The sequence below is a fragment of the Hibiscus syriacus genome, unplaced genomic scaffold (assembly GCF_006381635.1).
Source record: "Hibiscus syriacus cultivar Baekdansim isolate YM2019G1 unplaced genomic scaffold, ASM638163v2 tig00111715_pilon, whole genome shotgun sequence".
NCBI classification, from domain to species: Eukaryota; Viridiplantae; Streptophyta; class Magnoliopsida; order Malvales; family Malvaceae; genus Hibiscus; species Hibiscus syriacus.
Window position 1 is genome coordinate 292,944 of NW_024063160.1, and position 113,866 is coordinate 406,809.

Genomic DNA, 113,866 nt, shown 5'->3' on the forward strand with positions numbered 1-113,866 from the left:
ATAAGTACGATGAATTGGCAATTTAGAAAATGGTCCTATAATAATACAGAGCCAGACCTTCTGCGATTCGAGCACGTGGCAGATCCTTGATGAGATTTTTCATCCCATGATTGATTGGTCGGTGTCATGTGCACGTGACCTTCTTTCGCCTTGATTAATGTGATGGAAACGGGGCACTACGTGTAATTTACTGCTGAAAGATTTGGGTCCTTACGGCTATGAATTTTGCAAAAGAATTATTACTATTCGCCGTAGAACATTTTCATGTTAATTATCAACGTAAATATTTCAACTTTTGTATTTAATCTTAATTTAATTGATATAGTGATAGTTTTACCCTTCCACATTTACCTATCTGTCATCATGAATGCAACATGTTTAAGAGTATAAATGTATACAAAGTTTGGTGAGTTATTCTTTGTTCGTAAATTATTTATATTAAATTTTTTTAATGTTTATTTAATAAATAAATAAAAACAAATAAATATATGTTCGGTTTATTTATGTTTATAAACAATCTTGTTTATCAATTTATTCATTTACGTTTATGGATAATATCGTTTACTTTCTATTTTTTAACATTTTGAATATTGACGAATGCAAAGATTAAATTGAATACATGGTGGAACTTGGGATTTAAAGATTGTATTGTATTATTGTTGTGAATGTTATATAGGATTTATTTAGTTAGTTTTGATTAATTTATGAATATATAAATAAACATGTTCATGAATTTTAAATGAAAATGTTTATAAATATTAAACAAACATATTTACGAATATGTTCGTGAACTCTAAACGAACGAACACAATATTAAAATTTAAATGAACACGAATCAAATATTAACATTTTTAAAAATAAACAAATAAACATAAATACAATCTTATTCGTTAAAACTCGATTCATTTGCACCCTCTAAACCTCCTTTACTCAATATTATTTATTAAATGTATATATCATCATATTACGCAATGTAATTATAGCTGAAAATGTAATAGATGGAAACATCTCATAAACGATATCATGTGTTTTTGTTTTTACCAATACTATAGTTTATCGATTTGATCCATCATCCACCAATGAACGAAACGCCAACTTAGTTTATATATTTATAAAAAAAATCCAATATAAAATGCAAGTAAGGGTGTATTTATTGTGACTCTTGACTTCGGGTTTTCATATTGGAGGTGCTAACTACTGATATTAAGAAAGGAGACCGTAGGTCAATTTGTTTTTATAGTTAATTAATTGAATTAAAAATATAATAAGAACAAAAAAAATAAAGCTGTGGTAATGAATTGAAAACCCAAAGCAGAGCATCTTTGGCGCAAAGGAACAGTCTCAACTCTCAAGACAATAATTGGATAAAACAATTAACAATTATGATTTAATTCTATAAATATCGCGTTTAATATGTTCTAGGTGACTTGTTAATTATATATTAACCAAAATTGAATGGTACATCCATCTCCCTGTCAATCCGCCGTGTCCCCCAGATATTTTATAATCGTATTACAGGCGGTGACGTGAGTTTAATCCCTTTAAATGCACCGACCATATATTTTAAAGCCAGGGGTTTGATCATTGGTCATTTTTAGGCTGCATTTAATTATTTTGGTTTATTCGATGAAAACCATTTGACAATATGACATCCCTTCTAGATCGAATGAACTTGATCTGTGGGGCCGTCGAGGTGAATGCTTTGGAGTAATTGGACATAAAATAAATAATTATACATTTTTATGATTGTTAGATAAGAGAAATTAAAAATTAAAGTTATTTTTACTTTTTAAGAAATATATTTAATTATTATTATTATTTTTAATAAATTTTTAATTTCTCTCATCAAATTTTTAGTTTTACGGTAAATAGAATTAGATCCTGTCTCCTATATTATTAATTGTCGTTAGTTTTTTCATTAAAAAGATATGATATATATTAAATTAATAAATTATTTAACCTTAATGTTAATTTTTAAATATTTATAAGTAATAATTTTGAAAAATAAAATAAAATATTTTTTTTGAAAAGATATATAAAAAATTACAACATATTTATCAAATTTTAATTTTTTATAAATTATAAAATTTTAATAAAATAATTTATATTCCTCGTTACTGTTGAGATATGTATAGTTAGGAGATAGGGTTGTCAGCAAGTTAGTTCAAGTAGTTGGTTATTATGTATTTGTATATAAAGGTTGTAGTGTTGATAGTTTTCATATAACAATTGATTTACACTTCCCGGTATATGCGATATGTGCATTCAACATAGTATCAGCAGCTAGTTTTTTTCATTTGGGTTTTCGACTATGTGGGCCTGGTCTATTATCACGTAGCCTGTTATCAAGTTTTTGGGTTAATAATTTTTGTCTCATAACCGACTTTTCCTTTTTCTTTCTAGCTGGGGTGAGTGCGTCTCTACTGCGTGTTATCTGATTAATCGACTACCCACGACGGTTTTAAAATGGAAAACTCCTTTTGAGCTTTTGTATGATAAATCTCCTAATCTGTCTCATTTGTGTGTCTTTGGGTGTTTGTGCTATGCAACTAGACCTAATAATAGAGATAAGTTTGCTTCGAGGGTCATTTCTGCTGTTTTTTTTTTGGCTATTCTGCTTCTCAAAAAGGGTATTTGTTGTTGAGTCTTGAGACTCGTTCTTTCTTTATTAATCGAGATGTTATTTTTCATGAGCAGATTTTTCCATTTGGGTTTCCTATTGATAAGTCTTCTACTTTTTTTTCCTTCTATCCCAGTTTTGGGCTATGATTCACCTTTGGCTCATGATTCTCCTATCCTTAATTCATCTCATGATTCCCCTGCTTCAACAGAAATTTCAGCTCATAACGGTCCTACTCTTCATGTTCATCAGCCTATTCCTAATTCTGTTCCTACTCGTGTTTCGTCTAGAGTGTCTAAGCCTCCTTCTTGGTTACGAGATTATGTGTGTTCCTATCAATCGGCTTCTCCTTCAGGTTTGTACCCTATTTCGAATACTGTTTCCTATTCGCATTTGCCTTCACATACTAAAACTTTCATTTTCTATGTAACTTATAAGTTCAATAATCAAAATTTTATATTTTTTGTGACAATGTTGAACAAATTTTTGTCTTCTTTATCTGCAGTGTTTTTAAAGCATATATTCTGTATAAATTTATAACTATCGGTAAAAGTTTAATAAATTAAATTGATTATAATAATTTTGAATAATAAACTGTACGTGGTTGTTGTTAAACTTCCAATTGTTATAAAAAATCAATTTATAAAAATTGTAAGATTGTAAGGAAAAAAATAAATTAAAAATATAAATGTAAATAAAATATTCAAATAATAAAAGAATATATAATTTTCATGGGACAATCCTTAATCCATTCTTTTGGAATTTTAATGAGACTCTAAACAAAAAATCAAACTATGAAACGCAGAACCATGCCTTAATAAGATACAAAAGTGGAAAAACATAGAGAGATATGGAGCTAAGTGATAAAGCTAGAACATTATTGTAAATCATTCCACATGTAGTATGAGAGAATAAATTAGGGTGGTAAATGAGCCGAGTTTGAACGAACAAGCTTTTATTCATGTATGCTTATTTATTTTTAAGCTTGTTTAGGTATGATTCATAATCGTTAAGGATTTCATAATCACGTTAATGTTTGTTTACTTAAATATAGAAGTGTTCATTAATGTTCGTGAACATATTGAACGAACATATTCAAAAATATGTTCATGAACATATGATTGAACATGTTCACAAACAATTAAAAATCTTTTCATGAATAATAAACAAACAAACCATAAATGAATCTAATTTTAAACTTTTAGATATAAAATAATCAAAATAAATATAAATATTTATTAAGTATCTTTTATAGAAAAATATCAAAATATAGATAAACAAACCAATAAAGGAGATTATAAGTGAACTAATAAGCAAGCTTGTTTGCAAACAAAAATTAACCGAACACACATCTATTCGAACTCATTCATTTGATGAATAAACATAAAATTTTCTTTCATATACATTAATTTAGCTTAATAAACGAACATATCACGAGTAGTTCCTCGAGCTCTTTTCATTTATAGCCCCATAAGGAATGAGGTTGTGCTTGTGCAAGATGCAACCTTATGGAGGAACAAACAGAGTTATCATAGAAACTTTAAAGCCAGAACTTTAACTTACTTGTCCACAATTACTGAATAAGCCAGCAAGTTGGTCTTTAGCAACCTGAAAGAAATGATTTTCAAAAGTGACTTCACCAATCAGAATGAAACCCCAAAAAAGAAATGGTGTCACTGGTTAAGCTTACATTCTGATCAATATCAGAAACATGTATTGTTTGCCTAATACTATCATCTCGCTGAGCTCGAAAAGCTTTACCATTAAGCCTTCTCTTACCTTGGCTGGAGTTGTTTCCTCTCCTACGACAAGCATTTTACTTTTGACCAAAATAACAGAAACCCACACATAAAACACCACAGGAATTCAAATCAATGTTATAAAATTTATCGAGTCTTCCGGTGGATGGGTGTATCAATTTGAGGATAATTTTACATTCAGAATAGTTATATGTTAAAATGATTTTTTTTCTCATTTTCTTTACATTTCTGCAATATTATTTCATACAAGTGGGTGCTGATATTTGGTTCAAAAGAAGAAGCATGTTCAGTTTGAATTTATTTTATTTTCGAAAATGGTGAGGAAATTGAAAGCTTAGTTCATTACTTCATGGCAACCATGGCGGAAATCTCAACTTACATTGTCAAGAACGCCAAAGAAATTTTCTCTTAGGCATCGTACAAAAATGTTGCAGAATACACCTTCGTTTGAAGAGAATTGTATGTCGTAAAGACTATGATCCTCGAATACATTCAAGCCTATTAATGGGATAAATCTCAGCCAAAAAAATGAAGCAACGTGATGCAAGAAATAACGATTTCTTGTTTGTTTTGAACAACATGAGATAACTTACATTTGAATGTCTGTAAGAAACCAAGATTAGCTTTGCTTATTTATTTAACATGTGAAATGGGGTTTTTCATGGCTTGAATCTTCATTATATTACGTTATGGAGATTCAACAAGAAGCATATGAAGAACAAGAAACAACACGACCACTTAATGTAAAATAGACTACAGGATTTTATGCTTTAAATGGTGCTACTAATTATCTTTGTCGGATTCTTAGAAGTCGATTTAGAACTCTTTCCAGATTTGATAGCAAGTTTAGATTTCACTTTAGTAGCAGTCCATTTCTTATTCGTCGGAGCAGAAGCAGTTATCTTTGCTGACGGAAGTTTAAATGTCTTCACCTTAATCAATTTTCCATCAGCCACAAACTTCTCCAAAGGGAAGAACACATAAGTTTTCCGTCCCTCACCCTAACGGCGGTTAACAGCAAGTGATTTATTTGTTATAAATCGATAATATTAGTGATTAATTTATTGTTTTTGAAACTTCAGTGGGAAAAACAAAAATTTAATCAAACATTAGTGACCATTGATGTAGTTTTCCGTTTCTCTTAACTGCTAAACAAAACCGAAACCCAACGCAAGAATTGACAGTGTAAAAATCAAAATTAGCCTAAACCAAAAAATAAAAAAAAATGAAATTATAATTTCGAGGAATAAACGTCGCTCTCTCTCTCTCTCTCTCTCCGTCTCAACCTGGTTCGGGAAAGCTCAAAACCAAAGGGTCGAAAAAAACTTGAGAGCGATTTTGTTTTTGTTTTTTTTTTCATTATCAGGGACAAAAAAGGTGCTGTGTCGTCTCTCTATTGGAGCTCAGCTTCAGAGCTAGGGTTTCGTTTTTCTTTGCTTTTTTTTTTAAGGTTTTCGATGAAGGTAACTACGCATATTGCTTGTAATTGTCGATATATTGTTTCTTTTTTAAAAGGAAACATGGGTTTTTATCAATTTTGCTTGCACATTGGGGATTGGTGTTATTAGAGTCTGCTGGATCTCGGCATTAAGTAAGATAATCTTAATTAAATTCAAATCGTTCTTCAAGGTGTATAGCTGTGAAGCTAGGGTTTTGTATCGATGTTTCTTCTGAGCTTTGGTTTCTAGGTTTAGATCTTCACTGTACACTTTGGTAATTGATATTCCGTTACCCCGTTTACCGTTTTAGCGGAAACTGGAAGGGCCTATTAATTGTTTCTTCGGTTTTTCAGTTGGTTTAACTTTTAAGAGTAGGTTTTGTCTGTTATTTTGTTGAAATTCAATTTATCTCAATATCAAACAAGTATCTGTTAGTTCTGATAATTTTAAAAGCCTGAGCTTTTAGTTAATTCTTTTATGTCAGGTTTTGAGGATTGTCATCATTTATGTTTGTCTAGTATTTTGTTGACAATTAATATGATTTTACATGATCAGCTTGCTTGGAAGGTATAATACGGCTGTTTTAGCTCATTTTGTCCTTTTTTATGTTGATGATATATTGATAGTGTCAATGTTTCTTTCCCTTTTAATTTGATACCAAATAATTGATTAGCAATTTTACAGAGAACTTTATTAGGGATGAGGAGCTACGTGATTAACCATTGTGTCATGCCATTTTACAGGTTTCTTTTTAGATCTCTCACCTAGAAGCTTCACCTCCTGTTCTAGATGGAACAAAAATTTTCGGTATATTACAAAGTTCTCTTTGTTTAGTGGTTTTGCATCTGAAGCACCATGACCCTGGAGGATTTTTTTACATTGGCTGAGATGAAAGATGGGCTCACAGTCCCTTCACGAGTTGAGGAGCTAGTAACTGTAATGAAGGAGGAGAAAGAATCTGTGAATAAAAATGTCAGCGATGTGACCAGGCAGTGGACTGCTGTTGCAAGCACAATTGCAGCCACCGAGAATAAAGATTGTCTCGATCTTTTTATTCAACTAGATGGACTCTTGTTTCTTGACAGATGGCTGAAGGATGCTCAGGAATTTGGTAATGAATCGAGTGATAGTTTTGTGGAAGAATCAATTACTGCACTCTTACGAGCTCTTGAAAAGTTGCATAAAAATAGGGAGACGTCTGTTTCTTCAGAGATCTGGACTATGGTGAAGAGTCTTCTTGGCCACGATAGCTCTCGAGTTCAGGACAGTGCTAGGTTGCTCTTTGAAAGCTGGAAACAAGGTAGAGTTACTGATCATGTTGACAGTAGTGGACCTGAGTATGAGATTTCAGGTACTGCTACTGTTAGCGGAGAAAATAATGGGCCACAATGTTCTGCCAAAGATGGTTCTGTTTCAAGAGGAAGTTCCCATGAGGAAAATGATGGAGCAGATGCTGCAAAAAGTGAAAACCTTCCTTCATGCCAAGATTGTGTTCAACCAGAAAGCGCCATAGATTTACCCATTGAAACTACTAATGATGAGCTCCAACCCCACATAAATTCGGACCATTCGAACATGGAAAACAGGTATCTGTCTCATGTGGCCTCCTCTTTTGTGTCAAATCCTGTTCAAGAGAATTTGCCCAAAAAGGAAGATCTCCATGCAAAAACTGTGGAAGAGACATCCCGTGAGACCTGCAGTTTACCAGATTCAAAGAAAGAAGATATTGAAGTTTTGGATGCTCAGAAGTTGAATGGGTTATCAAATGATGAAAAATTGTTTGATGTGACAGCTTCAAACTCTAGTACTGTGGAGCATGCTGGTGTTGGAAGTGCTCTGGAGATTACAACAGAACCCAATTCCCAAAATGATTCTGAGGCCAATAGGAGTCATGTCCTAAAATCTGTCAATCTTGCTGATGAGAAGACACATGGCTCTGAGCCAAAGAAAGCAGTGGGTGATCTGGAAGCAATGAATCATTCCGGCAATAGTTCACAGCTATTCAAGATTGCTGGCAAAGACATTGAGTCTCATTTGAGCATGTTGCGGAGCTCCTCCGAGTATCAGCTCATGTATAAGAAGCCTGGGAATCTGGAGACTAGATTTTCCGGGAAGTCAGATATTGGAATAGCAGAAGAAGATAAGGAGAATATTGGATTTGAGAATTTTAGGGGTGGTTCTAGGTTTACCGGTACTCCTGTTGTGATCAATACAACATCTGACATTGAGCTCAAGTATGGTATAGTTGATGCTCTAGAAGTTGCCCGGATAGTTGCTCAAGAAGTGGAACGAGAAGTCGTAGACGACAGAGAACTTTCCAGAAGCCCTTCAGAGAAGATTTCGGAAGGTGGTATTAGGGAACCTAATGCCCTAGGATCCATAAATGGAAAGCAAGATCTACCCAGCGAGGCCTTGCCAAAGGAGGTGTCAACTGGACCCACTCAGTCTGCTGGAGCGCAAACTGAGGGGGGTGGGATTATTAATTCAGATGATCCAGACAATGAACCAAAAACTGAGTTGCATGACATGGAGTCCTCTCAGGTGACTGTAGCTCAAGATCCTGAGCCTAACACAGAGAAAATTCTATGTGATTTTGATCTGAATCAAGAAGTATGTTCTGATGATATGGAACGTGCTGCAACTTCCATCTCCACCCCTGTTTCGGTGGTTTCTGCTTCAAGGGCGGCTGCAGTGCATTGCTTACCTGCGGCTCCTCTGCAATTTGAGGGGACTCTTGGATGGAAAGGATCTGCTGCCACAAGTGCTTTTCACCCAGCATCACCACGCCGAAACTGTGATGGTGATAAGACTCTATCCCTTGGCGGAACAAGCAATAGCTCAAAACAGAGACTGGATTGCCTTGATTTTGATCTCAATGTTTCTGGGGCCCTTGATGAACAAGGTGCTGAACTAATGTCTGGAAAACAGGTTACAGTCTCATCAGACCTCCATTCTGCTGAATCTTCAAAAGAAAACCATAGAAAATCCGAGAAACTTGAGCTGGATTTAAATTGTATCAGCGATGATGGTGATGCTACAGCATTAGATTCAAGAGTGGAGCAACAACATTTTTATGACAGGAATGGCCATTGTAGCCAATCATCTGTTTCTTCGTCATCACCGATGCAGTCTTCTCTGAGGAACTTCGATTTGAATGACAGACCATATAGTCAAAATAATGCCTTAGAACTAAGACCATATCCTGGTAGATCTTCACGAAATGCTCTTGCCGTTGGAGGGCCTAAACCCAATGATCCTGTCATTTCTATAATGGGTGCTAGAGTGGAAGTCAATAGGAATGAATTTGTTTCTCAGATTTTATCCTTTCCAAATGGCAAGGCCCTTGACCCGGCAACTGATGGAAGTATCTCAAGGACTGCAGGGTTTATGGGGTTAGTTCCCACGGCGTCATATACACATTCTCCTGCTTTTAGTGCTAACGGACTGCCTTTGGCGCCAAAGATGTCCTCCTCTGCCATTTATGGGGCTAGTGGTTCAATACCCTATATCGTTGATTCAGGTGCACCCATTGTGCCTCAGCTTATGGGCTCTGCACCAGCTGTTCCAATAGCTTACTCTCAAGCACAGTTCATGATGGGCATGAGCAATGTGAGTGCTGGTTTAAATGGTTCAGGCCCCTCACAGCCTAATTTCGATCTGAATTTTGGATTAGCAATTGAGGGAGGAAATACAGAGTCCGTGGGTTTAAGGCACCCTTTCATGCCTGCTCAAGGTAGGTCAATAGAAGAACATTTGAGGGCAAACACACAAGCCTCCTCTAGTTCTGGGGTCGCCATGAAAAGGAAGGAACCGGATGGTGGATGGGATCCATACACATTTAACTACAAACAGCAGCAATTCCCATGGAAACAGTAAGTTCATATTACGTTGCTCCTCCTTCCCTCTGGATCATCTCATAAGTCCAAGTTAACTGATGCTTGCATTGCCAAAGATGCCTGGAAAATCGGAGAGCCCATTGACTTTTGTGGGAGGGGAGTTGAACTGAATAAAACGGGGAAATGACGAATGTAATATGATTCATGAGGTTGATTGCCAAAGTTGGGGGAATTAGATTTTAATTGTTTTAGTTTTGCCTTATTTTCATGTTTTCATTTTCTGCGTTCCATAGAAGAAGGCCATTGCAACCGCAGAAGGCTTGGTACATGTAGGTGTAACTTATTTCCTTTATGTCACAGAAAGATAAAGAAACTGTGCTTTTCTTACCATTTCTTTTCCTTTTAGCGAGAACAATTTTGGTTATTCATCATTACTTATTTCAGTTATTGCCAGCTAGAAATCTATGTATATTATTTGTCACATTTCATTTTGCCTGTTTGCGTATGCTTAACAGTTGTATAAATCCTCTACCAAATTATTAAGTGGCCCAGTGTCATTACCTTGTCATTCTTTTTACCCTTTTCTTCGTTGTTCGTTCATTTAGAACATTTTCGTAATGATTTGCTTCGTTTTCTTTATGCTCCTTGCTCTTTTCATGTAAACAAAATTTACTAAAAAAAGCTTGACAGACCAGGTGAAGGGTGACAGCACGAATTAAAAAGAAAAACAATTTTAACAAAATTGACTTGGATTGGATATATAGTCAGTAATTTAGTCAACAATAAACATCAGCAGAAACTATCAACATTTGAACACTAATACTAAAGTTACAGTTGCTGTAGAAACTACAGGCATGTCCCTTCCGACTGGCAGATCCTGACCATTGTTGTACGTAATCCCATCTTCTAATAGCTAGTTCTCCCCCTCAATCAAAATGTGTCTAATAAAAGCATACTAACACTACCTTCGCTTGTAACTGGAAAACAAAAAGGAAAGTTTAGTGAAAAATAAAATCAAGACATTCTTGAGAATAGGAAGATGATTTGCACCAAGCAAAACATCCTCCTTCAAGTTATTCAGAAATAACAGGTGTAGAATCTACTTGGAGAACTTGCTAGTGTAAAGACGGAAAGACACTAAGATGCTAATCCGATCTGTAAAATCAAGTTCATCATGAGATGGAGTCTAAGAAATTGTGCTGAAGCATGTATGCTAATTTTTCTAAAATACATTTGTGCAAACATTGCCAAGACAAATTTGAAAACGAAAGAATTAATGGTTTAATATGCAACCAAGTTCTCCCGCTTAATTTTGAACCAAGAAACAGTTAGTATAGATCTATAAAGAAACAAGGCAGGAAATTATAGCAATATATCATGTTTCATACCGTGATTTGCTCTTGAATGAACTCTTGGACTTTTTCCTTCCAGCATTACTTGAGTTTTTCTGCCTCCTCTCACTTATGTCATTTTGAAATAATTCCTGCATCTCTTCTGTCCTTGATTGAGTTCTTTATTTAGGTCGCTTTGACATTTTGTTGGATTTCTTAACAATTTTGCCAGAATCTACTGCCTTCTTCACTGCTTTTGCTCGCCGATAAGCCAAGTCAACCAAAGATATACCTTCCTTCTCTTTCTTATTTTTCCCACTACCCTGCAATTCCCATATATTAGCATTTCGTAAAAATAAAGAACTTGCCAGTCCACAACATACTGATTTTGACAGTTAAGAAGGGAAAGAGTCTAAAAAGGTTTGCCAACAACAAAGTTGGATAAGAATTCCAAAAAAGAAAGAGATACTTACATGTGATTCATTAATTTCACTTTGATCCTCCAACATTTCTCTGGCAGCTTCCAGTTTTCGACGTTTCTTTCGAGGTAAATTTTTCTGTTCAATAGATCTTAGCATTTAGCAATGTGCACAATACAAAAGTTTTAAAAGCAAGTTTTGAAATGAAAAATATCTACAACCTCACGCTCCCGCTTCCTCTTTCCTTCATCTTAAGGTCCTCAGCTTGTTGTGCACTGATGATTGCATTACTGTAATCTTTTTCCTTCTCCACAGATGCCTATTCGAAGAGATAATTTCACATCACGGTAGCTAAACACAAAAGTGGTTTTTGATAAAAATTCCATTAGCTTATAGACTAGTGACAGCAATACATGAAAATCAAAATTTCACCTTTGCTTCCTTTGCTACAAGTTTTTTCTCCTTTTCAGTCCTAAACCAGGTTCTTTTAGGTCGTGCATAAATTTCATCCTTATGTGCAATCATATTTTCAGCCTTGCAACACAAGAACATAAGGTTAAACATACTAAAGCATGAAGTCTCAAAATAAAATAAAAAATTCACCAGGATCTGAAAATGGTACTGCCAGAAAGCCATTGAACAATTAAATAAAGACAAGTAATAACATAAAGAGCAGAATCAGTACTTTAGAACTATACAATCCAGACATCTAGGTATAAATAGCATGAAAATGTGCAGATCACCCACCTTTGTAGCTTCCATTTCCGCCTTTCTTAGGGCTCGCTCACCCCTGACAAAATCCAAAATCAGAAGCTATAATAGTTGTATAAAGAGAAAGAAATAACCTTGAAAATGAAACAAACCAAACCTCTCCTCTTCAATAACTTCAGTGACTTTCTCTTCCATCTCCTCTATTTTCTGAGACCACTTAGCAATAGACTGCTCCGCAACAATCCGGCTCTTCAACTTAGAACCTACCTTCTTTGCCTGTCCGATACAAACCACCATATAGAGTTAAAAGAAGAATTTTCAAATTTCTAACAGGAAATGTCCAGATACTTACTCCAATTGGGCAAACTGTTTCATATTTTTTTATGAAATTTAAGTTTAAGAAGGTATCGGAGTGAGAACGACATATTTGGAAATAAAGCACCTTTGCAATTCAAAGTTTCATAATTAATCTTGCCATTTATTAAGCCCAGCATGATTCTTTACCACGATCAGAACCAATATTAACATGCATAATCACTTTCACAAAAAATTTCAATCCTGAATGTCTATTCTAGGCTGGGAAAATAAGGCAGACCAGGATGACCATCACTTACAATAGCTTTTAATAGAGATCGGTCATTGTCAGTAAGAAATGTAACAGCATATCCTTCTCTACCAGCTCTTGCAGTCCGACCCACTCGGTGAACATAACTGCATAAAGTATAAACAATAGAGTCAAGCCATTGCAATAAATCACAGTGCACATCAATATATATATATATATATACATATGTAGCACAAATTATTAATGATAACAGAATAATGATGCATGCCGGTCAAACATAATTCAAAGAATGCGGATCTACCTTGTCATATCTCGAGGTCAAGCATAATTAATGACGGTCTCAACACCAATTATATCAAGTCCCTACACATTGCAACCATTCAGAAGCATGTGTTAGAAAACAAAACTGCTGCTGCTTAGATGTATGCATGAACATGTGAAGAGTAGATGCATAAGTGCAAGGGATGAGTTTCAGTGCAGCTACTTACACGAGCAGCCACATCAGTGGCAATTAAAAAATCAACTTCCTGCTTCCTAAAACGTTCCAAAGCCTAAACAAACCATAATTGGTTAGAATGGGAAAAAGAACAATATAACTTACTCACATCAAGGTGCTGAACTTGAGTCCAATAATAATAATGATTAAAAGAAAGAGAAGGAACTAAAGAACAACAATAGCATTTACTCACATCAAGGCGCTGAACTTGAGTAAGATCTCCATGAAGCTCAGCTGCTTGAAGACCAGCCAACTGAAATATAATCTTCAATCTATGGGCAGCTTGCTTGGTTCCACTGCCAAATGAGATGGAATGTCATTTCTAAAGTCATAAGCATTTGCCCACTAATATGGCTGTGACATAAAACTGGTTAGTAAATAAACCTTGTCATAAATTTAACCGAAACAACAGAGAAACATAGCGTATTTTCTCTATGGATCTTTTTCCCCCTCAGAACAAGTGTACTGATTTGAGAAATATGATACTATCCAAACATGTGTATCCTATCGAAATATTAAATCAGTACAGTCATCTACATGTGTAACAATAACCTGAAGATAATCACTTTGGAAGTGAAAGTCTTTGAGCACAGTGACAGAAGGACTACTTCTTGATTTACTTCACGCATTCGGAATATCCTTACAACCCTAACAAGAAATAACAAAGATAACATAGTCAAAACACACAAAATGGGAAATTATCAAGCAAAATAGACTGAAATTATAAGAAATTACTCCTCGGTCAATGTTGATGGTCATTTAGCCAATGGGTCAGCTGAGAGACGTAAGGGTCTGGTCAAAGAAAGCTTGACAAGCTCATCAACTTCTTCAGTCATTGTAGCTGAAAACAGCATAGTCTGTCTCCTTTTAGGACAAAGCCGAACCTATATATAAGTTGCATTATATAACATACAAATCCACAGAAACGGATATCAATTCAATGCAGAAAAATATAACATGGTACGTTAGGAAGAGAAACTATTACTATAAAAGGGAACTCAATTATGTGTATCTACTAGTTAAAATTCATCTTTGATCCAACTTTGGTAAACATTTCATCTATTGATAAAGATATAAATTCTAATATGGATAACAGTTCTGTTTTACCTTTGCATCTTACTCCTCATAAGAATTAGACAAAATCCATCAAGTCAGAAGTCATGACTCATGAACAAACTACTCTTCCCTGTCATCTAAGAAATTTGAACCACTTATAAAAACAACTCATATAAGAAGAAACTTGATTGGGATAAGTTACCAACTCATGAATTTCAGCGCTGAATCCGAGCTCCAGAAGACGATCTGCCTCATCAAGGATCAAAACTGCAAGATCATCCAAATCCACAGACATTGTATTCCGTAAATGATCTATCATGCGTCCAGGAGTAGCCACAACAATGTCAGGCATTAATCTCAAAGCTGTCTCTTGTGCCTATCAAGACGACATGAAATAAAAGAAGACAATGTAAGCATACGAATTCAAATAATTCGACAAACTGTTAACATCAACTTCCAAATAAACAGGCTCTCAAAAAAGCATAGTGGATTTATCTGAAAAAAATAGTGATTTTATTAGTAATCCTGAGAGCATCAATGATAAAAGTTCCACAAACCAGTCAAACGTTTAAGAAAATGGATAAGGATGATCATAGATTTTTCATAATAATGGAGGAAGTTTCAAGTGAGTTAAAGAAAGACCTAAAAAGTGTGCTGAAAGGATCAGACATATAATTTTTTCCTGTACATAAAATGAGTGCAAATTAAGCCGGCTAAGTAAGGAAATCAATAGGTCAAACCTTTAACGAAAGCCCGCCAACAATCAGACAACATCGAATATCAGTATACTGAGCAAGTTTCTCTATCATACTGTGAACCCTGCAACAAATGAATGTAGAATAAGGTTTAAACCTAAACGAATCTCCAAAATACACATGAAAGATATTTATAGTTTTCAACAAAACTTGAAGCATAAAAAGATCGAACAGACTGCTTTATAAATATTTCCAACAAACTATCGAAGTAGTAAAATGCAAAAAACGGTTAAGTAGTTTATGATAGCATAATTCCATTATAAAAAATCATCACTTACACTAAGTCGGAGCAAAGAAAGCAAAATCCTGAATAAATCTGTGACAGAAAGCGGAAATGTTTAAAAGATTTTTTAGCACTTACTGAACGGCCAACACTCTAGCAGGTGTAAGGATTAGCACTCGTATAGCTGAAACCCTTTTAGGACGGAATAGCAGCCTTTCCAGTGTAGGCAAGGCATACGCAGCAATCTGAATCATGGGAAAATTTAAAGCATTGAAATAAAAATCAAATATTCAGTAGCAAATTAATGGCACAGAAAGAGATGAAGTTCAAAAGAAACATACCTTCCCAGAACCAGTAACTGCACTCCCACATATATCGCGTCCAGTCAAGGCTAAGGGTATACATGCAGCCTATAAAACAAATTACCCAAAAACTCAATGATGAAAAAAAATAATGAAATCAAGTAAAATAAAGACCTGGATAGGAGTAGGCTTGGTGTAACCCAATGTTTCACAAGCTCGAAGCAAAGGACGCGAGAGATTGAGCTCAATGAAAGAATTCGCATGAAATGAAGCTCCTTCAGATGGCGCAAAGAACGATTTACTGTCTGCTGCATTATTTGTTTCCGCGTCTTCATCTTCTGATCTATAATCAACCTGATTTATTGAAAACAAAAAGGATTACTACTTAAAAAAAACGATATTTAGTAATAAAAAGAACAAAGCAATAAGAAATAATTCCTTGTTTATCGGATTCGGATTCGGAATCGGGGTTCTCGTCTTGCTGAGCTGGAGCAGAGCTTTGTTGGAGGATTTTGGTGATTTTGAAATCAACGGAGGTGGTGCCACGGCGAGCGTGTTCCTCTGCCACGGATTCAGAGTAAGAAGCAAAGTCCCAAGGAGACTGAGATTTGCGTTTCGGTTTAGAAGGTTTGACTCCTGCTTCATCTCCTTCTTCTTCTGCTTCTTCATTTTCTTCCTCGTTGGATTCTGAAAGTTCCGGTTCTTCGTCACTGAGGGCTTCGAAGGTGAAAGGAGCCATGGAGTTCGGAATCAAGAGAGTTTGTGTATGTATAACGTTTCACAATAAAACCCAATACCCAAAAATGCCTTATAATATATGATTTTAATCAATTTTTTTTGGATTTACCAAAATGACCAACAAAATCGCAACGCGAAATAAAAATCGTAACGCGATCCCCAGAATCACAAATCAGTTTCCAAAATCGCAACGCGATTCTTGAAAATCGCAATGCGATAGTACAAATTCGCATTGCGATTTTCCAGAATCGCAACGCGAATATGAAAATCGCAACGCGAACACATAAATCGCAACGCGTATCCGTAAATCGCAACGTGTATCCGTAAATCGCAACGCGTATCCGTAAATCGCAATGCGTATCCGTATATCGCAACGCGTATCCGTAAATCGCAACGCGATTTTTAAAACGCCATTATAATCGCTACGCGTATTTTATTTTCAAATTACAAAAACGAATATTAAGACAAAATCCCGTAATCGCAACTCATAACCTAAAACCTAAAATCACAACTCAGTCCCATCTCCATCTCTCACTCTCTACGGCGAAATCTGTCCCCATCTCCGAAGATTTCCGTCCCCATCTCCGGCGAAATCCCTCACAACCATTCACGGTCAGAAATCCCTCACAATATTCAGAAATGGAAAATCAACCTCCGAGGGTTAGTTTTTTTAATTATTTTTATTTTGAAATTTTTGCATTATTGTAGGTTTTTCATATTGAAACTGATGATAAGTTTACTGGTCATTTCAATAATAGATTAACCATTTCACTTAGATTTCATTTCGCGTTACGATTCTCTCGTTGCGATTTTCATTTCGCGTTGCTATTCTCTCGTTGCGATTTTCAAGTTAGTATTTGTCTTTGTCTTTGTTCTGTCTTTTGGTTGAAGTAATGCAATCCATTCAAGTTTCAATTTGCAGAAGAGTCGCAACGAGATAAATGAAAATCGCAACGTGAAAATGACTATCTGCAACGAGAAAAATGAAAATCGCAACGAGAGAATCGCAACGCGAAATGAAAATCGCAACGAGAGAATCGCAACGCGAAACCAAAATCGCATTGCGATTTTCATTTCGCATTGCGATTCTCTCGTTGCGATTTTCATTTCGCGTTGCGATTCTCTCGTTGCGATTTTCATTTCTCTCGTTGCGACAGTCATTCTCTCGTTGCGATTTTCATTTCAACCAAAAGACAAAACAGTGTTGCAAATTTTAGTTTCAAGAATAAACTACTACTTTTTATGTTTATTATTTTTGGTATATCTTCACAGTGTAGTTTTTGGTATATCTAACTTGGTATGTTTATTGTTTTTGTAGAAATTTTTTTCGGCTTCATTGACATTAAGGAATAAAGTTAGCCTAGCCACTACAATTGCTTCGAAGCTTTCACCTGCACAAAGACAATTGTTTGAGGAAACCTGCTTCGGGCCATGGCTGAGAGTACAGCATCCGGGTGGAGATGCTAATTTGACCCATTTGTGGCTTCAGACCATGACATCAAATCTACCCGACAGTATACAACGTGGTGAGGAAGAGATATGGTTTCATTTTCCACCAGCGTATACTTGTTTTGGGCGGAAGGAGTTCTGCTTAATCACTGGTCTACGATTCGGACACGATGATGTAGGCCGGTACACTCGTCATATCGCCCGCCCATCATGGTTATCCCGGGTTTTTCCGGATGAGTCAATGGAGAAGCCGAACCTACACGTCGACGACCTGAAGAAATTGTTTAATAAGAAAGCTGGTTTCACTCGGATGGATGACGTCGATGTTGTCCGAGTATGCCTTCTACTACTTGTGTATGCCGGCTTTTTAGGCAGAGAGGCCAGACAACCTATTCCTCGGGAGCTAATAATATTGGTAGAGGACCTGAATGCATGGAATCTGTTTCCGTGGGGTTCGTATATATGGAAAGCTACCTGGACTAAGTTGTCTACTGCCTTTGATGACCGCAAAAGTTTGCGTGGCGATGGGTCGAAATACACTTTGTCAAGCTTTGTTTGGGCCTTTAAGGTAAGAATTTCTATATAATGTTTCTAAAATTATAATTAATTATTTAACAATTACTAATTTTGTTATTATATTGTTTGTAGATTTGGATATTCGAGGCTTTCCCCAGCATGCGTACATATGCAATAAAAACGTCAAATGATATTCCCAGGGCTATTTCCTGGAAGAGGAAAAATCTGTTGGATTGGGAAGACTTAATACCATATGCAACAATAAATAATGTAAGTTAACATAAATACTTTCATATAATATATAAACAAGTTATTAATAGTAGACGTTTAACTTTGTTTGAGTTTTTATATTGTTAGGAGGCCAACATTCCATTACAAAGACTGACACCCACGGAGGCAGAGCTTGCCACTGATTGGTGGCAAGCTAGTCAGAGTTTTTTTGATGGCACGGATGATGAGCAGCATCCACTTCCTCCAATTCGAGAGCCATCACCTCACCCAGAGCCATCACCCGATCGACCCGACTATACACCTCTAGAACGAGAGCCATCACCTATCCCGTCACATCATCGAGCCTCTTCTCCACCATCACCTCATGATAGGCGACCGGTAAAGAGGCCACGACATTTATCTCCTTGTTCTCCACCTCCACGGGATGAGTTACGTGATGAGGTCAATGCCTTGCGTGAGGAGATCGGTACTCTACGCGATAACGATGGTGCATGGCGTGTGGAGGTGTCAACTTTACGTGCTGAGGTTGCCGCTCTACGTGAGATGATAGAATCGTTGCAGAATGAGGTTCATACTCTACGCAACGAGGTAAGTTTAAGATTTTCCATATTTAACTTAATGATAAATTTACTCGTAATTTCACTTAGATTAGCCATTTCACTTAGATTGCTTAGTAAATTTATTCGGTTGCTGCCAATTCTGCTAAACTGTGTATTATTTAACACTGTGAAATAGTATTTGTCTTTGTTTTGTCTTTTGGTTGAAAGTAAATTTGTTCGGTTGCTGCCAATTCTGCTAAACTGTGTATTCTTTAACACTGTGAAATAGTATTTGTCTTTGTTTTGTCTTTTGGTTGAAAGTAAATTTGTTCGGTTGCTGCCAATTCTGCTAAACTGTGTATTCTTTAACACTGTGAAATAGTATTTGTCTTTGTTTTGTCTTTTGGTTGAAAGTAAATTTGTTCAGTTGCTGCCAATTCTGCTAAACTGTGTATTCTTTAACACTGTGAAAAAGTATTTGTCTTTGTTTTGTCTTTTGGTTGAAAGTAAATTTGTTCGGTTGCTGCCAATTCTGCTAAACTAATACCCTGAAGTCAGTATTTGTCTTTGTTTTGTCTATTGGTTGAAGTAATGCAATCTATTCAAGTTTCAATTTGCAGAAGAAGAAATAGTTTACTTTCGCAACACGAAACTTAAAATCGCAACGAGAGAATCGCAACGCGAAATGAAAATCGCAACGACAGAATCGCAACGCGAAACCAAAATCGCAACGCGAAACCAAAATCGCATTGCGATTTTCATTTCGCGTTGCGATTCTCTCGTTGCGATTTTCATTTCGCATTGCGATTCTGTCGTTGCGATTTTCATTTCGCGTTGCGATTTTGGTTTCTCGTTGCGATTCTCATTTCGCGTTGCGATTTTAAGTTTCGTGTTGCGAAAGTAAACTATTTCTTCTTCTGCAAATTGAAACTTGAATGGATTGCATTACTTCAACCAATAGACAAAACAAAGACAAATACTAACTTCAGGGTATTAGTTTGAAACATATTTTTCTTTGTTATCTGATGCATTTTGTGAACTATGATAGAATAATGACTTGGGTGAATACAATGCAAGTTTGAAACATATTTGTCTTTGTTTTCACTGTTTAAATATCATGTCTGTTTATTTACTGATTTTTGTATTTAATTATTTAGCGGCCCGATAGAGTGGATGCTTTACGTCGGGTTATGCTTGCACGACGGAGTTCACGCATCAGACAGCGTGCACGTGCTATTAAGTCTCCGTACACCCCAATAGTGCGAAGACACCGCAAGAAGAAGCCCGACTCGCCTGTCATCCCTCAAGAGTCCACTCCTATCGTTGAAGAGGCCCCCCTATCATTCCTCGAGAGTCCCCTCCCACCGTTCAAGAGGCCACTGTCATCATTGAAGAGGTCCCTCCCACCATTCAAGAGCCCGATTCACATGGCGTCATATGTAGGCTTCTTGAGAAACCCTCTGACGTGCCGGACATAATGGATGAGAGTTGGATCTCGTATAAGTTACCGGCCAGTACCATTCCGGTATCGGAAGTGGAGAGGAGACAACTACCAGACACAATTCTGGATAACACCCTTTGGGCTAAGACCGCAGTTGATTTTTATCTACATGAGCGGAGCCAGGGGTGTTTCACTGACATATGCAAGCTCACCGATGATATCTATTTGTTGCTTGATCGGTCTTGGTGGGGCGTATTATTAGGGGTCGAAGACAATGGCTATTTCGATGGGGGGTAAGTCTTATATTTTTCTTATATTTCAATTTGATTAATTTTTTTTTAAATTTATGTAAGTCACTAATATATGTCTTTTTTTGTAAAACAGCATATCGATGCGTGGGTGACACGTCTTCTAATAATAAGAAAACTTAAGAAAAATAAAAATATACGATATACAATTATGCCGACGTCTTTTAACGCCGTTCACTTGAAGAATGCACGAGATGAATCATTTGATTTGGGCAATGGACAAGCTAAACTTTATCCTGCATGGTGGGAGGTCGATAAGGTTAGTATTTATTTTAGATTGAGTTTAAAGGTTTTATGAAATAAGTGCGCAAATGAATGAATTATTACTTATGATTGCAGGTGTTTATCCCTGTTTTGGAACGTAAACATTGGATTCTCGTCGAGCTTCAGCTCCCATCCCTTAAGACAATAGTGTATGACAGCATGATAAATTACATATCATTGGCTGATTTAAGAGATATTATTAAGGGATGGAGCTCTCATTTGGCTAAATTCTTGGATGCGATCAATTATTGGACTCGTTCTGGAAACAAGAAGCCAAAGAAGCTCAATATTACAGTTATTAGAGACGAGACCGCGCCACAACAAACGGAAGGAGCCAGAGGAGATTGTGGTCCTCTCGTATGCTTGGCGTTGGAGCGTTTGACGACGGGAAGCACCAAGTATCTACCTCCCACCGATAGAGATAGAGCTGCAGTAGGCTTGTGGTTTCGGCATTATATGGCTAAATCGATATATACGAGACGCTGCCTACCTGCATCCGCGTTATAAAAATGTACATAAACAATTGGTAAGTTTATAGACTTTTGGTTTGAAAATGTTTGGTTAAGTACCTAGAATTCAATAATTTGCTGTTTGTAGGTTTTAGATGTGTAGAAAGTGTTGTTTGAGCAAATGTTTGGTTTCTGCAGGTTAATCTCAGAAGTGAACTGCGTGAAAATGATGTATGGCTGCAAAAGTTGATTCAATAGTTTAATTGATTGTTTTTGATTGTTTAATTGATTTGTAAAAGTTGATTCAATAGTAGATGATTGGAAATAAGAATTATTGCTTATTTTTTGATTGTTTAATTGATTTGTAAAAGATGATTTGTAAAAGTTGATTTGTGTAATTGATGCGAACATAATTCTTATTTGTGATTGTTTAATTGATTGAAATGTAATGGTTGATTTTGTTGATTTCAATCTGCATTATGTTGAAGGCAAAAATGACTATCGCAATGCGAAATGAAAATCGCAATGCGAAATGAAAATCGCAACGAGAGAATCGCAATGCGAAATGAAAATCGCAACGAGAGAATCGCAATGCGATTTTCATTTCGCATTGCGATTTTCATTTCCGCATTGCGATTCTCTCGTTGCGATTTTCATTTCGCATTGCGATTCTCTCGTTGCGATTTTCATTTCGCATTGCGATTTTCATTTCGCATTGCGATTCTCTCGTTGCGATTTTCATTTCGTATTGCGATTTTCATTTCCGCATTGCGATTCTCTCGTTGTGATTTTCATTTCGCATTGCGATTTTCATTTCGCATTGCGATTTTCATTTCCGCATTGCGATTTTCATGTTGGGATTTTCATTTCGCATTGCGATTCTCTCGTTGCGATTGTAATTTCCGTGTTGCGATAGTCAAATGCATGCCTAATAAGTGATAACAACTGAATAACAAGAGTTGGTTAAGTCAAAATGGTTGGCCTGAGTCATTAATTCAACTGAAAATGTTAAAAGTTCACACATAAAATCCACATAATACAACGTTTGCATTTAAAAATCACCTAAGTTAACAGTCCCAAAAGGTGAAGCCAATTGTGATTGGGATTTTAAAGATGATTGCCTTTTGCTTGACACCATATGAGCTTTGGATTTTGATGAGGATCCATATTTTGGTAGAGGAAAAGATGATTTTGATGGCACTGGTGATCCACATGTCAACCTTGTATGACCACTTTCCTTGCACCGACTACATGTCGATCTCTTCTTCTCTTCACCCTTAGACGGTATACGATCGTGACTTTTTGGTCGGCCAGGTAGCCTTCTGTCCATGGCTGGTGGCAAAACTGTTTGTAAGTCATCTGGTATGTCCCACTCAGAAGGATGTGGAATAGGGTAGACAATCTCGACATAAGTCTGTCGATAAACTTCTGTAGTGTAGCAATCCATAGCGTATGCGCTTGAATCATCTTGGTTTAAATGAAGAGCAACTTTTATAACATGGCCACACGGATAACCAGATGTTTGTCATTTCATACAACTACACGTCTTTGCATTTAGATCGACTAGCCCATTTAAGTTATTATCCAGTACTTGAAATAAAGTGTTTGAACATGGTTCAACTCTCCATGACGTTGACTTCACAACACGTTTCGTTATCTTTTTTTCAGTCCATGGTGTAACACGATGTTCCAATGTTCCTGTAAATTTAAATAAACAATACTTAGTAAAATATATAAATATGATAAGTTACGAATTCAAAGAAATAATACCTGCATGGTTTCTTTTCTTGTAGTACCACTGTTGAATAGAGGCTCGAAAAAACTCCATTAACATAGTAAGGGGTAATTTCCGGGAATGACGACTTAGAGCGTTGATTGATTCTGCACTATTAGACGTCATGAAACCATATCTTGCTCCAAGTTGATGTACTCTTGACCATCTTTCAAACCCGACATCTTCTAGTGTTTGAGCACACTGAGGCAAAACACGTCTTAAACAATTTATATGCTTATTGAAATCCACTTCCCGATAAGCTTTTACAGCCTTCCAGTATGTCTATTTGTGCTTTTTTATACCAGCAGACCTTGATTTTAGATTTCTATACAAATGAACACCACAAAGTCCATGAAAAGCATCTGGGAAACACCTTCTAACAGCGTTGTCAATTGAGTTTGCCCTATCGGATATGATTGTCAGATTGCTAATAGGACCTATGCAATCCCTAAGATGCCCCATAAACCATGTCCATGAATCAGAGGTTTCAGATTTGCCAACCCCGTAAGCTATTGGCAATATCCCATTGTTAGCATCCATGGCTACTGCTAATAAGTTTACTCCAAGGTATCGACCTTTCAAATGTGCTCCGTCAACTATAATAACTGGGCGCATGCAAGTAATAAACGAACGAATCTACAAAATAATATACACAAGAAATATAATCATTTAAATGTGAAATGCATGTAACTAACAAAATGAGTCAACAAAATTATATTGATTTACTAACCGTAGCACTAATGGCGATAAACAGCAACTCAAAGTGTCCATCTCTATCTGTTTTGATATGAGTTACCGACCCAGGATTTTTCAGCTTTAAATTGTGACAATAAGCCGGCAGTTGGGCAAACGATGCTTCTGGCGACCCCCTCAACAATTCCAAGGCATAACATTTGGCTCTCCAAGCTTGAGAATATGATATACTAATCTTGAACCGAGCATTCATGTCAGTCATAATTTCATGTCCCCGATATACCCTGCCATTCAAAAACATTAACTCAGCCAGAAAACCACCCAACACCTTTTTGTTTGCCTGTCTATGGTGAGGAAAAACTTGGGTTCTTGAACATGTATGTTTATCAATAAAAGTCCTAACTTGAAACATTTCGCAATCTTTTATTCTCTTTGCAATCATACGCCACGTACAGTTTTTGTCAATCATACACCTTGTTTCGAAACGATCTTTGCTTGATTTGTTAACTTTTAGTTGATAGCCATCTTCCACACATTTCGTATACAAAGCTATCTTCAAGTCTTCCTTTGTATCAAAACAATCATCTTTCTTGATACGAATAACTTTTGTGTAACAATCAACTGCTTTCTTTACCAACTCTTCTTCCGGTATCTGAAGTAATTCTGGCATATTCCAGTTATACGCCCGTGGCATTTTCTTTTCTTCGGGGACTTTTTCTTCTTCTTTTTCTTCTTCAGGATTATATGAATTACAGAATGGATGTTCAACATGTTCATTCACAGTCGTAACTTCCTCCTCATTATCATCAACAATACATTCTTCGGCAACGGCTGTTTCATCATCAAAATTCGGGTATTGACCAATATCAAAATCATTACACGCAGGGTCTGTTTCTTCTTCTGAAACATCATCAAAATCCGTGTATTGACCAATATCAAAGTCCGGATATTGACCAAGACCAAATTTCGAATACTGACTAGTACTCAAAATTTTTTCTGTTGGCTCATCATCGTCTAACTGGTCAATACGAAAACCGGAATTTGGTGCTGAAAGTTGATTTGGATTAGAGAAAGGTTGTGGGTTTTGAGAAAAACTTAGTTGATTACTACCCGCTACTGACCCAACAATACTACTTCTAGGTTCAACAACATACAATGTAACATCATCTTGTGAAACACTAATGTAAGCAATGAATCGTTCAACATCTTCATTGTCGGTTAACAAATAAACTTTACCATTTCTCTGATAAGACAGCCTAAATCCACTTAGGGGCTCTAAATTCAATTTATTTGAAACACGTAGCATTAGAGTTTCATAAGTTAACTTTTGTAAAGACAATTTTAGTTGAAGATTCATGGGTAAAGGCATATATTGTAAAACACCATGAACATTATCCCATGACCCTCCAAAACACAAATCTATCCAAACATGATCAACATTAGATGATTTCATGGTTGTAAATTAATTTACTAAACAGACGAGCTGCGAAACTAAAACCTGTTGCCGGATTGGGAAGGATGTCGTTGGATATAGGAACGGATGTCGCCGGAGAGAGTGATAGATGGAGATGGAATGAGTTGCGATTTAGGGATTTAGTTTATGATTTACTGCTGTTGCGTAGTTATATACCCAAAATTTTAGTGTTGTGATTTACAGATTCTCGTTGCGATTTACGGATTATCGTTGCGATTTACAGATTCTCGTTGCGATTTACGGATTATCGTTGCGATTTACGGATACGCGTTGCGATATACGGATACGCATTGCGATTTACGGATACGCGTTGCTATTTACGGATACACGTTGCGGTTTACGGATACGCGTTGCGATTTATGTGTTCGCGTTACGATTTTCATATTCGCGTTGCGATTCTTGAAAATCGCAATGCGAATTTGTACTATCGCATTGCGATTTTCAAGAATCGCGTTGCGATTTTGAAAACTGATTTGCGATTCTGGGGATCGCGTTGCGATTTTTATTTCGCGTTGCGATTTTGTTGGTCATTTTGGCAAATCCAAAAAAAATTGGTTAAAATCGTATATTATAAGACATTTTTTGTCACTGAGGCGATTTTCTCTACCTAAAATGGCGCAACAGTGTGCTCTAAGGTTAATGCTTAAAACCCATAAACCCTAGTTGATGTGGAAGGCAATTGTAGAATAAGAGGGGGGAACTATTACGTAGAAAAGAACGTGACCTAATTTATTTTAGGATGAATTACACTATTGATCATCTCACTTCTAATTTAATCATTATATTATCTCGCCTTATATATAATGCGATGTCATTAATTCTAATATTAAATTATATTTTCTTAAAAGTGTGTTCATGTTAGATAAACTTCGTACTTTGTGTAACACGAGACATTTACTCACTTTTCGTAAGACACGATGTAATCATACGTATACAATTTCAAAGTATTTTTCTAACAAATTTAATTCAAAGTTACTGTTAAAAAATTATTTTTTAGAGGTTTTTAAAATAATAACGCTTTGTATGGCAAAACTACCCTCATTCAGTAAGTTACTCATCTCACATAAAAAAAATTATTAAATGGGAACATGTCAACTATACTTACCAAAATTAACATATTAAGAAGGAAAAATATTTGAAATAAAGAAAAGAAAATAATGAATTTAAGAAGAAAATAATAAAAGAAAGCCAACTTAAATAACAAAAATTTGCTAACGAGGTCTAATTATCAAAATTTAAATACTTTATGTGGAAACTGGAACTCATAACTGAAAGGCAGTCAACTTGAGTTGTAATATTTCCGAGCCAAGCTCCGACATAGAAACTATCTAGAAAAATTTCCTCATCCACGTCAAGCGGGAGACCAATACCCAATGAAATTGTGCCACGTTCCCGGAAGCAAAACCGTTGGATTATTAATCAGTAGGTCAAGTAGACTTAGAACTTGAAGTCGTCTCGTGTGGAGCCGGCCATAACACAGTCCTCCACGTCGAACAAACAAAGCAAAACCAATAACATGATTACACGTGTTATAAGTTTAATCATTAACCGTTAGATCATCCACGCTGGCACCAATAACCAATCGAGAGACAATCGTTAAGGTACAATCTAATCAAGATCTAAAGCCCCCTACCTTCCTAAAACCTCCGGTATATAAAACCTCGCTATACCGACACAACATTTCAAACAAATTGGTAGAGATCTCTTTACTGATTATACTAACAAAACAGATTTGAAGCAACACAATGAGGAAGTGGGCGATCCCTTCCGCTTTGACCCTTCTTTGCCTTCTCAGTCTCCTCTCAGATCAAGGTCAGCTACTCAGCTTACTCAAATCTTCCTTACATTTTCCTAGTGTTCGCTTTATGAATCTGGATTTACTGTTGTTTCAGGTAGAAAAGTACAGGCAAATGCCGATGAAGGAGTCGTAGATACTCCAAAAGTTGAGGAAAAGATCGGCGCTGTGCCTACCGGTTTACAAACTGATTCTGACGTCGTTAAAAGGTTTGCATAATTTTTCTAAGAATAAGCTCTTACTGACCTTTTTGCCTTTATCTGTTATGTTTTGAATCCGAAAATGTAATTTGATTTTCTTTTGCTTTTGTTTTCAGGGAAACTGAGTCGATTTCTTCTAGATCGCTTCGCAATAATGCGGAGAAATTTGAGTTTCAAGCTGAGGTGTCTCGGCTTATGGACATTATTATCAATTCTCTTTATAGCAACAAGGATATTTTTCTCCGGGAGTTGATCTCAAATGCTTCTGATGTAAGTTTTCAGCTTTTCTTTTATTTTGTGATTGTTTTTGTTGTTGTTGTTTTTGCTCTAAATCTGAATGGAAACTTCTTTTGAGTTTAGGCGTTGGACAAGATTAGGTTCCTTTCACTCACAGAAAAAGAAGTTCTGGGTGAAGGTGACACTTCCAACTTGGAGATCCAGGTTAGTGCTGTACGTTAGAAATTTATTGTATGGAAATCGATGCAGGAAGCTCTAGTCCCCATTATCTATAAATGTTACTAAACGGGCATGAGCTGATGAGCATGTACATGTGAAATTTCTGAATCAGTATTTATCAGCCTTATAAACCTGATGAATTGCAGATTAAGTTGGACAAAGAGAAGAAAATACTTTCACTTCGCGACAGAGGTATTGGAATGACAAAAGAAGATTTAATCAAGAACTTGGGAACAATTGCAAAATCTGGAACTTCTGGTAAATACATTTTAGATTTATTTTCTTCAAGAGTCGTTTCTTAATCAGAATGAAGTTTAATTTCTTAAATTGCTTGTTTTCCTTCTTTTCTTGATGCAGCTTTTGTTGAGAAAATGCAAAGCAGTGGAGACCTTAACCTGATTGGGCAGTTTGGGGTTGGTTTCTACTCTGTATATTTGGTAGCCGACTATGTTGAAGTTATAAGTAAACACAATGATGACAAACAGTAAGTATTCTAGCTTAATGCAGTTATTATAGAAGTGTTTGAATCATTGTTACCTGACGGTTTAATGAATTTGCTTTGCTTTTCAGGTATGTATGGGAATCAAACGCTGATGGGGCATTTGCTATTTCTGAGGATACTTGGAATGAACCATTGGGACGTGGAACTGAGATTAGATTGCATCTTAGGGAAGAAGCTCAGGAGTACTTGGAGGAAAGCAAATTGAAGGTTAGTGTAGCTCAAGTCTTGTTTGTTTACATTAAACTTTATTTTAGGCATATGATTTTGTCTGGGTTTTATATGATCCATCATGTCGTCAGTTTGATGTATTGATTTATGCTTGGTCTTTTGAAAATATGCTAAGGATACATCTTATGTTTTCATCTTGTTGGGAAATAAAACGAATAACAAGTAATTTTCCTATAATATCCGAAAAATTGATAACGGAGTTCAGCCAATTTGCTTACGTCTCCGGACTGATGTAGATATTTTACTAAAGAGAAAAAATTACAGGTGTTTACAAAACACACTTGAGAGAGAACTGAAAGATTTTGGGATGATTTTGAAGCTAAATGGGCTAGGGTATTTATAGTTAAAGCTTAGGGATTAATCTTGTAAATACCCTAAAAAATGCAATGACTAAATGTGTGATTATCCCTTTACATTTTCAACATTTTCTCCTGCCAACTTGCACCACACCACCAAAAAATGCAGCTAAACTTGACAATTTGTGTTGAAATCCCCCCGAAAGTGCTGGCCACTTTTGTTGACAATTTAACACATCTGCAGGAGTTGGTGAAGAAATATTCTGAATTCATTAACTTCCCCATTTATATCTGGGCAAGCAAAGAGGTCGATGTTGAGGTTCCTGCAGATGAAGATGATTCAAGTGATGAGGAGGAGAACGGTACGTATCACTGGAAACTAGCATGTTTATATTTATATAAGACTTTCTGATGCCATCCTTCCTTTTCCTGTAAAGAGTGTGCTTGTTCTAATTGCTAATGTTGGTTCTTTTATTGCTCCAAACAGCTGATACCAGCTCTTCCGAGGAAGGAGATGATGAAGATGCTGAAAAAAGTGAGGATGATGATGCCGAAAAGAAACCAAAGACAAAGAAGGTGAAGGAAACTACTTATGAATGGGAGCTTCTGAATGATGTTAAGGCTATATGGTTGCGCAGTCCAAAGGAGGTGACAGATGAAGAATACACGAAGTTCTATCACTCTTTAGCAAAGGTAATTTTTCATATTTCCTAGCTTCATAATTCTTAAAATACCATGGAGAAGTTTCTAACTTTTATTCTTGTAAATGTTATTTTTCATGCTTTGCAGGACTTTACTGATGAGAAGCCCATGGCCTGGAGCCACTTCACTGCTGAAGGTGATGTCGAGTTCAAGGCCGTTTTGTTTGTGCCTCCTAAAGCTCCTCATGATCTGTATGAGAGTTACTACAACACCAATAAAGCCAACTTGAAGTTGTATGTTAGACGAGTTTTTATCTCTGAGGAATTTGATGAGCTTTTGCCGAAGTATTTGAGCTTTTTGAAGGTAATTGAAGATATAAAAAGTTCTATTGTTCTTGGAATCTGCAGTCGTGAGGTTTCTGAGTTATGTTATTTCAACCTGATTGTTTTTTTCCCTCCTTTTGTGGATAATCTATTGAGCAGGGTCTTGTTGATTCTGATACACTGCCACTCAATGTTTCAAGAGAGATGTTGCAAGCCCACAGCAGTTTGAAAACAATCAAGAAGAAACTTATTAGGAAAGCCCTTGATATGATTCGTAAAATAGCTGCGGAGGATCCTGATGAGTCCAGTGGCAAAGATGATAAAGGCATGTTATGATTGCTTTTAGTTCTTTGAAAATAATTTACAAACAGTTCAGCCTGGACTGTGGCTTAATTGCCTTTCAAAATGAAACTCTTTCATCTTGGGTTATTTCTGTTTTACTGATTGTACTGAATATGGTATGCAGAAATTGAAAAATCTGGTGATGATGATGAGAAAAAAGGTCAATATACCAAGTTTTGGAATGAATTTGGAAAATCCATTAAACTTGGCATCATTGAGGATGCAACCAATAGAAACCGCTTGGCAAAACTCCTACGATTTGAGAGGTATCTGGTCTTATATGTGTTTTAACCCTTTGTATATAGTTCTGTTGCAATCTTTAGTTTCTTTGAAAAATTCTCTTCCTCATTACCAGTCCTGACTAAATATTAGTATAAATTTCCATGCAGCACCAAATCAGATGGTAAATTGACTTCACTAGATCAGTACATCTCAAGAATGAAATCAGGACAGAAGGATATCTTCTACATCACAGGAACCAGCAAGGAGCAGTTGGAAAAATCTCCATTTTTGGAGAGGCTCAAGAAGAAAAATTATGAGGTATTGCAAAAACATTTGTTGTTAGCTTCAGTTATCTACATGTTTTAAACCTTTTTTCACATCTTTCTTCTACTTATTTTATTCCCTTTGATCTATGTGTGTGTTTTTATTTCCGTTTGTTTTTAATGACCTTTGTTTGCTTCCAGGTTATTTTCTTCACAGATCCTGTTGATGAATACCTGATGCAGTACCTGATGGATTATGATGGAAAACAATTCCAAAATGTATCCAAGGAAGGCCTAAAAATTGGAAAAGACCCTAAGAACAAAGAACTCAAGGAGTCATTTAAGGAACTTACCAAATGGTGGAAGGGTGCACTTGCAGGTGAGAATGTTGATGAGGTGAAAATTAGCAACCGTTTGGACAACACTCCTTGTGTGGTTGTTACATCAAAGTTTGGATGGAGCTCTAATATGGAGAGGATCATGCAATCTCAAACCCTATCGGATGCTAGCAAGCAAGCATACATGCGTGGCAAGCGGGTACTTGAGATCAACCCAAGGCACCCGATCATCAAGGAGCTTCGTGAGAGAGTTGTTAAGGACCCTGAGGTACATACATATTCAATAGGAAACATGCATGTGTAGTTTGTATGAATAATTTTCCTTTCAAAATCTTGTTCCAAGCATTATAGTGATCTAGCATGAATATGTAGTTTGTTTGTAGGAACAATTCATCATTAAGTGGTCCTTGTATGTGCCACAAAATGATGCTCACACCGGTGAATCTGAAACCGGGATGATTTCTCTCTCTCTCTGCATGCATTTATTAGTCGTTAACTAAAATGTAGGAATCGGTATATTATTCTTCTGCTCTCTTTTTTTTTTTGGTGAAAACATTTGCTGGATCTTCAGGATGAGGGTGTCAAGCAAACAGCTCAGCTTATCTATCAGACAGCTTTGATGGAGAGTGGCTTCAATCTACCCGACCCCAAGGAGTTCGCCTCTCGCATCTACAGCTCAGTTAGATCTAGCCTAGATATCAGTCCTGATGCAACGGTAGAGGAGGAAGATGATGTAGAAGAAACTGAGACAGAAGATGCAGGCAGTCTGAAGGGTGAAGCTGAAACTGCTAAATATGATGCAAAGGCAGAGCCTTCTGATCTGAAGGATGAGTTGTAGATTCTGAAGCCTTGGGATACAGCGTTGTTGAGTTTTACCCTTAGTCAATGGAACCTAAACAAACTGCATTATCAATTCATCATGCATTTTAAGTCTGAAACTTGAAGTAAACATTACAGTGGAGTTCAAATGTAACAATAGTTGCCAGGAATTTTGTCTTTAGCATCCAAGTGGTGGTTGAGGTGCTGAAATTAGTTAAGCTATGTGCATTTTTCGTTTCTTCTAATGCATGTCAAAGCATTACAGATTTCACTTACTAGTACCGATGGATGTTTCTTATTAACTTCGTTCGATCAAATGTTAACTGGCACGGGTTCGGTGATGGTCCTAAATATAATTACCAAAATTATTTATCAAAAATAAGAAAACCAAAATTATCGGGGGGGAAGTATTAACATTTAATACAGAATCAAGTTGATGAAGCATGTTTACTGTAAAACATGGATTAATAAATTTAACAAATAAATGTTTAAAATATTGATTGTAAAACATTTATGGAAGTGTATAAAATTCATTTAGTTTTATATTAATACAGAAAATTTTTCCTAAATTTATCTATATATGGTCGATAGAAAGTTTAATTGGGCTCAACCCAAGGGCTGATACCCTGATCGAGGATACATGGAGCCCAGGGATTGAGGCCATTAAAAGGCTAAAAAATATAACGGAGAAAAGCAAAAACCCAACTTTGCCTTTTTAGTTAGCAATTAGAGTAAAAGACTGCCGATGCTAAACCATGACAATATAAACGTAGGCATTTGCCAGTGGGACCTTTGAATCATCGTTAGCTCTCCACTGCTCACCCGCACCGTCATTCATCATCACCTTGGTTGTTTTCAGCGCCTGCAACAGCCACCAAAGTGGGGTTTGAATCATTAGAGCACATGCCTATGTTTTGCCAAAGTGAAAACACCTACGTTGCATGTTCAGAAGTTTATACCATTTACACCCACACAACAGAATAAATATTATCAAAATCTGTTCGTGCCAATACGGCTAATACAATTGAAATGTTATAGGTATGTGATCTAAAATTAGTGTATCCAGGAATAATAGTAACTTTTGCTTGCATATTAATTATGAAGATTAACCGTTAAGAAATCAGAACAAGGAAATAAGTATATATATATAAGGGGAAATATTAACAAATACTATTAAGCAGTATTGCTAGATGGTTATCTCTGTCAGAATAAGTACATTTTCACTTAAAGCGTTAAAAGATTTCCAAAGTTCGCTCTTCGTGGTCGATATCAACTAGGATATTATACCTGTATTTTACCTAAACAAGCGGTTGGGCATCCACCACTAACACTATAACTATTTTTATCCTCTTTGTGATAAACGTAATGACATGCAAAAGTGGCATTTCTACTTGCATGTTCAAATATTTCTGCAGCTAACCTAATTTCCATGTTCTCATAACCGGAGGGAAAGTAAGCAATCCCTCAACTCTACAAACCCAGGATCAAGCCTCATCACCAACTAAAATTTTTATGACATGTTAAAGCTAGTGTACTACCTTAATTAGCTAGCCTTGCAACTTGTCTGCAAAGGAATTACCTGCTCAAGTCAAGTCACAATCAGAGAGCAAGAGAAACTATAAAGAACCAACAAATGTGAGTGTCATTTGACATGTTATCCATCGTGTAAAGAATCATTTTTGATAATTACTTAAAACTTATTTTCCCCGTCAGGCCGTCACGTCCTTTTTCCTCTGTCTCGTCTTTCTATTACTTTAGAAAAAGATATGCGTCATACCGACGGAAGCCTATATTTGATTCTGAAGACCCCTCTAAAAGCATTGATAGGTTTTGGCTTTTCCCCTTTTGTTTCTCGACTTTTCAGGGTTGTCTCACGAAAGTCGGATTAAGGTCTAATCATTATTTGATTTATAATATAACAAGTGGTATTTATGGCTTTTACCTAAAAATATTTTGGCAAATTATTTTCACAAAGTATGTTTCTAGCCATTTCTTTTAAAGTTCAATTTTTCCTCTCAACAACTCCATTTTGTTGAGGGGTTCTAGGTGCTGAAAAATTATGGCTAATACCATTAGAATTACAAAACTCATTAAATCCAAGATTTTCAAATTCAGTATCATGATCACTTCTAACACTAGTGATAGAGTAATCTTTTTCGTTTTGGATTACTTTTAAAAATGTGATGAAATTTTCTAATGCTTCATCTTTAGTACTTAAGAATATAACACAAGTATATCTAGAATAGTCATCTACCAAGATAAATGCATATTGTTTTCCACCCAAGCTAGTAGTCCTAGTTGGCCCAAAAAGATCCATATGGATCAATTGTAATACTCTACTAGTTGACACATCATTAATGGATTTAAAAGAAACTCGCTTTTGTTTTCCTTTAGCACAAGCATCACAGATTTTATCATTATCAAATTTTAGTTTAGGCAGCCCTCGAACCAATTCTCCTTGAACTAACCGTTGCAAAACACTCATGCTAGCATGTCCTAGTCTCCTATGTCATAACCAACTATCATGCTCATCCTTTACAACTAGACATAAATTAGTCATTTCTATAGAGTCTAAATGCACCATGTATGTTTCCTATTGTATGACCAACAAACATAATCCTATTAGATGCAATATCAATGACTTTACAACCATTAGTTTCAAATATGACATTGAATCCCTTATCACATAATTAACTAATACTCAAGAGATTATGCTTTAATCCATTCACATATAACACATTTTTAATTTGCATGGAAGAGGTATTACCTATTGTACATATACCTTCAATGTGACATTTTGAATCATCACCAAAAGTCACTTCTCCTCCATTTTTGGCGTTAAGCTCAATGAACCGGCTTTTGTCTCCGGTCATGTGTCTTGAGCATCCACTATCAAGGTACCATGAATTTAGATTTGTTTCCCGTGCCTTGTAGCAATGCTCCTTTTCCTACAAACATAGATTAATTTCTAATTTTTGGTACCCAAATTCTTTTCGGTCCATATCCATTAGTTTCCAAAATCCTAGTCCCCTTAGGTATCCATTTGTGTAGGACATCCTTATCTTTAGTAGTAATGAGCTCTTTAGGAACCCATATACTTCTAACGATTTTTCCATTAGAGGTTCTTTGGGGACCTTTATGATTGTAGTTTTTAAAACTTTTTCTAACAAAGTTGGAATTTTCTCTATTTTCAAAACGATTTGTTCCAACTTTATCAAAAGAAGCTTTAAGATCATCAATTTTCTTTTGATGATCATCATTGACCTTTGAAAGTAAATTTTGCAAGTCCAAATTTTTCTTTTCAAACTCTTATAGTTTGATTTGCAAATCTTTTATTTTACTTTCAAGATCGTTGTTGGTTTTGGATATGAGTTTATTTCATTTTTCAATTTTGAAACATCATTTTTATATTTTAAAAACAATTTCTCATAATCTGAAGCCAACCCATTATATTCCTCTAATAGCTCATCATAGGATATATCATCAAAATCAGATGAGTTAGAGGTTACCTTAGAATCTTCCCCGAATGCCATCAAGCACAAGTTTGCTACTTCTTGTTCCTCTTCATCGGAACCTTCTTCATCGCTCCATGTAGCCACATGAGCCTTGTGCTTAATTTTTGATTGACCCTTTCTCTTCAATTGTGGACAATCATATTTGGCATGCCCCGGCTTTTTGCATTCATAGCAAATGATTGGGTCCTTCTCTTTTGGTTTATTTTTAGGCATTCATTTCGTTTGAATTTTCTTCCTCGGTAAGGTCTCATCATTTTTCTGAACCGTTTGGCAAACAATGCCATTTCCTCGTCATCGTCATCTTCATCCGAATCACTCTCATCTTTTGTGGATTTGAGAGCAACTCCAATGTTTTTCTTCTTCTCCTTCTCTTTTGGTGTCTCTTCAATCTTATCGAGGTCCACCTCATCTTCAAGCATCATTTCATGAGTGAGGAGTGAATCGATTAGCTCTTCAAGAGTTAAGGACGTTAGGTCCTTAGACTCGATGATTGCTGGAAGGGAGTATACTAACTTCCTCACAAGCTTTTCATTTTGAAATGATCTCTCCATATGATTTGAGACCATTGACAATCGTTGAAAATCTATCCGTCATAGCTTTGATATCTTCATTTGGTTTCATCCTGAAATTTTCATAGCTATGCGTTATAATACTAATTTTAGATTTTTTTACCTCATCGGTACCTTCATGAGTGACTTGAAGTTTGTCCCATATTTATTTGGCGGTTGTACAAGATGAAACTCTTCCGTATTCATCTGGTCCAAGAGCACAAAATATGATATGGATGGCTTTGGAGTTGAGCTGGAACATTTTTGTCTCTCATTCACTCACAATCTTGGATGAGTGAGAGGCTTGATGTATCCTTCTTCTACGACATTTCATGCTCCCATGTCACTTGCTTGAATGAAGTACATCATCCTATTTTTCCAATAGGCATAGTTAGCCCCGTTGAAGAAAGAAGGCTTGTTGACGGTATCGAATCGAGACCGGAGTCAAAGTTTGAAGTAGAGGCCATTGATAACTTTGATTATCGATTTAACTCTTCCCGAATCGACTCAAGAGGCGATTAAACCTTCAAATGAGTTAGGCTCTGATACTAATTGTTGAGTTAATCGATTGACGAATATGGCCAAGAGGGGGTGAATTGGCGATTAAAATTTTGGTGGAAGCTTTTGCAGAAAATTGAAAGAAATTTGCACATCGATTTAGAGTGGTTAGAATTTCTCAATCAAAGTTTACGTCCACTACCTTAGCTATCCACACTAAGGATTTTCCACAAATTCACTAATTTGTCTTTCTTTTGAGGACAAAGAGTAACCTTACAAACCCTCAAGAATTATACCCAAAATTCTTGAGAACACTCTCTCCCAAAGAGAACAATACAAATTTGCAAACTTACAAGGAAATCCTCACAATGTAGATTGTTTGCACAATTCTAGAACAAAGAAAAGAACACTCAAGAATGAATACAATTGAGCACAATAAGTATTCTTGAAAGCAAAATGAATATTGAATGAAAGATAGGCTTGAAATGATCAAACTTGAGGTTTGATGCTTTCTCTTTGATTCTCTCTTGATTCTAGTTGCTTGATGTTTCTTGTTGTTGATCAATGGCTTCTAAGCTTGCTTAAATACACCTTGAATCACTTCTGAACATTGGGGATGATTAGTGAAGATAATATAGCCGTTTTAGTGTAAAATCAATTAATAAAACAGCCTGGAGCGTGGGGGAATCGGTTCCTTAAGTGTAAAATTCAAATATTTCGACCGTTGAACATTGGTGGGAATCGGTTCCCTCCGAGCATACTGGAATTCTCGAAGCCAAACCATTCAGGGGGGAATCGGTTCCCTCTGAGCAATCTGAAAATTTTGGCTTTGAAATGGTTCAAAATATTTTGTAAAATTGTTTTGAGATTATTTTAAGACTAAAACTTAATTTTACACTTGAGTAAGGATTAAAAAGACATTTGAAAGATTTGGAGTAATATTTTGATATTAGAATAAATATATCGAATATACTTAGAAAATCTTTTTGGAAAATCTTAAAATTCATTTAATTAATTTGTTATATCGAAATATCAAAATGTTTTCAATAAAACGGTAGGTATTTTAATGTAATATGTATTTTAAATTTTATTAACATTTATTCCTAAGGTAAGTTTATTATAACTGATAACAAATTAAGTAAGTAATTATCTATTTTGTTACATAAGCGCTACTTAATATATTATTATACTTAATAATGTTTCCAGTAATTAACCGATTATGTTATTCTTGGTAACATTTTATGCGTTTACCTAATATGTTGTAATAACAAATTAAGTAATTAACCTATTTTAATATATAAACGCTACCTATTACGTTATATAAGCACTACCTAATATGTTATTGTGATTGATAATGTTTCTAGTAATTAACCTATTTTATTATATAAGCGCTACCTATTACATTATATAAGCGATACCTATTACATTATATAAGCGGTACCTAATATGTTATTGTGCTTAATAATGTTACCAGTAATTAACCTATTTTATTATATAAGCGCTATCTATTACATTATATAAGTGGTATCTAATATGTTATTGTGATTGATAATGTTTCTAGTAATTAACCTATTTTATTATATAAGCGCTACCTATTACATTATATAAGCGCTACCTATTACATTATATAAGCGGTACCTAATATGTTATTGTACTTGATAATATTTCCGGTTAAATGATATAACATAACCGGTCACTTATTTAACCGATCACGTCATTTTTTAATCGTTTTTAAACGTCGCACTACAGAACTTCCCTTCGCATTATATGCTAGAACCTACAAGAGTCGATATTTTTCGTAGCAAATCCCTTGGCTGCAGCGGATTACGATAAGGCTAACCGCATGTTGATGAGATATCATGTTGTAAGACGGGACCAAAGAAACACAACTTTATCAAGGGATCCCCGCAGCATTCCAATTGTTTAGAAATTTCATAGATAAACAGTTTTTTCCTCTACCTTTAAGATTCCTAAAATCTTTTTCTTTAGGGAATGCATGAGTATTTCGTTGAATAGATGTGGTAAAGATGTCAAAAGGAAAATCAATGACGTGGATGCAAATATGACTAGTGAGAGGAAAAAGAAGGAAAAGATGTAAAGGGTGTAATAAATAAGTAAAGGGATTAAAAGGCGCAGCAGTTATAGTTTGAAATAACCTTATCCATTACTATTGCTTCACAGAATTGTAGTTTGTCTACCCACATGTTTTGTTATTGGACCACCAACTCTTTTACGGGGCCATTAACTTTGACAAACAAATTTTAAGAAACCCAACAGTCAAAGGTTCAATGCAGCAAAACATAAAAGGTCTTTTTCTTCAGAACCTGGACATCATGTGTTTAGTTTCTACATTTCAAAAGAGTGGGTATCGAGTCAGTTTTCAAAAAATTCAACATGTTATCGGTTAGGCTGAGGTCTAACTACTTTCTTTTTTTGTCTGCTTGAACTAGCATGTGCATTATATCGACAGAGCTCGTGAGTTTCAACCAAAGCTACATGGAGATTCCCAGCCATCTGAGCCGTGGACAGTTTCACACTTGGGCCAATACCCCCACCAGCTTAGCAGACTAAGACGTATCATTATTATCATCTGCTGCTTATAAATTAATTAGTGCAGATGATGATTGACCACGCTACAACCGTTGAGCCTTCCAACTTCCTAGCCCTGCTAGAATGGATAAACTGTGCACGCGCATGCGACCAACTTAATATCAATGGTTGTGATTAATTAATGTCAACATGTTGAAGCCAATTAGAGCATCTACTCACATACAAACATTAAAATTATTGAGCAAAAATTCTTTGTCCGATCATATCTTCAAAGCCGCTCTGCTTTGATCAGAAAAGAAAAATGTTGCATTTTCTGCTTGCTAGTTGTCGGTAACTAATAATAGGGAATGAATGAAATTGTGTTTGGAATATATGATAAAAATAATTTATTTCATTCCTCTTGGAATTTGCAGTAGTGGTAGTGTACATGATAATATTAGTATAATTCATACATTCCATGACATTAACAATCAAAAGAATCCCATCCCCTCTTATAATATAAATTAAATTCAACCTAAAAAACACCTTAAAATAAACCTAAAAGCCGTCCTTTCGTGCATTAGGCCCTTCATCCCCACCCACTGATCTTCACACGTGCTCCGTTGGATTGTTGCATGTTGAAAAGGCAATTGCTAGGGAAACATCTTCAATTCAATTGACGGGCGAGCTTTTCGGGCTTGACTCTATTCCACGTAACCGTTGACCAAGCACATGGGACCGCCGGGGGTCACAAAGCCGGTGTATAATTACATTCCCCACCAAACCAAATGGCCCAAATTTTGATGCGACTCAGATTTGATAAACTCTATTTCGTAAGTTTACGGTCCTATATGGGATATATCCTATCCTACAGATGAAGGTAGTGAACAAGTTAGAAAAGTTGCCATGACCACCAAAACGCCATAACCGTTGTGATGCCGACAAAAACGTGGGTGCACGAGGACCGCGATGCTGCACTTTCGTCCAAGGCACCTTCGTATACCATTGTGCTGTTTCCAAGAGGTGACGACGTTTCCGCGTTCTGCCCTTTTGATGATTTCTGGCTGCAAATTTCACAAAACGTTAGAAATCTGAACATTAAGAAACAAACATAAAATTGAACTCCAGTCTCCAGCTCACAGTAAACGTGTTTCCTTGGGACGGGAAGCATTTATTTTACGAGTATTATTACGTCAACAACAATAATAGAGTTTTGATGGGCGTGCTCTGTTCAATCTGGCAGAGCATAATTGGCCCCAATTTGCGGGTTCGGTATCAAAAAGCGATGCCTACAGGTTATAATAAAATGCGTCGGCAATATAATTGCCCACCGGGAGATGTAGATCTGTAGATGTGTAGATGCATTGAAATTCATTACCCGCTGTGACAACCCACAATTTATATTTCAGCTACAACGCCTAAAATAGCTAATGCCCGACCACTCTACCTAACATATCAAGGAGGCAGCGAGCCTTAACTATGTTTTTATTGTAAAAGCCATCTCAGTAGGTAAATGTTAAAATGTGGTTCAGCCGACATAAAAAGATATATGATGGCAAATGAAGGCTAGCGTTTACATTTACTATTTGCGGCTTTTGTCGACAGAACGTTTTTCTCATGATGAAAATTATTATTACCCCCTTGACGGTAAAAGTGCAAAACCAAAAAGTTTGGTAAAGTAAAATTAACCTGGTGTTGGGAGAAGGGCAAAAGGTAATCGTGTAGTCAGCATTGGCACATGTGAAGGTACTGGTTTTATCATCGTAGGCATAGCTGTAGGCGAGTGGGCAAGCCGTCTTAAAAACCTTTGAGTACGAAGAAGGCTTGCAAGTATCAGGTGTTGCATACGCGCCGCTGCAACAGTACTGAGGCTGACCGAAGGCCTCGCAAGCGCTCTTGCAAGCGACGCCACCTCCGCCGTCTGTGCTCATCACCTTGAGATCTGAAGGACACGAGTCATTAAGATCCACGGCGCAGCCCGTGTAGGTACAATTCGGCCCTGTGCCACCCCGAGGAACTACCAACATAGGGATGTTGTAACCATCCACCAAACTCACATCGAAAAAATCGAGACCACCAGCACCATCCAAAGTAAATTCAGCCAAAGTTGCAGGTGGAGCAGCGCCATTTCCTGAACATTCGAGCTTGCCGGAGCCACAATCCCCGGTCAAACATGAAAAATTACCGGAGGAATCTTCGGAGCAATGGGTTCTGCCCCAGAAACGACCACCCCATAATGTCGGCGCGGTAATGGTCTTGGTTTCACCTCTTTGGAGAGTGAAACCTGTCGTGGGAAGTGGTGGAACACCTGCGTTTGTGAGAATTCCAGGCCATACAACATACTCGCATTTGTTTACTATGGTAAAAGTTGTTGCTTGCAATCCTGTTTACAATGCAACGAAAATCAGTTCAAAACAACCCAAACTTGAATCCAAATGCCAAAAACTAATTTTAGAATTAATAAAATACGATTCAATGTTTCACGAACAGTACCTGATATGAACGAACGTGATAGAATAAGAACACAAATGGAAACAAAAAATGTAAGCTGGGCCATGAAGTTTGCAAGAAGAGCTCTTTCAATAATGCGAAAGAAGAAGAGGAAGCTTGGGGGACGGCCAAAATCCAGCACTTTTCTTCTTCTTCTTCTTTGGAAATGGTGGATGAGGAAGTGTGAGTTGTGCGGTGGCGATACAGAATGGGTATTTATAAAGGGGAATTGAGCTCTAAAAACGAACGTCAGATACAGTCAGAAAGATGAATGTGGGCCCAACTGTTTACCAGTTGAACAGCCTGAGCCCTGAGGTAAGATGAATGGGTCAGTTTCAAATAATTATGTCAGAGAAACAGACCTGAACACAATAGCTTAAGAATATCTTTGATTTCTCAATTAAAATATATCATTTCCCAAACCTTAAATGTTGAAATTTCCACTTGGAGTGAGCATGAACTAGTTGTTCTGAACTGTGAAGATTTCCGGGGCGCAGCCGTCGGCTTAAACGACCAGAGAACAAGATTTGTGCTGGAATTTTGCAGTTAGCAAACAAACTGCGCACGCCAGCTTTGAAGACTGAGATACGGTCGGAATTCATCAGTTTTCATGTTGTTAGGTGTGGGTCGTTGTCGCTAAATGCACACTCATCAGTCCAAGACCGTTCAAAAACCAAATTACGAAAGCAATTGAATTACTAATTACAAGTGATACGAACTATAAATTTCTAATTTCATTATGCGAGGCATTCGTCATGTATGCGAGGCACTCGTCATGTATGCTTTTATGTTACTTTGAACGCAAATAGTTCGATACAAAGAATGACAATCAAAACGTAATTCATTACGTTTATAACAAGTAATTCGACATGATAATTTCATTAGTTTAAATAAAATATAATGTATTCAAATGTAGGAAAAAGTTCAAGACATGGTGAAATATCAAGACAAGAGATGTAAAATATATCAGTTCGAACCACAAAATAAGCTAAGTAACGAAAGAAGCAAGTAAATGAAAAGAGTAATAAAAAATAAACATCAAACAATCAACTCGTTTTATTTTCTATTTTTGTTTTTCCCCTATATTTTTTTACTGTTCGGCCACTATTTGAACAATTTCCCCCCAATTTCATTGTCTCTTTTTGGAAAAACTTGATCTCATGTCTTGATAAGAGTAACAAACGAGTGTAACAAACAAAAAGGTCTCAAGTATAAAATGGGGGTAAAAACAAAGAAATGGTAAAGGCACAAAATTGATAAACTAAGGGAAATAAATTGGTAGGCAATTTTGAGCAGAGAAGTGGGTATATCCTAAGGGCCCTAATCATCTTAAAACATCAGGTTCAACATGCAGTCTCGATATGTGTTTAATCACAGGTTCTAGAACATCAATATTAGTCCGACACACTCAATAAAAAAATGAGCAAGAATGAAAAAGATTGCTCATTTAAGCTCAAATCTCACAAGAAAAAGATTTCTAGATAGAATCCTATGTTGAAAAACAGTCAAAACGTTCTCACCCAGATTTACCTTCTTATTATCGGTAAAGCCTTCTTTTGGTTGCTCAAAGTTCCTTTAAAAATCTGGCATATCTCGGTACCTTTCGGATTACCTCGAGGAGAGGTATGTTTATCTCCACTTTCTAGAGGACATCTAGAATTTCCTTTTCTTTCGCTTGCTTTTCTCGTTTCACCAACCTTAATGGAAAATGAGGCAGAACGACATATAGAGAGGGAGCAAGAGATGACGTGGAAGGGCCTTGAGTGGGAGGGGATGGTGTTTCATCTCTCTTTTTATCATAAGATTATGCAGCACCCCTCTCTAGGATCTCAGGGGTGATAACGGTGCCACTTTGGAGGGTGATGACACTCACATTCTCTCGTGGATTCAACTTAGTTTAAGATGGTAGCTTCCCCTGTGACTTTAATTGTCCCATAGTTTGAGCTAGTTGGCTCATTTGCTTATCCAACTATTGTAGATAAGCCTCGATTCAGTTTTGGAACTTTTCCTCGGATAGAGCCAACTGTTCGAAGATAGACTCCAATGAGGATTTCTGCAGTTGATACTACTGTGGTGGCGGTGGCCTTGGTTGATATGCTTGGTTTGATCTCGAGTTTTGCCTATAGCTGAAGTTTCGATGATACTTCTATCCCGGATTGTAAGTATTAGCGTATGGGTTATAAAGCCTCTAGGGAGGTCCCGAAAAATTTGCCCACTGCATTTACTTGTGCGATAGCAACTTCCTGTAACATCGAACAACAGTCTATTGGGCAGTCTAACATTATGCATATTCCACATAGTTTGATTGTTTTGATTTTTCCTGAAACAAGAGAATTAACCACATCAATCAATTTATCGATTTTACTTTCTAAAGAAAATGTACTTATCTTGTGAACCCGTCGAGTGGGTTCACTAGAAGGGCAAAACTATTGAGAATTGACAGTCATTGTAGAAAACAAATGTGTTCATAGGAACTCATCCACTAGCAGCATCAACCATCTTCATTTCCAAAGAAAGTAATCCTTCGTAGAAGTATTTGAGAAGAGTTTGTTCAGTTAATCCGTGTTGCGAACAGCTTGCGTAAAGTTTCTTAAAATGTTCCCAATAGTCATAAAGTGACTCTCTATCTTTTTGTCAGATTCTAAGGATGTTTATTCTTAATTCACTCGCCCTTGTCGTAGGGAAAAACTTGTTAAGAAAAAGATGAGTCATGTAAGCCCATGTTGTAATAGAATTGGGAGGTAAGTAAAATAACCATTCTTTAGCTAAATCGACTAAAGAAAAAAAGAAAAACTTAAAGTTTAATCTGATCCTCATATACTCCTTGTGATTTCATGCTTGAGCAAATCATATAAAATTGTGTGAGATGCTTATGTGGATTTTCACTGGGCAATCCATAGAATGTAGGAAGAAGGTAGATAATTCATGTTTTAAGCTGAAATAGAGTTTCTCCATGAGAAAAAATGATGTATAATGGTTGTTGAACGGCATGGGCCGCAACTAGTTCCTGAATTGTTTGATCCCCATCGAATTTTGTTCTTCTGGAACAAAATATGTATCGACATGGGAGATGGTGTGATGTATCGGTTATGACTGTTGTTCTTGTTTTTGTTTTCATTGTTTACTCTTTTGTCGAAGCATTTGTCTGTGAATTATACGAGATAATGCTTCGATCTCTGGGTCACAATCTACTAGCTCTCTCGGGTTTTGTTTGATCATAAATCGAAACAAATTATAATCAATACTTTTTCGAAGTCTCCAAAAATGAAGCCAATTTGAAAAGCATGTCATATTGTCAAATAAATAGTCCTTAATCTCAAAATAAATAATTAAAAATGAATGTAGAAAAGAGAAGAATGATTAATACATAAGGACAAAGGACCATCTAATGTTGAGAGGTTTTGATTCGGATTTTGGTAAAAAAGTAAAGGAAATGGGGGAGTTTTAATTGAAAGAATGAAGTAAACACAAAAGTGATTGTGGAAAAAAAAATTAAATCTAGAATTAGAGAAGAAAATCAATTGAGTAAAATAGTCTCAAACTTCGCTTTGCCTCAATTCATTTCGATCATTAAAAGAGATTTACTTCAGGATTCATGTCAGTTACAATCTACAAGGCCCAACTCTTACTTTTGTCTCCAGTAAACCGATATTTCCAAGTCAATCTTTGAAATTCAGTCCTTGTTTGGACTAACTAAGATAATCGCAATTACACCAAATCAGTTTAAAGTGCTGGAAAAGCCCGACTCGAATTATGTTATCTCAGTGATAATCGAATTCGATCTTAATTTCCCTTAACGATCGCCGCTAAATGTGTTCATAGGAAGTCGAATTTGATGTAAGTGATCATTTCTCCCAACTTTAAATCATATCAACATCCAAACCAATGAGTTCTTTCTAAAATGAAAGCGTTAAGAATTTTAAAGAAAATGCTGATTATCAATCCAAGTTTGTAGAAAATTGAGAATGATGTCCAAAGATATTAAGTGTTTTTTAATTCTCATGAAACGATTGAGTTATCACTAAGTCTTCGACTAATTGAGAAAATTAGCTAAGCATAACAAAATTCATACTTAGTGGATATTTATAACTTTCTAAAACACTAAAGAAAATAGAATAAAATAGCTCAGGATCAAATCTAAAAACATTCAAATAATAAAATACTAAATAATAAAGCAAGAATCCACAAATATTCATTTCAAATCCAAATACACCCTAAGAAATTTTCGTTCGTCCATCCTTCTAGAGAATGTTGACTGGATCGCCTTTTGGAAGTTGTTGTTGAATGGACCGTCAAAATCTGTCACGTCGGACATCGTCATGCCCATGAGTCTAGCCTTGATTCCAAAAAATAAACTGTAGAACTTGTTCTTTTAATGTTGTTTACCGAAAAATAAAGTCATGCACAAAATCAAATAAAAAAAATCTAAACAGTTATAATATATGCTTTTAAATAAATAAATTTTAAAATTTTAAAATCACTCACCAATATATATTTTGTGTTTATAATATATGTTTTTAAATAAATAAATTTTAAAATTTATTAATTGTGTGCTACATTCAATAATTTATAATAAATTATAAACTAATGTGATCGTTAATTTTAATATTTGGACTACTAATTTCAAATGTGTATACCAATTTAAAATTTATTTGGATATAACAATTTTCGGTAACTGTGATTTGTAGTGTATTAATTAAAAATTTCAGAAGCACAAATCAACAGCTTTATATTTTTCAAAAAATTATATTTTTATTTAAAATTTTAAAAATTTCTTTTAATCAAAACATATAGATTTTTTTGTTATTATTTAAATATTAAATTGTTAACTTCATTTAAAAAAATTGTGTCTTAACGAGTGTATAACATATGATTTAATTATTATTTTTTATTTATATAAATCTTAAATTCTGAAATTTTAAAAAAATATATTAAAACTTTTAAAATATATTTTCTTATCTCATTTGTTGCAATCAGATCAACCACTACAACTCATTCCTTCCGTTATCGAATTTTATTATTGATTCTTCCACTTTTCCATCATCGTAAATCTATAAATAAAAAAACAAATGAGAACGATAAAAAGATGAGATGTGCCATGAACTAAACTTTACAACTCTTACAACGAGATGACGACATAGTGATGTTTGACGACAATAGATGGAACAGGAGGAAAAGAATTAGATATTTGAAGAAATTTTAATGATATTTTTGAGAAATTAGATATTTTAAGGGTTTTTTTTTAAAAAAATTGAGATATTTAAGAGTTTCATGTTGAGAAAAAACTAATAAAAATTATACTTGTTAAACAATAAATGGATGAAGAATCTTTTTTGATGAACATTAATGATTCAGTGGACATGTCATCATACTATTCCAACAATGGGAGGTGGTGACTGTTGATAAGAATATTTAAGCAATCTTGATGCCTTTGCCTGCAACTTTTTAAAATCACATCAGCTGATGCAAAAGGCAGGACCGGCGAGTAGGAGCGGAGCTCCCTTAGGGCTAAAGGGGCCTCGGCCAAGAAAAAATAGTTTATATTCGATAAATTTTGATCTATAGTATTTTGGTTAATGTAAAACTAAGTATTTAAATTAAGAAATATAAGAATTTATTAGATATTTAATCAAATAGGAGACGAACTAAAGAATGATAATCTAATGCCAACAACCGGTTGGTCTAGCTGGATGAGACGTTAGATCCCTAAACCAAGGTTAAAGGTTCGAATCTTGACGATTGCGAATAGAGCAAACTGGGTTGGGAGAGTAGTCCTCACCTCTGCAGTACCTGATCCGAATTAGTCGACCAAAAGATTAAAAATCAGTTGTTATACAAAAAAAAAGTAATGATAATTCAATGTTCTCAATTTTTTGTTTAATAACAATTTAAGTCATTATAAATTTAATTATTAGACAAATTAGACATTATTTTCTGAATTGTAAGTTTAAATACCTAGCAAGACATTGTATTTTTCTTAAAAATTTAATATTTGGGCCCTTATCTATATCTAATCATGGATCCGCTCTTGCTGGAGAGAATATTTTGCCTTCCAGCCAGAAAGCCGATCATGGACCTTTTGCAAAATATAATGATAAGTCTCCTTTGTTACTCGACTGTGCAGCAAAAGTACTCCTAGATACTTACCTAGGTTATCCACGCAAGTGTACTCGAAACCTTTACTAACGTTGCTCCGAACATGCGCAGATATATTCTTAGAAAAGCAGATGGTGCCCGACAGAATACTAATGGTTTTGCCGTATGTGGGGGTGCTATCCGGGACCATGAAGGGCGATGGGTTAGTGGCTTTGCTCGTTTCATTGGCAAATGTTCAAAACTCTAGATGCGGAGCTTTAGGGAATCTTTGAAGGTCTCTCTCTTGCGTGGAGATTGTATTTGACCTCGTTTATCGTTGAATCGGGATGACAAGAAAATAAGTGGATACCACACCTAGTTCCCCTCCTAATCATCAAAATGAGACCCATTGAATTACCATATTTTCCAATGTTTGAAATAAAAAAAAATAATGTTTAAAAATATTTTTTAATTATTAAACTTAAAAATATTTTCAAGAGTAAACCCCTTATATTGTATCTACGAACATCGATCATTACACACATAATGTAAGACAAAAATAGTCAATATCACAATTTACTATAAATACCACAGTTTATTATAAAAATCAAGAATATTTATTATGTTTTCGAGTGTTTGAAAAAAAAATAATGTTTGAAAATATTTTTTTAATTATTAAACTTAAAAATATTTTAAAAAATGGACTCCTCCAAACCGGGGTCCTAGACGGTTGCCCCCGTGGCCTATGCTCAGGGCCGGCCTGGAAGCTTTGGCCGAGATTAGTGCTAAACCGGGGAAGAGGTATGCATCCTCGATGTCTACTCACGTTACTGGTTTCATGTAGAGATGTTGGTGGGTAATTTTTACTTTCGCTCCTAGAGAGAGAAACAGATTAGCGGATGGCATGGCTCACTTAGCTTTTGATTTTATTTTTAAAAAAATACTAGTTCTTTTAACACAACGGAGATACTCATTTCTCACGCTTAGTCGACTCTCTAACCTTAATTTATATCCGATTTAAATGTGTGTCTTAAAAAAATTCAAAGAGAAATTTCAAAAACTTTTTTGAAATGATTTTTTGAATAATCAACCATATCTAATCTGAAACTACCCATATTTTTCAAACCTAAAAACAATTTAGACACACATACTGGGCTTAAACCCATTTAGTTTGTTTGGTTTAGGGTTACCCTGCTAACATACCAATTATAAAAGGATAACAAGTGGGAAAGAAATATTACAAGATACAGTTCCTCCAAATTTGCACTATATAACTTGTTTTGAGGCAATAATTACACAACAAACAAGTTAGAAAAAGGATGAAATGACCGAATGGCAAATATCAGCCAGCCAAGATCAGTACACTTCAACGTTCCATTGTTCTGCTTTCTTCAAATCTCTCTTGTATTCAACCCAGTCAATACCTGAAACAAGTAAAAGTTAGAAGCTGGAATCATATTTTAGTGCAAATGTTGAAGTAAATTACCATCTCTGGCAGCCAAAGAAGTCATGATATCATCGATTCCCTTTTCCATTCCCTTGAGCCCGCACATGTAGACATAGGTGTTGTCTTTTTTGAGCAATTCCCAAAGCTCTTCAGCGTATTGGGCCATTCGTGTTTGGATATACATCTTCTCTCCCTTTTCATTTGTTTGTTCCCTGCTTATGGCATAATCCACCCTGAAGTTGTTTGGTGCCTTTTCCTTCATCTTCTCAAACTCCTGGGTTCAAACTATCATTTTTAAGCCAATATATTCCAGTACCAAGACAAAGAATCTGGTAAAATGTTAAGAGAGCTTGCCTCTGGGTAGAGTAGTGAGCTACTGGTGGGAACACCCAAGAAGAGCCAAGCCAATCCATTGTACTGCATTTCATGCCACAGGTCAAGTACTTTCCATAACTGACTAATCTTTTTCGAAACATTTCGATCTCTGACCTACCTTGTAGTCGTCGTGCTTTTCAAAGAACATCTTCCATAAGAATGAACGGAAAGGCGCAATTCCAGTTCCAGTTGCAAGCTGCCACAAGGAAACCAGACATAACTGTGTTACTAAATGCACATGCAAATGGAACCTAACATGTCTTTTGCTATATATGATAATCTTGAAAGAGTTGATATAATGTAGGTGATACCATTATGATGGTGGCATTTGGATCTTTTGGCATAAGCATCTCTTTCCCAACAGGTCCCGTGATCTTCACATCAGCACCAGGCTTCAAATCACCTGAATGAGACAATTACAACTCATAAATGATGTAAAAACACTTCCCCAATGCTTTCATTAAAAAATGGCAATGTCTACCGCTGTTGCATATGTTAAATTAATGCTGATTTTTTCCCCAAGGCTGCATAAGCATCAATAACAGAGGTATCAACAAGAAATTTGGAAAGATTACAATTATCTGTCATGCCTTAGCTTTGAATCAGTAAATGATTTTTTATGGTTTGAGGAGACAAATTGTTCATGTGCTAAGAAGCCAATATGCTGCATATTAAACAATCAACAGTTGATGAAGATTATTAATCAGATTTCTATCCTTGGTGGTCTCTTGTATATTTGTTCAAGATTGATCCAAGTGAGGGTTTTCTTGAAACCTCTACTTATGTATATATAGGAAACTGAAAAAGAATGAACTTTAAAATTCTTACACAAGAAATTTGAGCAAACTCCTTTCACTATCTCTCCTTGTTCGTTGGTATATACAAGCCTTTTGACACACAAGGAGACCTGCAATTACAATCACATCAGGATCAGATTAGATATCAGTCTGAATAAATAAATTTAAACCTTAAAAAGTACATAACATTATGTCCTTATCTGAAGGAATAAGATCCTTACGGTTTGAGAATTGCCAAAGTCTCCCAAAGCACTGCTAGCAATAGAGTACAATCGAAGTTTGTGGGGTTTCCCGTTCTTGTCAAGACCGTCAGCAAGGACACCGATGGACTGTCCTTCTCTGTACGGTACTTCCCCTGTGTCATCCAACTTCAAAAGATTAAAAAATGCATGTGCCAAGTCTTCAAATGTTTAAAACAAGCTTCTAAATCGTCGAAAGTTCACACCTTCAGTACTGAAAACCATGTGCCAAGTTTCTCCAGGAGCATCATCTCCGGTGATTTTAGTGTTTAGGAGGCACTTTCCGACGTAGGGTTCCTTTGGCTTGAACTTGTTAACAACGATACCTTCATCATCTTTCTTGGAAATCTTTTCTGCTTTTGCAGGAGCTTCTGTAGTGACCTGAGCTCTAATGGAAATCACATTTCCACCAACAGTGACATTCTTTGGGTACAAAATACTCTGGAGACGAAACTAAGATTTATGAGTATCAGAGTAAGTGAGTCAATGCAAAAATGCTTTCGTCTTAAAGAAATCATACCTTGTTGAAGTTGAGTCTTTCAGGGATAGTGATTGAGTTTTTAAATGAAAGAGAAGATGACTTGGAAGATGGGAGAGATACAGCTGCATTTACAGTCATTGCCATTGTTTACTAGCACCGAAAAGGAAAAAAACGAACAAGATGAAAGACACGAAAACAAGAGAGATAAAAGAGTCTGGGAGAGGATTACAGATTGGTTGGATGAGAGAGGTGGAGAAATTCAGTGGCAGTTTAGTGTCTATGGCTGGAAAGGATTGTCGTTTAGATTCTTGGGAGATGGATTTGTGGTCAAAGAGGCCTTAATCGTTAATGGGAAACTCCAAAAATTTATTATTGATACCAAATGCGAACCACTCAATTTTTGAAGCCCATTAGCTTTTAGGTTAGATATTTATGAAGCCCATTTTGAATTATATGGACTTATCCTTAACTACTATTTAGTAGAGGTAAATAAAATTCGACTCGACTTAAAAAACTAGTTTTTGTTTTAATTCGAATAAACTCAAAAAGATTTGAATCAAATTCATTTTGAATTGGAATTTCATAAACTTGACACGACTCAAAAAAATTTTAAATTCAAGTCGCGTTATAAAATATAACTCAAATTTTTTACTAATTAGTAGATTAATTTTTAAGTTTTAGTCAAATCCCTTGACTCAGTATGATATATGTATATCATATATGAAAAAATATGGACAAATGTATTTGTATTGTATATGGTTATAAAAAAATATTTAAATTAGAATCAAATAGTACCATAATATTATAATATTTATAATTAAACTTAAATATAAACTGAAACAAATTGAGTCAAATCAATTTTTTTTAAATTTAATCCGGGTTAAAAATATTTCAAATCAAGTTTGAATTATAAAATAAAACATCATTTTAAATAACTAAAATTTTTTGATTTAACTCAACTCGATCGAACATTCACTCCATCACTTTTAGTTTAAGTAAGCTATGATTCACTTGTCTAAATTCTAAATCCAAGGTATAAGTTAAATTTTACAATTAAAGCGATTTTTAAAAAAATACTCTTCTCATCATTATTTATCCCCCATTATCTTATAAGTTTATTATGGGTAAATTATACCTACAACCACTTAACTATTATCATTTTTCATTTTTTTATCACATGTCTTTTAATTTTATTAATTAGACTATTTAATTTTTGAAGTGTTGCTAATCATGCCACTTACGATTTGCATTTAATGAAAAGGTGACCCGAATATTAAAAAATTAGTAATATTAATATTTAAATATTCTATCAATTAAATTTTAATTTTAATTAAATTAAATATATTTAATCTCCAATTAGATTGTGATACATGTCACTACTGTTTTCTATGATTTGGGGATAGAATATTTTAAATCAACGTATTATAATCTTCTATTAACATTTGTTTACCGTAACTTCAAAAAGCATTTTTGTAGAGGCAAGCCTAACCGATTCAAAAGTAGTTAAGTAGTTAACTATTTCATATGATAATAAACCTTTCTTGTATCAAGCCAAGGAAATAGGACCAAATGCATTTTTTGCAATTTATTACTGACTATAAACACACTAAAAAAATAGCACAAGATCATATATACAATAATAGAATGGGAAGAGTTAGCAGACACATGAAAAATCATAAGAAATAGACAAAAGGCTAGGGTGAAAGTTTGTGAATTTCACTCTCAAGTTGCTAGATCTAAACCATCCATGACATCCAGTCTATTCGTTTGTGCATGCTTCAGTAAATTTCTTGCCCTAAAACTCCCATCAGGAGAGTTGCCAGTACTCCTACTTAGAGCCCAAACTTTGATCCTTTTGCTACTCCCTAAAGGAAATTCCTGGCTTTTGCTAACACCTGGAATCAATCTCCTTGCAGTCACCTTGTTTAATAAGTTTCTGTCTTCTTCACAAAGTTCTATCCTGTGGAGCTTAGTTCCATCTTTGAGGGATAGAAATCGCTGCATCTTAGAGTGAAAAAGCAAGCCTTTACTCGTCGGAGATCGAACCGGCTTAGGCTTGAATTCAAAATCTCTTTGTTTTGCTAAGCTGGTCAACTGATGAAGCCATGCCACCAATTCAAGGATGTATGCATCTGTCTTCTGTTTATTTGCGTGGTAAAGTGTCTGAAGGCGGGTCAGGGTATTGTTTGTGGATCCACTTCTTCCAAATTCATTGCTGTCAGACAAGAACAACAAGGAAACCACATTGTTATGATGTAATACCAAAATAATTCGATGAACTTTTACATAGACCAGTATTGCATGCGACTATGTACAAAGAGAGATATAGAGAAGCTTTCACTAACCCAGTATTTGCCCATTCTCCAACCCATCCAAAACCTTGATGTGCTCTGTTGCAAATTGCATCAAAAGGAAAATAAAACTTTACTTACGAAATGACATCAAAGAGACAGAAGTTTTGAAACCATTGCAGTTTAACCTACTTGGTAGTGTTCATGGCAACTGGAACAAGCCACTGTAGTTTCTTTTCCATCTCATCCTTAACTTGTGAAACTGAGCGCTGCAGGAAAAAAACAAAAGCAATTGCCTCAAGTAAAAAATTATGCTTAAGAATAAAAGCAATGGATTAAGGAAATGAAAACCGAAGTCTATTAGAGAAAAACGTACCTCTTCTTTGGTGTCAATGGACTGTAATCGGGACTTTAGAGATTTCTTAACACTGGGCGGCAATCCACGGTATAATGTGTCCCTGATATTAGGTGGAAGGTAGGCCGGGCGAGCTACCTATAACATATAACTTTAATTTAATCAATCTGCTAGGCAAACATGGAAATGATAAAGCAGAAAAGAGGAAAAGAACATAGACTCACAATTTTGTCAATCTGATGAATTATATTAGCATAATGCAATGCAAGCCCGGCCACGCCTAGTTTTTGATTATTTCAGTAGTCTCTTTTGCAGCTGATGCTGAGTCTGCCATGAGTTGAAAATTGTATTGATAGGACATAGTCAAATGACACAAAATAAGGCTCCCTACAACAATAATTTGATAGGAGTTGAGGCTAATATGATTACCTCCAAAGGCTTCTGAGATTGCTTGATGCATATAAGTAACAATATCAACAAACTTCTCTACGATCTGCAATGTAACAAAATTTACAATCAAGAAGGGTTACATAATGGTTGATTATGGCAACAAAAACATATATTTCATGTACATAAGCCAAATTGAAAGCTGTTAATAATTTTTTTTCCATGAGCAAAATAGCTTCCAAAATATTTCAGGCCATTGAAAGCGTTGACAGTCTTAAAAATCAACCATTAGCATTCAGCAACATTGAAAAAGCAGTATAGAGTAGGGTGAAGGAGTAAAAGACTACTGCATTGAAATGCCAAAATCTTTATACAATTGATTGTTGTGAGCAAGCAGTTATAACAAGCAGCTCGCAGTTATATACCTCTTCCAAAGTTCTAGACCAAGAGATTTCTTTTTCAAACTCCTAACAAGCTTCTTTTGTTGTTTTAAATCACTTTGTAGAATCATGAGATTTTCTCCTGCAATTAAAAAGGACCAGTTAATAAAGTTGCTTTAGTCCAGGTTAGCAGCTCTCAAGCTTATATAAAATACACAAATAATAATTGGGAACAAGCAACTAGAAGTTGCCAATAAGAGAGATTCAACTACAGTAAGTTTCTTCCAGAGCTAAATTGAGTAAATGCTGAAAAATATAGCCACACCATATCGGAAGTGAGAAGTAAATGGAGCACTCTAGCAGTGTATAGGCCTATGTTCAAGAATCGTACATGCACCTTTTTTAGGGAGATTCAGGGACTCCAATTCCTCCAGCTTTTGCCTAACATTTTGATCAAATGTGTCCTGAGCATTCAATTCATGGTACAATTCCTAAGATGTAAAAAACCATCAAAATCAGAAACCAATAAAGAGTTATAAATAATTCACATAGACGAGCAAATATATTCTTGAAAATGAAATTCTCAAGGTTTAATTTAAGTGGCTATGCTTCATTGCAAAGAAAATTAAAGTTTCTTTCGTTTAGAATATATCATGGTATTCCACGCCATTCATACAACAAAAGCATCCAAAAGTCCTAACGTATGAAAAAGGAAAAACATAAGAGATAGAGAGGCAAAGAAAACAATTAAGGGAGGATAAACTTACAGAGGTATGCTGAGCAAGAGAAGTTAGCTCTTGTATCGTCCGGTCTGCATCAGCTCTATCTTGTTTATGAAGTGAAGTCTCTACATCTAGTCTGACAGAAATGCAGTAGAGAGAGAGGTATTTCTCCATCAGTAAACATCAGCATTATAAGCTGAATGTAATGCTACCTAGAGAACTACCTTACCTTGAAAAGTACCGGCCAAGGTTGTGCCATTGTGGATCTTTACATAAATCCCCGAACCTTATTACTTCGCGCGAAAAATTATCCAATTCCTCCCTAGAATTGCCAGAGAATTGAGTGTTATAAAAAGAGACTAAAGTAAGAGAACTATTATATAGAGAAAAGGCAAATCTACCTTTTGTCAGATGCTGCAATACATTGCAACTCCTTCATGTTTGTAGAAACTAGCTTGTGCACCCCTTCTGATTGTAAGACCTCCTTTTTCAGGAACTGAATGTTCTCTTCTGAAAGTGACTGCAATAAATTTGCTCCTTTAGCTATTGTGTTAGCCACTTCAAATGCCAATATGGATATCGTATGCCCCCTTGAAGCCAGACCGGTAACAAAGCCAGTACCGGCATTCAAATTAGACATGCTACTTCCAAATGTATCAAGAACGTCGACTGCCTTTTCCAGGCCTACAATGCCAGCTCTTCCTAGAAATGAATTCCTCTGGGAACCCTACAGAAAGAAAAATAAATAAACATTGTAATTCATGCCATTATTCTTTATGAAAACAAGCATATATAGAGATAAAAGTACAATATAAATAAAACTTTAATAGCTGGCAATTCAGTAGACCAATACCAGATCATCAGGAATATTTCTATTCCATGGATTGACATGAATTTGGTTACAGACCAAGATTTCTTTTATCTCTTTCGGTCAAAATTGACATCATTGCAGTCCATGAATTGCCGACCTTGGAAACTCATTACAACTAGAAATGATATGTGTCAAGCAAACAATACCTTGGAAGCAGAAATCCTGGAGGGCGTTGATGGTTTCAATTCCCTGGAAAATTGTAATCCCAAGTCACCAGAATCGTGCCTCTGTTGTACTTTGTCGAAACCACTGCCATTGGCATCGGAATGTGATTTGAATTCACTTTTTGCTTACCAAAGCTCCTTTTGGACTTGAGCTTCCCTGAAAATCCTTTTGTAGTCTTTCTTTCAAGCTTTGTATTAGGCTCGTTTATTCCACCAGAACAAAACACCTCCCATTATTCTTCAAACACTTAAGATTTTCTATCAAACAACACCGCAATTTATATCTGACAGAATTTAACTGGGCAAGAGAAAAACCATCTTTAGTTTAGGCTTTGTCTGTTAGTGTGATCTCTGGGGAAAAATTGTAATTAATGATTTTCCAACAAAAATCTGTAAAAAGTTAAAATCAGTATTCCTTTTTCCTTCATATATAGAAATAAACAATCAAAACCATTGGTTTTACCAACCAAGCTTCAAAAATCAACAGAAACAAAACAAAAGGAAACGGAAAAAGAAACGTTTCAAGTATATGATTCTAAAACCAGAACAAACATGATATGAAACAATTTGAAAACCAATAATAACAAACCTGCTAACCAGAGCCGTTGAATACAGAGGAGAAACTGCTCGAGTTTGAAGAAACACCAAAGAAAAAAATCTTGTATCGTAAAATGAAGGAAAAAGGAATACTTTGATAGACGAAGCTCCGAATAATGAAAGCTCCTTGTGATCGACAAGACGCGTAAATAACTTTCAAAGCAAAGGGATGGAAATGTCGTGGCGTTTTTGAAGGGATTTGTTTGACTGAGAATTGAATCTTGGGAATAGAATTTTTTAGTATGAAACATGCAATCGGCTAAAGCATTGAATCGAGCCGTGTCTGGGCTTTTGATTTGTAGTTTGTTTAATAATTGTCTGATTTGCCCCTCTCGTATTTAAAATAAATAAATTCCCAAATTGTATATGTATTTAATTAAAAACAATACTTTTATATATATTTAATTGACAGAATACAATTTTTGTCTAAATTTTTAATACCATGTTATCTATTATAAATTATAATTAAATAATAATAATACAAATTTAGATTTTAAAATAATAATAATTGTAAAATTAAAAATATATTATCTATTAAGTATGACATTTTCGAAATTTCATGGCATCTTCTCTCCCTCATCCTGTCTTCATGTAATCCATTGTAAAATAGTAAGCGCAAGAAATCAAATGATTATTTAATTTCAGTGTGATGTGTTATAGTCTGACTTTTCCGTTCAAAATTTAAAAGTTAGTTCAGAGAGAAAGAGCGGTTAAAGTCAACTATGAAGGGGCAGCGTTGTCCGAATAGTGAAAACTGAAAAGTATCAACACCGGGAGGAATGCCATCTGCGGGGTAGAAAAAGTAAATTAATAAACAATGAGTTCAACGTTTGTATTTTCCATTGGTTGTCCAGAGCCCCCTCTTCGTGTGCTGCCGTCACACCTTACCACCAATGGTTTTACGATCGACTCAACCGATTCCACGTTGACTTGGGATTTTGACGGTTGTTGATTTTGACTTGACACTGCATCCCTCCTTTATGATATGAATTATATGTTCAAAAATTATTTGGATTGATATCTAATTCTACGTACTCGGTTTAATATGAGTAATGTTTTAATTTTTTATATAGATTTGTATTGATATATTTTTAATGAATTATTTTAAAATTTTTAATATTTAAACTCATCGTTTTTTTTGGATAAGTAAAATTTTTATTATCCAATGAAGAAAGATACAAAAACAACCTAAATGGAATAAACGTTAATTACAAACAAAATAATAATCAGTCAATACCCCATGAGTTACATAAGTTAATATTAACATCATCTGTTCTATTGAAGTTCCTATCGCTAAGGTTGATTCTAACAAAGTCCTTTACAATTTGTAAGATTTGTTTAGGAGATCTTGATTCTCTTCTAAAATTCGTCTATTTCTTTCTTCCCATATCGAGTAAACGAAAGCTGTCCAATAAAATTTCAGAATGGTAGTAATCAAATATTTGTCTTTCCACTGTTGAGCAGCCCATCTTATCCTTGATTCCCAGGAAGAATGCATGTTACACATATTTGAAATGTTCATGATTGAATTCCACAGCGAAGTAGCATAAGAACATTCCGCAAACAAGTGATTTCTTGTTTCCTGCAACTCATTACATAATAAATATAAATCGTCATCCTTTATGTATTAGTTTCATTTTGGTCATCCAATCATTCATACAATTTCTTTTTTATCTTTAATTATTTTAAAAATATATATTTATTGTTATGTATTAGTTTCATTTTGGTCATCCTTTATTAGAAAAATTAACAGTGATGCTAACGTGTCAGCATAAGGTAATATTATATCATCATTCAAAAAATGAAAAAAATATCACGTCAACAATTATGATAATTTTTTGTATGGTGGATGACCAAAATGTAATGTTAAAATATTATTTTTTTAAATAGTTGAGTGACTAAAATAGAACCATAATCATAATTGGATGACTAAATATGTAGTTTATCCTAATTTTTTATCTTTATTTTTTCTAGAAAATTCTCTGAACTTTTTTTTTTTTTAATGTAAGCCATATTTTTATCCATCAAAGAAAGTATCCACGGTCACAATGGCAGCAATGCAGGGTGGATCACACGATCAAAATACAGAGGTTGGACAGTAATTGAAACATAGTTAGCTAAAACAGGTTTCATTTCCTTGACTTCACGACGAGTATAACAAATAGTGACTCGGGATGAGAATGAAATAGTCGACGAGCTTCAGAGAGAGAGATGCACAGGACAGATTGATCTAAATAATTCAGATACACTTAGACCACGTAGAAAGCATCGCTCACAACCACTACACATGGAAACTCCATCTCGACTACCGTCCAAATACCATTGCAAATAGCTTGTGCTTCAGCTACGCTAGGTGTTCTTCACATCGGTACAAAGAGAGCGCGCGACTAACAATGTCCGAACCATCACAATCGCATGCCACCAAACCCACAGACAAAGAACCTAGCCGTCTCGGAAAAGCTCCATTGACATTGATATTGATGGTCCCTGAGGAGACTCCGACCAGCGATAGTCGTGAAGGATTGAGAAAGATATAAATGTATCAACTGAGGAGGATGTGACCCCGACATATATGTTGGATATATGAACTGCAAAACTACACCGTTAGCACTGACTGAAAATATAAATAGTAATTGAAAGGAACAAATTCGTAAACCGTGTCGTGGTAAAAACCATTGCCTTAGAAACGAATTCGTCCCGATGTGTGTAATCGCTACAGTAGACGGACCGTCCCCCGAGGTTAACACGGTCACTCCGAATTTCGTACACCCGAAACCGGAGTGGACTGTTGGTGGTATTGCTCTTCTGATTGGAAAGCACTCAGAGAGAACTGTAGAAAACACTTTTGTAAGTGAATTGTGAATGTTTGAGAGTGAGTTGAGAAGCTGAATATAGTCTCTATTTATAGGCTAGAAATAGGGTTAATATGTCCATAAATTTTAGGATTAAATCTCTTCTTTTGTAACAGCTGAATACAAAGTTGGAAATCAGTCCAGATACATCTTAACGTTTTTTATTTAATTTAGGAAAAAACTGTTTAATTTCTGATAACTCTCATAAACCAACTGTTATCATTTGAAATTAAACAGTCCTCATCAGCCTATAAATATCAGTTGAATTCCTTTACATTTTTCCATTTGTTTCTTTCAAAGAGAAATTCCTCAAGAATTTTCTAAAAAGATAGTATCCAGCCGAGACGAGATGAGACGGACGGCGACGGCGACGGCGGTGCACGAGAGTCCCCCTTATTCTCTATCACTCAACAAGGAAGTGGGAAAGTCAAGCCTTAAATATCATTCCCAATAGTATTTCAATACTATGTGTGATTGACATTATCAGTAATATATGCCGATTGAAGGGATGCACTAACAGAGATAATGTGCCAACCAGGTAGGAGATGAGACATAGTAGAACACTTTCCGACGATGTCAAATCTTCTAAAGGGAATTTAAAATTTCAGAGAATCGGTGTAAAGATAGAGAGATCGTAAGTCGTTCGAACCATTCACCATAGGAAGTGCATTGTGAGGTCGCTTCATCAACCACAAAACAAGTCGAGTCTAAGATCAAACGCACTACGAAACAGTCACACAAGGCATGGAGAATTGTTTCTCCTGACATACCACACAAAGAACAACGGCCATCGGATACCAAAAATAATCGACGTCTAACTTAAAAGCATTCTCTTTTGATTCTCAAATTTTAATATTTTTATTAAACTGAACAATAAATTAATTAATTAAACTAAAGTCAACTATAATATATATATATAATATATAAGTCAACCGGTTTTAAGATGATAATTTCCTTAAAGTTAGGGTTTAGTTTCAAATGGCCCTGCCACATATTATATAAGGGCCTAAAAGTTAAGGACTTAGACCCATTAATGGGCAATTAGTAAGAATATTGGTTCAGCAGTTCTGCATATCAACTGGCTCCCTAGATAATGGGGCCAAGCAAGCAATCCGCAGGCTTCAGACCCATTGCCCAACAAGTGCCATTTACAATCTAATTTGCCGCCCTTCAACTATTCAAGGTTACGAGTCCTAGTTCCCAATAAATCAAAATGGGAAATTTGTGATATTGCCGGTTTATCAGGTTAGAACTAACCAATAACCGTACCATAATCATCCAACTCACGGACATGGCGGGTAAAAACTAAAAAAATGATCAGAAACTCCGAAATGTGCTCAATTGAAAACAAAATAGCAAAATGGTGCGTCACGGTTAACTCACTCAGTCACTCCACTCGCCCTTCATTGCCTCGGATGGGCGTTTAGTTGCCGTCTCTCTCAGGTTGTCAATTGTCCTTCTCATGACAGAACAGACAAGCAGACAGTCCTTCAAAATATCATGTTGCTCTATTAATTATCATTTGCATTTTCCTTCTCTGGCATCATCCCCTCTAGAAAAATCCCTTCATTTCCTTCTCCTTCCTCCTCTCCAAACAAGATTTTAAGAGAACCCTTGAACCTCTTTGTTTTCTCATTTTTTTTTTTCGGCGAAAAAACAATGAGAGAAATCCTTCATGTTCAAGGAGGCCAATGCGGGAACCAAATCCGATTTGGTAGTCTGCCACTCTGCCTCTCTCTTCAATTAGTAGGCTTCGTTTTGTCTGGTCTGGAGGCAAGGACATGGATCTCTATATATCTTATGTGACATATGATTTTCTATTTAAGAAGAACTATCTTTCTATGTAATAAACTTTATTTTCTTTTTCATTTTATATTCATTTTATCCATTATTGTACCGACTATCTTCTTACTATTCTATGTTTCATAGCAAAAATTAACATAAAATTAGATCTCACTGCAGTTGATAAATTTTTTAATGCATCTGGTGGAGCCCTGGGGGCCCTTGCCAGCTCATCATCATATGATGTCTTTATCTATATTTTAATAACTGATTCATGAAGTACAGTGAAAGATTTCTAAATAAGCACGGAGAATCATAACGTGCACAAATGGATAGTCATGTGACTATTGTATCTACCTAAACGTGATAACAATTGCATGGTAAATTGTAAAACTGGAATGAGTTTAAAATACAAAACTTGAGAATAGTAGGTATAAATCTATTTAAAAATGAATAAAGAGAGAGCCATGCCTCTAAATCCAGATCTGTATGAAAAGGACAAATATTGTCATCTTCTGATAATGGTATGATTTGGTGTGAAATATTGGTTTGTTGCTATTGTAATTATAATAACATTATGTTATAAATGATGATAATGGTGATTATGGAATTAATCCCATATTAAGGGCAAGGATGGATCTAGGCGGAGCGAGCGGAGGTCACCCCCTACAAATTTAATTACTATATATATTAGATTTTATCAATGTATTTTCTATTGAAATTTGTTTTCGCTCCTAAAATATTATGAGTTTCAAGTTTACTCCCTAACATAAAATCATGCGTCCGTCCTCCCTGATTGATTAAGGGAACCGCCTACGGCTTGAACTTTAATGGCTTGCTTCATTTTTAAATATTCTTTCCATAGATTGACAACGGTTTAGCAGTTCTGGAAACATATCCATAGGGATTCTGATTTGACAAGTTATTTTTTGACAAACTTATTGGAGTTTGGAGTAGTTTCGATCATCAGAGTAGTGGTCAGTGCCTAAAAATAAGACAACTTGTAAATCCTCACAGTTGAATCTGGCACAAGTTAATCTTAATTTGTTTTTTATGTACTCAAAACCTTGTTGACCCTGGCAATATTTTAGAGCCTGATATATGTATCCAGTAAGTTCTACTTTAGGAAAGAATTGGCTTAAAAATGGTACATTCCCGTTTTCCTCTTGAATTGTCTGATGAAGCTAACTTGTTTCTGTTGATCTGGACCAGGTTTCCAGGTATGTCATTCACTTGGAGGAGACACGGACTCTGGGATGAACTCTCCTGATATAAAAAATTAGATAGGAGTATCCAGAGGATGATGATGACATTCTCTGTTTTCCCTTCACCGAAAGTATCCGACACACTGGTCGAGCCTTATAATGCCACCCTCTCTGTGCACCAGTTGGTTGAGAATGCTGATGCATGGTCCTTGACAATGAGGCCCTTTATGATATTTGCTTCCGGACCCTGAAGCTCACTACTCCAAGCTGAGAGTGATAAAATACTTTTACTTGATGGATGATTTGCTATAATGTGAAACAGGTTTAACATATGAGAGCTAACTTTTTAATCTGGCAGTTGGAGATTTGAACCACTTGATTTCGGCAACTATGAGTGGTGTAACGTGTTGCCTAAGGTTCCCTGGACAGCTGAACTCTAACCTCCGAAAATTGGCAGTGAACCTGATCCCGTTCCCACGTCATCACTTCTTCATGGTTAGGTTTGCACCACTCACATCCCGTGGTTCGCAGCAGTACATATCTCTCACTGTCCCGGAGCTGACTCAGCAGATGTGTGATGCCAGAATATGTGTGCTGCTGATCCTCGCCATGGTCGCTACCTGACAGCTTCAGCGATGTTCCGAGGCAAGATGAGCTCCAAAGAGGTTGATGAACAGATGATGAATGTCCATAACAAAAATTCATCCTACTTCGTGGAGTGGATTCCCAATAATGTGAAGTCCAGTGTTTGTGATATCCCGCCCAAGGTCTGAAGATGTCTACTTTGTGGGGAACTCGACATCAATCCAGGACATGTTTAGAAGGGTAAGCGAGCAATTCACGGTAATGTTTCGTCGCAAGGCCTTTTTGCAACGGTATACTGCGAGGGGATAGATGCAATGGAGTTCACAGAAGCAGAGAGCAACAGAATGACTTGGTTGCAGAGTATCAGCAATATCAGGATGCAACCGTGGATGATGAAGGCGAGTACAAGGATGAAGAAGAGGAGGGGCTGGATGACAACTAAAATGTGCTTGGTAATTTGAAGCGACGAACCTGAATGAAGTTTGATAATAGCAGCAACCTTTGCCTTGGTATATGCCTACTACCGTGTGGCTGTCGGTGTTATATTTTCGGCTCACTTGTATTCCGTATGGATGATATTTGCTTTATTTTTCCGGACATTTAAATAAAGAGTACTCCGATATAATGATGATGTTTGTTTTTCTTTTTTCCACACATCTAATAAAGAAATTATCAGTTTTACTTTCAAATACCCGCTATGAATAGAATCAGGGACGTTTGGATTGGTATTAAGTTACAAAATCACTTCGTTGATCACTTCTCATTTACAAATTGGCAATACAAACACTAATCCGTTAGTAATTAGCCTTGCACAGATGGAATAAGATTGATTTTTGGACAATAAAGAAATTATCAGTTTTACTTTCAAATACCCGCTATGAATAGAATCAGGGTTTGGATTGGTATTAAGTTACAAAATCACTTCGTTGATCACTTCTCATTTACAAATTGGCAATACAAACACTAATCCGTTAGTAATTAGCCTTGCACAGATGGGAATAATGTTGCGGAAGACGGCTATCGGATAAAGCAAAATCACAACTGATAATTTGAGAAAATAAAATTGAATAAAAGACACAAAATTTACGTGGAAAACCCCTAATAATATAGGGTAAAAACCACGGGCAACGGTAGAAGAATTTCACTATGAGAAAATAGAATTACAACTTTTCTCTATCTACCAAGGAGAAAACAATGATAATTCTCTCTTGATAAAAGGAGAAAACAACTCTCAAGAAACTCTCTAAATTCTCTAGTATTGGAAGAAAGCTAGAATGCTTTGGGATGATTTGAAGCTAAATGAGCTAGGGTATTTATAGTTGAAACCTAAGGGCTAATCTTGTAAATACCCTAAAGTACAATGATTAAATGTTGTAATTATCCCTTGCATAATTCAACAAAAATAATAATAAAAAACAAAAAATCAGCAGCCTAGCAGCCGGCTGCTTTTGATTTTTCCACAATCTCCCACTTGAAGATTTGATTGAAACAATCATATCTTCACACCATTCTTTCTACCTTGTACCATCATGTTGCTTACATCTCTGACAGGCCACAAGAGGATCGACACCAGGTAAATTTATCAGCGTTGATTGCCTTCGTCATGAAATCTGCTATGTTGTCTTTGGTATGGATCTTCTGCATATCTACCGTTCCTTCTTCAACCTTTCACGAATGAAATGGTACTGAACTCGTATGTGCTTGTTCTTGAATGAAATGCTGGATTCCTTGCTAGATGCAAGGCGCTTTGACTGTCACAAAACATAGAGACATACTCTTGATTGTGCCCAAGCTCCTCCAATAGCATCTTCAACCAAATTGCTTCTTTACTGGCTTGTGTAGCTGCTACATATTCTGCCTCTGTTGTGGATGTAGCCACAACTGACTGCAATTTTGAAACCCAGCTTACAGCTCCACCACAACTTTGAACACATATCCTGTAGTAGATTTGCTTTTATCCAAATCCCCTGCATAGTCAGAATCTACATAACCATTATTAGTAAGTTTGATCCTCTGTAACATAATGCAACATTTGAGGTTCCCTTGATGTATCTTAGGATCCTCTTTACTGTATTCCAATGCTCTTTGCCTGGATTCGCCATGTACCGACTAACCACTCCCACTGCTTGTGCAATGTCTGGTCTTGTGCATATCATAGCGAACATTAAACTTCCCACTGCTGATGCATACGGTACTCGAGACATCTCATCCTCTCTTCACTGCTAGACTCATACTGGAGGATAATTTGAAGTTAATAGGAAGAGGAGTAGAAATTGGCTTACAATCTTGCATGCTGAATCGTGACAAGATCTTCTTCAAGTAATTCTTTTGTGAAAGCCAAATCTTCCTATTACTTCTGTCTCGGTGAATTTGCATCCCTAGAATCTTGTTGCTGATCCCAAGTCCTTCATTTCAAATTCCTAGCCAGTTGTGCCTTTAATTCTTCAATATGATCTTTGTTGGGTCCTGCAACTAACATGTCATCCACATACAACAGCAATATAAAAAATCGTTATCACCAGACCTCTTGAAATAAGCACAAGGGTCTGCATTAAGTCTGTTGTATCCAAGGCACATAATGAAGGAATCAAATCTCTTATACCAACACCTCGGCGCCTGCTTTAGACCGTACAGAGATTTGTTCAACCTGCAAACCAAGTTCTTCTTTTCTTTTCTTCAAAACCTTCAGGCTGGAGCATATAAAATCTCTTCTTCAAGATTTCCATGAAGAAAACTGTTTTAACATCTAGCTACTTTAGATGTAAGTTCAATGTAGCACACATTGCCAAGAGTACTCGAACTGTTGTAGTCGAACCACAGGAGAAAAATTCATGAAATCAATACCTTCTTTTGAGCATATCCTTTGACCACCAGTCTTGCACGGTACCTCTCCACTTGATCGTCAACATTTCGCTTGATTTTGAAGACCCATTTGTTACCAATTGGCTTCCTTCCTTGTGGTAGTGGCACAAGGTCTCATGTATTATTTTTATGAAGGGCTTCGATTTTCTTCTTGCATCACCATCATCCATAATGAAGCATGAGCTGTTTATTGCCTCCTGGTATGTTGATGGCTCACCGTCCTCTGTTAAAAGGCATATATGCAATATTACCTTCTATAACATAATCTGAGTGCCAATTGGGACGTCTCTCACACGATCTGATTGACGAGTTATTGGAGCTTCATAACTCTCTAGTTCTTGTTCATCATGAGCTGGTTCTGCTTCAGAAGAATCTCCTTGTCAACCTCCTTTTCCACATGTATATGAGTAATCTCTGACTTTTCAGCGCTAGCATCGTCTTCTTTTCTTTGTAGCTTATCTTCTACAAAGATAACATCCCTGCTAATGATCACTTTGCGGGCAGTGGGATCCCAAGCGATACCCCTTACTCCATCAGCATACCCCAAGAATTTGCATTTCCTGGATTTTGGATCCAACTTCGAAATTTCTTGGAGTGTACATCACGTACACAATACTTTCCAAATACATGGAGGTTTGAATAATCAGCTGGTTTACCAGTCCACATCTCCATTGTGTTCAGCTCTATTGCAGTTGGAGCTCGATTCACCAAATAACAGGCGGTGACTGCTTCTGCCCAGAATGATTTTTCTAGGCCTGCATCCCTCAACATTGCTCGTGTTCTTTCTAACAAGGTTCTGTTCATCCGCTCTGCCACTCCATTTTGTTGAGGAGTGTTCGCCACTGTGAAACTGTCTTTTGATGCCTTCTCTCTTGCAAAAGTCATCAAATTCTTCGTTTGTGTATCTCCTCCATTATCTGTTCTGAAACACTTGATCTTATTTCCAGAATCAAGTTCCACCCGCGCTTTGAAGTTTTGAAAGTTGCAAACACATCTGACTTCTTCTTAATAGGGTACACCCAACATCTCCTGGAGTAGTTCAATAAATGAGACAAAGTATTTTGCTCTGCCTAGGGATGTGACCGTGCTTGCCATACGTCAGAGTGAACCAATTCTAGAACACTTTTGCCTCTAGAATTTGATGTGTTGAATTTTCAACCGTGTTGCTTACTTGTTATACAATGCTCACACAAAGGAAGTGATACCTTTAAGCTGGGAAGTAGCTTTTGCTCCACAAGGACTTTCATTCCTTGTTCTGACATGTGTCCAAGTTTCTTATGCCATAACATTGCAGAATCTGAACTACATGAGGCAACAGAGGCTTCTGCTTCTAGCAAAGTCTCCCTTCAGCATGTACAAAGTTTGCAGTTATCTTTTCACCTTTCAGCACCACAAGCGCTCCACGGAACACCTTCATGATTCCTTTCTGTGTTTCAATCTTGCTTGCATTATTATCCAACAATCCGTAAGATAATAAATTTTCTTCAGGCCTTCACGTGCCGTACATCTCGAACAACTTTAATTGTTCCATCATACATCTTCAATTTGATGGTTCCCACGCTTCAATTTGATGGTTTCCCACGCCAACGATATCTAAGGCATGATCTTGCAACTATAGACAGATCCTCCTGAGACAGGTTCATAATGATGGAACCATTCTTCTTGAGGTCATGTGATATGTTGCTCCTGAATCAATGACCATATATCTGCAAATCTTTTTCTGCCTTCCACGGTAGTTGACGCTTCACAGCATAGAGCATCTCCATCATCTGAAGTGTTTGCGGTATTGCCTTGGATTGGAGTTTTATTGAGACTACAACATCCTTCTTCAAGTGACCCTTCTTTCCACAGTGGTAGCACTTTAAATTCTTTTTGCTTCTGGACTTCGATCTACCATGTTTGTGACTGCTGCTTTGGCCACGTTCTGTTGATCTCCCTCTCGTCGTTGTCAACGCTTCTGCTTGTTGCAGATTTACTTGTTTGTCTTCCTTGTTCTTGCGCCGATTTTCTTCTTGTAGAACAGCAGCTGTAACGTCATCGAAGACTAGACTGGTGACATTACTATTTGTCAAGTTGATGATGAGTTGATCATACGAATCCGGTAGACTTTGAAGTAGAAGTTCAGCACGTTCTTGTTCTCCTATTTTACAGCTTAAGGATGTAAGCTGAGAAATAAGGTGTCAGTGTATTAAGTGCTCTGTCACTGAAGTAGATTCTGACATACGGAGAGTGTACAATTTCCTTTTAAGGAAAATTTTATTGTGCAACGATGTGGCCTCGTACAATTTGGTGAGATGATCCCATATCTCCTTAGCTGTCTTTTCTCCTCGATGCTTGACAATACTTCATCTGCTAATGCTAGATGAAAGTTTGCCATAGCTTTCCGTCCATCTCGTTCCATTTATTGTCATCTGCGAAATCCACCGGCCTTTCATTGATAGCCGCTAGACACCCGTCTTTCCTCAGGATGGCCTTCATCTTCAATTTCCACAGTGAGAAATTTCTCCCATTGAATTTTTCAATATCAAATTTCGTTGTCATAGCTTCTATTACGGATAGCTCCCACTATTTCACTATCGTGAATAGTTCTCTGGAACCTTCAAGAATGGGTAATACCTTCTTACTTTCTTATGTTGAGGATCCACCTTTTGGTGGCAACCACAAAGACAATAAGCAGATATTACACACTCTAATCTAGCTCTGATACCAATTGTTACGGAAGACGGCTATCGGATAGAGCAAAATCACAACTGATAATTTGAGAAAATAAAATTGAAGATAAAAGAGACACAAAATTTACGTGAAAAACCCCTAAATAATATAGGGTAAAAACCACGGGCAACGGTAGAAGAATTTCACTATGAGAAAATAGGAATTACAACTTTTCTCTATCTACCAAGGAGAAAACAATGATAATTCTCTCTTGATAAAAGAAAGGAAAACAACTCTCAAGAAACTCTCTAAATTCTCTAGTTGGAAGAAAGCTAGAATGCTTGGGATGATTTGAAGCTAATGAGCTAGGGTATTTATAGTTGAAACCTAAGGGCTAATCTTGTAAATACCCTAAAGTACATGATTAATGTTGTAATTATCCCTTGCATAATTCAACAAAATATAATAAAAAAAACAAAAAATCAGCAGCCTAGCAGCCGACTGCTTTTGATTTTTCCACAAATAAGATTGATTTTTGGACAGATTACTGTACAGAAAAGGTTTCTCTGAAAAAGGCTTTTCCAAGAATATTTGGTTTAGCGGGAAAAAAAAAGTGGAAAGATCAGGGATTTCGGATGTTGGACGCATGGTGTATGAGAATGGAGGATTGAGTTGAGAAGAGTTTTTTTTTTAATGGGAAAAACCGATTTGGAACGAATTTTGTAATGTTTTTGAACTGAGCAGTTAGTCTTGAATAGGGATGTCAACTCAACCCGAACCCGACCCGATCTAATCAGATTTTTTTTAAAAAAAAATTGGGGTGGGGTGGGGTCGGGTCGGGTTTAGGGTGAAAAAAATCCGACCCGACCCGAAAAATATATATAATTTTACCTTATATATTTAGGGATAATTACAATAATACCTCTATATATATAATTTTTTTCAATTAAGTCACTGTTTTTATTGAATAATTTTTTTTTTTGTCGGGTCAGGTGAAACCTTAATTTTTTCGGGTCAGGTCCGGTCACGGGTGGAGGACTCTTTCTTCTCGGGTCGGGTCGAATAGCCAAAAAATTCGATCCGACCCATTGCCATCCCTAATCTTGAACAAGGTATTAACAGATTAGTTTGGTCTGGAGCGCGGGATGGTTGTTACAATCCGAAAGCATGTTGTATTAAAATGGCTTGCGATGGTTTGACTGAAGACCCAATTTGGAGACTGGTTTGGTTTAAATTTGCTCCGTCAAAGGTTTTTGTTTTTGTGTGAAAAGCAGTTCATCAGAGACTGCCGGTCATGTTAGAGCCGGTAAAGAGAGGAGTTGTCTGTAGCGATCAATCTTACTGCCTGTTTTGCAAAAGTGAGCCGGAAGCTATTAATCATGTTCTGTGCAATTGTTATGTAGTTTGAAAAGTTTGGCAACGTTGGTGTAGCGTGGGGGAAGTATATTTGGTGTTCCCAAACAATATTAAACAATTACTAGATGCATGGTTTTCACAAAGAATAAAGAGGAGAGTTCGGGCTCTATGGTAAATGGTTTTTTTGGGTTGAGTTGGGCAATCTGGATTTACAGAAATAATCCAGATTTAATAGAATTTCCTTTTCGTCAGACCAGATTTATTATAAAGCTATGTTTCAGATAGGGGTTTGGGCGAATTATTTATGGCCGATGCTCCCTCAAGTGAATGACTTTGTAAGTAACCCGGAAGCCATTGTTCGTGGTGTTCGATGATTGTGAATCAGGCACTGTGATATATCTTTGACAGTCTCAGCTCAGGTATGGTAGTATGGAATTAGGAAATCAAGTTTAAAGCCAGCTGCCAAGAAGCGAATGGATAAGATTGATACGGGTTTTCCAGCCGTACATTGTTTGACCTTGGCACCAGGGTCGAATGCCGTAAGGATACGAAGATTTTGATCGGTGAAGCTAGTGCAGATTTCGCCAAGAAATCTCCATTACTGTTACAATGAGCGCTTGTCATCGGTTTGAATTGTGCCGTGAGCCTTCCTATCGGTGACTTCAGATCAGCAACCATGTTGGTTCGCTGCTTTCTTTCGCAATTTCTTATCATGAACAAGCTTCAATCTCGAACTATAAAATGCACTAGCTCCACATTTGTGAGCTCGTAAGCTTGAAGGTGCCGCTTAAACTGGTTTAGTGGCTACGGATCCTTCTTGTATGTTCTCCTCTGCCCTCTGTTCTTGTTCTCTCTTCCCGTTTCGTCTCATTCCCGATGTAATTGGGCAAAGGCTTATCCTTGCATGTATTATGTTCTAATTTCCAGGGTTCAGTCTTTCCATCTCTCCTATCTATATTTAGTTGTGTTGTTTTGTCTATATCCATAGAAAGACATATGCTCAAATGTTTTATATTCTGAGGCTGCAGCACGCTGTGTTATTGGTTGGATTTGTTTGTTCTTTCTGATTTCCTATGGGGAGTTGTCTTTAGTTATATCGTTAGTAGTTTAGTGTTGGTTTATGCTTCGTTGTAACAGGGACTATGGCCGTTTCTTATTTTTTATTCCAAGGTTCACTCTTTTTCCTTCGTATAGGTTTATGAATGTTTTTTAATGAGATCATTGGGATGATGTACTTTGTGTAATCTTCATTAATACAAAGTACCATTTTTTTCAAAAAAAAAAAATAGCCTTGCACAGACATAATTGCTATAAGATACAAATTAACTTTGACTACTTCAACGAATAAATTGATGAGTAAATCTAGAAGAAATGTTATCTTGTTTTGGGAGAGGAGACTCAATCTGGGAACTGTAAATGCAAAAGTGAATAATTTGGGGTACAAAAAGGCTTTATCATATGCGAAGGCAGAAGCCATACTAATTATTATTAATGTCAAAGCCATATTAATCCACGTTTCAGCTAGATTAACAAAAAAATACCCAACGTTTTATTACATGAGTACAGAAAGAGCTTCTTGGGTTCCTCAAAAATGCTTATTTTGTACAAATACCTCAAGGCCTTTTGCGCTGACTTGGCTATTTATTTTGTGAATGTGTAGTGGTAGTCCAAACCATTTATCGGTCAAGTTCGGCCCAAATTATTTTCGAAAGTAAAAACCTGAGAAAATGTGATTGCTTACATACATGACAATCTCAATATTGCCGCAAAAAGTAAAAACCATAAGTGTGATGAGTTTGTTAGGTGACGTCAGTTAGTGTATAGCTGGGTTTGTTAGCAGGAGACTGATTGAAGCCTATTTACAGAATAGTCATTTCTTAATAATGTACCTTTTTTCGATTCTGCAATAAGAAAAGTTAAAGGAAGTTGAAAAGTCAACATAGTATCCTAGTTGGGTCCTAGGTTTTCTTTCTTACGTCGTTTCTTCGCTGCGTTTTTCTCTGGTTATGCCAATATCTGGTGGCTCGAGAGTTTCTGGTGATAACATGTTCACAAATAAATGCGTGAGTGTCACCCTTGATGAGTCTAATTGCATGTTGTGGAATAGCATATATTCCTTATCATGCGCAATCATCGGCTGGAAAAAACTCCTCAACGGTAGTGTTCCTTCTCCTTGTTCGACGGTGACCCTTGATGATGAACGTGTCGTCGATAATGATGCTTATGAAGTTTTTTTTGCACAAGGTAGTGCGTTAGCTTCTTGGCTTTTGTCCACCATCGATCCATTTCTTTCTCATCTCGTCGGGGTTGAGACAACGATTGAAATTTGGTCCAAGGTCATTCAGTTTTTTGCGAACAAGTCTTCGTCCACCATCGTGAATCTCCATTACAAGTTGAAACTGATTCGGAAAGGTGATTTATCCATGCATACATACATTGCGCAAGTCAATGAGATTTGTGATGCCTTTTCCACTTGTGATGCTCCGGTGTCCGATTACGAACAGATCGTCACCATCTTGAACGGTGCTCCGGTGCCCCTTGTTATGTGATCACCACTAGACGTAAGCCCTTCTCCCTTGATAGTGTTGTTGCTACTTGTGGATGCCGAAGCTGGCCGTTAGAAATGATTCTGTGCTGCTGATTTGGTACATGAATCTGCTGGTTCGCTGCCACAACAAGTGAAACAGATGAAACGGGGAAGGACTTGTCCTAATACTCAAGGTACGAGAGGACGTGGTGGTCAGCAGTGGCGCATGCACTAAGCAATGTGTCAGGAAAAAAAATATAATTTTTGCTTACACATTATTTTTAAAGAAAGATAATTAAAATTTTGTACCTATTCTTAAATTTTTAAATCCGCCACGGGTGGTCAGCCCCGTTTTAGTGCCAGCTGTGTGGCAAGCTCGGCCACCTACGATCGTTGTTGGTACATGTTTGGTAAGTCTTTTTCGGGTGTGGGGCTATGGGGGTTGTGAATGATGGTTCGAGTCATTCCACGACTCCTTTGATGAATGTGTGTCGTTACAATTCCACTGCTTCCGGTCACTCTGTGGTTTTGTTGGGGAAAGAGCAGCTTGGGCAACGTTTGTTGGTGAATGTAACCGTGGGTTTGGTTTTCTCGGTTGAGTGAAGATCTACAAGCGTCGTGGTGTGTTGACTCTGGGGCGACACATCATATCGCAACTGATGCAACACTTGTTGAGGATAGTGCTACGTTTCAAGGCACGAGTAAGCTTATTGTCGGTGACGGTAAAGGATTACGTATTGTAGTGTTAGTTGTTCTAGCTTAACTGAAGGGGAGATTTTTTCCTTTTTTTTGGTTTATACCAAAAGTCCCACGTAACGGAAGATCTTTCTTTCCAGTGTTGTTCCCTATTCTTTTTGCATTTTTTTCTTACTTTTTGTTCTGGATTTTGAACTCTGCTGATGGGGATGTTGTAGGGAGTGGACGGGAATGGGGTTAAAAGCCTAAAAGGTCATTTCTACCCAATTCGTATGGATTCTTGTTGTTAGTGTTTCACGAGGCCCCATTTCCCATTGATAATTTCTTTACCCCTTGATTACAATGTAAGTACCAAGTAAGTTGCTTCTTATCGTTTTCGAAGTCAATATTTTTACAAGTGAAGGTGTAAACGTGGATTCTTTGCTTTGTGTATTGTAAAAGAGTGTAAAAAGAAAGTCTTTTAACAAAAGAACACACCACATTATGGGTTCCGTTGTTGAAGAGGTCAAAGCTGGAGTTTTGGTTAATGGATGGGCAGAGATCACTCTGCTTGAGCAAATGAAGTTATTGAAAGAAACGCAACATCAGTCTGGTTTGTGTTTCTTCGTCTAGTTATTGAAATTTTGTCTTTTGCTCATGTGTTAAAAGACGAGACAATTAGCGTCGAGCTTTTATACTATGGTCTATGCAGGCATCTACTTACTTTCTTGATCCACATTGGGTTCAAGCATGGTTCTTTTTTTAATACATTTACTTTCCTGTTTCCAGAATAAAACAAGGATATGTTAGTCGTTGGATGGCCTTAATAGAGACCAATTTAAAGTCTTCGACATTACAATGTCTAATCTCTGTTGAAACATGTATGGCATCTTATGGGATTTGCTTTTTTGATGAATAGCAGGGACCAGGAAGGATATAAAGTCGGAATTATGGCATGCCTGCGCAGGTCCACTTGTTTCATTGCCTCAGGTAGGGAGTCTTGTTTATTACTTCCCTCAAGGACACAGTGAACAGGTTTGCACTTATTTCTCGCACTTGATATTTGCCTCCAGCAAGATAAGACCAGCTCTTTTTCCCCTAGCTTTTCTACCTATTGGATTCTTTTCCTTGATTTTTTTACCCTCGCTTGTTTATTAACACAAATGGGACACTAGTAGAATCAGAAAAAGGAATAAGTCGACCTGGGGAAACAAGTCTTTGATATTTGAGTAGTTAACTTGGGATTAACATAATGAAACCTTAGCATGCACGGCGGCTGTTGTAGTCTTCCTCTTCATTTGCAGTTTGGGCTCATTTAATTCTGATGACAGTGGAGAATGATAAATTCCCATTTTCCTGTAAATGAGGAGCATATCCACATACTGCACTGGATGCATCATTTGGATTGCAAAATTGACATATTAGGCTTCTGCTACCGGTTTATTTTGAGATGGAACTTGGAAGGAGTGTGTGCCAATATCGTGCCCTATTGTATTATACTAATAAATAATACCAGAGAGGCTAGAACTCGGTGCCAATGGTTGTTTTTTGCATAATCACGAACCAGAAGACTAAGTTTGTTTTTTGAGCAGGTATCCATGTCCACAAAAAGAATGATGACCTCTCAAGTTCCCAACTACCCAAATCTTCCATCTCAGTTGATGTGCCAAGTTCACAATGCTACACCATGTAGTATGTGATTTATTTATTTATGTTTCATAGAGACATGTATGTCACTTAAGCTTAGAAATGATATTTGCTATCTTTTCATAAATAAACCTTCCTGTTACATCTTTGCGATAATGACAGGCAGACAGAGATACAGATGAGATTTATGCTCAATGAGACTTCAACCAGTGAACTCTGTGAGATTATCTAATGTGACATATTTATATATATGAAACTCTTACTAATATCCTAGATAGTAAATGTTAAAAAAAAATTATACCATTAAGATAAGCCGCTAGCCTTGAATATTTGACACTATTCTCATTCATAAGTTTTCAATTGATTAGGAAAAAGAAGTGTTTCATATACCAGACTTTGGAGTAAACCCCAGAAAGCATCGAAATGAATTTTTTTGCAAAACTTTGACGGCAAGTGATAAAAGTACAGACGGTGGTTTTTCAGTGCCACGCAGAAGCAGAGAAGCTCTTTCCTCGGTACCATTAGTGAAATCACATTACTACCTTTTTTTCACGATGATACCTGGACTTTTCGCTATATATACCGTGGTGAGTGTTTCAACTATTTACGTTCTGTTTCAGAAAGCAATCTATTAGAACTACAAAATTTGTTGAAAATAAAATTCACGTTATTGTAATGTCTACCTAGTGAATTTATTAAAAACATATTGACAATGTGAACAAGATTTTGAGAATCATGCATGTTGTTTTATGCAGGGAAGCCAAAGCGACATCTTCTTACAACTGGTGGAGTTCGTTTGTTGGATCAAAAAAGCTTAGGGCAGGGGATTCTTTCTTTTTATCAGGTATGCTATTCACTTGCTGCACTTTTTTGAGCTATACACTTGCATTGCATTTGTTTGATGCAACACATTTTTATACTAAATTCACGGTTCTCTTACTGTTGCAAGGGATGAGAAATCACAGTTATTGGTGGGTGTTAGGCATGCAAATTGTCAGCAAACAACAATGTCATTATCAGTTCTATCTCCCGATAGCATGCACATTGGAGTCCTTGCTGCTGCTGCTCACGCTGCTGCAAATAGAAGCCCATTCACGATTTTCTATAATCCAAGGTGCCTTAATAGCATTTGCATCCTACATTTTCCTCTTTTCTACTCTTCAAGGTTCCTTTGTCTATTTCTTCACACTGCTCTCTCATCCTTCTTTTTGTAGAGGCTACCCTTCAGAATTTGTCATCCCTGTGGCTAAATACTATAACTCTGTTTATGGATCTCAAGTCTCGATTGGTATGAGGTTTGGAATGATGTTTGAAACAAAAGAAACCCGGAAACATAGGTAAATCTCCACTAGTTTCAAATGCTACTGAAATTTGGGTTATAAAGATCATTGAGGCTGTCAAGGCACTACTGATGAAGCATATGTTGGATTGTCAAATCTTTCCCACACTTTTCCACAAAGGGAAATAGAAATACTATAGGAGTATTTCATGTTGTTTCTTGACAATGTATGATAATAAAGTTTTTGTAAATTGAAGTCTAGCATATATCCAATACATATCAGACTATCGATATATCTGTAAATATTTCTCAATTTTCTGCAGATATATGGGTACAATAGTTGACAATAGTGACTTGGATCCTCTGAGATGGCCTGGCTCAAACTGGAGAAACCTTCAGGTTCTTTCATTGAACTGAATAGTGTTTGTTGCAACAAGATTCTTGGCTTCATAATGAACTTATATCCTTTCTTTAAACAGGTTGAGTGGGATGAGCCTGGATGTAACAACAAACAGAATAGGATCAGCGCATGGGAAGTTGAAACTCCTCAAAACCTCTTTATTTTTCCTTATAGAACTTCAGGTCCCAAATAGCCACAACATCACGGAATTTTGGGTAAGCTTATGTTTGTTATGCAGAGTAGTGTGGGAACATTTTTAGGTACTTATATAGTCCTTTTTTTGTGTGTTCAACAGGAACTGAATCTGAATGGGGAAACTTGATCAAAAGGCCCTTCCTCCAGTTCCCTGGAAATGGACATGGGAGTCTTCCATATTTGATCACAAACTCATGTTCCAAACAGCTGATGAAGATAATGCTGAGCCCTCAGCTTGTTAACCATCCTGGGACTTTTGCATCCATTTCACATATCTCCGCTGCAAAGGTATTTCCATTAGATGAGATAAAGAATATGCAGTCTACAGGCAATCAAAAACTTCCTTTCCCTAACGAGAACCATAACCCTTCCCAGTTAGCACTTGACCAACCTGATCCCACAAATATGCAAAAAAATCATGCTAATGGCCATGGAACCCACATCCTGTAAACAAGTTTGAAGGCCAAACACAAGCTAGGAGCAACATCAGAATATAATGAGGATAAACTTCCTTTCCCTAACGAGAGCCAGACTGCATCCCAATTGCAGCACAACCTATGTACAATTCAGTCACAGTTGAACTCACCGATCCTCCAAGCTCATCATGTGCAGGTAGCGCAACATGATAGTAGTAGTTTAAGCTGCTTTCTTCCTTTCTTAGACACTGATGAATGGACGTCACTCCTTTCCTCTGAAGATTGTCTTTCCGGCATCTATAGATCACCTGGTCCTGTACCACTGGTTGGGTTACAGGACTCTTCAACTGCCTCCCATGAAGCAACTAATTCTTCTTTAACTACTGGGAGTTGGGATGCATTGAATTATCAGCCGTCTGATTGTAGGCTTTCATCCCAAGCAGACCAATTATGTTTATTCACTAAGCAAAACCTATACAGTCTTAATTCTGGTGAGACAAGAAATTTGTTCGATGACAGCAATAATAGAAGTGGGATATACATCTGCCTTAACGTCGATGTTAGTAATGGTGGTAGAACAGTGATTGATCCTTCCATTTCTAGCGTCGTGGATGAGTTGTGCTTATTTAAGGATGTTGAGTTTCAAAATCCTTCAGATAGTCTGGTTGGAAACTTTAGCTGTAATCAGGATGTTCAGTCTCAGATTACCTCTACAAGCCTTGCAGCTCGGGATTTCAATCGACAAGACACCAGACAACTCAGCTGTCACATCATTAAGCAATGTTGATATTGAGGTCTGAGGAGAGTGGCCTTCTACAGAATATTTCGTGGCAGCAAATCACACAGCGCCTGAGAGCATATACAAAGGTATGGTATGAACTTGATTTTTGGATATGACAATGTTGAGGTATCCAATGGAGTTGTGGGCAGACTGCATTGCTCCATACTTCCATTTTGTGTTTTCACGGGACATTGAAATTTCTTTAGTGGCCCTCACTCCTGTTAATTTTGTAACTTGTTTTGTGTCTGGCTGACAGGTTCAGAAGGCAGGATCCATTGGAAGGTCCATTGATGTCACTAGTTTTAAGAACTATGATGAACTAATCTCCGCTATTGAATGCATGTTTGGACTTAAGGGACTGCTTGAGGATCCCAAAGGATCGGGGTGGAAATTGGTATACGTGGATTATGAAAATGATGTTCTACTTGTCGGGGATGATCCTTGAGAGTAAGTATAAATATTCATCTCCTTTGTTAATTACACAGGCTTCCACTGTCTGGATGTTTTGAGTGTTACTAATTATTGTTTTGTCACACAAGTACACCATTAACAGTGTCAAAATCACAACTTGTAATGGCTACGATTTTGTGTGCAGAGAATCTGTGGGGTGTGTTCGCTGCATTAGAATTCTATCCCTTACAGAAGTAAAGCGGATGAGCGAGGAGGGGATTAAGCTTCTCAACAGTGCTGCCTTGCAGGGAACCAATGGCTGCAGTTCTGAAGGTTGCAATGCCAAGAATGAACAGTAAAGATTAACCAAGAACAAGGGTACTTCATTGTTTATTAGGAGTTGAAAACTGACACGAGTAGAATCAAATATAATATTGCTGGCGGTTCATACGATCCCATTAGTACGCCTACAGCCTCAGCTTCCGTTCGGATGCTCTTTTTAGCTTTTCCTTTGCACATGTGATGTACTGAATCAAAATATATTTATTAGCACCACATGAACTTGATGCAAATAGTATTGTGCACGAAAACAAAAATAGCAGCTGGATGCAAGAAGTAAACCCAAAAATGAAATGCTGCTTTTAAAGACGAATAACCGCAATAGTTTTTGATTTATCAAGTTCGGTCGCCATGGCAAGAAAGGGAACCCAAACCAACGGCAGTTATGGAATAAACCGTAGTGCTGCCGCCGCAGTACGCTTTTTCTAAGTGAAAAATGGCACACTAGTATTTTCAAACTGCTTATCTCTCTCATCCATTTTTATTCTCTTAGCATTAGGTACGTCCGAGTTGTTACTGACCCTGTTCTGGGATGATATAATATGTTGGAATGCACAATTGGCGCCATTTCTGCATCCCCTGGCACTGTTAAAGTAACTACAAGTCTTCATTACCCTCGGCTTCAGATCTCTTGCTTTTGGATTATTTGTTGGTTGTTGGTTTGGTCTTGGCAGCTGATTGTATCGGTAATTCAGATTCTGGGATGGTCCTCGTCTTTCTCCTCCGTGTTGTTGAATCAAGTTCTTGTAATAGTTTACATCCTTCTTCTGAGGAAATTCCGAGGCAGGTGAAAGTGAAGCTGGGTGGACACTGGGAATAGGACCTTGTTTATTTGAGGGCCCAACACCAACCCTATTCGACTCAGCATAATGTGCTCCACTTGAAGTAGTTTCCATAGATGCTATACCATTTTCTATTCTATTGGTGCTGGGAGATGGGTCAGATATATTTACGTGTGGATATGGATAGGAAGAAGGTACCAGCGGGGATGCTGATCTAGGTAAGTTTTGAGCACCTGAAGCCGCTCCATAATCTGTCACTAGTTTTTCAATTAATTGCGGGTTGCTGATAATTTTGACGAGCAAGTCAGGATCAATCATGTTTCCACATTCATTGCTTTGGTTAGTAGCTCTTAAGGCAGCAGTTGTAGCGGCCGCTACTCCGGACTCAACATTAAGTACCATTCCAGTCGATGGACTCTCCTCTGCAGAAGCACTTGAAACACTTGGCTGTGAACTAATGGGGGCGCCGAATGGTGCTAGAACATCAGATAGTGTTTCAATTGCTGTATCTTCATCTTCAATAGGAGTGATGGGTATTTGAGGAGTTAGATGATCATCATAGTGACAGTTTTCTATGTCTGCCGAAACGCAAGGGCTGTAGAATGAGAAGAAAAGTTAGGCTCATGGAGAAGTAAAACATGAAAGAAATTTATGAGAAAACCCTAAACCACTCCATTAACTATATAAAAGAGTATCAGACCTTGTCGGAATTGAAGATGGGCGAGGATAAACAGCTTCAAGTACTCTCACTTCTCTCTGATTTTGAGTCTCAACCTCTTTACTTTCCTCCCCAGCGACCACTTGCCAATTGAAGTCCAATGCAAACTGTGACAATGCAATTTCAACTTTTATAGAAATGCCGGCAAATCAAATTAAAATGGAAATGACAAGAAAAGAAGTCATCAGAACAGTTACTCTGTGAGGACATCTCCATTTAATGACAGGGTTTTCCGGCAAGTTAACATGCATATGATGAGACTGAGCTCCTTCAAAGCCAGGAGGCAGAAAGTCATCCGCAGCTGCCCCATTCAAATGTGATGCAGAGTAGGTTTTTGCTTGGAGGTGATCTTGGGTGCTCAATCCAACTTGTGAAGGTGGTTCCTCCGTCAGAAAGAGCTTTATCTGTAATGGAATTTATATTTTATGTTAAGGATCTTAAATAAAACGCTTTCCACCAAATGAACTGATGAAAAGAATTTATAAGCCGGAGATTTCCTCTTTTGCTTTAACTTTCACATCATAAATATTGGCAACAAAATGAAAGAATCGGCAACAATAAACCATGGCATTCTATGATTCTAGTATGTGAAAATTACTCTATCATTTCTGCGAGTTATAAAAAAATCTTAATTTCTCACAGATAATTACCTGAAGACTAAATGTTGACAACAGAGAAAAAGAATTAGCTGAGACTAATTACATCTTGAGGTGAATTCAGATGCTAATCCTAGTAAGTTTCGCGTAATACTTATAAAATAGGAAGCACCACAAATCTGGTATTAGTTACTGAACTAGGGCTAAGCAAAAATACGAATGAATCGTCGTTCGTTCGATTATCATCAATATTAAGTTGGTTTTAATTTGATATTTTAAAAAGTCAGAACATTAAATAAATGCAAATATCCTAAACCAAACAGAACCAATATTATCCCCATGCTCAACTAGGTTTAGTCCCTGAAAACAGGCACCTACATCTATTGGAGATGAACTCACCCTATGGATAGGAAAAATCTACAGTTCTTCACTCTCAATACTTAACCCGTGAGCAAGCAAAGTTGGCTCACTTCCTTTCTTACTAGCATAACAACATTGAAGTAGATTGCCACTTTTAGACTTTATTCACAGAGACCTCTGCCTGAGGACATTTCAGAATCTTACCTCAAAGCCGAGAAAAATTATTTCATGTTAGTTCAGAACTTCATACATCTAAGAATTAGAGATACTAAAACTGTAGATTCATTCAAATTATTTAGCTGTCTGGATGCATAAGAAATTTTGGAAAAACAATTAACTATCCTAAATGAAAAGGCATATGCATATATATTAAAAAAGACAGACCACAAGTTGTGAGCTTTCTGATAATTAGAAGCTAAAGCGATTTGACATTCATAAACTTAATGTGCATCCCAATCAAATTCCATGGAGATCTTATTGTGGAGCAAATTTTTATGTTTTATAGAGGTCTGCACTCTGCACGGTGAAGATGATATGAAATAGGAATGCATTTCTGAAACAAAGCATCATGAATTGACAAGCCGGGATCTTCAGCGATTCTGAACCAGCTAAAAATCAAATTATTTTACCATTACCGTCCCCACATATTTGTGTCTAAGTAGCATGACAAACTTCCTGCCTCTATTGCCTGATTTATTCCCATAAAAGCAGTTCGAAAAAGGTATAGACACTAAATTAGCCATAAATACCACGGAAAAAGGAAATGAGGAACAAAAGAAGCTCATCATTTATTGCACAAAATGAAAAATATATTCAGAATCAACTCAAGAATACTAAAATCAACTAAATTAACTTCAAATGCAATTGGAAATAGTGTAGGAGATGAAAATGAAATGAAAAAGAATCTAAAAACAAAACAAGGGCTCACATAGCGTCATTCCCATTTTTAATTTTATTTTTTTGCACCATATGACTTCAATTCTCTACCTCCTTTTTCATTTCTCTATTTCAAATGAAACGGAGCTCAAAATTTAGGAACTCCGAAAGTAAAATTGCTACTTTTACCTGACAAAGACTAACATCCGGGGCCCAGGAAATCATGTTCGATTTGCGCATTCCTCGCATATTTACAGATCGAAAAAAATACAATATTGTATTAAATTGAAAGATAAAAATCCTTCAAAAGTCCTCCTTTTCCGGCTTCGATTCGGGTAAAAATGTTATAGTCCAATTCCCGAAACCACTTATTTTAGGGTTCTATCGATTGGAACCCAAATTCAACCACTGATGTCGCAGAAAGTAAACTTTGTCTCAGCTTTTCAATCAACTTGCCTGTTTCGAAAACCCTAATTTTAAGATTAAAAAAAAAACTGGTTATATAAGTTTTCGATACAGAGAGATCCAAGGCAACCCTAGATCCTCTGCGTTTTTATTTGCGTCGCATTTCTCCTACCTTATTTTTCCCTATCTATTCTACTTTCTTTTCCTTTTCGCTCTTCCTTCTAGGCTTCTGTTCTGTACTGGGGATCCAGTTGAGTGAGCGCTTGCAGACGCTGTCTTTTGACGCGCGTAAGTGGAGGGGAAGTTCAGGCCTCAGGGATTGTGACGTTGCGAACACGCGCTCCAAATGCAAGTACGGTTAAAAACATTTGAACGATGAAATGGCATTTGCTGAAAAACGTCGTGGTTTGGCATCGTCAACACCCAGTGTATGCTTTACTTTGTCATCAGAATTCTGCCAACGAGGCTTCCGCTTACTATTGCTTTCAAGGACTGATACGTAAGATCCATGCTTTTCTTGTTTTGAGCCTCTTGGTTCAGTTCTGTATATTTTCAACAACAATTTCATTCTGGGATTAAATAGAAACTTTAAACACAAGTCAATTTGACCCTCAGGTTTGATAAATTTAATCAAATTAATCCTTCCATTTTTTCCAATCAAATTGATCCATGAACGTTTTCCCCATCAAAATGCGCTTTGAACTTGGCAAATTCAATTAAATTGTCCTCTAGACTTTGAAAACGTGATAAAATGATCCAACTTGTTAATCTTAAGCGCAATTTTATGCTTGTAATTTATACTTCCATAGGGAAATTTGATCAACTTATAACTGAGCTCTCCACTTTACATTACAGCAGCAGTGTCTCAAACTCCGAATAGACATCCCAAAAACATGTTATAACAAACCCGAATAATATCACACCTCGCACTTTTGAACAAAACAGACGAGCAGACCTCCCAGAAGTAAAGCTTAGAACCAAACATTAGTAATATCAATGGTTTTGGTACTAGAAATATACAAGAAAATGTTTACTCCACTATATATATATATCCCCCCATGCCAAGCACTAGATGGTTTGTCAAGAATCAACATAAGTGGCGAAATGATGAGGTACTATGGCATATGGTTGCTCCTAATAACCCGTCACCTTTGCCATCTCTCTGTAACATACAAGATAATCAGGGGAAAGGCCAGAAATGTTTATTAGGCCTGAAATTGAATTATAGTTTTTTATGGGAATCAAAATGTAATTTTAAATACTAGCAGGTATTTGCTTGATTGAATGATAAATGAAATTCAACTGCCCAAAAAGAAAAGGATAATGATAATACAATGCATAGAATTTGTACCATGCATAGAACTCTGCCTTCCATTAGCAGCAGGTAAGGAATGTCTCTTCTTAATATAAATGTCTCTTCTTAATATAAATGTCTCTGTCCTGCACATCTGGACTGGATCTTGGTGAGTTCTTTGCATTAACCTTAGCTCTGGCAGATTCCGTGGCATGCATGAAATGGGGAAGAGAATTGCTGCTGTTACTATCTCTCGGCTCATCATCAATGTTCTCAGGTCTTGTTGAGCCTAAAGAATTGTGAATCTTTGCATTTTTCTGATCCTCGGGCAATTGTTCCATACTACTACTTGCTCCACTATCATAAGCTGGAGTTGATGGAGAACTCTTGGCAGCAGACAAGGCTTGCGCTTTTGACTGCTCTTGTTCTTTTTCTTGTTAGCTTTCACTGATACCTCACTAGAAGGTGTTCCTTGGGATTCTGGAACAATCATATGGCTCCCGGGAGAGGCTTCTGGGGATAATCTGTATGCTTGATTACCCATTTCAGAATCCAATTCTCTCTGCACATCAGGTGTGCCTTTTGGTGGCTCCTGCCCTACTCGAGGGGAGTCCACAACAATTAAATTCGCCGATGCACCTTTAGCATCATCCTGTTTTTTTGGGCTGATCAGCAATAGGTAGAGAGAGAGCAGGCATTGTGATTGCACTTGTATTGTTTTCTTTAACATCCACATCCTTAATAGTGTTAGAATTGGGAATTTCTTGCTCAGAAACTTTGGCTCCATGTTCATATCCTATGGTTCCTACTTCTGATCTACCAGATGAATCGCAAGTGGAAGTAATAGAAAGTTCAGTCCCATATTCAGATCCACCGTATGGAACCCTCCTTTCATTGAGGACTGCATTTTTCTGAGATGCTTGGTCCCTTTGACTTGCTTACTGTATCTGCCCCAGATGACAGTTTACCCAAGTTTGATTCAACTTCAATGTCTTGGTGGGATGACTCAATTGATCTACATGAATTGGCTGTTGAACTCAAGACCTCAAACTTTGTTTGTGCAGCAATAAATGCAGGATTACTCGCCTTTCTTGATCCAAATACATATTTCTTTACCACCATCTCCAGTTGTTCAGAAGTAAAACTTTCTGTAGAACGATTGGATTGTTCACTCTCTATTTCTGATGAAACCAAATTCTCCCTTGCTCCAGTTTTTGGTTCATTTGACTCAGGTATCACTTCGGGTGGAACTGTTGCAGTAATCGGGAGTCACAATAGTCACTTTTCTCTGTTTCTGGTTGTTCAATAGGTAATTCGGTCGTTGAAACATTTTTAAATGATGGCACAGACATCCACCTCTCCAACCAGCTCCAAGCAGAGGTTGGTTTCGATGGATCACATTTGAAGAGGATAGGTTTGGTCTTGTGTGTTGAGTCGATCAGCTGCAATCAGAGCAAATTCTAAGTACAGTTGGGTAGACATAGTTTGAGAGCCAGATGTCGGCACAAAGTTTTTTCTTTCAAATGAAGCCAAAGAATGTCGACTTAACATACCTGACGAGCAAACCTATTGCAAAGCAGCTTCTCTATGGAAGTGTAAGTTGCATTATGTTTTATTGCTGATATTCCCTGCTTCAGGAAAAAACCAAGAATCGCGAGGAAAACTATAAAAAAAAATAGAAATTACTGAAAGAAATATATTGCTCAAAATCCCTAAACATACTGTTCTTTATATATTTCTAGATGATTTATGTTGTAATATACAAAGTGTAACTAATTAAACAAACATCAGAACATCACGGCGGTAGGAACATTAGCCTGTAATTTCTGAATATGTCTTTCCATTGCGTATTCAGTGATACCCCTCATTGTATGCCTTTCCACTGCTTGTTTGCCCATATGCAAATATGCTTGCTGAAGGAGAAACAAAACACAATTTGTGGAGACATTTTCTCTCGATTATATAGTTATAGACACAACGAACAGGGAACAAAGAGTACTTACAATTGATGCCCTCGAGTACTGAGAGCGCAATATGTTTGGCTACTTCCTCATACACTTGAGCTGTATCGCATTCACCGTCAAACACTCTGTCTGTTTGCAACAAAATTGGCAACCCAAAAAGAAAAGTAATACAATGATTGAAGACGATCTCAAGTCTCAAATGGGCAAAATGAAAACAGAAGCAAGTGAATTTGGAGATGGTTACCAAATGTGCAGGCGGCAGGGAACATGGAGCGTTCCAGCAAACTATGCTTGAAAACGATGGTGTGATTGTTAGGGCATTACCAATCACATATACGATTCCTTGCCTTATCATTCTGTGGCCTTAATCTAATGGAAACGAAAATTTTCTCTCCTTGTTCTTGGATTTGCCACTCTTCGCCCATTGTCTCTTATCCTAAGTTATTTTTTTCGTCTGCAATTTGTATCTCTTTATTTCAAGGCAACCGGAACCATGCCAAAAAATTCTTCAAGCTCACCGTGATGGAGGATAGAAAATATGAGCTTTTATCCCCAAATGTTGCTCCAACGAAACTCGGCTTAATTTTCAAATCAAAACTGAAGAAATTAGCATTTACGCCAACGGTACATGAGACTAAAATATTTTGTTTGAACGTGAACAAAAAACCCAGACAATGAATGAAAATATCAAACTTTGAAATGAATGAAAAACCAAAATGCAAATGCAATGAAAAGATCAAACTTTGAAGATCTTCCCCTTGTGATGTTAAATGGAAAACAGGTAGAGAAGATGCATTAACTTGCGTGAATCAGGGAAAACGAAAACAAACTCAATTATAAAGTGAAATCTTTTCCTTTCTTCTCCTCCGTCTATCTGACGCCACACTGTGTTTTGGGAAGAGAAAGATAGCAGTAGAAGAAGAAACGTACAGCATTGCAATCCAAAATGTAGAATGTAGAATGCAAATGCAATGGCCTTTGCCTCCAACTCCGCCTTTCAAACATAACCACCGCCTACGAACCAAAATTGGATGTTCATTGTGGGGTTGCTATTTTTTTTAACCTTTAATTTCCCGCCACCCTCTCCAAATGCATTAATTTTACATTCAATACAAGTGTTATATTTTTAAGGTTTAATTATAAAATAAGTACGCAAACTATAATGTTTTTCACGATTACGGGTTTAAACTTTTTTTAAAATGATCCCGGTATTTAACGTTATAAACATTACCAAGTTAGGTGTATGGGCCGTTAATGGCATTGATTTCCTTCGTTAAGTGACATGTTTCACAATCTATTAATTGTAAAAAAATATATATATTTAAAATTTAAAAATTAAAATTATATTTAAGAAAACACATAGAAATTTCAAAATAACCCAAAAACTTTGAAAACATCTATTTCAACACCTAAACCCACGTCGGTCATCTCCCTTTGTCACCAAAGAAGCCCCACCCAACCTCCCATCCCCCCGGTGACCAAAACCCCTATGAAATCGTGATTGGTCGACAGTCAATCAATGACGAATCAACGTTTTATACCCCATAAACCCTAGGATAAAATCGCGATCCCACACGATTTCGACGGACAATCAACGTCAACTATGATAGCGTATGACTAAGAGGATGAGAAAGGTTACGTCGGCAATGGTGATCATGGCCGGAAAGGACAACGGGTTAGGGTTAAGATTTGGGGATTTTAGAGATTTTGGGGCTTTAGAGATTTTGGGGCTTTTTGTAATTTAAGAGAAATTAGGTTTTTAATATCATAATATATTTAATATATTTTTTAAAAAAATAAAATTATCATATTGTGACACGTGTCACTTAACGGAGGAAATCAATATCATTGACATCCTGGGCACCTAAAGTGGTAATGTTTGTAATGTTAGACACTGTAATCATTCAAAAAAATAGTTTAGACACCTATTCGTGAAAAGCATTATAGTTTGGACACTTATTTTATATTTAAGCCTATTTTATTCAAAATATGAAATATGTCAAATTACAATGAAGATTTACAATCCTAATTGTAAAGGAAACATATAATTAGGAGAATTTCACATAATCATTGAAATAAAACTAGCAACTTAAGATCACGTAAGGATAATACAAGGAAAGATTAAAACCTAACCAAGAGACTCGAATAAATATATATACAAATAGATCTAATCGCATCGGAAAACAAACCAAAAAAGGAAATCAAACTACTGAAAGACCACTGACAAATTGCAAATCAAACTCAAGCGACGTGAAAAGCTATCCACGAACGCATAACGGGTATATGAGGGTCCAAAACAATAAATATCAACTATATAACATATAAGAGTTATCATGATTAATCATTGTGATGTCAAATCAACCCACAAAAAAAAGATAAGTGAAAACGATCAAATGATCGAAAAACATGACAAAAGATTTCTATAAAAAAAATTAAATTTTTATATAATTTAGACATATTTTGTATTTTTAATTAATAATCTATTCTTCCCTCCTAAAATTTTATAAATTCATTTATCTTATAAAATCATTTATCTTATAAATTCATTTATCTTATAAATTCATTTATCTTATAAATTCATTTATCTTATAAATTCATCCCTCTAACATAAAATTATATGTTTGTCTTGTCTTAGTACCTTCGTTAAGGGGCTCAATACCTTGAAAACGCAACAAAGTGGCAAACTACTTATCAAAAATTTCGGTAGATGTGATCGTATCTAGTGTCTCAATAATTTAATTCTTTTAGACCTTTAGGGGGGCTTCTTATTTGTAAAAATAAAATTTAAGGATTACATTTTAAAATTTATCATAATAGAGAGATCAAAGCTCAATTTGACCTTTCTTTTTTAATATATAAATAAGATTACTAAATCTCATCAGGCAACTCTTAATCCTAAGCCACAAATATTAACGGTCTTTCTTCATTTACACTTAAAAAAGATAACAACGCCCAAAGTTCAGTTAAAATATTAATTTAATTAATTAAATACCTAATTGAAAGAAGAAAAACTTATTAGGCTCAATTATTAATTAATTTAACTAATTAAGGATGTAGCTCAAAGAAGCTAAACTTATTAGGATCGATTATTAATCAATATAGCTAATTAAGAACCTAATTCTAGATAACTAAACTTATTAGGTTCAATTATTAATTAATATAATTAAATAAGGAAAAAATTGAGAGAGACTTAACTTATTAGAACTAAATAACAAAGAAATAATGCAAAAAAGGGATCTAAATTGAATGACATGCGAGAGTGATGGACTAAACATACAAAAAGACTCTTCAACAAATTAAATTAAAAATAATTATAAAAATTATAAAAAGTCAATAAAGGATAATTTTAATAGTACGGAAGTAATATTATTTTGTCGTCGCTATTTTTTTAAAGATTTTTTAATTAGATAAATAGTTTGCAGGATTTTTAAATATTATGAATGATGTTAATATAATATTTTTACGAGATATTTTTTATTGGAAATATTAATATAATAGGTAAATGATTAGAAGGATTTTTAGATATTATGAATGATGTTCATATAATAGTTATATGATCGTTTATTAGTTAATTGTTTTAAATGGAAGAAGCAATTATTTTGTAAAAAAAATAAAAGATGCAATTAGGGATAGTTATGGGCTGGTTCATTCGAATTTAACTTAAAATAAATAATTTTTTTCATTTACAACTGACACGTTATAAGATTAGAGTTTCACTCTATTTGAAATTCGACCCAAATTTTTATGTTAAAAGTTGCATCGGATTCAATCAGACTCAATTAAAGATATATATATATATATATATATATATATATATATATATATATATATATAATAATTTTAATTCATTTTTATTAGATCAAATAATAATCTAATTAAAAAAATAAAACATCACTACAGTAAAATGGGTTTTTAGCGGCATTTTTGGCGGCGTTTTTTAAACAAACGCCGGTAAATACTTGTACTTTAGTGGCGTTTTTATATAAACGCCGCTAAATACTGTAATTTAGTGCATTTTTATATAAATGCCGCTAAATAATGTACTTTAGTGGCGTTTTAAGCACAAACGCCACTAAATGCCCGTACTTTAGTGGCGTTTCTATATAAATGCCGCTAAATACTGTTCTTTAGTGGCGTTTTAAGCACAAGCGCCGCTAAATTCTTGTACTTTAGTGGCGTCTCTATATAAATACTGCTAAATACTGTTCTTTAGTGGGATTTTAAGAACAAGCGCCGCAAAATTCTTGTACTTTAGTGGCGTTTTTGTATAAACGCCGCTAAATACTATACTTTAGTGGCGTTTTAAGTACAAACGCCGCAAAAGATCCGTAGTTTAATGGCGTTTCTGCCTCTAAATCCCCTAAAACACGCACTTGAATCCCATTAATTAAAAAAGCCCTAAAACTTTATTCTTTTTATCCTTTAGCTTTCTGTCGCTTACATCTCTCTCACTCTTATTTTTTTTATCCTTAATAGAAAATGAACCAGAGGCCAAAATCCTCCATGGCCACCCCTCCCCTCGCAACTCCGACAACCTAAGACCATTTCTAGACCTTCCAAAATCGTCTCTCTCGCAACCCCAATGCCTAAAGTCGAACCTACATCTAAGGAGAAAAAGGGAATACCTTCAATAACTTGAGGGTATCACGACTCCGACGAAGAATCAAAGGTCCTTGGCGAAGAAAAAAGTAAGGTTCTTGAGCAAGGTAAGACTTTTGGTTCATTTTTCCTTGATTTTGGTTTTCGATTGATTTAAAAAAAAACTCTCTTTTCGTTTTTTTTATGATTGATACAATTTTTGGTTCGAAACTCCCCAACACTGATGGTTACGAGATGAAACCGACGAGGCTCCACCGATGAGCGTACCTCCTCAAGTAACTTGATCCTCGTCTTTCTTCCCTTTTAAACTATCTTATTTCACATGAATGTGCGATCCATATTTTGCTTCCAGTGCTCCTATTTTTCCCATCATTCCCGTCCACTTTGGGTTCTTAAATTTTGCTTTGACTAATTGTATAGGTAGCAAGTTCTTCATCTGTGAAAGATGCGGAGGAGATTTACTTTGATTTCAGAAAGCAGTGCTTCATTTATTCTAAGGAGGAGGATACCTTTTGCAAGCTTCAATATCCTACCAAGGAAACATTTAGCTATTACCTAAAGTGTACCGGCCATGGATTTGATGCCAAAATTCTTGCTGTAATTGAAAAATGGGGATGCAATGTGTATGTTGCTATCATAATAATTTTCACACTAGCCTTTCAATTTTTTCTTTTTAATTTGACTTATCCTTGATAAATACGACTATTGAAAGTAACCTTGTTATAGTAGCTTATTGCGCTTAGCAATGGGTTAATGGTTTTGTTGTTGAATTCTTTGGAGTGTCAATATTCCTTTCCACTAATGTTTTAATTTTGTTTTTATTCTTACCTAAATTAATTTACATAGCACAAGTCTTTCCTCACTTCAATTTTCTATGATTCTTTAGACATATTAGTTGTGAACTTATGATTTCTGAACTACATTTGTAGACTATGACAATCTGGGTTATGTTCTATTTTTTATATATATTAATATGATTTTTTTATCGCTAATATTGTTACTACCACTACTATTTTAAAGCTTTTTCAGAGTTTTAGATTTATCATTCAAACTTTGGGAGTTCCAGGTGGGTGAAATTATCTGGAACTGATCTATTGCCTGGGGATGTGGTCTCCATTGGTCGCTCATCTGGTCAAAATGAAGAAGATAAGTCTGTTACAGCAGACATGCTTATACTATCTGGAAGTGCTATTGTGAATGATACCATTCTCACAGGCGAGTCTACTCTCCAATGGAAGGTGGATCTCTTCTTCTTAATTCCTTTCATGTTTTCCATTTTAATATTCAACATTGATCTCTTAGTATAAGCTATTTGATGTTTGGTTGTGTTAAATCTTTGTTGTGGAAGTTCAATTGTTGAAAGTAAACTATCTGTTGTAGAACTAACTATATTTCTCTTTAATGGTTAGTATTTCAATCTTATAAGTTTGACTTGAAAATTTTGTATTGTCTAAGGCTACTTCAGCTTTTTCCCTTAAATGTTTTCCCTATAGCTTTTGCTTTTATTTTAGATCAATTGGTTTGTATATATGTTGCACTTCATATGGGGTTGTTTTCACATTAATTCTCTCACAGAAGCTAACTAGAGAAATACATTGTTCAATATCATTTGAACAGCAACAGTTTATATGAGGCAAAACTTTTTTCCTAGGTTTCTATAGCAGGCAGGGGTATTGAGAAGAAGCTATCTTCCAAGCGTGACAATAATCATATTTTGTTTGGTGGGACTAAAATATTGCAGCACACAGCTGATAAGGTAAGTTATACCAAAATTTAGTTTTTAACATATCTCATGTTTATTCACTTCATTTATATTTCTATATTTCTAATTAGAGTCAGAGCTTCCCTCTGAGAACTCCGGATGATGGTTGCTTGGTTGTAGTTCTGCGCACTGGCTGTAGTTCTACGCGCTGGTTATGATCACTATTGTTTATAATAAACATGTTTGTCTTTCATGTACTATATGAATGTATCTTGTTTCCATGCATTTTGTGATTTTAATCATTAATTATTTTAGAAGTTTTTTTTCTTTATGAAGTTTTGGTCTAACACACTCCTCTTATATCTTATGCATTTCAGAGGAAGCGGCAATCCTGTGTAGAGGCACCATTTTGCATCGCACTTGAAACGAATGGTAGTTGTTGTTCATGTCCAGGAGGAGTTTTTCGCTTTTGTCAATGTCTATTAGCTATTGTCTTTTTTTTATTTTAATTGTTTTAATTATCTATTGTTTTGCTATTAGCTTCTTGCCAACCATACTCTATTCATAGTTCTGAATTTTAGGTGTTATTCTTGAAATGCAATAGAACTATCACAAGCATTTCTATGCCAAATCACAAGCGAAACTGATATATTTTGTTTCATTAATTTTTGAGAAATTGTATTTACAATTCACAAGTAAAGTGTATTTAGGAAGGACCAAAGCTAGTCCTTATCTTTGCTTGTGAAAGTTAAAAAAAAAAACCTACACTGCGAGTATATAGAAAATGAATTCATTCTTAATATGGTTTAGTTATTTCGAACGAAATCCATCTGCTGGAGTTTAAGAACTCTGTAAGATAAATTTGAACACTTATATTGACGTATGTTTGAAACATCATTCTATCCATTAAGTTATGACTTTGAACCTTATCATTTGAAAAACTGTGGCTAATGTGTCAACAGAGGTGTATGGCACAAATGCTTCTGCTTATTGGTCCTGGAGTTCTTATTTCGACCTTCTGTCTTGGATCTGGTTTGAAGGTATCCCACCTTTCGTGCTTAGAAATTTGATATTATAATTGTGTAATTACAATATTATATTCTCCTTACAGCTTACTTTTCCATATGAGTGGAACTGGAAAACATCATTGTTGCTTGGGTGACTTCTTAGTGCCACTGATCATGTTGCTGTTGTGGCATTGTTGAAGGATCTTGGTGCTAGCAAAAAGCTGAGCACCATAATTCAAGGAGAATCCTTGATGAATGATGGGTATTCAATTTATGGATTTATCCTTTGCTCTTTTAATTATGCTGTATAAAACACTCCATATATTACTCGATATCTCGGATTATCTGAAGTTAACATGTTATGTCATTTCATGATTTCTTTTACACATTTTATGATAAAGATGTTGTTAACTTATGTGTTCAGGACAACAATTATGGTATATCAGTTATTTTATAGAATGGTACTTGGATAGAGCTTTAGTTGGGATGCCATTATTGAATTTCTGGTCAAAGTCTCACTTAGAGCGTAAGTATCATTCATTTTCAACAACTGTGACGGGGGTAAATATGTGTAACAAATAAATAATAAAAGGGAACTTTATTACAGGCAAGTCCTCTTTGAGAAAGTAGACCTTGCATGCCTTCAAGCTTGAAACTAATCAACCACTCATTCTGTAACAACTATTTTTAAAAATTATATCTGATTATAAGGCTCTTCTCGGTTTCAATGTGGGCAGCGGTGGGAGTAGTCCTGAATATTGCAATTGATCATCCTTTTGTTATGCTTTCCATTAAGAAATGTCCAATAACTTTGAAAATGGTTGCAGACAAAGAAAAATGGGAGGAGTTGCAGAAGTTGAATCTCCAAGAAAATTTGGAATGGCTTTTAGGTCAGGAATCCAGCCAAATGGCATTTGTAGCTTATATTATATGCAGACTAATTTATTTTTCTTTCCATATGTGGACTTGAACTCAATATTTTCGAAGTAATGAACATCAAAGCTACATTACATTTAATTTTAATGTTTATAAATTTTAATTTATTTTGTTGTTAAAATTTATGGTTGTTATTTATATAAAGTTACATGATATTAAATTTAGATGATGTATAAAAAAATGAAATATGCAAAATATCAATTAATCTTAGCTAAAGAATGGTAATTAGCGGCGTTTGTATCCAAAAACGCCGCTATAGATCTGACCTTTTGCGGCGTATATGTCCAAAAACGTCGCTATAGATCTGACCTTTTGCGGCATTTGTATAAAAACACCGCTATTAATCTAACCTTTTGCGGCGTTTGTTCCAAAAACACCGCTAAATATCTAACCTTTTGCAGTGTTTGTTCCATAAACGCCGCTATAGATCTCGACCTTTTGCGGCGTTTTTGGTTCTCAAACGCCGCTAACTTTAGCGACGCTGTTTTCAGCAGCGCTTCTTGCGATGTTTTTCCAATCGCCGCAAGCGCTTTTAGTGGCGCTTAAAAATGCCACTATAGGACTAAAAAATGCCGCTAAAACTCTATTTTGTTGTAGTGCATAAAAGATATTATGATAATCATCACTAGACATATAAGGGTTCACTATAATATTTTAAATCACACAATTTACATTTTGGTTCTATTTAGGTCACCCGTCTTTACAATTTTAGTATTGATATTGACGTGTCATTATAAGATAATGACATAGCATGATTGAAAATAATTAAAATAATATCATGTTAAAATTATTATTAATTTTTTAATAGTGAATGATCAAAATAGAACCAAAATGTAAGGTTAGCTATGATTTTCAAAAAATAATTGTTGAGTGACCAAAACATAAATTTAATTACATATCATGATTGAAAAATAATTAAAATAATCTCATCATAATTTAATGTCATATCATTATTAAAAATAATTAAAAAATTATCACGTTAACATCACTATTATTTTTTAATGGTGATTGATCAAAATAAAACAAAAATGCAAGGTTAGCTATGATTTTGAAAAAATAATAGTTGAGTGACCAAAACATAAATTAAGTAATAGGCGGGTGACCAAATAGTTAGTTTACCTTAAATAAAAAACATGTATGAATTATGTTAAGAAAATTATATTGATCCATTTATTTTAGATTTAATCCATATATATAATTGTATTATATTTTTAAATTAAAAAATATATAAATTGTTTTAGATAAAAATTTTGTAATATTTATATTGGCTCGGTCTATAAATTTTTTCTGGATTCGTCATTAAACTATTATATTTAATCATTTTTTCAGTTACAAAAATATTTTTCGACCAATAAGATGTTGATGAGTCATATAAAATTATGTATTTATTTTGACAAAAAAAATAGTTTAAGGGCCTAAAGCAAAAAAAATGGTTTAGGGACTTGTTTTGATCAAAATATAGTTTAGGCACTTAAAATGGTTGCATATAATAGTTTAAGGAGTTAATTTGATTAAAAAATAGTTTAGGTACTTAAACAAAAAAATGGCATAGTCTGAGTAATTTTTTTTAGTTTAAGCCTTAATAAAACAAATGAATCACAACGAAAACCCCGACGATTTGAGTGATCTCCCAACTTGCTAGTTGTGTCACATCTCATCGTTTTCAGGTTGTCCGAGAATCAAGGAAAGCAAAATCAATGTTGGGAGTTAGGACAAGCACTAGATGAATGGTGGTGGTTAAGGGAACCGGTATAAAACTTGAGCCTCAATCTAGACCCAAGTCATTCTAGTGCACAAAACAACATCATTTTTAAGCCTTAAGAGATAAACCCAAGTCATTCTAGTGCAATCATCAACAATAGTCAAGAAAAACCTATGACCACTATGAGTAGATATCCTATAAGGACCCCATAAATCTATATGAATTAATTCAAAAGGTTTTGATGACCTAGTAGTACTGAGAGGAAATGGTAATCTGGTATGTTTTGCTAAAGGACACACAATGCAAGTATGAATAGACTTTATATCAAATTTATCAGAAACATAAGAGGACAATTTTTTCAAAGCAGAAGCAAATGCATGCCCAAATCTAGCATGCCAATTGAAATCAGAAACAGTTGGTACATGATGAACACAAGAATTAACCCCAGAACCAAACAAAGAATTAGAAATCAAACCAGTAGCTCCTTTAGTAGACTCAAAAATATAAAGGCCATTAAGCTTTCTACCAATCCCCTTGATCATGCCACTATAAAGATCCTGCAAGATACAAATGTCAGGATGAAAGGAAAAAATACAGGCATGATCTTTGACAAGCTGAGAAACAGAAAGTAAGTTGTGAGCAAAACTGGGAACAAACAAAATATTAGACAAAATCATATCAGATGCTAACCTATGAGACCCTATATGAGACACAAGTTCAGTTTGACCATTAGGAAGATGAACATAACGATGGGCAGAACATAAAATTGGAAATTGCAAACCCTTAAAATCAGACAAAATATGGTCAGTAGCACCAGTATCAACTATCCAACGAACGCAAGCATTACTGGAAGCAGGTAAATTACAGGCAACAGTACCTGCAAGATTCACACTAGAATCTACGGCGGAGCTTTTGTTCAATAGATGCAAAATCTTATTGTATTGCTCAGAAGTAAAGGTGGGAACAGCTAATACAGGAGAGGAAACCGTCGAAGCATTCTCTGATACCATGTTGAAAATTAGAAAAAACTGAGATTGAATAATTCTGCTTGTTCATTAGAATGAGTATAATACAAGTATATATACAGTTTTAATCTAACTAACTAACTGACAATTAGTTACAATTAAAACAGAAAATAACAAATTTAACTTCTAACAGTTGGTGATTTCCCACTTTTCATCAGAAAGGTCGTTTGCGATCACTGCATTTGGGAAACAAAAGTTGAAAGACTTCTGCCTCGATGGATTGGTGCCACGTAGTTAATTAACATGCTTTTTAAATGTTTCTTCAATCATCCAAAGACCTGAACAAAACTGATATATGTTTGTTATTAGAGTGGCAATGGGCGACGGTAAATTCTGAGGCTTCCTGCATGCGCTATTCACATTGTAATTTGTTGTTGCAAGTGGGGACAAATTGTGTCCAAAGTCATCTCAATGTTTAGAACCTTTTAGTAAAAAACAGCAGCAATTGATTGTTTTGGGTTTTCCCTAGATTCCGGGTCTAGCGAGACCAAATGTAGGTGTAGTTGTAGTAGCTTTTAATTGTATCTTTTGCATATGTTATGTTGAAACTTGAGGCCACCGGGCAACAATGAACTTAGCTTCACAAGCCCAATTTCTTTCAACAAAGACCCAGAGCCGAATCAATACTTTTATCGATCTCTACAAGGCCTTAGGATCATGGGTTTCGCTTTACAATCCGGTGTGAATATTGGCTAAGTGGACACTTTCATTCCCTCTATTATTTGCAACTTCAATTCCTTTTCTTAACTATACATTTATTATTTTTAAAATTATTTTCTCGAGTTTATATTTTATTTAAATAAATTTTGACTCTAATTATTTTATAGTTTTTCCCTTGACTCTTTTACACTCTCATCAATACTTTATTCTCAAAATTACTTCTTTAAAAAATAATGTTATAATATGTTTTATAATTTTAGATGATATTTGATTTATTAAATAACATTACAATATAAAATGGGATATGAACAAATATTTATGTATATCTTATATGATTAGAGAAAGTCGAAAAATGAGAATGAGTTTGTAATATAATAATTAAATTTAAATAGAAAATCAATAATTAAACTTGTCTCAAAAAATTATATAAAATTTAAGTTATAACACATTACTCGTCAATTTAACTGACTCAAAATTTATTGACTCGATTTAATCTAATACTCATACTACACATGATGATAATTATGTAACCTCACTTGAGACAACTATGTCATGCAAAGACTAATTACACTACTAATAAAATGCTTAAAAGGTAAACACACTAATGCCCTATGCATCCCGACCTATACATCATCTCAATCATGTCCATCACATGCAATAGCCCAGTAGGTCCACTTCAGCCCCATTGTTGAACCTACTCTAATGCTATGTTTAATAGATACTAGTAGTAAAAGAAAAGGAAAGTGAAAAGGAAAGAACGGAGAAAAGGAGAGTTTTCAAAAGAAACGAAATAACGAATCTCTCTCTCATTTGAATATTTAAAATGTTTGATAGAATGAAAAGGAACTCAATGGCAGCCTTTATATCGTGGTTAGAGAGCGAAAATAAAACCATGAGTTTATAATAAAATATTATAGTATTAAAAAATATATTTGTAATACTACAGCAAAAAATACTAACAATAAATATTTTACAATCCTAGACGAAAGAGTTTCGAAAGTACATATTTTCTATGGTCTTCAAACTACTAGTATGCTGTATGAAATAACAAAGAAATGCGTCGACAAAGGCTACCACCCTATCTATATTTCCCACCCATTGCACTTCAAAAAAACTTCACCAAAGTTGTACGTAATGTCTCCTCCGGCCCTCATTATTGTTGAGCTGGGCGGCTTTGGTTAATGCTAATATAGGGTGGGACTCGACTTTGCCCGAGTGCTTGTGTGATTTTGAGAGGGACCCCTACATGTATTCTGAGTGGCAGAATTTTGTTTGTCAGCTCGTGGTTCCGGTTCACTCTTTTACGGGCAGTTTCTGAAGGCATTACTCGCCTACTGCTATCATTTATAGCCATACCTCTGGATTTGTATCTATATATGCAAAATCACGTGAAATATTTTTAGGGCTGTGCATGTTATAACTAGATCATGCAATTATAATTGGCAAAATATGTATTCCAGGGATAGGATATTAAGGTTTAAGAAGCAAAAGCAGACAGGGACAGCACTAAATCACCTGAAATCTGATGCTAACCCCACTTTGCTTTTACATAAAGAGTGTCGAAAGGTTTAATAGAATACTATGCATTTTTGTTATAAATGGGTCAGTCAAGTTGTCCATAAAGAGTTTTGATTTGACGAATTTTTTTCATTTCAATTTCTACTTAACGACCTAGTTGGCACGCATCATGTGGCCACCACTGACGGGAAGTCTAATAGTTGACGTGACTCGACACAGTCCCCGACTAAATTATATGTTTTCATTTTAACTTTTAGGGTTCTTCTTTTTCTTGCATTCCAATATGAATTATCCCTCCTTTTGCTTTGCACATTTTCCGGGCCAAGGAGATGTTCAAACCCCCGTAGAAATCTAGTGGGATTAGGGTTTTGATAGTCTACTTGATGTTTGATATTATAGGTGTTTCGTAGATCTCACGGGTTAGATTTTTTGTACAACAAAGATTTAGGGTTTGATGAACAGTACAACACTTTTGTCTCTGTCTTTTCAAAGGACGGAAAGCTAATGATTAGTAATGAGAGTTTAAAAAGAGCAAATAGAAAAACTACAATATAATTATTGACATTCGCAAAAAGGATGGCTAAGCTTAGCTTTGTCGAGTTAATGATGAGATGAAATGACAAGTTCCAAACCCATGAAAGCAAAAGATTCCAAATGAACATTACTTTAACTCATCTAATCACTGTCATTAAAATATAATGCCGAAAGTAATTGTGTTTATGACCCAGGCAGCGTAACGTTGAAATTATTATTTTTACTGCTATACAACGTTTGATACATGGTGTGTTTTAAGTGTCGAGCTTGGCCCTGATAGAGTCAACCAGGAGAAAGCAAGCGCAGGGCTCAAGAGACAAAGATACAGAGACAATTATTGAGACTCCTCGCACATCACTCAATCTTTTATTAAAACCCATCACTTGTTTTGTTTTTTGTCGCTCTCTGTTGGTGTGTTGTTGGCCCCCCTTTATCTTTACGTTGTGTCATTTATACCCATTTTGGCGTTAAGTCGCTTTTAAATGACGAATTCTTTTACTCAAACTTTCACTCAATTTGAGGAGATATTATATGCGACTCAAATTTTCATGCTGTATGATCCGCTGTCATCTCCTCTCTTTTCGTTTTTTTTTCATATTGTCATCTTGTGGTGTGGTTTTTGACTGTCTGTTTTGAACAAATCAAATCAAACTCCGCTCTTGTTTCTTAATTTTCTTGAATGATACGAGGAGATAAAGTTTTAGGTTTCCTAATTTGAGTCCAAAAATAGATATTGTAAACTATCATCAAGTATGAGTTTGATTGACAAGAAGAAAACAAGAGGGAAAATTCACGTTTAAGACCCAACCAAGCATATGTTTCTAGAAGCATAGAAAATCTATAATCTCAACATAATTAAAAATATATATTATAAATTGTTTCTTTTTACAATTATATTATTAAATGATTTTTAATTTAATTAGTATGATTAATATTATTAAATTCATACATCTTTTTTTGGGTAAAGACGGTTTGATTAAAAGAAGAAATCACACACAAGAAGAAATATGTGTTTTATTAAAAGAAGAAAACAAGTTGCAAATGAATATAATTGAAAATTGACGGATGCACGAACCAAGTGGTTTCTTGTGTAAAGGAATTATTGTTATTCTTTGAGGATTTGATTCGAGCACCATAAATGTTAGGAGAGTGAGCGTTCAATGTCAAAGGCTTGATAGCTATCTTTAAACATATATTATCGTGTACTTACTCTAGATTAATAAAACGAAAAAGAAAATAAATAGGTAAATGAATATAATTTAAAAATTAAATTGAAAATAAAGTTAAAAACACTTTAAAAATATAAAATGAGAGACTAGAAACAACGGTAAGACACATCAAATTCGTGATTATAATATGACATTGAAAAAATAGTCGATAGCGCAATTATTTTGTGAAAATTTAAATTCTTGTTTGATTTAAATATTTGTATTTTATCTTATATTTTTTATAAAAATTTTATATATATTTTTTTTTTAATTTTATAAATTCGATTCTTTTAACATTAAATCTCGTGAATGTCTCCAACAATAACTCTAATAAAAGTGATTTTTTTTAATTATCATTGTTAACAACTCTTATTATTATCTACACTAAAAAAGCTCTTCGAAGTTAAATTTTTAGAATAAACCATCAAAACATGCCATAAGTGATCAGCGTAAGATTTTATGCTATGAATAAATTTCTACAATTTTAAGAAAAAATGAGTATATAAATTTTTCAAGATAAAACTAAAAAATAAAAAATCTATAATATATATTAATTTTAAAATTTTTAAGAGTGACTTTCTATCTACCCCTTTCATCCCTTCCTGCACGTCATGAAGCAACAAAAACCCTAATTACGCAAGTAGTTTATGTTTGATAGTGGTCCATTAACACTTTATTCGGAACAAAGTTACATGCAATATAAGAGCATATTTATATAATGAGGAACAGTTAAAGTGGAACAAAAAGCTAGCTACGTTTCTCAAAGTTCGTATGAGAGTGGTGCTTTGGTGCTCACAAGAAACCAGACATACCCTTTCCCTTTTGCAAGACAAAGACTGATTTAATCCGAAAAAAGACCGTAGCTTTCATCGTACCTAGAAAGAGGGATATATAGTGAACAATAGTAGTTGTTTTCATTCACGTCCAGAAAAACGACAAATTTAGTGTCCCTGATTTATAAAATCAAGAGGAGATCAGATCAGATCAGCTTCGGCCCTAACAGATCTCATCAAAGTTAGGAGCACCATGTCTGCTACTGTATTCTAATAATGATTCTAATCGGCTATGTTAGCCAATAGTCGAGAATAAAAGCATTAAAATAAAAAGGGTTCATCGCCTCGGGCCCCTAATTACAATCGGCATTAAAATTAGTAGACTTTTTTCCTTCGGGTTTTTCAGATTAATTAGTAATTATGATGATTACTTTATTATAATAAAAGTTTGATTAGGCATGGTATGGCAAAGCTTGTTTTGTCAAAGCGGCTGTTTCTTGCACATTGGGACTAAAGCCGCCGCCCGCCCCGTTATTAATCATAATTATTTATTAATTAAAAACTTTAATGAATGTTAAACGGAAACAATTCAATTTTTGTTAAATTATCAAAAGAATAATACTAATCGTGAGTAAGAGACAAAAACACCAAAGTATTTTTTTAGGTACAGACAATGGATGTCTTTACTAATTTATTTAAAATTTTAAATAAAAATTAATAATAAAATAATAAAATAATAAAAAATTTCGTCTTCAAATAGTTAATTCTAGTATATTTTAAGAATAGCAAAAATTTTTTTAGCAGCCATTAAAATAATTGCAGCAATTAGTGGCTACTGATTTCACGCGTTTTAGACGTGGTTGTTTGATCATGAGGCAACTTTTAGTATAGGGTCAGTGAAGTCATTTTCCTGGTTAGGCTTGATTATGACTTTCATTTTACTATTTTTTTTTACTTAGTATATAGTCTATACTTTAATCTATGTACGTATTAGGTATAATCATTAATAAAATTTAAAAATTTTGACATATTATCACCTATATTAAAATAAAAAATGAAATGAATATCGTGAATTAATAAAATATTAATTCAATTAATAAATCCATCCGGAAATAAATTAATTCAAAATAAAAAATGGATAATACAATATAACATAATGAATGCATATATTTAAAAAAAAGTATAAACTGTGTTGTTTCATTCATCCCTTTTCCGTTCAATCAATGGAACATGAAGTTAAAAACATAATTCTTCGAGTCACATGAAATATAATGGAAATAAAGCTATTATTGTTTTTATTAGTGTTATTTATTTTCGAATAAAAATATTTAAAGAATAATTCAAATAAACTATTTTATTAGTATTCATGCATTTAGTCACTTACATATTTGTTTACAGTGAACGTATTTCTGTTCATGATATGACATCAAAGGTGTTGACCTATATTCCGTCACGTGGAAACGTAGTTTTTCAACAACAACAAAATTGTAATAAAAATAAATACTAAAAATGTGTTTTCGGGTTAAGTGATGAAATCTTTATATGAAGAAATATAGGAGAGGCATTTTTAAAATCATCAAAATTTTAAATTATAATCCAATATATCATTTTTATCAAACCATCCAAACTTCTCTTAGGAGAGAGTGACCATTGCTTTTATTTTAAATATTTTCTTAAGCTGTAATAGAAGGTTGGAGTAGTATTAATGATAAACTAGTGTAATGAGATCATATATTAATTTTCTAAAAATAAATTTTAAATTATGATATTGTAAATAAAATAAATTTAAAAATTGATTTTGCAATTTCAATATAAATTAATGGATCGATAATTTAAATTTTGATAGTTGATAAAAAAAATAAATTATGGAGGAGAGGGGAAATATCAATGTAATTACAAGGACGGTCGGAAAGAAAAAGAAGTAGTAGCGTGTTTTCCGGTGCAAGGACGAATAAGGAAAAGCTGATGCTGTGCCACGTGGAGAGAACAGGGAACGTAGGATGTACATGCAACGGCAGAGATTCAAAGCTTTAGTTGAATAGATTCTTTAAAAATGAAGAGAAGTGCGGAGAGAGATATTTTCTTGCATCTTTGCGTTTTCTTTTTGCTGTATATCTGTCTCACGCTTGCATTACTCATAAAAACCCGGAGACTTATAGCAAGTTGTTTTTGTTATAATTTAAAACAGGGATGGAAGAGGAAGCAAGTTATTTGTCATAAATGAGGAGAGAGCGGGCTGCAGTTCTCATGGCGGCGTTGCAGGGGATCTAATTCCGTGCCATTAGTGCTGGGAATTGAAGGAGAAAAAGCAGAAGCCATAATCGCTTACAAGGAAAAAAGGGAGACCCCAAAGATGAGAAAGGAAATTGAAACAGGCTATTGTATTAATTTTTCTGGTCATTGAAGGTAAAAGATCGGGTCAAAACAAACCCCCCTCCCTACAAACTTTCACAGACTAACAGTGGCCTTTAAAAACTGAACAGAAAAAGCTTCCACAGTTGAAACCCATAAAAACCCCAGGGAAAATCCAACCAGCTCATCACACTGGTGATCTGGCGGTGGAGAGTGTGGGGGCACTAAATAGGGTCATTCTGCTATGGAATTTTGGTCAAATTTGAAATTGGTTTCAGCTCTTGGGTGCAACAAATGGCTGGCTTGTTCTATCTAGGTGGACGAGAAGGTGCAGCAGCTGCAAACAAATCACAAGGCGGAGATAAAGAGGAGAACCTCTATCTTTACAGAAACGAGGAGATCTACAACAAAGGGTTTGAGATATGGCCTCAGTGTTATTACCAACAGCAAAACGTCAACGAGTTCCAGTTTGAAGTGGGGCCTAGTCGAAGAACCAGTGGCTTTAATCTCTCCGATGAGTCGTCTTCGAGAACAGCAAGGTTTACGGTTATGAGACAAGGAGGTATGAACTGCCAAGATTGTGGGAACCAAGCTAAGAAAGATTGTCCACATTTGAGATGCAGGAATTGTTGCAAAAGCCAAGGGTTTCAGTGCCAAACTCACGTTAAGAGCACTTGGGTTCCTGCTGCCAAAAGGCGAGAGAGACAGCAACAACTAGCAGCTTTTCAACAAACCCAGCAGCAGCAGCAAGATCAACAACAAGAGCAGCAACAACAGTTTCTAGGAGAGAATCCTAAAAGGCAGAGAGACAATCATGCTTCTCCTTCTCTTGCCTTCACTCGTTTATCTCCCACCATGTCAGGTAAAGTTGCACTAGTTTACAACACAGAGACAACCAAAAGAAAGAAAAAACATCAATGCATGTTTTTTGGACTCTTTGAATTGAAATCGTGTAAAGCGTCTATGATGGAGAGTTGTCAAAAACCGCGTATTGTAAACATAGCTCGAGAAAGATTAAAATGGTGAGAAACCGAGGAATTTCAGTGACTGCCAGCAATACCAATGCCCCAACAAGACCGTATGATTTGCGTGTGTGCAAGTCCACCTCCATTGTCACCCAACCAACTGCTTTTTTCTTTTTCTTCTTTTCTCCATTAATTCTGCCACTGTTTGCTGGTAAAACCGACGTTAAAGTCCCATAAAAATCGGGAGGAAATTAAAAAAAATCTCTATTTTCTTTACATTTTATTAAGTTTGAATATTTTAGTTATCGAATTATTGTCACCATGATTTATATTGTCTGCCTTTGAAAATTAGGGTTGGACCTGGGCCAATTCCCTCCGGAAGTGAGTTCTCCAGCAGTCTTCCGTTGTGTAAAAGTAAGCCCTATGAACGATGTAGAGGGAGAGTTTGCTTATCAAACGGCTGTGAACATCGCAGGGCATGTATTCAAGGGAATTCTTTACGATAGAGGCCCCGAGAGTCGATACGCAAGTGGCGGGGAATCCTCTCAGGCTCATCAATTCAATCTCATCACAGCTGCTTCTTCCACTGCAGCAGTGGCCACAACGACAACAACCACCGCTACTACAAGCAATCCTGGCTCAAATATGATTGACCCTTCTCTTTATCCAGTTCCACTTAATGCTTTCATTGCCGGTACGCAATTCTTCCCGCCTTCGAGGTCTTGATTTATAGGCATGTCAACAATTATGCCACAGTCCACACTGATATCTATAGGAGCGGATCCCTTCGAGCAAAATACATCCATTTGTTATTAGCGGTCACTTTAGTTATATAGTTTATCAAATCTTATTTACACCCACCCAAGAACAAATAAATTGGAATGAGAATACAAACTTTTGAGCATGTTTATGATATTGGGGGACGTTGGTTATTGTTTTGGGATTTCAATTCAGAATTTATGTGCTTGAGTTTGTTCGGATCGATTTTTAGTCTTTGTTTTTTTATTTCAACTTTGTTGTTGTAGCATGTGATTGTGTGCTTTTTTAGGGGCGTGAATTATTTTTTTGTTTCTTTATCGGCTTTCTTTAAATATAATTTTTTCCCTTTCTTTTTGTGGGTTTGATTGATCTTGAATCTGCTTTCTGGTTGGTGTTGAACTCGAAGCCGTTTTCCCATTTATCCGTCTGCGTGCCGGATGGAAATGGGACGACAAGGTTTCGTGTTCGGCTAAGCAAAGAATTTTATTACCATCGCTTTCTTTTTCTTTAATATTTAAATCTGGTTAAATAATCCCCGGAAAGAGAGAAAACAAAGAGAAATAAAGAAAGCCCATGAACCAGCTTTACAAGTCTTTCATGCATTGGCATTCCATTCCAAAAAGCAAAGCTATGAAAGATCTCATCCTCCATCTCCCTCTCTTCCTTTTTGAATGAGAATGTAGGCAATTTTATACGTACAAACATCTGTATTCTTTTATTGGCCGATCTCTGCAAATAAATGCAGATACTTGAATAGACCTGCGTGGATGTGACCCTCTGCTCGAACGGAAACCCCTGGTCATTAGCTAATAAGTTTTAATGCATTGTGGGTCTAATGTAAGGTTTTATCACCATGAAGAATAATTTGTAGATGGTAGAACATGATGTTTCTTCAACATCTTGAAATGGATATAACCAGGAGAAAGATAAGAGGAGAATAATATGCATTTAAGTGTGTTTAAAGTCGCGCTGTAATGAAAATAACAAAACCATTTCTTGGTTTTGTTTGGCTTTTCGAAATTTAAACTCATCAATAGAGATATTATAATTTAGGGTTTCCTAAACAGGTTGTTGTTTATAGAACACTACTTTAAAAAACAATAAAACTTTAAACGTAAAAGCATATATATATTCTAGAAAACACAGTCATTTGAAGACAAAATTATGGCTACAGTATGAGAAGAGACTTGACAAGGGAATTATATCGATAAATCTCTAAAAGAGATTTTGCATGTGCGAGGTCCAACGGGAAATTTCAAATTCTCTAATATTGACCCCAGTGCTTGTAGTCTTCACTCGAAGCATGATTTCTTATTTGCAACTGAGAATCGCCGTCATAAATTAAGATGCGTCCGAAGAATGTGTACCTTATTCTTGAATGCAAAGCAGCCCTTTCCTGCACCAGACGAGAGAAGAAGAGGAAAGCAGCTAGATTATTAACTCGTGTACGTTGAAATTTAAATATAATAATTAAGTTTATTATTTTAATATTCACGTGTAATTCTATCAACCGTCCATTTAATTTGCACGATGGAATCTTTTTCTACTATGAACTTGACAGTTATTAAGCTTTGACAATCCGCTTCTGGAATCCATATAATATTCCAGCTTCTACCCAAGTGTGGTTCCTAGTTTACGTTGTCAGCAGCTAAGTTGAGTTTAGGATCTGTGTCATTAAGTAAATAACAAAAATAAGTCATGAATCACAAGATTTGGGACAAGAATCATAAAATCGGAAAAAAGATGGTTTGTGTGTTTTCGAACAGTGATCGAAACTGTTGAGACAGGAGATATGAGCCTTGTCCATGGAAGATTTTCGGAACGTGTTTAAATTATTTCTTCCAGAATTAAAAATAGACTTAATTAAAAACTGAATTATTAGTAAAAAGTTTGGCGTACTCGTTAACCATTGAGAGCCCACACTTTTGCTATGCTCCTTTACGGAACATCCAAGATAATGAATTGACAGTTGACAGTACAAATAAGAGTTTTGGTCCCGACTTATCCTTAATATAGGGGGGAACCAATATGGATAGTGTTAGGTTTCCTTCAATAGAAAAAATTATTAAATAAATTCGGTTCATTATATTATTTGTCAATCTTATTTTTTAAAATTAATCTTTATCTCTTTATTACATATAAATAAAAAATAAAAAAGTATTTAATAATTATTTTAAAATTTATGAATTTCATTCAATAGGGCGACGGTATTGAATTAAGGTTTTGATACAAGACATGTCATTTACAGCACCAACTCTACTTGCAGCCCCTTGTGATATTGGCTGTGTTGCAGGTCTGCAGCAAATTTGATTTCGAATAACTGGATCGTTGTGACCTTCATGCGTAAAGGGACTGCCGGCCTGAGCTAAGCTATGCCAACCTTAAATATTATCAAAAAGGATTTGATATTACTATATGATTAATGTTTGTTGATACATGAATTATTAATTTTGATCAATTAAATCAGTGATGATGATAAATTTTTAATGAATATAATTTCATTTTTAATAAATTCTAAATCTAAACTTAATTTTATCTAAAGGGGTAGAGAAATGAGATTCTAAAGAAATGAAGAAGAATACTCATAATGTGTCTAGAAATTATAATATAAAGAATATGAAGGAACAACAACTTAAACAATCGCCAAATATACTCACTCGTCTGATTGACATTAAATTTTAAATTAATATTTTTAAAATTATTTTTATAATATTATTCATATACCGAAGAAAGTTTATACTTGATGACCTACTTACTATTTAGCAAGATATTAACTAACCACCCAAAAAAATAAAAATCATTGAAGCTTAAGCATATCAGCAATGTAATTAACGGGGTTGGTTTAAATATGTGAAATGAAATTAAAGGAGTTGATTTAAGTAGTAAACATCCTGAAATCACTTAAATAACGAGAAATCATTAGATAGTGTTATTGGGCCCATATTTCAACAGCTAATCGGGTCATAAGAAAAAATGTCCACTCGACCAACAACACTGGAACATTGGCAAACGACATCGTGCAGTTGTTTTCAAATTTCCTTAAGTCCATGCAAATAAAAGCACGTGAAAGCGACAGTGAAACTGAGGAGAGTACAAAGAGGAAGACAAATGAAACGAAAAAGCAAACATTTTCGAGGTCTTGGCTCGTGAGGTCCCTGAGTATCGATCTGCCGCGGCGGGAGCCACATCCACTTTGTATTCGACTCACTTACTAAATCTTATTATCAAAAGATCAAAACAGAAAGAAAAAAAAAAAAAAACAGAAACAAAAATTGCACAATGAACCCAAAAGCAGTAGTAGAAAGTTACATAAAAAAAATATCAATCATCATTTCATCACGATCAACAAACATAAGATAACATCAAGTTATTGCTAATCAAACCAATCACATAAAACGAAGACACATCACATCCACATGCACGACTACTGGGCAGCCTTTGAGGTGGTCTCAACATTCTCCCCAGTAGCAGCGGACGAACCAATGTCGATAACCTTAGATTGCCTCTTGGCCTCCTCGGCGAACTTGGGCACAGTGATCTTCAAAACCCCATCTTCCAAATGAGCCTTGATGTGATCCAAGTCTGCATTCCCAGGCATCCTGAACTGCCTCCAGAATTTCCCATTCGTCCTCTCCGCACTGTGCCATTTCTCTCCTTCCATTCCCTCCTCCTCTTTTCTTTCGCCGCTGATCCTCAACACTCTGTTGTCTTCGACCTCGATCTTCAGATCTTCCTTCTTCATCCCCGGGATGTCGACGGCGATTACGTGGAACCGCGGTGTTTCTTTCCAATCGGCACGAGCCAATGCCACCGCCATCGTCTCCGTGGCTTTTGGGACGGCGAGTGGTATGTGTTCGAGGATTCTAAACGGGTCTTGGGGGATCATCACGTCCCATAATGACCTTGGGTAGGACATTAAACCATTCACTTGGCTTGCCATGATGGTTGCTGCCATTAGAAAAATGAAGCCTCTGGTGAGGTTTTTGATGGCCATTTCTGGTTAAGGGAATTCAGCAATGTAACGAAAACGTTAAATTCCTGATGATAATTGGAAACTTTGCTTAGCTCCGCTGGTGATTTCTCAATGTGAAGCGGTAGTGATGATGATATATATACGTTTGAAGGGATTTCTCTATATTGTTGTTGTCTCGGGAATTTTCTAGGAGAAAACTGAATTTCCCGATCATGACGTCTCGGACGACACGTGTTGCTTTGGGAAAGTGCGATTACATTCAATGCTTACTAATTCCATTTTGTTTACAGTAAAATTTTGGTGATGTTTATTTTTCACTTTGTAATAAAATAATTATTTTTATTCATTAACCATTAACTCAAAATATTAAGACATTACATGAGATTATTTATTTATAATAATGAAATTGTTATGAAAAAACAAAATTTCAATTATCTACTTACCTATGCAATTGAAAAAAAGAGAGCAAAATTTCCTTTAAAACAATGACAACTCTAAAAATAAAATATTCTATTTCTTTAATTCATTGAACAATATATACCGTCGACTCGTTTTTAATTCTCCATCTCAAAAGTTCATTTTTAATAGACAGATAATCATAAAAGACAAACTAAGTGATAGTGACAAAAAAAAATTTTGTTACTTGCTCTCATGATGGCAAATGGACGGATAAGTGTGGATATCATTTCCTTCGATTTCATATTTACCTATTATTTTTATGCTCACCACCTAATTATTTCTTATAATGCATAATTTTTTTTAATTTATACCCACTCATACTGATATATTCTCAAATCTATCATCACCCTCGCTATACAACTGAATATCCAACACCTATCTCATACCTACTTATATCCACCCATACCCGCCCGATAGCAACATTACATATTATATAAGCGAAATTATTTAATTTTAAAAATATTTATACCATAACATTTGGTTAAGTTACAAGTTATATTTGATAAAATCTTAATATTTATACAATAATCTCTGAACTTATACTTAAATTCCTAATGGTCCAAAATGTATATGATGGTAGTTAGTGGGCGGGCGGATATGAGGCGGGTGGATGCAGTGCGAGTAATGTCTCAAACCTATCACTTACCCACTACTCATGGCGGATATGACTTTTTACATCCACACTTGCCCACCACCTACTAAATTTATACACATCACCACTCTAATTAGACCAGAGGTGATACGAAATCCAAGAAATTATACCCATATACTATCTTTACTTTCTCTCATATTTTGCTTGTTTTGAACACCGTACTAATAAGTCAATTATCATTGATAAAATTAATAAACTAAGATGTTTTTATCAATAATCTAAAAAATTAAATTCCTTTGGAAACCAATTATAATGATCAAATCCGAAAGATTTGTAAATCTTTTTTCTTTTAAAATATATTTCTAGATCCACCTAATTCAAATGGATTCAGATTTAAATAAAAAAACTCGCAAATGTTGGATTATACTGATTTTGTCTTATGTTTTATTATCGGTCCATTAGAGCACCCTAAAAAAAGGGAATAAGACACTTTGTATTTTAATTTGGGATCTACGACATTTGTTACAATGCAGGGTAAACTCGACACCTCGAGGTGATGAGATATAATATTTTATTGGACCCCGGATGAGTGGGCCCCATTTGGGCCATTAATTTATTATATTTATAGGAACTCTCACCTCGAGATTATGAATCCATTAAAAAATTGTTATTATATTTTTATGTATTGCAAAAAAAAAATTAAATTTTAAAATTTTTAAAAAATAATATACGATAACTCATCACTCGAGGTGACAGGTTCCTTCGAATTAAAAAAACTAAGGAGATATAGAAGGTTCCTTATACTTCAAGTTCAGTGGGAGTAAACGAAATAATACCCCTTATTGATAAAGGAAACAAGTTTAGTATTGATCATTGCCCTAAGGATGATTTTGAAACTAAAGAGATATAGAAGATTCCTTATACTTCAAAATAAATAAAGAATTTAATGTATACTTAGGTTTATACTCATTTAGACACCGTGCATGATTTTATGATAATAAGTATATATTTAAGCAATTTGGGTATGAATCATTAGATAGCAGCCAAATTGATTCATACAATACATTTAAGAACAAAAATATTACATGCTCACATATCGAAGGTCTAGTAAGTAAGAGATCATCAGGTTTAATCGACTCCGACTTATTGGAATATGGATGCAAAATTTTATCACATTAACTGCTAATTATGAATTAATAATAAAATACCAATTGAAATATTTTGTGACAACTAAGTTGTAGTCCTTTATTCCATAACATAAACACCTTAAGTGAAATCACATAGACATTATGTTCTTGTTTGTTAAAGAAAATTCAGTGTGATTATGTGTTTATAGAGCATGTTGGTACAAACTCATAACTTCGTGTTTACTAAAGAACTGTCACCTAAGGTCTTTCATGAGCACACTACTCATGTGGGTGTAATATCATTTAAGGATATTCGATTTTAGTGGCGTTTGTAATATTAATGCTCGTTTGTTATAGACACAATTTCAGTTACTTTAGTTTAAGGATATTTATATTAAAGTTATTTTTTTCAAAAATAAAGTTTATTTTGGTTTATCCACACTATGGTTTTGGTAAAATTTGATATCATTAATGTTTAAAGAGGACCAATTAGATATAGACATGTGTGGTTCATATTGCATATAATTTCCATGCTACACTCCATGATTGATCTGTGTCATTTGACTATGTTTGTATACGAGACCATTGATGGATCTAGTCATGATAGATATGACATAGGCTGCTTTTATCCTATATGAATATAGTTGATGGACGAGATTATTATAGAATACTTAATATATGATAACAAATTTTGAGCTCTTAAGGTTGTACATTTGTCAGAAAAATATGTTGCTCTAATGGGGGAGATTGTTGAATTAAAATCCATATTTGTGGGCACATATGTATAATGTACAATGTTATCGTAAAGTATGACACAAAATTAAGTGACCAATTATGTTACATGTGTTTTATGTATGAAAGTGTCATGGAATCAAAGTGTAGATTGACCTAATATTCAATCCATATAAAGAGGTAGTGATCCCCAAGAAATAAGTTAACTTGTATTACTCTTATTCTTGCTAGAGAGTTTTTACGGTAAGAGCAAACTTATCTTATTGGAAGATCACAACCATAGAAATACTCAAAGATTTCAACCTATTAATTAATTCAGGTATGCTTACGCAAATCTAGCATTTTATTCTTGATGATTTGGCATGATACATCCCAATTATTTTTCATATCTATTATGAATTTAGTTTTAACAGTGGAATCAACGTCAATTATTGGTCCCCATGCATTACGAGATTACGATGATAGACCTAGATTTCGTCCATTCTCTTTATCTCTGAAATTAAGAAAATAATGGGAAACATTATCTCAGAACACCATAATAGAGGGGAGAATGAGAACAACACAAAGCCAGATTCGCCAAGTCGATGAAATCATATTCTTTTTATGCTTTAGCATATGTATATGAAGATTACTATTATGCATCTTAGGCTAGTTTCAGTTTCTATACTTCATATCATACTACAACTGAGACTCAGCCAACTTGGGTTGGAACGTCATGGGATGCAATCCAACACACTCAAGCATCTTTGATAGAATATACAGGTCAGGGTTTCCAAGTCGATTTAATAACGACAATGATGATGTCAAATAACATAAGTCCATCCCCGTATTTCGAAGATGGATCTCAGAGTGTGTTAAGTACATCTCTTTTTTTCCAACAACCAACCAAAGATGAAGATGATGAAGATAATGATGGTAACGTTCAAGGCCGACGAGCCCACGTCATTATCATTCGACCACTCTTCGACATTGTCAAGAACTTAGGAAATATAAATAAATTTTATTAGTTTGTAAACACTGTTATTTTAATAAAATTATTAATTTACTCTATAATTAATTTATTTTTTTAATTTAATCTGAAAGAACTCGTCAACTCGGCGTGACAAGTTCTCTTGGGACCGTTGCCCAAATGATCATTGAACAATGGCTATAAAACAACTAGTTTTTTTAATTCGAAAGAACTCGTCACCTCCCGTTTATTATTTTTTAAAATTTTTAAAATTAACTTTTTTTGCAATACATAAAATTATAATAACAATTTTTTTTAATGGACTCATTATCTACAAGTCCTTATAAATACAATAAATTAATGGTCCACGTGTGGCCTAGTCATTCGGGTCTATTAAAATAATATATCTCAAGAAACTTGTCATCTCGAGGTGACGAGTTAGTCATCCACTATAAAAAATGCGGTAACTCCCAAATTAAAAGACAAGGTGACCTATTTCCCTCATTTTTCTCATAGCTGCCCTATTGGGTTAAAAAACTTCATTCTCTCTTAAGCCCAAACCACTTTCCTTATTAAGCCTATACACCATATTCCAACTTCTTTTGTAACATCCTCAATACCGGGTTAGTGACTAAATTGTAAAATTTTAGAATTTGGTGATAAAAGTAGAATATTTGAATAGTTCAATGATTTATGTGGAGATATTTCTTGAAAGTTGTTAGTAATTATTAAAAGAATTAAAGGGAAAATTTGTCATTTGACATGAAAGATTTTTATTTC

General features: G+C 35.5%; 8 protein-coding genes, 2 long non-coding RNA genes and 5 pseudogenes across 11 annotated transcripts; 8 read left to right on the top strand and 7 right to left on the bottom strand.

Moving 5' to 3' along the window:
- Positions 1–5,617: 5,617 nt before the first annotated feature.
- LOC120168238 lies at positions 5,618–10,045 on the top strand. 2 transcript variants are annotated; one of them, XM_039177025.1, is made up of 2 exons: positions 5,618–5,843; positions 6,563–10,045. In XM_039177025.1, exon 2 carries the CDS (start codon positions 6,675–6,677, stop codon positions 9,693–9,695), a length of 3,021 nt encoding a protein of 1,006 aa, XP_039032956.1. In that variant the 5' UTR covers positions 5,618–5,843; positions 6,563–6,674; the 3' UTR covers positions 9,696–10,045. The 2 variants fall into 2 exon arrangements, with proteins under 2 accessions (XP_039032956.1, XP_039032957.1); XM_039177026.1 differs by lacking the exon at positions 5,618–5,843 and adding an exon at positions 5,896–5,971.
- A 461-nt stretch (positions 10,046–10,506) lies between these two features.
- On the bottom strand, positions 10,507–16,310 carry LOC120168140 (annotated as a pseudogene).
- Positions 16,311–27,076: 10,766 nt separating this feature from the next.
- Positions 27,077–32,080, top strand: LOC120168234 (endoplasmin homolog). The gene is made up of 15 exons (XM_039177024.1): positions 27,077–27,201; positions 27,282–27,393; positions 27,501–27,654; positions 27,745–27,825; positions 27,987–28,098; positions 28,198–28,324; positions 28,411–28,549; positions 29,111–29,228; positions 29,354–29,559; positions 29,656–29,871; positions 29,991–30,156; positions 30,298–30,439; positions 30,563–30,713; positions 30,860–31,264; positions 31,568–32,080. The coding sequence occupies exons 1-15, from the start codon at positions 27,135–27,137 to the stop codon at positions 31,832–31,834; spliced, it is 2,463 nt and encodes an 820-aa protein (XP_039032955.1). The 5' UTR covers positions 27,077–27,134; the 3' UTR covers positions 31,835–32,080.
- A 7,646-nt stretch (positions 32,081–39,726) lies between these two features.
- On the bottom strand, positions 39,727–41,577 carry LOC120168191 (pathogenesis-related thaumatin-like protein 3.5). The gene is made up of 3 exons (XM_039176993.1): positions 41,399–41,577; positions 40,595–41,288; positions 39,727–39,969 (listed from the first exon to the last, which is right to left on the bottom strand). The coding sequence occupies exons 1-3, from the start codon at positions 41,460–41,462 to the stop codon at positions 39,798–39,800; spliced, it is 930 nt and encodes a 309-aa protein (XP_039032924.1). The 5' UTR covers positions 41,463–41,577; the 3' UTR covers positions 39,727–39,797.
- Positions 41,578–48,705: 7,128 nt separating this feature from the next.
- Positions 48,706–51,126, bottom strand: LOC120168195 (ferredoxin--NADP reductase, leaf-type isozyme, chloroplastic-like). Its single transcript, XM_039176996.1, has 9 exons — positions 50,849–51,126; positions 50,535–50,769; positions 50,311–50,444; positions 50,121–50,199; positions 49,604–49,695; positions 49,411–49,488; positions 49,272–49,334; positions 48,957–49,191; positions 48,706–48,894 (listed from the first exon to the last, which is right to left on the bottom strand). Exons 1-9 carry the CDS (start codon positions 50,951–50,953, stop codon positions 48,827–48,829), a joined length of 1,089 nt encoding a protein of 362 aa, XP_039032927.1. The 5' UTR covers positions 50,954–51,126; the 3' UTR covers positions 48,706–48,826.
- Positions 51,127–52,432: 1,306 nt separating this feature from the next.
- On the bottom strand, positions 52,433–56,105 carry LOC120168237 (annotated as a pseudogene).
- A 6,390-nt stretch (positions 56,106–62,495) lies between these two features.
- Positions 62,496–63,442, top strand: LOC120168235 (annotated as a pseudogene).
- An 8,434-nt stretch (positions 63,443–71,876) lies between these two features.
- On the top strand, positions 71,877–72,419 carry LOC120168172. Its single transcript, XM_039176983.1, has one exon. It carries the CDS (start codon positions 71,877–71,879, stop codon positions 72,417–72,419), a length of 543 nt encoding a protein of 180 aa, XP_039032914.1.
- A 1,157-nt stretch (positions 72,420–73,576) lies between these two features.
- Positions 73,577–78,539, top strand: LOC120168173 (annotated as a pseudogene).
- A 405-nt stretch (positions 78,540–78,944) lies between these two features.
- LOC120168174 (zinc finger CCCH domain-containing protein 6-like) lies at positions 78,945–82,336 on the bottom strand. Its single transcript, XM_039176984.1, has 4 exons — positions 82,041–82,336; positions 80,217–80,423; positions 80,002–80,126; positions 78,945–79,896 (listed from the first exon to the last, which is right to left on the bottom strand). Exons 1-4 carry the CDS (start codon positions 82,098–82,100, stop codon positions 78,945–78,947), a joined length of 1,344 nt encoding a protein of 447 aa, XP_039032915.1. The 5' UTR covers positions 82,101–82,336.
- A 1,054-nt stretch (positions 82,337–83,390) lies between these two features.
- LOC120168175 lies at positions 83,391–85,939 on the bottom strand (annotated as a pseudogene).
- A 5,310-nt stretch (positions 85,940–91,249) lies between these two features.
- LOC120168223 lies at positions 91,250–91,993 on the top strand. Its single transcript, XR_005520115.1, has 3 exons — positions 91,250–91,351; positions 91,765–91,869; positions 91,953–91,993. It is a non-coding gene; the product is annotated as an uncharacterized LOC120168223 (long non-coding RNA).
- A 736-nt stretch (positions 91,994–92,729) lies between these two features.
- LOC120168231 lies at positions 92,730–93,291 on the top strand. Its single transcript, XR_005520117.1, has 3 exons — positions 92,730–92,855; positions 92,927–93,084; positions 93,247–93,291. It is a non-coding gene; the product is annotated as an uncharacterized LOC120168231 (long non-coding RNA).
- A 10,028-nt stretch (positions 93,292–103,319) lies between these two features.
- Positions 103,320–105,410, top strand: LOC120168229 (protein SHI RELATED SEQUENCE 5-like). Its single transcript, XM_039177021.1, has 2 exons — positions 103,320–104,392; positions 104,848–105,410. Exons 1-2 carry the CDS (start codon positions 103,825–103,827, stop codon positions 105,219–105,221), a joined length of 942 nt encoding a protein of 313 aa, XP_039032952.1. The 5' UTR covers positions 103,320–103,824; the 3' UTR covers positions 105,222–105,410.
- A 3,169-nt stretch (positions 105,411–108,579) lies between these two features.
- Positions 108,580–109,315, bottom strand: LOC120168203 (22.0 kDa class IV heat shock protein-like). Its single transcript, XM_039177003.1, has one exon. It carries the CDS (start codon positions 109,246–109,248, stop codon positions 108,679–108,681), a length of 570 nt encoding a protein of 189 aa, XP_039032934.1. The 5' UTR covers positions 109,249–109,315; the 3' UTR covers positions 108,580–108,678.
- Positions 109,316–113,866: the final 4,551 nt, after the last annotated feature.

Excerpts from the sequence above, each read along its gene's own strand:
- LOC120168238 (XM_039177025.1), top strand. The coding sequence starts at position 6,675 with ATGACCCTGGAGGATTTTTTTACATTGGCTGAGATGAAAGATGGGCTC.
- LOC120168203 (XM_039177003.1), bottom strand. The coding sequence starts at position 109,248 with ATGGCCATCAAAAACCTCACCAGAGGCTTCATTTTTCTAATGGCAGCA.
- LOC120168174 (XM_039176984.1), bottom strand. The coding sequence starts at position 82,100 with ATGCGAGGAATGCGCAAATCGAACATGATTTCCTGGGCCCCGGATGTT. Across the intron at positions 80,424-82,040 it reads CGGATGTTAGTCTTTGTCAG|ATAAAGCTCTTTCTGACGGA; the intron begins GTAAAAGTAGCA and ends ATTCCATTACAG. Across the intron at positions 79,897-80,001 it reads CCATCTTCAATTCCGACAAG|CCCTTGCGTTTCGGCAGACA; the intron begins GTCTGATACTCT and ends CTCATTCTACAG.
- LOC120168172 (XM_039176983.1), top strand. The coding sequence starts at position 71,877 with ATGCCAATATCTGGTGGCTCGAGAGTTTCTGGTGATAACATGTTCACA.
- LOC120168195 (XM_039176996.1), bottom strand. The coding sequence starts at position 50,953 with ATGGCAATGACTGTAAATGCAGCTGTATCTCTCCCATCTTCCAAGTCA. Across the intron at positions 50,445-50,534 it reads CATGGTTTTCAGTACTGAAG|GGGAAGTACCGTACAGAGAA; the intron begins GTGTGAACTTTC and ends TGGATGACACAG. Across the intron at positions 49,335-49,410 it reads AAAAGCACGACGACTACAAG|TACAATGGATTGGCTTGGCT; the intron begins GTAGGTCAGAGA and ends CATGAAATGCAG.
- LOC120168229 (XM_039177021.1), top strand. The coding sequence starts at position 103,825 with ATGGCTGGCTTGTTCTATCTAGGTGGACGAGAAGGTGCAGCAGCTGCA. Across the intron at positions 104,393-104,847 it reads TTTATCTCCCACCATGTCAG|GGTTGGACCTGGGCCAATTC; the intron begins GTAAAGTTGCAC and ends TTTGAAAATTAG.
- LOC120168234 (XM_039177024.1), top strand. The coding sequence starts at position 27,135 with ATGAGGAAGTGGGCGATCCCTTCCGCTTTGACCCTTCTTTGCCTTCTC. Across the intron at positions 28,325-28,410 it reads AAACACAATGATGACAAACA|GTATGTATGGGAATCAAACG; the intron begins GTAAGTATTCTA and ends TTTGCTTTTCAG. Across the intron at positions 28,550-29,110 it reads TGGAGGAAAGCAAATTGAAG|GAGTTGGTGAAGAAATATTC; the intron begins GTTAGTGTAGCT and ends ACACATCTGCAG.
- LOC120168191 (XM_039176993.1), bottom strand. The coding sequence starts at position 41,462 with ATGGCCCAGCTTACATTTTTTGTTTCCATTTGTGTTCTTATTCTATCA. Across the intron at positions 41,289-41,398 it reads ATCACGTTCGTTCATATCAG|GATTGCAAGCAACAACTTTT; the intron begins GTACTGTTCGTG and ends CATTGTAAACAG. Across the intron at positions 39,970-40,594 it reads TGCCCTTCTCCCAACACCAG|CCAGAAATCATCAAAAGGGC; the intron begins GTTAATTTTACT and ends TGAAATTTGCAG.